The sequence below is a fragment of the Protopterus annectens genome, chromosome 8.part0 (assembly GCF_019279795.1).
Source record: "Protopterus annectens isolate FY-2018-M chromosome 8.part0, PAN1.0, whole genome shotgun sequence".
Taxonomy (NCBI): Eukaryota; Metazoa; Chordata; order Ceratodontiformes; family Protopteridae; genus Protopterus; species Protopterus annectens.
Window position 1 is genome coordinate 1,092,812,691 of NC_056741.1, and position 144,179 is coordinate 1,092,956,869.

The 144,179-nt window shown below is 37.7% G+C and overlaps 1 protein-coding gene across 2 annotated transcripts; it reads right to left on the minus strand.

Moving 5' to 3' along the window:
- Positions 1-5,142: 5,142 nt before the first annotated feature.
- LOC122809241 (interferon-inducible GTPase 5-like) lies at positions 5,143-117,197 on the minus strand. 2 transcript variants are annotated; one of them, XM_044080558.1, is made up of 2 exons: positions 116,938-117,197; positions 5,143-6,742 (listed from the first exon to the last, which is right to left on the minus strand). In XM_044080558.1, the coding sequence occupies exon 2, from the start codon at positions 6,739-6,741 to the stop codon at positions 5,506-5,508; it is 1,236 nt and encodes a 411-aa protein (XP_043936493.1). In that variant the 5' UTR covers position 6,742; positions 116,938-117,197; the 3' UTR covers positions 5,143-5,505. The 2 variants fall into 2 exon arrangements, with proteins under 2 accessions (XP_043936493.1, XP_043936494.1); XM_044080559.1 differs by lacking the exon at positions 116,938-117,197 and adding an exon at positions 82,775-82,818.
- Positions 117,198-144,179: the final 26,982 nt, after the last annotated feature.

Here is a 144,179-nt window from a genome sequence, read left to right on the forward strand (position 1 = left end):
AACCTTATCAGTGATAACCTTGCAATCTTATTAAAATCTGTAGATGATAGATCAGTCAATCCAAGTATCAGCTGGGTTTTATTTAAAGCAAAAGTGAGAGGCCTTCGTATCAGTAAATCTTCATATAATAAAATATCCAAATCTTGCAAAGAAAATGAATTATACAATAATACATAGTCATTAGAAAAATAATCATATTTCTACATTGTCTCAGCCAAGTTAGCAGGAGATCTTCTCATTGCAAAACTAACTTAACTTACAGTTAAATTCATAGTTATTTTAGACTGCAATTATTTAGCAACATGCTCTAAATGAGCACAGATATATTTCCCATATCTGACTAGAATTAATACAGATACCCCCAAACAATGTTATGATGATCCACGTGACTGTATCAGAACAGCAATTTTAAATCTTTCTAGCATATTTTCTGAAATACTTGAATTCATCTTTAAACTGTGATAATAGTCACACAGATTCATTTTTAGATTCTCTTGTTGTCCTTAAATGATATTTTACTCATAAAAAGACTTGTGGAAGTCTCTACTTTTAAATTACATCCCTTGTATTTTGTTTCAGATAAATGACCCTGACTGGGCAGGGTTATTTTATCTTTTATATATGTTTTATTATTAAGATTGTTAAAGCCTTAGTAAACATTTTATTTAATTTTGGAATAAGAATTTATAGATCTTCATCTAAATCAGTCTGGAATATTTCTTATACACAAGGCCAGTCTTGATCTGTTCAACCATATCAACTAATGAAACAATCAAGTCAGTAAAACTAATTGCATGCAGTAAACAAAAAGATTGCAAAAAATGCATATATTTGAAAAAAGGATGCTTTCAGACATATTCAGTTTATTGTAACAGAACACAATAAAACATTTACATTTAGCATGTTAAAAATTACTCATACTCCAGAGATGTCATTAGACTATATAAACGAATAATCAAGGGACTTCTTGAGTACAAGTTAAGATCACATGTCTGATAAAAGGACCAATAACAATTAAAAATAAATTATTAATAAGTACAAAAAACCTTCCTGTAAGCAAAACATGGCTTAAATCAGTAAAGCAATGGCCTCCTTTTAAAAACACATTTAAAATTAACTGTGTCATTGAGAGCTTTTGTATTGTAGGCATTAAAATAAGTCTACCACTAATATTCCTTATATTTAAAGGAAGTATCTCTACCTCAGACTCTGTCAGCCAGTAAATATTCTAATATATAAAATGTAAATATCTTATACTTTTAACATATTATGCTATGTCTACATAAACAATTCAAAGTATTTTCAATCCAATGGCATAATACATATGTTCATATATTTGGGTACAAAGTTTTCTAGTGGTCTTACACCCCACAGAAAGCCTTGTACCTGGAGCAAGCAGCTACATATCCTGTATTATCACAGATGTGGGAAAACACCCTAGTGATATGAATGTGGTATGTTTAGCAGGACTGCAGTGATAAGGAGAGTGAACAATATATCAATATGTACACATCTGAATGTAGCTTACATTTTCAGTATCTTATTTCGCACATGGGTTCCTTGAAATATTTTGACTTTCGTATTAGTAAATAATAGCCCTTCTCCTATTTTCGCATATGCATTACAATCTGCTGACACTATTCTTTAATTATTTTTAATATATGTCTTAATATCATTACTGTCATCCATACAAGTAAGGGGTGTAGGTAAAAAATGCCAGATGACTTGGTGAGGCCTAGTGGAAGAACCACCACCATCTCAAGACTATACATTCAAAATGCCTAATTTGTCTACACTTTCATTTTCTGACTGAGTAGTGATATTTATAAGATAACCTCGAAGGAGGACAGTACCTTTCATGTCATTCATCTGTCTTGCTAAATACACATTGGCAATGGTCAAATTCCTAGCACAGATACACTGATTTAACAATATTTTGTCTTAAGTAAGAGGGTAAATAATGTGGCAGGGAGTTGCTAGGAACATTTTTGTAATGGATTCTGGCAATCAGTTTGGAAGTTTTATTGTCTTTACAAACAACTGTGTCTAAAAGTGCAATGTCTTTTATATGAAAGTGCGAGAGGAACTGCAGAAAGTCTGGTCTTGAATTAAGGAAAGTAAGAAAATCCTGAAACAAGCCTTGACAATCTCTCCACATTAAAAAACGCCAACTATAAAATGGCTATACAATGATACATTCTTAAAAAAAGTCATTAGTGCACAGACAATTCTCATCCCAGAATTTTATGACTACGTTTACATAAGTGAATGCCATGAGGTGCCCAATGCTACACCTCCCCATTGTTGGAAGAACTTATTCTTTATACACAAAAGGCCCCATTTCAAAAGACTGGAATAGACAGGCCTTACCCTGGAGTACGTGATTTACAATGAGAGCAAGTCTATTTGGAATCTGGCCCAAAGTAGCTATCACTATGAACCATGTCAAGCACATCAAGTAGTTATGCGGAAGAAACAGGTCAAGAATATCACGTCTTAGTCTACGATCTTTATATTGGAAATATCTGCTTTGCAATAGCACACTGTTCAGCTATTCCACTCTTACATATTTCTTAAGCATTGACTGTATTTTTGTTTTGTTGTATTTTTGCTAATTTTCAAAGAAATAATTGCAAAAAATGTATAACTGATTCTGAAGAAAGCATTGGAAATTTAAACATAAGAATATTTTGATCTGTCATGGATATAAAGGCCCACCATTGACTGGTTACTGTAGTTTTGTCTGTGCTTTAATTGTCATTCTTTTTACTCATCATTCTATAGCTAAAAATATTTATGATTTTGTTTTTATGCCATTTTGTATGCCCTAGGTCATGTTTAGAATGGTCTGGCAGATCAGAATACTTAGTTAAAAGTGAATAAATAATATCTGTAGAGAAAAATGGAATGATGTTAAGAACTAAGCGTATCCAAAATATGCAGTTTCTCCAGAGAGAAATAAGACTATTTTAGAACTAAAGTCATCCAAAACATATATTTTCAAACAATGGACCTTTATTAAACAATGAATAGGATGATATAACGGTCCATTCTTCACTCAGCTGCACTGATTACATGCACCTCCAGAAACTTCTACTGGACAACAAGAGCTCATAGCTGATGCTTTCTTCTTCAGATCTCCATTTATGTCACCATCTGAGTTTTGAATGAATGCATGTACTTACTTTTATGCAGGTTAACCATCAGCCCACTATTGAAGAGGACTTCATTGGCTTTAAGTGCTGAGTAAATGGGGCAATACACTGATGAGGGGCTGGACCACTAAGCGTCTAGTGATAATGATTATTACTAAAAGGGAATTAGCAGGTGAGGAGGTGCTAGTCTACTAAGAATACCCCTTTCCATGATAAAATGGTTATCAGTCCGAGGATGAGCTTTTGGAATACCAAGAAACTATGTTCTTAGGATAACACGGTGATTGCCATTTATTAATTAATGGGATTTTCTTCTCTTCCTAAAAAAATAATAGTATTAGACTTGCACAGGAAATATTTCTTTCATTATGATAGAGTGACTCTAGAGTCAACAGTCTGAAAATTGTGCATGACATTTTCTGGTCAGTTTCTTTTATCAACCTTTTGTTTTGTATCCCTTAGTCACTATTCTCTCTTGTTTTAATTGCTTTAAGCTGTGTTTGCAATAGTGCTTAGTTGGGAAGCAGCTAAATAACTTGAAGGCGAATTTGAACTTGGACAGTGTAGCGACTAGGTCATCATGACTCACTTCATCTAGGAAAAGGAATCTGGACTAGCATAAAGACTAGGTCATCATGACCCACTTCATCTAGGAAAAGGAATCTGGACTATTTTGCTTCTACTGTTTGCAGTGATCCTGTTATCTTCTTGTATACCAGTGTGATGAGTGTCAGGCCATACATGGAATCTCCAGACTGGAAAAGGGGTCTGTCATGAACTGGATACTACTCTAGCCTTCCCCTAGTATAGGAATCTGTCACTAGTCATTCATTGTTGTCCCATTAACCACACCCTTATCAATGTACATCCATTACTGAACACAGGTCACTAGCATTATGGATGAAAACTATTAGATGCACTTATGGTTCAACAAATTGGTTGTTTTTCTTATGGCTGGAGGAGGGGATAGCATCAAGCTATTAAACTTTTCTTTGCTATTATAGTGCAAGGACCAAAACAGTGGGGTGTTCTTGGGGAATGGAATATTCTGCTCAGCAAATTTTAGTGATGACCATAATCAGTGTAGTATACTGTTGTGCCTTGTGTACTTAGTAAGTGTACAGGAATATGATTTCTCAGAGCTATACGTTACTTAGTGGGGTGCAGTGCATCTGTGAATATCATGTACATATTTTCAGAGTGGTAGTGCTAGACGTTTATCTACCCATGTAAATAAGCTCTGTTTAAAACAGCATGTGCTTATACTGTGTCGTACATTAACTGCCCCTGCAGTCACGGGCTAGGCTCTTTGTTGAAATCAACTGTTCTGTTTGAACACAACATACAGGTTTTCTAATGCATTATGTTTGGGAAGCATATACATTCAGGATGTCCATCTTGATATCTGTAAAAAAAAAAATAGGGTCCCTTGTCTTATTTTTCAATGTTTAAAAAAACTGTCTGGAATTTTACAGATAAGCCATGTCAACAACAGTGAATCTGTGCCTCCATTTATTATTATTATTATCTGCATAAGACATTTGTGCCTTTACTAAATTTCTGATTTTCAGGTACTACCGGTTTACTAATGAGTACGTTTCTGAAAGAGAATTATGCATAACAAGCTCAGTACCTTCTGTATATAGGAAAAGTGACATGAAATTCACAAGGTTAACTAGGCTGCTCTTGTAGTTACCAAACTGCAAAAACAGCCTTAAATTTTGTGGTAGTTTTCCTTCCAGACAGTGCTCATTAATGGCATCTGAGCTACATCTGCCTGATGTCATTATATTAGCATTGTGACTAGTAACAGTTTGCCATAATCATTCTTTCTAGTTGCATCAAACTCTGTAATTCATTGCAAATGATGGAAGAAACATGTTCAATTATGATAAAGCTGAAAAACAGACTACTTTTCAGACTAGATATCTAAATTAGCATGTGTGCTATGATCCTAACTGAAAACTCAAGAAAACACTCGCTGAGGCATATTTATTTCTGAAAATGGTCTCATTCCCAGAATCAGTGTACAGATTTTAATTTTATTTTTTCTATTCATTCTGAAATATATCCTAAAACACCCAAGCGCCATACTGTGGTCATTACAGAAATGGCACCACAAGAAGAATAGAGAAAGTTACACTGTTTAAAAGGACTTGAGTCTGTAGTTTGTACCACTTTTCAGAGAAGATCTTTCCTTTTTTTCTCTTTGGTATACATTTTTATATGTTGGAAATTTCCAGAAAAGATGTTTTGATAGCTTTGAACTTAGCCTTGCAATTATTTACTGAAGAATTCATATCTTTCCAGTTTTTATTTTAATCTAAATCAAATTCAGCTGTTAGATTGCTCAAGTAATATTCACTAGCCGATTAAAGGATCCACTTAACCTTTCAGGTTTGAGTGCAGTCAGTATAACATGTTCGGCATCCACTAAGAGGTCATTCAATATTTCATTTAAGGCTTTGTGGGTGGCATAGAATGACATGCTGCCAGCAATTGCAGGCCCAACGACTGGCATGAGTTGGGTCACAAATTCTTCACCCAGCAGCAGTGTGGCTTCAGCTCTTGTAAGCAGAAGCTCCTTTATCTCATGTGCGGAGGATGCTTTGGCTTCAGGGCATTTTATCATAGCTTTAAGTGTGTGGAGTGGTTTACTATACATCTGGGACAATCTACTCAACGAGGCATCATCGAGACCCAGTTGTGTACAATAAATCTGAACTTCCCTAACAAGGATATTAATGTCAACAACAACTGAAAGTCCAGAGGTTGGTAAGGTGGCAACAGCACTAGACAGGAAACACAGGTGGTGCAGTCGTGTTTTCAGAAGTTTCTTTTTGCCTTCCAGAGAACTGAGAGTGACTACAGGTAGTGCCAAAAGAAGAACATACTGTTTATTGCCTGGAAGTTCTTGTAAAAGTGCATTACAAAAAACAGGAAAGTCAAATTTCTCCAGCTGAAATGAAGACAGCAAAAACACTGTTGGTAAATAAATACCAACTTTTTGCAGGCTACCGATGCAGTTATTTCTAATTTCCTGAAGAACTTTCCATTCATTATAGTCATATTGTCTGTAAGCCTTGGCTACAAGTAAATCAGCATCAACCTTAGAACGCACAAAACAAAAACTTCGACCCCTTTTCTTGATCTCCATAGCTAGGTTGGCATGGTGGATGTTGAAGACATTTGAGGACATGATGATAAAGAGGTCATAGTAGTGAAAACGAATCTTTCTCAGGTAGCTCACTGCTGCAAAATTAGGTGACCCAATGCCTGGAAGATCCCAAAATTTAACGTTATTGAATTTTGGATGGCAGTATGCACTTGGTAGTTTATTCGTCTCTGATGTTCTGAGGTTAGTACAGATATCCTCTTCCTTGCCAAGCTGCAGAATGGAGTTAATAAATACAGATTTTCCAACAGTGGGTTCACCTATGACTGCAATATCAAGCTTTGTTTTAGACATTTCATCAAGTTTGTGTTTCAGTAAAGTCATGACTGCAGGCACTCCTCCAGCTTCAAAGGCTCGTCGTATGTCTCTGATGTCTTCATGACTGATTGATGCTTCTTCTGTCTCTGACATCCTGCAAAAACAAACAAAAAATACTTATTAAGAAATTTGTTATAACTCACTATTAAAATTTTATAGATTAAGAACAATGGAAATTTGCATATATATATTTTTGCATATATGTAGGAAGTGTCTCAACGAAAAAGTAAATTTTAGAAATTATACGCAATGTTTCCTTGCCTACCTGAAAAGCTAAGCTTGTCATGGCCTAATTTAAAAAGCATATGATATCCTTCCCAGCACCTTTATATAACAGTATATTTCATTTGCAGCTCTATTTTTGCTGATGAAGTTAAAATTTATTATGTAAAAACAAATTTTCTGTCTCTCGTGTCGCTATTATTACACACCATTAAAATTAAAATATATGGTGCAGTACAGGGGAACTTAAAATGAAGAGCAATAAAAGCACAATGCAGCAGATGGCAGCACTGAGCTGGATCGTGTGCAGTATGTGGGGGATGGAGGCTAGGCCTTGCATTCATTTCCAAAACATTTTGGGTAATTGCTGTGAAGCTTGAACAGAAAGTAACATAATGGCTGATATTATTTTACTCTTGCTAAGCAGTGCTTTTGCTGTTTAGTGAGTGTAAAGTAAAAAACAGAAGGAAAGAACATTTAAAAATGTGTGTGTGTATTTATGTCTGCGTGACTGTATGAATGTGAGCAAGATCAATTGATCCGTTATTTTACACTCGCTAAGCAGAGGTTTTGCTGTTTAGTGAGTGTAAAAGTAATTGAAACATAAGTGTGTGTACGTATGTGTGTTTCTGTTTCTGTCTGCGTGTGTGAATGTATGTGTACTTGCATGCATGAAAGTGGAAGTGTGTGTGTGAGTTTGAGAGACCAGTGTGAAGAGCGAGCACAATCGACCACTGGCAGCAACAGCTGAGGTTTGCATACCTCTTGACCTGTTAGCTCAAGATATCGCCATAAAGCCTAAAGTAAAGAGGGAACCAAGGCTCAAAACAAGGGAAGAATTTAAACATTGCTATTATAAAATCTCAAAGTTTTTGTAATGATAGGGTTTGTGTGAGTATGCATTTCTGAAGTGCAAATGTGTGTGTACATAAAGCCTAAAGTAAAGGGTGACCCAAGGCTCAAAACAAGGGAAGAATTTAAATATTGCTATTATAAAATCTCAAAGTTTCTGTAATGATAGGGTTTGTGTGAGTATGCATTTCTGAAGTGCAAATGTGTGTGTGTGTGTGTGTGTGTGTGTGTGTGTGTGTGTGTGTGTGTGTGTGTGTGTGTATGTGTGTGTGTGTGTGAGTGAGACAGTGATCACTAGCAGCAGCAGTAAAGAGGTTTGCATACCTCTCAACATCTTAGCTCAAGAAATCTGGATAAAGCCTAAAATAATGGAGCAACAAAGGCTCAAAAATAAGAACAGATTTTAAATATTGTTCTTATAAAATTATAAAGTTGCTTGAATAACAGGATTTGCATTAGCATGAATTTTCTGAAGGAAATAAAGTCTGAAACTCAAATGTATGTCACTATTTAGTGACTTCAATCCCCAAAGACTGGCAGTAAACTACACATTGTAGGAGTAAGGGACTAAAAGATGAAGTAAATATATGGATTTTTTAGATTTGTTATATTTTGGATGGAAAATACAACACAATTTGCATATACTACAGCAAGTATGAAACATTAGGCAGAGGAACTAATAAAAAAAAGTAACACACAATAATTTTACAGGCAGCCCATTCTCTAAGCGATAATGCCCTCCAGTGGGTGGATTACTGTATAAATAACGCCCTTCCAGGGTGAGCGTTATTTACACAGTGGCACACACCCTGTTGGCATTATTGCTTGCATAGGATTTACCTCTCTAAAATTATTTGTTGTAGTGAAGCTCAGATTCTTTATTCTAAGCTATAATGTGATTTTGCCTTATCATTTTGAAATATACTTTCATGATTAGTTACGCATAGCAACCATTATGTAGGAAACAAATTCATACTGAATAAAGCAGTGTGATGTCTTCAGGAGGAGGAATTCCAGAACATGCTGTATTGCTTATCTTATATTACTATAGTAGTACATGCATAAAACCTATGATTAATTAGAAAAAAACGGAAATGAATGTAATAGGTGAAGGGAAAAAACGAAATAAATTCAAATGGTGAAGGACAGTAAAAAACAAACAAAAAAAAAAAAAACAGAAGAGAATGCAGCTATAAGAAAAGAAAAATTTTTAGAACATTTACTGATTTGTTATAAAATGTTACACCTGTATTACTACTGGAGCAGGCAGCGCAGATTGCAGTATATTTGACAGACTATAGACAGTCGCTTAGGTTCAGTTGCAATTTATTTACAGGGTTTAAAATAAAACATGGTGCTCACAATAGAAACAAACATAGTTTGCTCTTGTTCAATATAACTGTCGTACAATAGTGCTTTAACAGTCTACAGCTTTGGTACTCCAGTTTAGGTAAAACTGTATTACAACTCTTAGTAAAGTCTAACACAAATCCCAGGTACTTCATGAGTATCCACAGTTAAGGTTCTGGCATTCCTGGACTTGATCCTCAAGTCGATTCCTTATATTCCCCAGCTCCTTTTGGCCAAGGTTCCCCAAGAGATTTTACATTTGTCATAAAGATCTAGGGGAGGTAAACATCTCTGTCTTTGTATGCTGCAGGCCTTGGCCTTACTTTAAAACAGCACCTCAGCAGCTGATTTAATTTACAGGTTTTATTACTGTTTTTTGCCAATATATATATTTTTTACTGAATATATATATATATATATATATATATATATATATATATATATATATATATATATATATATATATATATATATCTATATATGGGTCTATATTAGATCACCGAGCACTTAAAAAAGCAAACGGTGATTAATCGACCCTATGTAAGCGAAAGCTTACAATTTCGAACTGTCAGAACAGCGATTATTTTCCTAGGGAAAAAAAATCGCTGTTCCAACAACAACAACAACAAAAAAACATACTTTAAACATTACATTAAGTGGGGAGCTTCGCCCCCTCACACCCCCCTACTTAAATATACTAACTCCGAGAACGCACTACAGGGAAAGAATTCGCTTAAAAGCCGCTTCGATATTTTGCCATTTCAGGCTTTTGACTTTGACCAAGACGCATTCGAAAGAATGCATCTTCGGTCTTCTACTAGGGAACCGTATAAATATATATATATATATATATATATATATATATATATATATATATATATATGTGTGTGTGTGTGTGTGTGTGTGTGTGTGTGTGTGTGTGTGTATATATATATATATATATATATATATATATATATATATAGGTTTACTTCAGTTGACCTAAATCTCCTTTGACTGACACCCAAGTGACCTAATTTTCATTTGACCTAAAACTCATTTGACTGACTTCCATTTCACTGACATTTAAGACATAGATTCATAGGTTCATAGGTAGGTACTAGGCTATTAGCCCTAGGGCCTATATAAGCCTAGCCAAAAAGGTACCCTATATTTCACCACCAAGGAAATAATTTTCCTGTGCCCCTGTCAAGCCGAGCCACAGAAGTGATCCCTGGGGTGAATTTCCTAATTCCCATCCAATCATCAAGATTTTTCTTGAAGAGTGCTAATGAGGAGCTCTTTTTGACACAGATAGGTAGTCTGTTCCAGAGTATGGGAAGTCTCTGGGACAGGAATCTATCCCTCCAGCATGTTCTGTTTATTGTGGTGACAAGGTTTAGGTCCCTAGAGCGCAGCTCGGAGGGATTGGGCTTTCTTTAAGTGGAGCATGTCCAACAGCTGTGAGTTTGACATAGCTTTGTATGTTAGGCAGAGATCGCCTCTGAGTAGGAGATATACAATGGAGTAAAGCTGGAGTTTTTTGAGACGGTCTGCATAGGGCACCTGTTTGAGGCCAGTAATCCTCTTTGAGAGGTATTTCTGTGGCCTTTCCAGTTGTTGCAGATGTCTTGTGAGGTACATACCAAAAGGGGCGTTGTACTCTAGAATGGGTCTAATGAGTGATGAGTAGAGGGGAACAATGACCTCTTTTTTTCTGGATGAGAAACCTTTTGTGATGAGGTGAGCCATGTAGAAGGATTTCCTGACCACTGTGGCAATGTGATTATCAAAGGAGAGACTACTGTCCGCCTGTTCCCAAGGTCTCTTATCACACTTTCGGCATTAAGTAGACTACCACTTATATGGTAGCTCATGGGTACAGAGTTTTTACCAAAGGGGATGACAATACACGTTTTGGCATTGAGCTTCAGGCCATGGTTTTGACACCAGGCATCTGTCTCAGTGAGGCCTTTTTGTAGCATGTCCACATCGTTAGGAGTTTCGATTATGGCTCCTAGTTTGCAGTCATCTGCAAACTTTGTTAGCCAAAGACCTTCTGTGCTAACCTGTACTTCAGAGAAGTAGATACCAAACAGGAGAGGACCCAGGATTGAACCCTGTGGTACTCCACTTGTTACTGGTCTGAAGTCGGATTTGGAGTCTGCTACTTTCACAGTGTGGGTTCTGTCTGACATAGGGATTTATACCTAGTTTAGTGAGCTTATCTATAATTCCAGAGTGGGGGATAGTTTCAAAAGCCTTGGCGAGATCTAGATAAGCTGTGTGAACCACCTTACCCTCATCTATGGCTTTGGTGACTGCTTCAAAGAAGTCAATCAGGTTTAGGAGACATGATCTGCCTTTTACAAACACGAACTGGGTAGGGTCCAGAGTTTGGTGATTACCAATGTCTTTGTTTATGAGTTCCATGATGATATGTTCCATGGCCTTGCAGACCAGGCTTGTCAGGCTAATGGGGCGATAGTTCCTGGGGTCCGTCGTGGCTCCCCCTTTGTTGAGTGGGATAACCATCACGGTGTGCCATTCAGTGGGCACAAAGCCTGAGGTGAGGCTATGATTGAACATGGTACTTAGGTAGGGGTGCCAGTTCATTCTGTAGTTCATGTAGAATACAGCCTGGGATATTGTCAGGTCCCATGGATGCTGTGTTCTTGGCTTTGGAGAGGGTGTTTTTTACCTGTGCAGCCATGATTACAGGAACTTTGCATTCTTCCGGTATAGAGATGGGCCCTGTAGGGGGTGAGAGGGGGGTAAAGTTAGCACTGAACCTATCAGCCAGGATGTTGGCAATATCAGTTGGTTCTGTATATTTAGTGCCATTGTGCTATAACTCAGAGGAGATGTGAGTGTTGCCATTGATATCCTTGACATAGTTATAGAATGCTTTGTGGTTGTCTTTAGAGTCAGTGGCAATTTTGTTTTCGGAGTGCTGTGGTGGTGGTGCTGTGGTAGCATTGTCGCCTCACAGCAAGACGTTATCCTGTTCGATTCTCAGCTAAAGCGTCTTCTGTGTGGAGACATGCGTGAATGGGCGTACCTTCGTTGAAGGTTGTGCATCAGGCCTGGCAAGTCGGTACATAGAAATCTACTGCCAATCATTAGCGGACCGGAGTTCCGCTGTGGTGAGCCCTAACTGGGAAAAGCCGAAACATACAACAACAACAACAACAATAACAACTAGCTTTGGAGGATTTTATGAGGAATCTCAGCTTCTTACTGAGGTTGACCAGGGAGTTCCTCCAGTCATAGGATTTTACTCTTTTTTGCAACAGTTTCTTTCTTCTGTTGTACAGTTTGTTTATAGCAGAGGACCACTAGATTGGCTTCCTTTTTTTGGAGGATAGCATCTTGGTTCTATTAGGGATAGCATGATCCATGCACTCGTGTAAGTGCTTATAAAGTGCATTTGTGTAGGATTCAGCAGTCATACCTCTATTGTCCGTCTGCATGGGTGTCATGAAGTTTGCCACTTCTGTCTTAAGAAGTGTGAAGTTGGCTTTGGAGAAGTTTCTTACGGTGGTTTCCCTAATTGGGGGTGGGGGCGGGATGTGGATGTCTAGAGTGATTAGCTTGTGGTCGGATCTGACCAACGAGGAACTGAACTCTGGTGTTGAACACCGGTTGCCCATGTTGATAATGACCAGGCTATAAAGACCATAAAGACCAACATAGACTTGTTGTGGTTTTCCTTAACCTGTCACTTGCTTGTGATGAAAAGAATTTGTGCAACTTATAGTGCTGACTGTTAGAATTCCGATAGTCATGTAGAAAGTGGTGTTGTAGTGCTTCTAAATGTGGGTTTTTCTATTTACATTTTTATGGGAAGTATCTAAAGTAATTTGGTGAATGTTTTGTGCATTCCCAGCAGTAGTGGCAGTGTGTAGAATACTGTACTGTAAGTTGAAGGTATATACTCTTTTCCCTACTGTAGTGTGATCCTGGAGTTAGTATATAAAATTAGGGGTGTGTGGATGGCACAGCGCCCCACTTTGGGTGGTGTGGGGGCATAGCCCCCCACCTAGTTTGGTTGTACATTGTCCCATTTCTGTTAAGAGGGTTAGTAAGTAGTTTTTAAGTTCTGGAAAGGGTTAGTTATTGGTGTTCTAAGTGTGCTTGTCTATGGTTTAAGATTTAGTATGTTGAAATTCTGCATTGTAAGCTGTCGGTGAAATGGGAGTCAATCAAATGAGTTTTAGGTCAGTTGGGTGTTGGTGAAATGGGTGTCAGTCAAATGAGGTTAACTGAAGTAGACCCATATATATATATATATATATATATATATATATATATATATATATATATATATGTGTGTGTGTGTGTGTGTGTGTGTGTGTGTGTGTGCATAATGTATTCATGTATGTGGGAATATTCCGTTATCCCGCTGTACCACGATCTAAGCAACAGTTTGCTTAGTTGTACAATCAACACTATATGTTGATGTACAACTAAATCTACATGTAAACTGCATGTAGTTTTCTTTCTTTTTTTTTTTTTTTTTTTTTTGCGAAAGTGCATTTTTGACAAAATGCACTTTTGCAAAAGTGAATGCACCGAAGTACGTTTCACTTAAACATACTTTTGATGTTCAGACCAGGAGCAATATATACACACGCACATACACATACTACCAGATAAAAACAAACACACCGCAGCATGTCAAACCCACCCAAGTGGGGGACTTTGTCCCTTCCAGCCCCTCCCAACTAAATATAGCAACTTCAAATGGCACTATAGTGGAGAAAAGGACAAATTTCCCCATAGTGGCCAAGTGTCTCCTTTCCTGGAGTAAAACTCCTGTGATTTCATGTTGTTGTGAACTTCGGTGAAGTGGGTTTTCGATAATTACTGGTAGACCCATATATATATATATATATATATATATATATATATATATATATATATATATATATATATATTCATAATAATTCATATATATAGGTTCATAAATAAGTACGGAGCTAACTGCCCTTGTGGGTCATTTTAAGGCTAGCCATTTTCTCTTTTTGTGCTCAAATGTTGTTAAAGATTGGCTTTACCCATCCCATTGTCCATAATTATATATTACCCCTAATTAGAATAATTGAGATCATACCATAGATAATTTGAGTGGACCCATGCATGGGCTAAAGCATTTTTGAGCTGCCTCTGTCCATTAATAGTACAGGGGGCAGTCCTGGGATAAAAGTTATGTTTCCCATGCATAGACCCAAGTTGCCCTTGAATGTTGACAGGGTTGAAATCTGATTTATGTGGATGTCAATCTGGCGCATAGCAGCGGTATCCTCTATGAGATATACCTGTCCCTCCAAACAGTTCTCTTGATGTAGCAGAAAAAGTTTAAATCCTTAGATTGAGTATTTCTTATGCCATTTGACTTGCTGAGGTGCAATAAATACATCATTATTGGGTTGCAGGATACCTTGTATGCCAGACTCAGGTCACTGCTTAGCAATCTGTAGGATACCGAGTACCAAGTATAGTGACTGGACACTGAGTATAGTGTCAGGACTTTACGTCAGTCCATGTAGGACATGTTGTTTAGGCACTATATCCTTTTAGCAAGGTATATGTTGTGGGCATTCCAGTTGTTACATGTGTCTGGACAGATATATGCCAAAGGAGGTATTATATTCAATGATTGTCCTAATGAGAGCTGAGTAAAATGGGACAATGATATTCCTAGATCAAGACACAATCTCTTTTTTATAAGCTGTGCAATATAGGAGTTTCTTACAGCAATAATCACATGTTGATCAAAAGTTAGGTCATTGTCCACATAAATTCCCAAATCCTGAACAACTTGGTTAACTCTTTGTCCTGCAGGATGGCTAAGTCAGTTGGCGATTGAATGACAGCAAGTAGCTGGTATTGGCTTTTACTTCAGAAAATAAATAGGAGAGGTCTCAGTACAGGACTCTGGAGACTCCACTGGTGACTAGTCTCTTTGTGGAGGCAACTTCCTCTATTTTGATTATCTGTGTCCGATCTGTGAGCCAGTTGGCGATCTAGCGGGTGGCATAGGGGTTTATTCCCAGTTTATTTAGCTTTTCTGTTATGCCTGATTGGGGAATTGAGTCACAGGCTTTGGCCAGGTCAAGATATATGGTGTTTACTTCATTGAGTGCTTGGTGACCTTTTCAAAAAAATCCACTACGCTGAATAAGCATGACCTGCACTCAATAAATCCAAATTGAGATAGGTCTAGTGTTTGGTGGCTCCCACTGTCTTGACTGATTAGTTCCATTATAATGCCCCTGCACTGGCCCAGTAATTAAGGAGCCTCAGTCCTCACCACTGGCAACAGTGAAGGATGTACACAATGGGAGGATGACAAGTGCACACACAGTAAAGTACTAAAGTTCAATTTCCCTTAAGAGCAAACAGAGATCATAGTCAGTCTGGGGCTCGTTTCTCCATTTTTCTCCAGATCCCCAATAAGTCTCCCCACTGGCACAGCTATAGAGTTGAGTCCTTAGCCAGGGTTCCAAGCCAAGTCCTTCCAACATTGTCTCTGTCCAATCAGTGCTTCATGTCCCTGCCCAAGTAGCTGCCACACACACACACACACACTTTGAGATTTGATTTATACACAAATACACACCCTGGGAAAGGCTGCAACAGGTTTACTAGCTATGCCCCCTTATGCCTAGACTATAAGGTAGTTATCACTGCCACCAGAGCCCCTTATCAGCAACTTTAAACCCCTTACCAAAGGGTGACCAATCCTACTGTGTAATTTTACTATTATGTATTATCCAAAAGGTAAGTGTGACCAAGATCAAGGCTATTTAGGAGTGGCCTGTACAGTGTCACCAAATACATATACAAGTACCCTAATAGCTTAAATATCTCTAAACAGACCAGCCCCAAAGACAGATTTAAATATATTTAATAATAAATAAAAGAACAAGACAACAGTCAATCAACACAGTAACTACAGAGTTCAGAACCACAGGAAATATTTAAACAACATTGCAGGACAGTCTCAAATAAATACAGAAAACATCTAAAATAATTTTTACTATATTCCTATCTATATCTAAAATAAACTATGCCCTAATAACTTACTTACAGAGCAAGGCAAATGTAGATGAGTGGAAGTTCTTGCTAGGTCCTAGACAAAACACAAAGTGCACACAGTCTCTCTCTGACAGAGTTTTTAAATTACTATCAAACATTACTGCTGGGTCAGCTTGGATGACATCACTTTTTGTTACCTGCCTTCAGTTCCCAGGCTAAACCAGAAACTAATAGAATTTTAACATCTCTGTGTGAGAAATGCATATCTCTCAGATCTTTACTCAGAACTGTATAGTTGCTAGGAAGTCATAAGCAATAAAACACTTTACATTTTAAACCTAGTAATTGTTTGTTTTTTTGGCTTTTCCCGGTTAGGGGTCGCCACAGCGGAACTCTGGTCCTCTAATGATTGGCAGTAGATTTTTATGGTGCCAAGTTACCAGCCCGACGCTCAACCTTCAATGAAGGCACGCCCATTCATGCAATGGAAAACCTTCTAGGTCTAGACAGTGTATCTGCTTGCTGCATTAAAGCTAACTTTTATAGCACATCGTAAAGCACTTAATTTCAGCTTATGTTCCTGAAGTTTTGTAAGTTAATCTTTACATGTTCCAGCAGAATATGCTGTAGTTACATTCTTGAAGCTCAGTACATAACATACAGTTTTGTATAAATTATAGCAATATTCACAAATGACATATAATTATTTACAAAATTCCAGCTAGCTGGGCTGGCAGCATTTCGGTTTGTCACATCCACAATAAGTCTTTCTATGGCTTTGCATATGAGGCCGGTCAGACTTATGCATCTGTAATTGCTTTTGTCTGTGGAAGGTCTTCCCTTCTGCAAGGAAATGACTGTAGCTGTTCTCCATTACTTGGTACAATTCCTGTATGGAGGCTGAGACTGAACCGATGTAGGGATATGGCTAAATCTTGTTTCATGCTATGTAAGATGTATCCAAAGATATTGTCAGGACTCATTGATGCAGGATTTTTAATTTTTGATAGCACCTTTAGACTTGTGTGATAGCTTCAGGCTAGTTTCAGATATATCTTGCGGGACAGATGAAGGAGAGAAAAGGGGAAGGTTAGATCTTAATTTATCTGCCAGAAGGTTCACTATATCTTCAGCTTCAGTGTATGTAACATTGTTCACAATCAGCTCAGTGGATTGCTGTTTTGTATGTTTGAGATTTTGAATATAACTAAAAAATGTCTTGTGATTGTTTTTGGCTTGGGTAGCTATTTTAGCCTCAAACTTTGCTTTGGTGGATTGTATTGAGCTCCTGAGTTGTTTGTTTATTTCAGTGGCAAGGGTTCTAACGTTCTGGGAATTTCTCTTCTTACTTTTGGTCAAATTTATTTTCCTTTTATCATAAAGTTTGCTGATATTATGGTTCCACCATGTAGGGTTATTCTGGGGTTTGCCCTGCACTTATTCCTGTGGGGTACCGTTGCATCTATACATCTGTTTACTTGCTGGTATAGATTGATGGTGTACATTTCTGATTATTCAGTGGAGTTAACTGGGTTCGGTGGAGATTTGAAACTTGCCAATGTATTGCTTATGAGTAGGTAGGTTGATTTAAAGAATTTCCTAAAGATACCTTAGGTGGAAGAGATCTCTGGTTTTAATTTTATTTCAAAGGAGACTGTGTTATGGTCATACCAAACAAGTGGTGAAGATATGCAAGAGATGGTGCAAGATGCTCCCATGTTAGTAATGACAAGATCCAATATGTTATTCCCCTTAGTGGGTACCCTGACAAATTGCTCCAGGGCATTTATATTGACAGAGTCAAGAAATCTCTGTGCCTATGCACTAGTGGTGGTGTAAGTTTCCCAGTCTATAGTTAGATAGTTTAGAAAACTTAAAAAAATGGTATTGGGTTTAAATTTTAGGGATTCTCAGTCCTGTAGATAGGCATTGTGGCTTTCTTATGTCACAAAGGGAGTTCTATAACAGGATAATATATGGTACGGGACCTTTCTGATGGTTATTTGGACATGAAGAAGCCCTAGTGCATCATGCTCCTTTACAAGTCTTGATCTGAGTCTCTTCTGAATGTAGACTGAGAAACCTCCACCTTTTGTCTCCTCCTACACAGTAGCTGGTCTAAATGTTTGTGTCTGTGTGTATGTATGGGTGTCTCTATGTATGTATGTATGTATCATTACACAATTACCAATTATGAAAATTATGTATGCATCATTATGAAATTACCAATTATGAAAATTATGTACTACCGAAAAAGTACAGTTTGTACCTACCATAAATGTAGATGTTCGAGTGCTAATACAGCTGCAGTAATCACAGATGGGTTCTCTGCCGTCATGCGGGTCCTCGGTCGGCCGAATTCCAAAGTCTAGGTCCGGCGTCGGTTGTTGTCGCCATCTTTCCTGACGTCAGTGTGACAGGGGTATATAAGACACAGCCGACGCCATTTTCTTCAGTCTTTCTTGCCCCAGATGTCAGGTGCCCCCAGAAGGAAGGCAATACATAATTTATATCTAATAATGCAATGCAATATAATCAAAAAACAGTAGTTGCAAGCAAATACACCATAGAAGGATAACCCAATCAGGTTGTATGAGGAGGTGTTAGCCACTAGGCCTGTACCAAGAGGGGAAGGAGGGAGGGAAACCTGGACTGCAGCTGTATTAGCACTCGAACATCTACATTTATGGTAGGTACAAAACTGTGCTATGTTCATCGTGGTAGGTACAAAACTGTACTATGTTCATCGTGCATACAGCTGCAGTCATTACAGATGGGTAGAATCCCAAAGCTACGCACAGGGTGGTAGGCACTAGGTGGAACTGGGAGGAGCCAGAATGCCCTGCAACACAGCAGTGGCAAAGCCTGCTCTAGTTTTGGAGTATAAAGGTAGGTGGTAGTGTTTAGTGAAGGTATGCACAGAACTCCAAGTGGCTGCCTCCAAAATATCTTTGGTAGGAACTCCTCTGAGGAAGGCTGCAGAGGTAGCTGTGACCCTTGTGGAGTGGGATCTGATGCCTGCAGGTACAGATTTACCATGAAAGGAGTAACAAAAATGTATGCAGTGGCCTATCCATTCTGAAATTGTCTGTTTGGAAATTGACTTCCCTTGAGCCCCTACAGCATAGGACACAAAGAGTTGTTCTGATTTTCTGAAAGGCTTTGTTCTGTCCAAATAGTAACGCAGCTGTCTATGGATGTCTAAGGAATGTAGCAGCCTTTCCCCTTTGTTTTGAGGGTTGGGGTAAAAGGTAGGTAAGTGTATGGCCTGATTTAAAGCTATCCTGGATACTACCTTAGGCATAAATGACGGGTTGGTTCGTAGGGAAACCCTGTCCTGATGGAAGATGATAAAGGGCTGCACAGCCATGAGGGCTTGTAGTTCCGAGACCCTACGAGCTGAGGTAATAGCCAGAAGGAAAGCTGTTTTCCAGGACAAATATTGCAAATCTGTTGAGGCAGCTGGCTCAAAAGGAGGCAAGGTTAACTTTTCTAGAATGTAATTAAGATCCCAAGCTGGGATTGGTTGTTTCCTTGGAGGCCTTATATTCTTAGCCCCTCTGAGGAACTGTCTTAAGAGTGGATGAGAGAATAAAGGTGGATCAGTGTTGTATTCTGCAGAAATGGCTGAGGCATGGATTTTTATGGAGGAGAATGAAAGTCCACTGTTCAGCAGCTCAGCTAGATACTGTAATATTTGAGACAAATTCAGTTTTCTAGGATCCTGGCCCTTTTTCTCATTCTAAGCGCAAAACCGTTTCCATTTTGCGGAGTAAGCTTTTCTAGTCGATGGCCTTCTGGCCTCCAAAATGACATCCTGCACCTCCTTGGAGAGTAGGGTCTGTTGTGGTGTTAAGGAATCTTCCATGCGGCCAGATTGAGTGTTTTCAGCTGACTGTGAAGAGTTTTGTAGCTGTGCTGAGTCAGAAGAAGAGGCATTAGAGGTAGGGTCCAAGGAGGAGAATGCGTTAGGCTCCTCAGGAGTGGGTACCAGTGTTGTCTTGGCCAGTCTGGAGCAATCAGTATCATCTTTGGTCTGTCTGCTCTTGCTTTCAAAAGCACCTTGGGCAGTAGAGGAAGAGGTGGTAAGGCATAAACTGTCCGTGCTGCCCAACTGAAAGAAAGGGCGTCCACTCTCCAGGCCTTTGGATGAAATGTCCTTGAGCAGAATTTTGTCAATTGATGATTTTTGTGGGAGGCAAAGAGATCTATGTCTGGCCTTCCCCACGCTTGGATTATCTCTGTAAACACTTGAGGATGCAACTTCCATTCGTGTGGGTCTGTCATATTTCTGCTTAGATTGTCTGCCAGCATGTTTTCCATACCTGGCAAGTACTGTGCTTGAAGCTGGATTTGCAACTCCAGAGCCATGTTCTAAAGTGACATGGCCAGCCTGCACAGGGGGTATGAATGTGTTCCTCCTTGTTTGTTTATGTACCACATTACTGTGGTGTTGTCTGTTCTTATCAATAATTGCCCTGGATGCAGAAGGTCCTTGAAAGCTGTAATAGCATTTATCACTGCTAGCATTTCCTTTTGATTGATGTGAAGGTGCTTTTCCTTTTGGGACCATTTGCCCTGAATGCACCGGTCTGTCATGTGCGCCCCCCAGGCATAGTCTGAGGCGTCTGTTGTGATGACTTGATTTGCTTGAGGCTTGCAGAATGGTAGACCTGTGTTTGTTTGGCATGCTTGAGCCCACCATAGAAATTCCTTTTGCAAACATGGAATTAGTGGTATTATTGTTTCCAAACTGTGGCTGTGTTGAGACCATAGGTTTTTTAGGTACCATTGAAGTTTCCTCATATGCAACTTTGCACATGGGATTAGAAGAATGCAAGATGCCATGAATCCCAGAGCCTGCAGGATTTTCCTTGCAGTTAGCCTGGTACAATTTGCTAGTATCTCGAAGTACTGAGTTAGTTGCCCCTGTTTTTCTGGCGTAAGATAGGCCATCTGGGTGTTTGTGTCCAAGTTGGCACCCAGGAAAATTATTTTCTGAGATGGCGTTAGCCTGGATTTCTCTTTGTTGACTGTGTATCCCAGAGAATTCAATAACAGTGTTACATAAGCCAGATGTTCCAGAAGTATGTGTTTGCTGTCCGCTTGGATCAGGCAGTCATCCAAATAAGGGTATATTTGTATCCCTTGAAGTCTGCAGTAGGCAATTACTGATGCCAGGCATTTCGTGAATACTCTGGGCGCAGTAGATAAGCCAAAGGGCAGTGCAGAGAATTGATAGTGAATTGAACCTGCAAGAAATCTGAGGTATCTTCTGCAGCTTTGTCTGATTGGGACATGCAGGTATGCCTCCTTGAGGTCCAATGTTACCAGCCAAGACTCCTTGCCCAGCATGGGAAGAAGCTGCTGTAAGGTGAGCATCTTGAATTTTGGTACGAGTAGAAATGTGTTTAGGATGGATAAGTCCAAAATGGGTCTCCAGTCGGTTCCCTTCCTTGGTACCAGGAATAGTCTGGAATAAAAACCTTGACCTTGTTCGTGAGTAGGTACCTCTTGAATAGCTTTCATGTCCATGAGCTTTAAAACTTGTATTTGAGCCTCTGCCCTTTGATTGTGTGGCAGTTTCGGCATGCCTCTCATTTTTGGAAGAGCGTGAAAATGAAATCTGTAGCCTCTGTTTATAATGTCCAGGATCCATTTGTCTTTTGTGACAATATGCCAATTTTTTGAAAATAATGCCAGCTTTCCTCCTAAGGGTGCTGCCACTTGAGCCTTGCTTGGCATGCAAAGGGGAAAGTCATTGGGTTTGTTTCCTGTATTGCTGTGAAGTATCTTCGCCACCTCTTGGTGTTGGAGATTGCCATTGTCTGCCTCTATACGATCCTTGAGATTGTCCTCTGTCCCTTGTGCGCCTGTATCTACCTCTTTGGGGCCTGTCCGTGGCTGGAAAGGACCAATTTTTTGAAGGCCAATTTCTACTAAAACATGGTGGTTGTACCTGTAGAAAGGCTTTAACAGTTTGCATAGATTTAGCTTTTTCTTCCATTTTCCTTAGTATCTCCTCAGCATTAGCACCAAATAATACATCCTTTTGTAGAGGAGCATCTAGTAATTTAGCTATGACATGATCAGGCAAGGTTTGTTCCCTAAGCCAGGCATGTCTACGTATGACTGATCCTGTAACAGCAGCTCTACTTGAGGCCTCTAAAGCATCATAACCACATTGTAAGGTGTGCTTACCCACTTGTTCTGCACTATGCATCATATCCTGCAACTCCTTCAAATCGGGTTGTTCAGGTTGTGACATTTTATTTTTTAATTGTGATAACAGAAACTGTTGATATTTAAGCATATGGAATTGACAGTTTAAGGCCCTCATGGCTAGGGTGGCTGAGGTATATACCTTTTTCCCCCACCTTTCTAAGGATCTAGAGTCTCTCTCGGAAGGTAATGGATTCCTAGCAGTAGAGGCCTTCATTCCCTTGGGGCCCTGAGAAATGGTTTCTGGGTCAGCAGTATGGCTTTTGTAAAGAAATTGGTGTGAGTTAGGAACTCTGTAGTACCTATCAGGCTTGACTGGGGTTGGAGGCAGGGAATCCGGATTAAGGCAGGCCTCCGAGTAAACATCATCAAGTATGTCCAAGACAGGAGGTATCGCCAGAGGTCTGTGCTGAGGTAGCAAAAGAATTCCCTAAGCCTTTTCTTGGAATCTGAAAAATCTTGGCCTTCCCAATGGAAGTGTTCCCTCAAGGTATGCAAGGTTTCCCCGAATGAGAAATCCTCTGGGAGGGATACAGAAGGAATGGACTGCTCTGCATCAGAATCTTCAAAAGGGGAGTACAAATGTTCCTCCTCATCAGAATGTTCTGAAATAATGGAGCCCTGGTCAGAAGAGGGAGATTCTTCCTCCACTCTGGGTCTCTTGTCTGGTGGGGGTTGGGAACCCCTGATAAGAGTAATTAAATCCTCAGCCATTTTGAGCATCTGCTTTTTAGGCATGGGGCCTGGAGATGGGCCCTGTGCAACAGGTCTCTTGGAGTGAATGGCTGATTTAGACTTAGTAAAGGCCTTGATGGAAAAGGAAGAGGAAGGTCTGAAGACACCATGGGTGGAGATAGACCTGTCCACATTAAGAGGCTCAACACTAACAGTGGCTTCGGTAGCTGTAGTCAGGGTGTGGGCCGAGGAACCTGCGGCTTCGGTTACAGAGGACACCGTCAGAGAAGTGTCGTCGGTAGTCAGGGGCTGTGTAGGCGCCTCGCTGAGAACCGGACCATGTGTAGCCGGTTTTGGCGTGGTGTTGGTGGAGGCCGCGGACCTCGCGTGTCGGTCCTTGTCCTTGCGTTTTTTGGACAAAACAGGAGTCGGAGTCTCCGACGACATTTTATAGTTAAAAGCTTTACCAAAAAAGTGCTGGGCGAACTCTGCCCGATGCTTAATAGTGCGTTTATTGAAAGTAGCACAAAAGCGACAGCCCGAGACGTCGTGGTCTGGGCCTAAACAAGGTATACAAAGGGAATGGAAATCCTTATGCGGTATTTGCTTCCCAGAAGAAATACAATTGTTAACTTTGTCTGACATCGGTCTGAGGCAAGAAAAGTTTCCCCAACGGGGTACTTAGCTTTAAAGAAGACTTCGGTTTCCAAATTTTCGTAATTTCAGGAGCTGGCCGACTGGCACTTGCGAACTGCTTCTGCTTCGGGCACCGCGCGGCAAAAAAGACTGAAGAAAATGGCGTTGGCAGTGTCTTATATACCCCTGTCGCACTGATGTCAGGAAAGAAGGTGACAACAACCGACGCCGGACCTAGACTTTGGAATTCGGCCGACCGAGGACCCGCCTGACGGCAGGAGAACCCATCTGTAATGACTGCAGCTGTATGCACGATGAACATTATCACTGGTGCTAGGTTGCTCTCCTTACAGGATCTGTACTATTCCAGATTCATGAAAAGGTTAGGGAAAATCATCACTGACCATTTACATCCAGGCCACCATCTTTTTGAACTATTACCATCATTCAGGTGTTATAGATTAATATGCACCAAAACAAGCAGATATAAGAACAGTTTTATCCACAGGCCATCAAGCTCATAAGAGGTTAACTCAGCTTATTAGGTTGGGTTACTCTTTCTCCCAAGCCTCCGAGTATTGTTAATACTTGACTCTTTCAGAGTTTATTTCAGTATTTCTTACACTGAGTTGGACTTTGCACCATATGGCTGCAATAGGTTCTATGTTTAAGAAACCGAGCACATATGTTCCCATGTTGAATCCTTTATTGGATGCCTTTGTCAAGTTGGTTGAGGATGACTTGCACAAACTGGACACTGAAAATAGGAAGAGAAAGTGGTTTGGCAGTCTTTCCCCTAAGTTAAGAGCTGCCCTGAATCAACTCAGGAATGATACCACGATAATGATTAGGCCTGCGGATAAGGGAGGACCAGTGGTAGTAATGGATAGAGTGAGGTATCAGGATAGCATGATAACCTTGCTGAGTGATGATAGATTTTATCTCACTATTTCCATGGGAGAGATGGAGGACAGGGTCTTACATATCTATGATACGTTAGATGATCTACGTAGAAGTAAGACAATTAGTTTAGATTTGTTTCAATTCTCTTTTGTAGAGAACCCATTTCCATGGGAGATATAGAGGATAGGGTCTTACATGTCTATGATACGTTAGATGATCTACGTAGAAGTAAGACAATTAGTTTAGATTTGTTTCAATTCTCTTTTGTAGAGAACCCATTGATTCCCGTTATCCAGGGTTTACCCAAGATCCACAAGGATCCTGTTTCTCCCCCCATGAGACCGATTGTGGCAGGAAGAGGGTAGGTTATGAACCCATGTCTCTATATTTAAAGAAGTATCTGAGACCAGTAGTTGAGAAATTCCCTTACATTTTAAAAGAAACCAAACAATTCCTACTTATGTTATATAGTAAAATGGTTATGTTACCACAAGATTCTGTTTATAAGCTTGTTACCTTAGATGTACAATCCCTGTTTACTGTCATACCTAATGGTGAAGGTATAGAGAGCATACACAGATGCTGTATGGAGGAGACAGATTACACAATAGTACACATAGATCTAATGTGTGCTTTACTGGAGATTATTATTGAGAATAATGTGTTTCTGTTTGGTGAGGTTCCATACATTCAAAAGGATGGCGTGGCTATGGGCACTTCTTGTGCCAATAGCTACGCCAACCTATTCATGGCAGTTTGGGAGAAGGAGAAATTGTTCCCCCTATAGAGCTTCAAAGGACATGTTATATTTTATACATGATTTGTAGATGACCTCTTCCTATTTTGGACAGGAGCAGACATAGAGTTACAACAATTTTTGGATGAGGTGAATTCACTTACAAGTTTTTTGAAGTTCACTATGGAAGAATCAGACAGATGGATTTCTTATTTAGATGTGTTTGTAGAATGTCTCCTTAGTGGATTGCTCAACACAGGAGTATTTAGGAAATCCTGTTATAAAAATACACTTTTACACAGGAGTAGTATGCACCCCAGGTATGTTTTTAGAAACATTGTGAGAGGACAGGCGATTCGTGCATCCAGATTGAACCCTACAGATGATGGTTTTACAAAAGAACTGTTGGGTTTACAGAATAGACTAGTAGAAAGATCTTACAGTCCAAATGAAGTTACAGCAGGCTTTGAAGGGGTGAACTTGCTTAGAGTGGATGTTGCCACCCCTTATTTTGCTAACAGAAGTGGAATTGAAAATGCAATGGAGTCCAGGATTGAAATCAAGAGGAATTATAATCCAGCGGTTAGGGTGTCCTTTAGTTATACACAGGACATTAATAATATCAGGGAAATCTTTACCAAGAATTGAGGAGTCCTTATGGTAGATCCATACTTGAAAGAGATTGTAGGTGATAGACCCTATTTCCAGTTCAGGAATAGGAAGAACCTGCAAAGAATGCTATGTTATAATAGGGCCAGTAACACGGATCCAAGAGGCATGCCCCTTTTGGGTACCACTCCATGTAATAGTTGTAACTACTGTATTTATTTAAGTAGTGACCCCAACTTTGTGCACCCAGTTACAGGGAGAACGTTTAGGTTCAACTCCACAGCTACCTGCACAACTGAGCATGTAGTATGCCTCACCCAGTGTACAGCTTGCCCTGGATTTTATGTAGGGAAAACAGATAGAAGGCTCCGAGACAGGATTAGGGAACATCTATATCATATCCGCATTAAATCTACTAAGAATGCTCTTTCGAAGCATGTTCAGGGAACTGACTCACAACATTCCTTTAGGTTCCAAGTGCTGCAAGTTAACACTACTAGTATTAGGGGGGGAGACAAGGAATTGCACTGAGAGAACAGAAGTCAAGTGGATCATTAGGTTACGGGCGGAGCAGGAGCCTGGTTTGAATGATAAAATCTCTGTTAAACCAGCCCTGAAAAGCAGGAAGCTAGTAGTAAAGTTTTAAATGTTTTTCTGATGCTTTTTATGGATTGCACTTTTTGAATCAACATATTGCTTATTTTATATATGCTTCTATATATACATTTTTTTGTAATAAGGTTTTGATTGTCCATTATACATGCCAGTGATTTTTTAATAATGTTAGAAGAGAATGATTCTTAGTTGAGTTTTTTATTTATCTAATTAGTTTTATCAGTACTAGTTTTATGAATAGATTTCTTAAACTTGTTTTTTTTATGGTGCACATGTTGATATAGAGGTTGTGTTTTTCAACACCAAGATATGCTGATACTTTAAGAATAACAGAGTAGCAGGATATGATGCAATAATTGTTGTGATTAATGTGTGTATAAATTACCTCTGTTTTAAGAGTGCTTTTTGGCTTGAAGAAACCCACATGGGTGAAAGCGCTTGCCACTATCTGCAATAAACATTTGGATTTTAATCTTTACGTGGACTTGTTTTTTGGCTTCCTGCCATTTTGAAACTCATTTGTTCATGCATTTTATCTGATGCTGATGTACTTTATCTTATGCTGATATAGCTGAACAGTCCTGGTCTGCTCCTCAGCGTTTTGACTTTGTGCTTTATATATATATATTTTTTTTTTTTTTTGCATTTTTTGGCTTGTTCTTAATAGTTGTATGTATGTCATTTGTCTTGTTTGTTCTTAATAGCTGTATATACGTTGTTTATGTAATTCATACTTGGAGAGTCAGTGAAACCAGAGTCAAATTCCTTGTATGTGCACATACTTGGCCAATAAATGTGATTCTGATGTGTGTGTGTGTGTGTGTGTGTGTGTGTGTGTGTGTGTGTGTGTGTGTGTGTGTGTGTGTGTGTGTCTGTGTCTGTGTCTGTGAGTGTGTGTGTGTGTGTGTGTGTGTGTGTGTGTGTTTGTATATATATATATATATATATATATATATATATATATATATATATAATGGGTCCCCTTCAGTAGATCGAACGTTTACAAGTTTGAACCACATATGGATGTTCGAACTTGTAAAAGTTCGATCGGACTGAATGGAGATCTCCGTACAGAGCGGAAAGGGAAGATTTCCCATTTCCGCAATGTAGTGCGATTTCGGAGTTGGTATATTTAAGTAAGGGGGGGTGTGGGGGTGCAGGGGGGCATAGCCCCCCTGTTATAGACATTTGGTTTTGTGTTTTGTTGTTTTATTTGTTTTTACTTCAGTGTTCGAACTTTCACGAGTTCGAACATATGGTCTCGGACGTATGTGGTTAGAACTTGTAAAAGTTCAATCTACTGAAGTAGATCCATATATATATATATATATATATATATATATATATATATATATATATATATATATATAATGTATGCATGTGTGCTTATATGTATCTCTTTCTCTCTCTCTCTCTCTCTCTATATATATATATATATATATGTTTATTTATAAATATATAGGTGTAGATACAGATACATCACACACACACACACACACACACACACACACACACACACACACACACACACACACACACACACACACACACACACACACACACACACACACACACACACACACACACATGCAGCACATCCATTAAATATTTCAGGTAAAAGTTATCTTGTTATCTGAAAACTAATGACCATGTAGTCAGCAGTGCCCTTAGCAGAAAGTTGCAATCAAAGCAAGATACTTCCCAAAGGGCAGTAACCAACTGTGTGTTACACTGTAGCATCATCCATTATTAGTGCAAATGGCAGCATATTGAATGACAGAATGGAAATCAGCTGAAGAATAAGTGATTTATGAGCCCTCTTTGCCAAATATTTTTGTTGCCACCCCTTCTGCAAATAGATATAACCTACCCTGAAGTATTATGACCTCAGAGTTGGTTATAGTTGAGGGGTGGCTAGGTGTTTCTGGCCAATTCATTTTTGGATACTAGAAGATTTAGTGAAGAGGATACTGTGAATCTTTCTTTTGATTTTCCTCTGGTTATTCCTTAATGGACCCATTCGATGTGTACATATTGCATCATCTTGTCTTTGTCATTTCCCTGCTGACTAAGGCTTTCTGCTATGAAACAATACATCACATTCCTACTAGTAAGCCTTGTCATTGTTGTCTGTCATCTAACTCACTTCCTGAATGTATACTTTTCCCAGCTTTCTATTTCTTTTCTTTTATAAGTGTGTGTTTTTGCTTGACTTCTGCATCTCATTTCCCTTGGCTATCTTGTATGCCCATTAAGAGAGATGTCAACAAATGCCGCAGGAGGAAATCTGTTGAAACATCTAGTCTGCATTATGTTTTTCTAAATCCTTGTTCTACTTTTCTAAAACACCTTTATTAGATTATTACTGAAGACACAGGCAAACACACATTGACAGAAAATAAAACAAGCCATTTTAACACTTTTCCATTTAAATACAATATACTTCACATATATTTTCTTTGCTACCATCATCAGTCCAACATTATTTGTTTATTTATTTATATTTGTTGACCGGGAGTGTCCGACTGGGCATAGGTCCATTTTCAGCAGAGGCCTGGGGAGAAAAGCTCCACATTTAAAATAAACAGACAATAGTTACATTGGATTACATAGCGATTAACAATTTACATAGCAATTACTTACAACATATTTACAGATGAAGAACATAGTACATCAGTAGACAACTAGAATCTTTATCTGAGAAGTACATAACAGAAATTAACAAATGTTACAAGAAGTTGTTCCTGGTGTATAATAAGTACTGGCTTATGAGCATCTGAGCTTGCTATAATCAAGGTAGTTAGTGGGGTTGTTGTAGCAGGTCTCTAGCATTACAAAAAAAATGCTGAATTCCCACCATCCCTTAAAACTCACTCCTCCTGCTAAACATTATTATGCATGTATTGTTCCCACAATTTCCATTTATTTCTATGTAATTTTCTCTTCCCTTTTCTGGAGATCCCTACTCAGGTTCTTTTATCCATTTTTCTAATATTTGGTACCTCAAATACAGTTGATGTAGACTTTGATTTCCATTTTCTACTAATTGCTTCTTTTGGCAGCCAACAAATTTAACAAACTAAGACCTTGCTATGCAGTGATAATTCAGATCCTGTATCCCAGCTCAAAAGAATAATTGTTTTAGTTACAGCCTTTTGCTCACCAAATACCTCTGACAGAGTACTCACTAGGGAATTTTAAAAATCTACCAACTCATTACACTCCCAAAGCATATGCTTCCATATAACTCTTTCTTTTCCATCACACCTCCAACATTTGCCATCTGAGGAAAAATTCTTTGAAGCCTGTTTGGGTTAGAAAAATGCTTATGCAAACACTTCCAAGCAAAGATACTAAACCTCCTGGATGTGGCTGCATACTTAGGAGTTATACACATATCTTTCCATTATTTTCTTGTAAATTAATTTTCCAGGCTCTTTTCCCAATCCCTTCTAACCCCTTCTGATTATTGTTTATAGTTATTATGCAGTATTTTATATGCCCTGCCAATTATCCCATTTTAACAGCTGCTTCTGTTCTAGATTCTACTAAAAACTCTACCAGAGCACTTAAAATCAGACTTTCTCTTTTTCTTGCCTGTACTTTGAGATTAAGCCATGGTAGGGAAGGCAGTCTGTAGCCTGCAATCCAAATGTCTTCTTTGCCTCATCTCACATTATTACCTTTCTTGTTTGTGTTATTTGTTACCAATATCGTGTCCTTTGCCATATTTCTCCACTAAACTCCAATCCCTTCTTGCCTGTTTTCTGTCATCCCTATTAGCAAAATCCCCTTTCTCCATTCTTGTACTGGTTTAGTTCTTTGAATCCTTTCTGCTGCTTTATGAATATAGTATTCTGTATGATTATTATTATTCTCCTTAAAGATCTACATCCAAAATACCACTATCTCTTTCTTGAACTTCCCTTCATCATCATCCTTTTCAACTTTGAATTAAACCTTCTGCTTGTGTTATGTATATGAGTCTTAACTTTGTAGCTCTAAATTTTATTTATTTATTTAGATTTGATTACCGGGAGAGTCCAACTCAGTAGAAGTCCATTTTCAGTGGAGGCCCGGGGAGAAAAGCTCCAAATTATTACAAAACATTTTAAGGTTATAATAATTAATAATTTTACAATCTTCAAAAATAAAACAAAAGCATCTGCAGTTTAGATAATTATAACAAATTAGACAAAATGTAAGAACATTGGTTAAGAACTGATACAAGTTATATGATAATCATTTAATATTTAGAGAAATTTCAAACTGTAGAGAAATTAAATGTAAGTTAGTCTAATACAAACAGGAATTGCAATATGAAGTGAGGGAAGAACAGACTTATGATATATTTAGGGATAAGGTCAGGGAAGAGAATTTAATAGAAGTAAATGAAGAGGGGAGAGTAAGGAGACATAAGGAATGAAAAGGTACTTGTTCACATTTAGGGATATAGTTTATCCTGGTTTGGAGCAAGAACAGAACTAGCTTTTAGCTAGAAAGTCTTTCAGAGTGGTTTTGAAAGATGGGAGGAAGGGTATTGACCTGATGGATACAGGTAAGGAGTTCCAGGCCTTAGCAACCTTGTACAAGTACAGACAATGCCCAACAGATTTGCTATGTTTGTAGACAGACAGGAGTCATTAGTCACTGGATCGCAATGACCAACTGGGAACATAGCTGTGTAGAATGCTTTTCAGTGCTGGGCAGGCATATGGATGCTGGATAATTTTATATTTGGTAAGAAGCTGTGCATTTGTTAGTTGAGGAAGTTCTAACCAATTTAGGCTTTTCAGTGCTATACAGTAGTGGGTTCTGAAAGGGGTATTTGCTGCAAATATAGCAACTTTGTTATAGCATTGTTAATTTTAGTTAAGCCTGGAGGTTAGTAAGGATGGAGCACCTTAAAGAAGTGTAGGGAGGAGATAAGTAGTGGCAAGTGTAGTTTGAGTTGCATTGGTAAGAAAGTTTTTGGCTTTGTAAAACATCCCTAGTTCTCAAATCAGTTAAACCTAAACCACCTTGTTCTGTTGGAAGGATCAACTTATCCCACTTAACTCTTGCCGTCTTTCCCTCCCAGATAAATTCCTTTAATTCTTTACTAATTATTGTCCACAACTTCTCAGGTTGATAAAAGTAAATCTGACTCGTATACAAGACTACCTGAATTGGTAGTTTTTTAACATTTATAATATGGGTGAACTTTAAACTTTGAATTTTAATATATATAATGTATTTATTAGTTATGAGACTTTATATTAGAAATGTATTACTCATGTGCACTAATTGAAAATACGAAGTTTCTAAGAGGATGTGATGTCATCATTAAAGGCTATAAATACTGGTATTTGATTTGAATATTAACGGCCTGAGAAAGCCTTTTAGGTGAAAGCGCTTGCCATTGATCATCATGATGCTATCCCATTGTGAAGTCTCTGTTTTGTTTTAAAAAAAAAAACTATTTGGATTTTATCGCACTACCTGAGGATTATTTCAGATGTTTGGACTAAACACCTTGGTCTTATAACTGAATTGTATCCACTGAATTGTATCCACTTTCAGCCTTTACATCTCTGTTGTTTTTGCATATTTTTGGTTATTGGAGGTATACAACCTGTACAGCTATTTTGTTTTTCATTTTACTTGTTGTTATTTGCTGTTTGGTCGTTATGGCTAAATTTGCTACGAGTTCTATCGAGTTACCATATAAACCAGAGAATAATAATAACATGAAAAGATTTGAGAACTGTGTTGCTGGTTTGGAAAACCCGCTGCTAGCGTATGACGTTGCTGACCCGCACGCTGAGGAGAATTCCAACGAGGGCAGTTGCTGCGGCTTGTCTACACTTTTGTATCACATGGAGCTGGATTTTATAAAACTAAAGAGACTTCAAATGCAGCGCCAGCATTTTGAAGTATGTATTGCACGGAAAATCATTCCAAGAGGTCTCCGTATTCTAAAAATGCCGACAACAGGTATGACGCATCCTGATTTATTATATAAATGGCAGTTGATAAACATTGAGACTAGTGTAAAATATATGCAATTAATGAACGAGTATTTTCAACTGGAAGAGAATGAACTTCGTAACAAACTCAGGGAGCAACTTAAACATGTGAAAGAGACTTATCCTGCTCAGATATTGGACAAGGTGTTCGATAAACTTTTGGACAACATATTTTTGTTCGAAAAGAAATTAACAGAGCAGAAATTAGACAAGATACGCAGAGACACTTTTGACTTTGCAAATGCCCAAGTTTTTACTTGGCCTAAAGATGGACAAGTGAAAATGAATGGGGCCAGAAACGATCATAGAAATGACTGTTTGCACAATAGTTTAAAAAATAAATTATAATCAGCATGTTAATGCAGGTTCCTTTGACTTTGCTAGAGGAAACTCAAGTAATAGCAATGGTCCTGGTGAAAGTGTTTCTGTTGGGAATGTTAATGGTAACAATATTGTTACAACTGTAGCAGAGATACATTCTATAGAGTCTACATCTGCAGTTATTTTAGAGAAAATAGATGATGATCATAGGGATATAATATCTGATAATAAAAATAATCAATTGTATGATTCTAATAAGGTTCCTGATACAAATACAACTCCCAAAATTAGTACATATGGTGAAGTAGTTAGAAGGAAAACCAACCCCAACACTAAGGGGAGTTCTGATAGCCCCCAAGAAATGGTCCTTTTCCCTATTTCCGAGAATCACAAAGGGGGGCGGGACCGCTCTATGAGCAGAGGGAGGCAAAAAAGAAGGTTAAACGAAGAGGAAAATACAGGTCCGACTCTAAAGAAAATATGGGAGAAAACAGTGAATCGTTAATATGGAACATATCACATCGAGTTTTATCAAATAATGAAATCTTATTATTGGAAAAAGGGCTTTCATTTATACCTTCAAATAAAAGTGAAATAACAGATTTTATTTTAGATTTAAAATTATTTACTAGGAATATACAATTAAAACTAGATTTTAGTAGTACTCCTACCACCTATGTTGCACACCCATTTAGGAAACCGAGTACTTTTATTCCTAACAATCATCCATTAATAGAAGCTTTTTCTAAATTGGTTGAAGAGGATTTACACAAGGCACATAACAGTAATAGAGATAAGAAATGGTATGGAAATTTAAATCATGGGATGAGATTGTCTCTAAGGGACCTAAGAAATGATACTAGCATAGTAATTAGACCTGCCGACAAAGGAGGTTTAACTGTAATTATGGATACTGAACAGTACATATTGAATATGAATGATATGCTGAGTGACACACAGTTTTATCAAAAAATTAGACAGAAACAGGTAGATAGAATTATTAATGAGACATCCAAACTCCTACATGACTATCATGGAGAAGGCAGGATAGATGACAGCCTACTTAATTTTTGTATAGTAGATGAACCCCTGATACCTTGTATACAGGGCGTTCCAAAAGTTCACAAGGACCCCAACTGTCCGCCCATGCGACCTATAGTGGCTGGGCGAGGTTGGGTTATTGAACCTATCTCTTTGTACCTAGAATCGAAACTGCGACCTATAGTAGAAAAATATGCATACATATTAAGAGACACCAAACAGTTTCTCATTATTTTATACGAGGCAATGAAAGATGTACCTGCTAGTAGTGATTTTTGGTTAGTCACTCTTGATGTACAATCTTTATTTACCATAATACCTAACTTACAAGGTATAGAAGGTATCCGTAGATGTATGTTAGTTCAACAAAATATGACTAATTATCAAGTTGATACTTTGTGTAAACTCATGGAAATCGTCCTGTATCACAACATTTTTACATTTGATAATCAGGTATATATTCAGAGGGATGGCGTAGCTATGGGCACATCTTGTGCCAATAGCTATGCCAACCTAGTCATGGCTGACTGGGAGAATCAACAGTTATTCAAATTAGAAAGTTATAAGTCACATGTCAAGTTTTATGTCCAATTTGTGGATGATTTGTTTTTGATATGGAGCTCTGGATATCATGAGTTATGTGATTTCTTGCAGCATATGAATTCCCTTACCAATTATTTAAAATTTACTATGTCCGCCTCTAGAAATCTTATTTCATATTTGGATGTGTTTATAGAAAGGCTACCCAATGGATTGTTAAATACAGGGGTACATAGGAAAACTTGTTATAGGAATGCACTTTTGCATAGAACAAGTATGCATCCTAATTATACATTCAAAAATGTTATTAAAGGACAAGCCATGAGGGCATCCCATATGAATCCTACTGAAGCTGGTTATAGGAATGAGATTCGGAAACTTAGTGAACATCTGAAACAGAGATCATATTATCCAGATGAAACTGAAGAGAATACCTCATCGGTAGATAAACTTAGAGATAACAGAGCTTTACCATATTATACCAGAAGAGAACAGGAGCCACAGACATGTTATGAGAACAGACATGAGGCATTTAGTGACTATAGAACAAAAGCCTGTATTTATTATACTCAGGACATTGGTCAAATTAAGGATGTTTATTTTAAGTATTGGGATATTTTGAAGGTAGATCCTAATATATCAAAGGTGGTGGGTGATACCCCTAATTTTGTTTACAAGAACAGAATGAATTTGTACAGAATGTTATGTAATTCTGGACGTTTTGAATCCAGATCTTGGAATAATTACAAGCATGAATTTAATACTATGCCATGTAAGAAATGTAATTTTTGTGATTTTATTGATACAAGTGCCAGTTTTATACACCCAGTTACACATTACCATTATAATTTTTCTTGTTTGGCTGATTGTATTTCACAACATGTAGTATATCTGGCTACCTGCGGTTTCTGTCCTGCATATTATGTAGGCAAAACCAACAGGCGGCTAAGGGATAGAATTAGGGAGCATTTATATAATATAAGAATTAGATCTGTTAAGAATGCACTCTCCAAACATGTACTTGATACTTCTACCGAACATCAGTTTAAATTTTTAGTTATCCAGGTATATCATCCTACTATTCGTAGAGGTGATACTTGGAATAAAACTGAACAGAATGAGGCCAAGTGGATCATCAGACTTAGAGCTGATTGTCCGCCCGGCCTTAATGATAGGGTACCTATTAAACCTATCCTAAAAGGGAAGAGACTTAGCAAGCCTATATAATAAATTAATGAATTGGTAGTTTTTTAACATTTATAATATGGGTGAACTTTAAACTTTGAATTTTAATATATATAATGTATTTATTAGTTATGAGACTTTATATTAGAAATGTATTACTCATGTGCACTAATTGAAAATACGAAGTTTCTAAGAGGATGTGATGTCATCATTAAAGGCTATAAATACTGGTATTTGATTTGAATGTTAACGGCCTGAGGAAGCCTTTTAGGTGAAAGCGCTTGCCATTGATCATCATGATGCTATCCCATTGTGAAGTCTCTGTTTTGTTTTAATAAAACCTATTTGGATTTTATCGCACTACCTGAGGATTATTTCGGATGTTTGGACTAAACACCTTGGTCTTATAACTGAATTGTATCCACTGAATTGTATCCACTTTCAGCCTTTACATCTCCGTTGTTTCTGCATATTTTATACAGTGTTGTGTTCTTTAACTTACAAACATATCATCCTGAACATGAGATGTATTATATAATGTATTTCAGTCTATTGATGTACTTGAACTTATTTGTGCTTTTGCTGATTTCCACTAACTGCTTTATATTACTTTGTTTATTTTATATATATAGCTACTCGGCCTGAACTGTCTACCCACTCTACACTCCAAGTGTGGACTCTACTGCAGGAATCATATACCGTGAATTAGTTAATCACGGACACTGTTGGACTGAACTGTACTTTAATATTCTTAATTGTAGGTGTTTTTTCAATGGGTTTTCATGCACCATCAGATGTTTAACTAAACTCAAAATTAGCCTTTCCTTAATCAAGTGGTACTAAATGCTACTTGACTGGCAAACACTCCACTGGGAATGACAGCTGCTTACCTTTTTTCCATTTCTCTTACGTTCTCCCCTACCTGATTAACCTGCAACTTAAGTATGCTAATTTAACTCTACTCTCTTGTCTTTAGTGGTTTTCCCAGTTTTTTATGTAGATCAGCTAACCCTAAAATCTATTCTGACAATGAGCTTTGTTGATGTAAAATGTAATTAGTCTACATTTTTTGGGGATAATCAATGTCAAAGGATTTACCTGATTGATTGGTTTTTATTTCTCCCATTCTATGGCCTGGTCCAACCCACTCCATTTGCCCTCACTATGCTTGGGCTCACTCCGCTTCTCAACCACCCCCACTTTCCTTACATTTGCACTCTAGCCACTACACCCCTTCCTCTATCACACACCCAATCGACTTCCTCTTCCTATCATAAAGCACACTCCTCCACCAACACATCCTAAATCCCAGCTCACAACCTATCACACTTTTTTTCCCTCCCTAATCCAACTCAAGCTCTTTATTTATCTCTTAAACTACTTCTACTACCATCCCCTGTCACTCATCACACTCCAGCTCACTTCCAACATATACCTCGCTATCTCTAATTAATTACGACAAACTCACTTCTCACTCTCATTGATCTTCCTCCTATTTCCTAGTCTCATCATACCACATCATGCTCCACTGTTACCTAACCACCCCATTTCTCATCCTTCTCAATGTTCACCCTCATAACACATTGAACTGTCTTACCAGTATCCATCTCCTACTCGCACCTTTGTCCTTAATAATAATGACATCATCCACTCATACACAATCTCCCCATTTCTCTATAACTTCTCCCACATTTGCCTCCACAAAATTAAAATACTTCATTAGACCTCCCTGTCCTGCAGACCAAAGCTAAAACTTTGCACCATCTGTCCCTACCATGTACAACTTACCATACTCAAAAATTTTCCTTCTAGCTGGAGACATTCACCCCAACCCTGGCCCCTCTTCCTCATCTCTAAACCCCAGTCTTCCTGCACCTGTTTTCATCCCTCATCCTCTCTATCCTCTTCCCAACTCTCCCACCCTCAAACCTTATCTAGCTACTCAATGAACATTCAAAGCCTCATCAATAAAACCACCAAACTCCACTCATGGATTGCCCATTCCCCACACATTCTAACCTTATCCAAAACTTGGCTAAAGCCACATATCACTAACAATGAAATCTGACCTCCTGGTTATAACATTTACCTCTCTGACAGAATCTCCCAAAAAAAGAGGCAGTCATCGCCATCTTCTACTCTGACCAAATCAACCCCCTACCTTTTCCTCTAACCAACTTTAACCCTGCTGAACTACTTATTCTTAACTGTTACCTAAACTCTCACAAAAAATTGCTATAGCCTCCATTTACATCCCTCCAGGAAATAATATCCCCATCCTTGAGCACATAGTATCTTGGATCTCCCATAACATATCCTACAAAACTGTCATCCTTGGTGACGTAAATATTGACTGGCTAGATTATTGCCTGACTCCCCACACCTCAGTATCAACCTTCATATTTTTCTAGCAACTTATCACACTCCCTACACATTTGAATAAAATCAATGCAACTAGCACAATCCTAGACTGGATCCTTACAACTGAATATAACCTCTACCACAACCCCTGTACCTTACCCGACACCTGGAGTGACCATCTTCCCACCCACATTCAAAGACACTCTCGCCAATCACCTAAGTATCACTAATACAGAGACTGCCATAAATTCTTACACTTTAATGCTGACACATTTAACACTAGACTATCTTTCATCAACTGATCCTTCCTCTGTCACCTCCCCCTCAACAAAGCAGTCCAAAAATATTATCAAATTTTCCTTGACATTCTTAACACCCTAGCCCACACAAGGAAAATTAGGATAAAAGCTAATTATGCTCCCTGGCTTACTAAAGATATGCTCTCCCTTATGCATAACAGAGATAGTGTCTGGAAAACCTGGCTTAAACCAAATCCTTATTACTTCTCCAAAACTACAAAGAACTCAGAAGCCTTATAAAAAATTAATAGTGACAAGAAAAAAAATTATAACTCAGCCCAAGTCAAACAAAACAACAATCCAAAATAATTCTTGACTACTGTCAAAAATATTCTTTACCCAGGTAATCCTACCACCAGGGGTGGCTCGTGCTATTGGACTGCAGGACTGGAGCCCTCCCAGTTTTGCAGCCCCCAAAAGTAAATAAAACAAAAAAATAAAATAAAATAAAAGAGAAATAAAAAATGCCAGTCCGAAACATCGCGCATGAGCACTCGCAGCATTCGGACTGCTGGTGAACCAGTCTGGAGCATGCGCACAGAATCCAGACTGTCTCCACCAGCAGTGCGGAGTATGAAAACAACATTCAACTCCAAATTTTCTCAGCAGTCTATGCAGTTACAACTGCATAGACTGGAAGGGAATCGGACTGCAATGTCTGCAGGCAGGAAGGACTAATGGTGCTCTCATCATCTCGTGGGAAGGAAGGGATTTCAATTTTAGCACGAGCTGCAGAGACTTTGCTGTACAATGGAACGGGATTTACTAGGCGCGGAAAGGACGTTTTGGCTCAGGTAGGGTGTGTAACTTGGATAAGGTATTTATTATGTTTTTCTGATGGAAACATGCGACTGTAGTCAAAAAGCCATTGTCTTAGGTTTAATTTTGTTAATTAATTTACATAGAGCTTTGCTAAATGACCATATACATCATCTCTCCAAAACAAAATGCTATTATGAAAACCAGAAGTCTTGTTTGCATTACTACATGCGGTCTTAACTTGTGTTTTGCAACTGTAATGCTAATTTGGAACTTTCTACATCACATGTGCCAAGTGCAGGAATACAGCCATTTTGGTGTATGCTATGTGTTTTTTCCTCATAGACTAGAATAACATTTTCATTTGTTAAGTTATATTTGAAGACATCCTCTCATGTTATCATTGTGCCACTACTCATTTCAGTTCATTTTAACTGCCCCATGGTGCTCGGTAAATTTGTAGAATTGTTTTCATTTAATTTGTTTTTCATTCTGGGATTGCTAGCAGTTTTTATTGATACAGTTAACTCTGTTATTTGAAGTGCATGTTTTAATTCTGTAAAATGCAGTGTTCGCTTCCCTACCACTGTGGAGGCCTTTAGGATAGAGCATGGACTCGTTTAGGTTAACACATTTTGACACTTCTTAACTATGTCTGTAATTCTAACTCTAGTTGTCTTCTGTTTTATATTTATTAATTATAGTTTTTAAATATCAGAATTATTTATTAACTGGTTTAATTATATCATTGCTTTTCTTCTGCAAATTGTACACTACTAAAATAAATTACTGTAATCAGTTCCACTCATTGTTAGACAGATGCATACACACAATAAGTTGCCCATCTGATAGCACCATTCCCATTGGATTTCTACTTTGATATTCTGTTGCCTTTGACAAGTTTCATAGTTTTATTGCTATTGTGTTTAATCAGTGAGATAACTGTGCAGGCGCCAAGAGGGCAATGGTACAGGTTAGGAAAAATATTGTCAGATTGTTTTTATTAACTTGAACAGCCTTGGAGACAGAAAATGTCTCAACTATGTAACGGTGAGACCTCTAGGGATTTGTCAAAAGGAGGAAGTGCTTGCATAGCTGAGAAAGCACTGGCAGCTGCTAATTCAGCATGGTAATTAGTAAAGTGGCTGCCAACAAGGACATATGCATAATACCTGTATGTCAGGTTCTGAAGCTTAATTGTGCCATGGATAGCAAAGTCTCCATTGCTCTACCACCTGGCAACCCAAGCATATGCATAGAAAATCACTGTGGTTTTATTACTGAAGCCATACAGAAGTGTAGGTATCGATTCACCTTCACTAGAGGAGTTAATCATCATGCTGTTTATTTGTTCTGCATTTTAAGGAAGATTATTATACGCATATTTGTTTTCCCAAACTATTAAACAGTTGCAGCATCCTGAAATGTGGCGTAAAGCCTGAAATATATATTTTTGGCACACCTGACAGATGGAATGCTAGATATATAAAGAGTGTAACCTGCTTGCTATTTAAAGTAACCCCTTTCAATATCATGCAATGTGACGTGCATGAACAAATTTTACAGGACCACAAATAGAATACTGTTTAACAGCAGAAAAAAATACACAGTAATATTGACAGCATTTGTAACTATAGTTGTGTTATATAAGGTGACATTATATATCCTTCTGTAGGGTGTAGAACTTTGCAGAAATATTGAAATTTATTGCAATGCAGTTAATTTGGGGAAACATATCTTTACAGCTGTTAACATTATACCTGTTAATTTTCTGGCTTCATTCCCAATTTGGATATTTTCTGTGTGGTATCCTCATGTCTTCTTCATTGAAGGTTGTGCGTCAGGCCCGGCAAGTCGGCACGTAAAAATCTACTGCCAATCATTAGCGGACCGGAGTTCCACTGTGGCGACCCCTAACCGGGAAAAGCCGAAAGACACAACATCCTCATGTCTTCTTATCTATGCTTGGCTTTCCTGATTTAGATGTGTGTGTGTGTGTGTGTGTGTGTGTGTGTGTGTGTGTGTGTGTGTGTGTGTGTATGTGTGTAGTGTTTTATCAGCTCCCTCTTTGGTCAGTCTGTTCAGAGAGACATCAAGAAGGATGATTTCAGGATGTGTAACTTTTTTTTCCTCAGCACTAATCTGTATCAGTTTGCCATCCATTCCCTATTACAATATTACTAGCTTATCGTTTTTTTAAAGCAACATAGGCAATTTCTTCCTCAAGGGCAACAGGCACTTTATTTGTAGATGAAACAATGAAACAATGAAATATAAAATTTTTGCTAGCAGGTACCTCTTCATTAGTTGCAGATTTCTTTAATGTGGAATTATTTAGATGACTTTTACTTCAGAGAGTGTGCATATTTACTGATACTAGTGGACTGTAGAAGTTTGAGTAGACTTTTATGATAGAAATGTTCTGAATTGGGCAGTTTTGTCATTATTGGTGCATGCATTTTGTTTCATTGTTTACTGGAAAAATGTACAAAATAAATTTAAAACGCCCTCTAACAACTGCACTATATTGTACAAGGAATATAATTTAATACAATCAGGAAGGTGTATCAAAGAGTACGTGTATGTTTCGTGTGCAAGGGGCCTATGATTTGAAAACAGCCCAAAGTTAATCTTTATCTGCCACTGGTAAAATTCCAATGAAGGGTGGGAGGTTGGCATAATGGTTAAGGCATTTGCCTTATAAACCAAAGGTGCAGGGTATGATTCCCACATGGGGTAATTGGCTAGGCTTAAAAATGGCCCACAAAGGCAGTTAGCCTAGTACTAATCTATGAACCTATGAACTGTCAAAATGTATTTTCTTTGAATATGGGTTTCAATGCTGCTTCAAAGAATGGGAGTTTCAAGGGCAGAGAAGTTTTAATGTTAATAAGTCTGTTTTCATTGTGAGATTGCATCGCTTTGTTTAGCAGATGTTTTAGTGTTTGTGCTGTAAAATGCAAAATAAAACTTTCAAATGAAGTCCAAATCATCGTAGAAGTAAAGCAGTATGCACATTAGTGTTTATGGTAAATGGGGTGAAATAGCGAAGTAATGGTTCTTTGGAATGGCTGCAGGGGGGAGGCTCCATTTGACCATGATTTTGTGAGGGGGAAGGGCGGCAAACTCAACGACAGCCCCGGCTGAACTATACCTCTCAACTGTCCAGATTTTCACAGAATTAATAGATTTTTGCTTCTTAATTTTGGTTTGTTTTGTATAAAATTTGTGGTTTTCTGGCAAATAATTTACAAATTAAGTCACTAAATAATGACACACTGAGTTTCAGACTTCATAACCTTCAGAAAAATGCATGCTAAAGCAAGACCTGTTATTCTATCAACTGTCTCAGTTTATACAATTTTTAGTACTGTTTATATGTTCCCCTAGTATATTTGGCCTTGTCCAGATTTCCTGCATTAACAAGTTGAGAGGTACATGCAAATAAATTGCTTTATAGAATTAGACATATCCAAACCTTTCAACTGTACCCAATTTTGGCTCAAAATGTTGCTCTTCCCCTAATAATCCTGCTGCAAAATGGCAATTTTGGAAGAAAACGTGGATGGTTTACAATTAAGAAATAACTGTAATAATCAGAGTTATAGATTACTTTTATTTCAGAAATGCATGTAGATACTTTTATTTTGTCAGCTGCTCAAGTTAGCAGTACTAATATTAAAAAAGTGTCCCTTCTGTGACAGGTTCAAAGCTGTATTGTGTGGCTATTTTATATTTTTGCATCACATTTTTGGTCCATTTTTCATAAAATTGTGTTTTTTGGCAAATTAGTGACAAATCACTAAAGACTGAAGTTAGAAAATAATGACAGACATTTCAGGTTCAGATTTCATACCCTTCAGAAAATTCGTAGTAATGCAAGACCTACTACTATTCTATTATCTTTATAAGTTTATAAGAGCAATATTTAAAAATTGTCCTTATTTTTGGGCCTTTGTCCCACTTCTATGTATGGCTTTGTCCAGATTTCTTGCTCTGAGGTTGAGAGGTATGACAAATGTGTCAGGGCTATCATGGTCAGCCAGAGACATTTCAAATTGTGACATACTTGTTGCACCCCACTCCCCCATGTGTTGACTCTGGATGTGTCCAAGCAAGGCAAGGAACAGTTATGCAGTATAAATGTTTAGATTATCCCCCCATCCAAGGTAGACACAAGTACTACTTTTATTCTGCCCTTGATTTTGCAGAATGTTCTGGTTTCTGTCATAATTTTATACTGTTGATTTATGCATATTATTACTCAAAGTGCCTGTTGCTCTGTGTTTAAGTAGCAATGCTTTAATGACCATCAGATAAGCTTGTCTGAGATTGTAAGATGCAAATAAGCTTTAATAAGCTTACTGTTAAAGAATTGTCAACACTGAAAGCCTTTCTGTTGTTGCCATGCAGAGAATACTTGCATAACTAGATAATGTATAAGCCTTGGGTATTGAAATGCATATGACAGTATTTGTAATAAAGGACAGGATTACATTATTTTAAGAAACTCATTACATTTGTTGGAGACTTGCAGTCATCTTTGTAGGGTTTACCTGTAAACCAAACAGAATGCCAATCTATCATGTGTGGTCCATTACCTGTACAGTAATCCTTTAAGCAATGTATCTTGAGCTTGTTTCTTGTTTGCTGTTCATTTTTTACTTTGATCATGTTTTCCCCATGAAACAAGTAGATAGTTGTTGTCGGGGAGAAGGTCTTTTTTGGATAAGAAACATTTTTACAAGTGGGGGTATCACAGAGACTGATACTTTCAGCATGTTACTTGGTATTTTTATAAAGCTGAATATACATTATAATTAGAACTGCAGTGCAAGGAGAAGTGGTTTGAGTTGAGTGCTGCTTGTTTTTTTTATATACTTGATTTTTGCCTGGCATCATGTAGTTAAAAAGTAATTTATGTTTTCATGCCTCATAACCTTTTTGTTTCCATCTAGATATTAAGTAAGCTGTCATGTAGCCAATGCATTGAAATATTTTTTCTTCTACATTTCATTTTGTCTTTATTGAACTCTCGTAATGACGGTTTGGCACCCAGGGCAGCGTATTTAATTAAAGTTCTAGTTGTTGTGGTTCTGAGCATAGCATCACCCCTTTCTAGTTGGCCCCACCCCTTCCCATTGGCCCCACCCATTCAGCTGTCTCCTGCAGCCCCCATTTAATTTGAAGTCACCAGGTGCCACTGCCTACCACACACAACCCTTCCCAAATAACACTCCTCAACAAACTGCCACCCTTCTTAACAACTACTTCATAGACTCTATCCAAAAACTTACCCATACAGACCACAACTCTAAGCTCCTTTCCAACTCTCCTAATCTTACCAGCAGAAGCTTTTTTTCATTTAAACCAGTATCCACTGCATACATCAAATCAGTCCTGTTCAAACTTAAGCCTTGTTCTCCCTCAGCAGATGACCTATGTCCTTTCTTCCTCAGAATTGCCACTGATTCTAAAGCCTATCCTATCTCTCTACTAATAAAAAGATCAATTTAAGAAGTCACAGTCCAAGACATATGGAAATCCCTCTATACTATCCCATTACATAAAAGTGGGAATTCCACAGACCCATCTAATTATAGACTCATAGCCGTTCTTTCTCCTCTCTCTAAAATTCTGGAAAAATGTATTCAGACTCAGCTATTCAATCAACTACTCCATTCAAACCTTTTGACTTCCACCCAACATGGTTTTACGCCAAACACAGTACTGCTATTGCACTCCTATCTTTTACCCATACTGAAGCTGAGGCTAGAGACAGCAACCAACTTGTATCCTGTCTATTCCTTGACCTCTCTAAAGCCTTTGATACTGTAACACACTCTCAACTTCTACATAAACTTCCGATCACAATCTCTCTGGGTCCTGTCTTAGCTGGTTCACTAGTTACCTCTCCAATGGGCTGCAGTCTGTCAGATGGTACACTTCCTGCTCCCTCTTCCTACCTATCAAATCTTGAGTCCCCCAGAGCTGTATCCTGTGCCCCCTTCTGTTCAATATCTTTACTAACAACCTCCATACATCTTGCAGCCAGTCCTCTCTTATACAATATGCAAATGATTCTTCAATTATCTCCATCTCCAACAATATCTCTCACCTTCACACACTCATCCAAAACACTTTCCTGTTCATTGAAAGATGGCTTTCTAATAATCAGCTCATTTTAAATGCACAAAAAAAAAAATCCTTCTCTTCCTTCCTCAATATCTGAACCAGCACAAATCCACCTTTGTCACCTCATTCCTTGACAACACTATCACTAAAGCTGAACCTCACACTAAGATACTAGGTACCATAATTGACAATGAATTAAAATTTGACCTTCATATCCAACAGTGTATTAATAAAAACCCCAACAAAAACTGGGATTACTAGACAGAAATAAGAAACTTCTCACTTCAGACTCTAAACATTCCCTGGCTCAGGCATTCCTCCTACCTTGTCTTCTTTATACAGCCCAAATCCTTACAAACATCCAATCTACTTTAATATCTAAGCTTGAACAAACATACAACAAAATACCCAGATTTGGCACAAATCTACCTTATAACTCTCACCACTGCCATGCAGTAAATAAACTTCAACAGCTTGAATTCCCCCCAACAACTTCAACTATTTCAAATTACTCATTCTGTACCATTCAAACCTACTTCCTGCCCCTCCATCTCCTCCCTAGTATCATACTGGATGGAGCAGTGGTGCAGCAGTAGCGTTGTCACCTCGCAGCAAGAGGTTCTCTAGTTCGATTCTTGGCTGCAGTGCCTTCTGTACGGAGTCTGCATGTCCTCCTTACATTCATGTGGGTTTTCTCCAGGTACTCCGGTTTCCTCCCACGTTACAAAGACATATGAATGGAGCATTTCTCCCTGGGCCTCTGCTGAAAATTGTCTTTGCTCCAAGTCGGATTTTCCCATTAAACAAATGTTAAATAAATAAATAAAAATAAAAATGAATACTATACCCTGAATCGTCCTCTCAGTATTTCCTTGATATTTACAAACCCAACAAAAACATTGGAAAACTCCAATACAAATACTCAGTATCCCAGGCCTGGAAAAACTCCCCTCTTATATAAGATATATTACATACCCGAAACATTTCAAAAAGGAGCTAAAACATTACCTACTAAACAGATGGTACTGACACTGTCATGACCCTATGTAACACCCTCACCCCCATCCTCCACTTAATTATGTCCTCATGTCTTCTTAATGTACAACTCCTATGGCTCTTTTTCTCTTTCATAGTATTGTCATACCCACTTTCAATGCTGCAACAATCTATGTCAAGATGTATATGTTATGTTCTACTTTAGTAGCCACTCTTTAAATATCTTATATATTATTTATTTTATTTTATTTATTTCAGTTTGATGACCGGGGAAGTCCAGTGGGCCAAGAAGAGCCCATTTTCAGTGGAGGCCCGGGGAGAAAAGCTCCAAACAAAATTCATACAGAATTAACATTTTTGCAAGATGCACGTTATTGAAAATATACAGTATGTAAAATATACAAGCATATAGTTATTGAACATAGTAGTTTAGGTACAATTTGAGATTTGAGAAATACATACTTGTACTATACGTAGTAGTATAACATACGTAATTTAGGTACACTTTTAGAGATTGGGAAAGTATACTGGTACTGTAAGTGGTGATACAATATAGGTAGTGGACTGTGTTATACACTGAGCAAAGAGAAAGAAGCATTCATGTACTGAAAGACAGAAAGCTGTAAATATTCAACATAAAGTTATTGGACATAGTAAGTTAGGTAGTCATTGAGAGTTTGAGAAAGCCTACTGGTACTGTCGATAGTAGTACATCATGGTTAGTGTGCTGTCTTGTACCTTGAGCATTCAGAAAGAAGTATACGTTTACTGGAAAAGTAGTACGTCATTGGTAGGGAGTGGATTTCCATAGTGGGATTATAGGATATAAGTTATAGCTATAGTAGGGTGGAGGGGCATTTACGTTGGAGTGTGACAGGGGCATTCACATTTAGATGATAAGTGGAAGAACAGGTGAGATTTGAAGTTGTTATGGCCAGATAGATTGCGTAGCATGGAGGGAAGAGAATTCCATTGTTTTGCTATGGAACAGGATAGTAGTAGATGGCCAGGGGGGGTGTGAAGGTTTGTAAACTTGCAGGAGATTTTGGTTTTCAGATCTGAGGGACCGGTTTGTATGTAGGTTTTTAAGGCTGTAGCGAGAGAGGGACAGTTTGCAGGTCTGAAGATGAGTTTGTGGGCAGTTGTAAGTTGGAGGTATTTCAAGTAGTTGGTAAGCTTGAGCCATTTGAGGGTGTCTAGAGTGTGGCAATGATGGGATGAATTTTTTGCATTAGTTGCAAGTTTGCATATTTTATTGTAGCAGGATTCAACTTTGGATTGTAGGCCAAGTTGGAGATTGGTGAACAAGGGAGCACCATACATAAGGGAGGGGAGAAGGAAGGAAGGTGGATGCTAGAGTTTGCCTGGTATGGGGAGTGAGGTAGCGGTTGTGTCGGTAGAGGAGACTGATTTTCTGATGGGTTTTTTTTGATTGAGGAGTGAATATGGGTATCAAATCTTAGGAAATCGTCAATGATTACACTTAATAACTTGATATGGGGGAACGAATTCTACGGTGGTTTTGTTTTGGCTATGTATGGAGAGCGAGTGTTTGTCGATCTTGGATTTTCTGGAAGGGGTAAAGATCATTACTTTTGTTTTATTAGCATTTAGATCTAGGTGACTGGATTGCATCCAGGTTTTTGTTTTGGAGAAGGCTAGCTGGATTTTTAGTAGCAGTCTAGAGGGGCAGGAGGATGAGCATATTATGGCTGAGTCATCCACATACAGGATGACTGAGGATGCTGGAATGGAGTGGCAGAAGTTATTTATGAATATGTTAAAGAGTAGAGGGCCCAGAACAGAGCCCTGGGGAACTCCTGTGGGTGTAGGTAGGCAGGGAGAGGTTGATGTTTTCCACTGGACAGCTTGTTGGCATTTGGAGAGGTAGCTGGAGAACCAGGATATGGTGGAGGGAGATAGATGTAGGGTGGAGAGCTGGGATAGGAGTAATGTGTGGGAGATGGTGTCAAATGCCTTAGAGAGATCTAAGAATATTGTAGATACAAATTTGCCACTGTCGCATGCTTTGTTGATGGTTTTGAGATAGGAAAGGAGAGCTGACATGGTACTGTGGCCGGGGCAGAAGCCATGTTGATTGGGGGAGAGGAGGTTATTTAGGGTTAAGTAAGGCATGAGTTGTGCGTGGATAGATTTTTCTAGTATTTTAGATAGAGAAGAGTGGATAGCGATGGGTCTAAAGTTAGTGGTGTCTGTGTTTTTATCGTCTTTGTGGAGTGGAATGATGTAAGCATGGCGCCAGAGTTTAAGGCCGTAAGATTCTTGCATGGATTTGTTTATAAGAATAGAGATGGGGTAGGCTATGCTTTCTGCTGATAGTTTGCGGAAGGTAGAGGGTAAATTGTCTGGTGTGTTGCGACATGGTCTTAGTTTGAGGAGAAGAGCTTTTATTGTACTTGTGTTGATGGATGAGAGGTTGAAAGGGGAGGAGGGAGGTGGGATGTTGAGGGAGTGAGGAGACTGGAGGGGCAGGAGTTGAAGGGGGTGTGTGAGAAAGCGGAGGATAGTTTTGTGATACAACCTATGAAGAATGTGTTGAATTGGGTGGCAGTTTCTAGGTCAGTGATGTTGGGGTCTGGACAGGGATTATCTTTATTTCCTGGATGGAAGATGGAGGAGATGGAGTCCCAGAACTTTTTTGGGTTGGAAGAGTGTGTGGATTAGAGTTTGTAGTAGTAGGTTTTGCAGTCTTTTGTTATCAGTTTTTTTGTGGTGTTCTGAAGTTGCTTAAATTCTAGTAGGGAATTGGAGGTTTTTAGTCTTTGGTATTGTTTCCATTTTTTGTCACGCTGGTACATGGCAAGTTTAGTTTCCTTTGATAGCCAGGGGCCGGGATTGGTTTTGATGTGTTTGATCCTAAGGGGGGCTTGCTGGTTTAGAAGGGTGAGGAATGATTGATTAAAGTAAGATACAGCAGATAGAGGGGTCCAGTTAGTGTGCTTTAGACAGTCTGAGAAGGTTTGAGAGTTGAAAGAGGAGAGGTTCTGGATTTGAGTGCAGTGGTGGTGTTTTTGCAGAGGGGAGGGGAGACGATCGGCAAAGGCTGGTAGGTAGTTACTGAGAGGGTCTGGCAGTATTCCGGCATTGGACATGAGGTTGGGGTGAGTAGTTAGGATCCAGTCTATGATGGTACCTGAGGTACTGTCTTTGGTCTGGTTGGAGATGTTATAAGCTGGGAGAAATTGTACAGATTGATTGTGAGGGAAGGGGTTGCAGAAGAAAGAGAGACCCAGTTAATGTTGTCACCAAGGATATAGGTTTCATTTTTGATGGAGGAAAAATAGGAGAGGATATTTTCAAATGTCTTGATGTTATTGCCTGGGGGAATATAGATGGCTGCTATGCATATGGACTTATAATTGTTTATTTTTAATAGACCTATTGTAATTTCAGCACTGGCAAAGGTTGGGATGTGGTTGGTATAAGGGGTTAATGTATGGAAGGAGGGGTAGATAATACCTACACCAGCTCTTTTTTTGTTAGTTCTGTCACTGCGTAGGATTTGGTAGTCCAGTGGGAGAATTTACTACTTAATTGCCTTGTTATAACCACTGTGTACATCTATTTTACACATTTTGTCTATTTTTGCTTTCTGTCATCAAGTCTTTTAATATTGTATTGTTTTTGTATTTATGATTTTTTTTAGTTTGTATTACTATGGAGATTTTCTCCTCAGGTCTCCACTGAAAATGGGCTTCTGGATCAGTTGGACCAACCTCGTTAATGAATGTCAAATAAATAAATAATTAATGGGTCTAGAGCTTCTGAAATATGTTGATGGTCTTCCCTTATGAAGGGAGATGACCTCTGTAGTCTTCCATTTTCATGGCACAAAGCCTGTTTTGAGAATATAGTTGAATATTGACTCCAGTGGCCCTGATGATTCATATTTTAGACTATTCAGGAGGAACCCTGGATATTATTGGGGGTGACCATTGAGGCTGTGTTCTTTGCTTTAAGGGTTATGTTTGAGGGTATTTCTTGGAGGGGTGGACTGGGTTGTGAGGGGGGTAAAGTTGGAGCTGAATTTGCCAGCCAACAGATTCACTGTATTGCCTGGCTCTGTAAATGTAACACCATTAACCACCAGTTCAGCACACTGCTATGTGCTGCCTTTGAGATTTCTGACATGGCTGAAGATGACTTTATGGTTGCTTTTGCCTAGGAGGCTATTGTAACCTCAAAATTGGCTTTATTGGACTTAGCCCTTTTAGCTGCCTATTTATTTTGATGAGAGAGAGTTCTTATCTTTATGGGAGTTACACCTCCTGATTTTAGCTATGACTTTTTTCTTTTAATTTATATTCTGTTTAATTTGGGATGCCATCAGAGCAGTTTGCTTTTTGGAATTAGTTTTTTTTTGCTTACTTCTGGTAGGAACAGCAGCCTCTTTGCAGCCATTGACATGGTTGTACAGGGTTTCTGTGAGCAATTCTGCATATGCTGCTCTGTTCTGTCAGTTTGGAGGGACACTGAATTTTGACAAACTAGGTTTTAATAAATGGTAGTTTGCCTTCTCATGGTTCCAAACAGTTACTGGCTTTACAGGGGTTGCCAAGTTGATTTCATTTCAAAGGAGACAGATTTATAGTAGGACCTTACCAGAAAGGAGGTGACAATAGGGGGAGGGGGTTACCTTACTCTCCCATATTTGTGAGTACAAGGCCCAGTATTTTGGAGCATCTAGTGAGCACATGCACAAACTGGTCAACGGTGTTTCTGTTTACAAAGTGTAGGAATATCTGTGCCTGCAGAGTTGAGGTAGTGTAGGATTCCTAATTTGTTCAGGGGTAATTAAAGTTCCCCATGAGTAAGGTATTTGGTGGGATAGTAAGTGTCTCCAGTAGGTGTAAGTATGAGATGTGAGGTTCTAGAGACATGGAGAGTGACCTATAACTAGTTAGATTATGGTATGAGATTTTATCTGTGGTGATCTGTGGAGAAACTCCAGCACATCATCCTGTTTAACCAACCTAGAAATATGCTTGTTATTGATGTATATCGAGACACTCCCACATTTAGCCCCTGTCTGTAGAGCTGCTGATCTAGGTGTGAAAGGCACTGAAACTTTGCACTGCCAGGATACTCTCTGTGGCTTTAAACCATGTGTCAGTAACTGCACAGATGTCTGTCTTCTCGAGGGTGAGGAGAGTTTGGAGGGAGTGCATTTTTTGTTTAGGCTCCTGGCATTGAGCAGTAACACTTGAGGTTCAGCTGCATTGATTTTGCTAGGTCAGTAAGTTTATGAATTTAGCATTACCTAAAAAAGAATCTATGGGGGTGGACAAAGTTTGAGCCAGTATTCAAAAGCCTAGAGGGAATAGATGCATACTGTCCTTGGCAGAACAACATGGTCTGTTTACCATGTCTTCCCATGCTGCCAAATATTGGATCCCCTTACAATGATACCAGAAACTCAACCAATTGTCTGGTTATTTAAACCTGCATGGAGTATGATGGAATCATACTGGTACCTGTAGTGTAATGACTTGAGGGCATGTGTAATTTAGTGTATCCTGGCTCCAGATAGGCAACTAACCATTACCTTCTCCTTGTTTAGCCAGGTTAAAGGGGCATCAGTATATCTTACAATGGAGTCCCCTATGATTAGAGTCCTGGGAAGTGTGTTTGCTTGCCTTATAGGCTTTGTATTTGGGAGTCCGCTGCATGTGCTATATGTGTGCTGTCAGGTGTTTTTGTTGAATGCTTTTGTGTTTGCTGAGGATAGACTTTGCCAATGGGTGGTCTAAGAGGTCTTTGTTGTTTAGGAAGGTTGCAGTTACTAAACAGAAATAATTGACTTTACTTAGTAGAGTTTGTAAAACCTGAATAGTTTTTTTTTTCTTGCATTTTTGACATGCACATTTATAGTGTGCGGTTTTTAATTCATAAAGTTTTCATTTTTACAAATTAAGTCCTTTGTGAGAGCTAGACGTTAGATAACATTTCATCTGTAGGTATCAGACAGCACATTCTTCAGGTATGTAGAGAAGACCGGGACACTTTCTGTACCCAGAGATATGCTGAATACCTTATAATGACTACTGTTGGATGCAGGACTGAAAAAACAAAAGTACTTTAAATTTTGGTAAGAGTTTGGATTAAAAAACATGGGCTAGGACAATCAGTGCAGAACATAACACTATGCCCCCTATGCATAAATGGTCTAGGACTTATAAAATACTTTGAGTGAAATCAGGAAAACCGCTATACGGAGTATGTTCTTCATACAAGGAAGCATGTCAGTAAGGTGTGCTGCACATGAAACATGGATTAGTAAGGGCATATTGCTATGTTTGTAAACGCTGGAAGTGACAGCTGGTAGTGCTTACTGAACACACCTGCATATCAAAGAAAAGAAGCCAAGAATGATAATTTTATTGCTAAACCAGAACAAATGAATGGCATTGCTCACCATAAATGAAAAGGCTGCAGCTTTGATGCAAGGGTAGCTGCAGCCAAGTGGAGGCAGTAATTAACATCCTAGAATGTCACAGACTGTGACTGTGGACTTGTGATCTATTGCATAGCATCTGGATATGTTCTAACCACAGATGACTGTGTAGGGATGCCATGGTTACTCCATATTACTGAAATGAGATTGTGGGTTATGTTAGGTATATCAGGAAATGAAACATCCAGCAGACTAGTGGTTGATAACCTTTGTGTTTCACAGGCAGCAGCATCATGTCACATATCTTGGAAGAATCTGAGTGTTGTGTTAAAGCATAACATCTGTTATATGTGTTTCTCCATGAATGCAGTACAAAGACATGAGACCATTTGTGCATTCTGTATTCTCATCTCACCCAGAGTTTTAGGGTCTACTGAATGTATGTATGCATGTAACCATACAAGTCTATATGGTAGCTGATTGGCTCCATATGACATTCATGATTAGCTAGTTGCTATACTATATATCCTGGTAGATTTCTACAGGTAGTTTGTGAAACAGTAGTTCTTGCAGGTTTACAGCACCTATATATTCATCCAGTAAACTGCATCAATAACCACATGAAAACCTGACAAAGCAGGCCTCATCACTGGTGCAAGCCATAGCTCATCCATAGCGCCACATCACTATCCCCATCTGGGTAGCACGAATGCAGTCCAGCAATGTTTTGGAAACCCCACTAACACTAATATTCACCCATCCTTGGATGCCATAACTATGTGTTGTGATGTACCTATTAGCACTGTATGCTTTTGTCAGAGGCTGTATCTGGTATGTGTGTCTCATCATCAGATACCTCACCAGTTTCTTTAGCACCTGCATGAAGTGACACTTTGTCTGCATCGCTGCCACATGCAGGCCGGTTGCATCACCACTTTCCCATGATGAGACTATTGCGTCTAGACCACACAGTTGCAATGAGATGTGAAATCTCTATACATGTATGGTTTACACTGCACAGTCACATTCATACCACATCTGTACAACACAGTCATATGTCAGTGAATATCTCTATCAACAGCATCACCACAAGGCATACTAGTGGTTCCTGTACTGCACTGTAGATGTGGTAATTACACATCTGAAGGCACAGTTGACAGGTGCGTAGTCTGGCCTTGACAGAAGGTGATGGTTTAATCTCACCAGGCACACATGCTGAAAGCCATGCATTTCTACCAGTAACCACGTGTGATAGCTATGTGGAACAGGGAGGACATGTTGTTACTGATATGTTCTTAAAATACACTGAACTATCTATATGATACAGGATTCATTTCTCCAAGCTTAGTTGGAATATTGACTTCAAACCAATCAATCAGTTCAGAGCACAAATACCTCATCTGGAGGTACACAGTGGAGAACAAAGTGACTCACTCTCAATCAAGAGAGCATATAAAGAATACACTTCTGCCAAAGGTAATGTGAGCATAAGGGGTATTTTGTGATTTGTTATCTTCATGGTCATGCATATTAGTGTCCCTGCTGTGATGCCCCATCACTGGACCAGTAATCAAGGAGCCTCAATCCTCACCACTGGCAATCCTCATCACTGGCAACAGTGGGGGAAGTACACTGGGAGGATGACAGGTACACACTCAGTATTTCTGGATGCAGCTCTTTTCATCAAGTGCAATTTCCCTTAAGAGCACACAGAGACCACAGTCAGTCTGGGGCTGGTTTCTCCTTCTTCCTCCAGATCCCCAATAAGAATCCCCACTGGCACAGCTATAGAGTTGAGATTTCAGCTGAGTGACCAAGCTAAGACCTTCAGCACACTCTCAGTCCAACCAGTGCTTCGTGTCCCTGCCCAAGTAGCTGACACACACACATACACACACACACACACACACACACACACACACACACACACACACACACACACACACACACACACACACACACACACACACACCTGGGAAAGGCTGGCACAGGTTTATTCACTATGCCCCCTTCTGTCTAGACTATAAGGTAGTTTCTATTGCCATCAGTCACTCCTTATCCACTACTTTAAGGCCCTTAACAAAGGTTGCCCAATAACAAAAGTTGTCCAAATGTACTATGTAATATTAATACTAATACAAATGGTAGTTTGACCAGGAGCAGGAGCTGCCCACACAGTGTCACGAAATAAATATGCAAGTACTCTCAAAACTTAAATATCTCTACACAGATCAGCCACAATTAAATGTTTATATTTAATAATAAATAATAAAATAACAAGACAATATTAAATATATATTCACAGTGACATCAGAGTTCAAAACCACAGGGAATATTTAAAACAACATTGCAAGACAGTCTCAAATAAATAAAGAAAAATATCTAAACTAAGCTTCACTATATTGCTGACTGAATCTAAGAGAATTACTATAACATAAGAACTTACTAATAGAGCAAGGCAGATGTGGTGAATGGATCTAATAGTTGTTGCCAGGTCCAAGACAGAATGCAGAATGCTCTGTCTCACTAAAAGACTTCTCAAAATAATATCTCAAATAGTACTGCTGGAATAGCTTGGAGAATGACATCACTTCTTGTCATCTGATTTCTACTCCCCAGGCCAAAGCCCCCATTGCTGAAGCTGGCAATATTTAGCATCTACCTGTAAAAATATACAGACAAGGGCTTCTCCTCAGATCTCTGGCAGATGCTGGAAGTCATAAAACAATTGTATTTCTTCATGCTTTCAAGACTAGTAATTAGTTCACCCTAAAGACAATACAGAAAGTTTCCTAGTAAAGATATTGTGTCACTCGCTGCACTGAAAACTGAAATATAACATCTGTTATGGCCTAGCCATAAAGTAATTTAATTTCAGTTATATTTCTGAAGTTTGCTGGACCGAAGTTGACCTACTGTATTCCAGTTTCCATTGTTAAAATATACACATTTAAACAGTTACAATAGTGCATGTACATTTCTGTTCTCTTCCAGTAGGGCACACTGTGGTTACATTTCAAACAGCACTTTGCAAATACCTTTTCAATAAACACATCTGTACAACCAGTTTGATATACACATGACAAAGAGTTCTAATATATTTGTAACACAAGTGTCTTATATAAGTCATTCCCATATTCACCAATGACATATAGTTATTTACAAAATTCCAGCTAGCTGTACTGGCAGTACCTCCTTTTGTCACACGTGCATTTGCAAAAGTTCACAGACCATCTACATCATTGTAATGTTGGCTGACAATCTGCCACAGAAAGTCACAATGGGCTGCACCTTTAACAGCCCTATCCTAGCAAAGCCTGGCCATGTATATTGAAGCCCTTTGGTGGTGGCATATTTTTATCAACAGTAAAATTACTGTGGTGCTGATAGCCTTTGATGCTGTGGCAAAGTTTTATTATAGCTACCCCAGGAACAACTTGCTTATCTTATTAAGCTGACGAAACATGTCATCAGTTTCTCTGAGTTAGTCACATTTCTCTTAATAAGACTGTTAATAATAAGTATAATATAAAATTTCACAACCCCATAACCAACAAACTCGGTCTGAAACCAAAAAACAAATTACAATGGCAGACACTGTATCACTGCATCTTCCAAAGCTTAAAATGCAGTGCTGACATACAACCTAACCCTGGCCCAACTTCTACCCCTCACTAATCCTACCCCACTACCTCTGTTGATCCCATCTCTCCCATACAATACTTCAGAACCTCCTTTCTCTACTTATCATCCATATTAACACTAGAAGCATGTATAACAAGCTACGAGATTTCAGTGCATGGCTTTCCTTATGTTCACCTGACATTGTAATAATAACAGTGACGTGGCTAAAAATGAAACAAAAGATAATAAGATACTCCCAGCAGATTACAACATACTCAAGGCAGACAAAAAATATAACAGAACTGCTGGAGTAGCAGCACTCTATAAAAACACTGTACAGCTCATTCTATCACTCTTAACACTCCCCAAATTCAACAAAGCTACTGCTCTTATCTACTCTCAACTAAATCAGCACAAATCATTGTACATAATACGAGTTTATGCCCCACCTGGAAACAATCATAACACAGCAGAAGATCTCTTTTGCTTGTATCATCCTGCATCCCCCACAAAAGACTATTATTAGGTGACTTCGGTATTGACTATGTCTCTCTCTGCTAACAACCCCAGCCATACCATAAATCTATATGGACTTGTACAGCTGATCGCCACTCCCATTTGCTTCAGCAATAAAAATAACAAGAGTGTCACAGTAGACTGAATACTAACTTCTATTCCAGCTAAAATCTCTATTTCTGAGACCCTCTCAGACTCTCTAAGTGTCCATCTCCCAATATTTGCATAAGAAAGCAAACACAAATCCAGAAACAAAGCTACTTTATTGTCACCTGTAACCTCTCAAATTTCAATAAAGTCACATTCATCTCATACCTAAAAAGGTACAATTGGATTAGCCTTAATTACCTACCACTCGATGATGCTGTATCTCACTTCAATAATATACTCTTAAAAATCCTAAATGAACTGACCACACTTAAAAAAAATACACTAGTCAGATTCTGCCTCCTGGCTATCCAAAAGCACAAAACACTCATGAAACTTAGAGATGCTGCCTGAAAAACTTGGGCTGCAAACAAATCTCAGCCAAACGTATCACAAATTCAAAGAGCTTAGAAACAGAGACAAATGATGTACTAAATTAGACAAAAAAAAAACATATTGTACTAACCTCCAAAATAAAAATGATTAAAACTACAAATTATTCTGGTTTTCCATAAATCAGCTTCAACATCCTGGCCATTCAATAAAGCCTTCACCTGCACTGAAATCTTTTAACTCAGCTGACATTGCTAATGAATTTAATGGCTCCCAATTGAAATGTTGCCACTGAAAATGAAGAATGCTAACATGCTGAAAAAAACAACATAAACTCTAGAAGAAGAGTGACTCTCCTTTAAACTTCTTTTCTGCAGGTGGACAAGCCCACCTGCAACCCCCTCCATGAGGGAGGCAAGCCCTTCATACCACTGAACTTATATACACCAACTCTGAGATCACCATATCTCAGAGAAAATCGATTATTCCAGGAAATGGCCACCCTGGACTTAGTATATGTCAGTCCATTTTTTGGCCATTCAGTCTCAGTGCCTTGGGACTCATTCTAACAGGTCCTGACATTTCAGATGGTTACCGAATTTAACTCTAACTTAATTAAATCAGCCTCTTCCCTTACTCAACAGCTCTACACAAAACAATTTCATGAACACGTTGCAAACTGAAATAATTCCCCATATTCTGTCTCTCCAGTCACTCCCCACTGCTATCATCAAAAAACGCCTAATTAAACTAAAATCCACCAGGCAGTCTACTTGTTGAATATCTAAAAATGGCAGCAGAGGTCATAGCTTCCCCTGTTTCAATGCTGATAAACCACTATATCAATAAATTTTATGTACCTTTACCTTGGAAAAAAATGGCACATTTTCCCCAACCACAAAGGTGGTCATTGTACAAAACTCACCAATTTTAGACCCATCGCTATCTTCTCTACCCTATCAAAAATGCTTGAGAAGTGCATTCAGACCCATCTCCTACACTATATCGCACAATATGCACTCCTCTGTCTTTAACAACATGGTTTTTACCCCCGGCACAGTACCTCAACCTCCCTCCTTAACTCCACTAACTGTTAACACAAAGAAAAATGATGGCAGCCGTGTATCTTCTTTCATTCTTGATCTGCCCAAAAATTTCAACACGGTCTGCCACTCTACTCTTACAAAAACTCTATAATCTATGCCGTGACAATTCCCATCTCTCCTGGTTTTCTGGTTACCTCTCTGACAGACTCCAGGCATTAAAATGGTTCACTAACATCTCATTCTTTCTCCCTGGTGCAGTTGGGTCCCTCATGGATCCATAGTGCATTGTATCCTCTTTAGCATCTTTACTTATGACCTTGATATGGCCAGTAAGATTGCTACCTTAGTACAGTACGTAGATGATTCTACCATCATCTTTTCAGCAAACAATCTTGATTCCGTACAAAAACTGACACAAGAATCCTTTATGTCTAAAGAAAACTAGCTGACTACCTCAAATCTATTCCTAAACCCTAACAAAACAAAAGACAACAAAACCATTTCTCTTCACTCCTAAACATCTTGCAATAAAAAGAGTCCTTCACTATTATTTCTTCCAATAATACCAAAACAGAGGTTACCACACAAACCAGAGTACTAGTTAATGTAGACAAAGACCTAAAGTTTGACTTCCACATTCAACATACAGTGAAAAAAAAAACACACCAAAAACTAAGCACTCTCTATAGGGCAAAACCCTATGTATCTAACACTACAGGATGCCATATCACCACTACTTTTCTACTACCTTCTCAGCTCTACTCAGCACCAATACTGATAAACATCCACCTAACTCAACTAAACAATCTTGTGCAGTGCTACAACATGGTAAAAAAAATTGCAGTCAAACTCTCTCATAGAGTACATCATTGTTTGGCTCTCAGTGACTTGAACTACCTCACCAACTCATATACCCCCAACCCCCTATTATCCACAATATAATAAACAAACCGAATGACTGCCCACCTCTACCCAACCTTGTAAAACATATAACCCACCCAGAATCTTGAGCTCTTCAGACAAAGACTTTCTGCATATATCAGAACCTAGTAACACTGCATCCTCCCAAGTGTCAAAAACTTGGAACTCCATACCCCAAAACATTAAGACAAGACTACTTCCTAAAGTCATTCAAACTATAATTAAAGTCTCATTTACTCAGCTCCTGGCTCTGCAAATGTGCTGCACTAGATTAGCACATCACTCCCCTTTATCCTGATCCCTACCCAGCTCCATCCATATCCTCCTCCTACCTGTACTGTAACTCCCTCCATATCCTCCTCCTACCTGTATTGTAACTCCTATCAAGTCTTTCTCCTACCTGTACTGTAAGTCCCTCCATATCCTCCTACCTGTACTGTAACTCCCTCCATATCCTCCTCTTACTTGTACTGTAACTCCCTCCATATCCTCCTCCTAACTGTACTGTAACTCCCTCCATATCCTCCTCCTACCTGTTCTATAACTCCCTCCATATCCTCCTCCTACCTGTTCTATAACTCCCTCCATATCCTCCTCCTCCTACCTGTACTGTAACTCGCTCCATATCCTCTTCCTATCTGTACTGTAACTCCCTCCATATCCTCCTACCTGTACTGTAACTCCCTCCATATCCTCCTCCTACCTGTACTGTAACTCACTCCATATCCTCCTCCTATCTGTACTGTAACTCCCTCCATATCATCCTCCTACCTGTACTGTAACTCACTCCATATCCTCCTCCTATCTGTACTGTAACTCCCTCAATATCATCCTCCTACCTGTACTGTAACTCCCTCCATATCCTCCTCCTACCTGTATTGTAACTCCTATCAAGTCTTTCTCCTACCTGTACTGTAAGTCCCTCCATATCCTCCTACCTGTACTGTAACTCCCTCCATATCCTCCTCTTACTTGTACTGTAACTCCCTCCATATCCTCCTCCTACCTGTACTGTAACTCCCTCCATATCCTCCTCCTACCTGTTCTATAACTCCCTCCATATCCTCCTCCTAACTGTTCTATAACTCCCTCCATATCCTCCTCCTCCTACCTGTACTGTAACTCGCTCCATATCCTCTTCCTATCTGTACTGTAACTCCCTCCATATCCTCCTACCTGTACTGTAACTCCCTCCATATCCTCCTCCTACCTGTACTGTAACTCACTCCATATCCTCCTCCTATCTGTACTGTAACTCCCTCCATATCATCCTCCTACCTGTACTGTAGCTCACTCCATATCCTCCTCCTATCTGTACTGTAACTCCCTCCATATCATCCTCCTACCTGTACTGTAACTCACTCCATATCCTCCTCCTATCTGTACTGTAACTCCCTCCATATCCTCCTATCTGTACTGTAACTCCCTCCATATCATCCTCCTCCCTGTACTGTAACTCACTCCATATCCTCCTCCTATCTGTACTGTAACTCCCTCCATATCATCCTCCTACCTGTACTGTAACTCACTCCATATCCTCCTCCTATCTGTACTGTAACTCCCTCCATATCCTCCTATCTGTACTGTAACTCCCTCCATATCATCCTCCTACTTGTACTGTAACTCACTCCATATCCTCCTCCTATCTGTACTGTAACTCCCTCCATATCCTCCTATCTGTACTGTAACTCCCTCCATATCATCCTCCTACCTGTACTGTAACTCACTCCATATCCTCCTCCTATCTGTACTGTAACTCCCTCCATATCATCCTCCTACCTGTACTGTAACTCCCTCCATATCATCCACCTACCTGTTCTATAACTCCCTCCATATCCTCCTCCTACCTGTTCTATAACTCCCTCCATATCCTCCTCCTCCTACCTGTACTGTAACTCGCTCCATATCCTCCTCCTATCTGTACTGTAACTCCCTCCATATAATCCTCCTACCTGTACTGTAACTCCCTCCATATCCTCCTCCTACCTGTACTGTAACTCACTCCATATCCTCCTCCTATCTGTACTGTAACTCCCTCCATAACATCCTCCTACCTGTACTGTAACTCACTCCATATCCTCCTCCTACCTGTACTGTAAGTCCCTCCATATTCTCTTCCTATTCTCACTTTGATGCTTGTAAGTAAAAGATAATTTTGATAACTTTGAATAAATTGCTTAAGCTTGTGCTTTTGTGTCTTGTGTCACTTTTTCTTAACAGTATTAACCTCATAATCTAGATAAGGGACTATTAGGATGCATGGCTAGGCCTAAAAGTCGCTTGTGGTCATTAGCCTAGTAAACATCTACGAAACTATGAACCTCTAACAAAATGGCATAGTCGACAAGATATACAGAGAGGATGTCACAACCACCAAGGATGATTTCTTTAAAGAAAAATGTTAACAAGAGGAAAAATAAGTTAGATAATGTAAAAGATCTAAATAAAATTCCTGCTGGACCCATGGCTGGTCCATGGGGTCAGTAGGATTCTGTCCCTATAGTACTGAGTAAATGTTCTCCCCAACCCCTTCTGAGCCTTTAAGATTTTCACATAAAGCAAATCCAAATGAGATGGGAAAGGCTTTAGCAGACTTGATTTGTATTTGGGGGAAAGAAAAAAAAAGATATATGTGTCTGATGTGTGTGCATGTATGTATGTATGTATATATATATATATATATATATATATATATATATATATATATATATATATATATATATGTATATATAGGTATATGGGTCTAGGACATTTCACTGAATGCACATTTCACTGAAAGTCAAATTAGTATGGCCTTTCCCCACCGTAGTGCGACCCTGGAGTTAGTATATATAGTAAGGGGGGTGTGGGGGGAGCTCCCCACATATTTTAAATATTTTGAACTATATACATGGATACTTGCAATTCCAATATATTACTCTTTTCCGAACATAATATATACTTAAAATATGTGTAGGGCTAAGCCCCCCACACCCCGATGTGGGAAGCAGTGCCCTCCACCCCCCCCCACTATATATACTAACTCCAGGGTCGCACTGCAGTAGGGAAAAGCCATATATAACTTTCAGTGAAATGTGTTTCAGTGAATTGAGTTTTCAGTGAATTGTGCTTTCAGTGATTTGTGTTCAGTCATTTCAGTTTCAATATATATATATATATATATATATATATATATATATATATATATATATCAAATTGCATTTGATAAGAGCCCTAAGTTGCCCACATCTGGTTTGCAACATTGTGTAATACAAATATTAAGTGAAATGTCTCCTTTAGCATTAACAGATTTTAAGATTAAATGAACAAAAATGTTAAAACTGGGGCATGTGCAGCCAGATGAATGTTTTTGACAGGTTTTACAACATACAGTTGGTGAGCTCACACAGGAAGTTAGTTAACCACAAAAATATGAAGAGCGTATGCATCAACATTGTTCTGACTCAGATGGGTTTGAAAAAGCAAGATAATTTACTTAGGAGACAAAACAGATTAATTTATCAATAAAAATGATCCAACGGCATTAGCAAAGAAAATGCAGAGGGCTAGGAAGACTTCCCTCACAGGCTATAATGCTTGTACTAATTTGTAGATCAGATTTTGATTCAACAATTCAACAACATGGGATTTGCTGTGTATATCAACAGCAGAGGCACAATCTGTGACAGAAAAGGGTTTAGTGTTAACTAAATTTCAAATGCACAAATGTGCTTGCTTGCTTAATGTTCCACCCACACTTAAAGCAGATTATTAATGCAGTAGACCGACATAGCCTGACAGTTAAAAACAATTGGGTAAAAACTACAGACAAAATATCTTTTAATAGTTCTGTTAAGCATAGATATGTTGAAAGGGGAGCCGCAGTAGGACCTGTAGTGCATCTCTGCTTTATCAATGCAGTCAAAACTAAAACGTAAACAATGCAAAAGCTGTTGCAGATGGAGAAAACTGAACCTCCGGTGAGTTTGCTCAATGGTTCTGTGCCTGTGGTATTAGAAGTTCCGGTGTTTGTTCTCACCATTCTGATTCCATGTGCCATTACAAAGTTCTGAAGTCCAGACCTCCCTCATGTTATCTTTTTCTAGCTGAAAAGACTGTGGATTTAGGTTTTGAGGTCGCTAGTCATACAATAATCCCTTCTGGTGTTAGCTAAGGATACCCCTCATACTTGGCTGACAGGGTGCTTTGCTTCACAGCTTGGCTTATGATGTAGAGATGCATGTCCTGCTGAACTTTCCTGTTAGGTCTTTAAGGTGATCATGGTTGATGGAAAGCTTTCCACTTGACATGCCTATGCCTTCAAGTGGAAAAAGGTACTTAGTTTGTGTGAACTGGTATATTGCATTACCATGCCTGATCAGTCTATAAGTAATTCTAACATATCATGAGTACAGGTAAGATCTTGGCCTCAAATATTTCACTGCCATGGTGTATATCTCGGTTATTTCAGAGCATTATAACTTGTGCAGGGCAGTATTTTGAACCAGCACTGGTTGGCCAGGCAGTTCTTTAAAGGAGTGGTGCTTATGCATCCCACACATAAGAACTCATCCCCTTCAGTAAAGAACTTACCCCCTCAAGTGGGCTTAAACATTAGTGGATGCAGGCTTGTCTGCCTGCCTGCTATTTGAGCTTTTGAGCTCAGAGGTGAAATGTTAACTTTTAGGAAAACTGCTGCTCCTAGTGACCGTCAGTTCTTCTTGATGCGTCTCAGAGTTTCTGCCTCGTATATGCAGGAAACCATATCTGGTCTTTCACAATAATAGGATAGCCCTAAAAAAGAACCATTGTTTCCTTCTTAATGTAGTTTCTGGGTTTTCCCTCAACTAATTCAGACATCTCACTGTTTTTGGGTGGTGTAAGAAGCAAAGAGAGAGTGAGAGAGAGAAAGAGAGACATTCATACTCTTGAAGTACAAGTACAAGGAGAGAATGCATGAATTAAAATAAGTGGAAACACTGTTGCTCTCTTTTACTCAAGGTATGGAAGGGCTTTCAGTTGCCAAGTAGGCACTTTTCAAGTGGATTGCCAACTGCATTTTTTCTTCAATTTGTCAACTGTCTTTTGGCAAATACTATGGTCAAAGCTCAGTCTTCCAGAATAATATCTGCTTACAGTATTTACTTCAAGAATGTCTCTACTACATGCTTAAACATAGTGGAACGCAGCTAAGATGTAATAATCTTTTTTGAACCAACAGGATTTGCAATTACTTGAGCTTTTAGGCTAGCAGAAACTCTTTGTTGGGGAGTGCATTCAGTGGCAAGGATATCTGTGCCACTGTTGATCCAGGATTGGGAATGGACTTGTTTTACAGCCAGGAAAGTTTTTTCTGGGGAAGGAATAGGATGAAATAGCCAAAGGTAGGCTCCCTTATCCAGAGGATTCTGATGAAATATAATATTTGGATGATGGAAGCACTTAATAGTGAATAAAATTTGTGTTTTTGGAGAAGATATCTTTTTTGTGTGTTTTTAATCCTGGGGAAGGTTAGACAGGGATTGCTGCTTGTGCAACTCTTAGTGGGGACCATGAGCTTCTCATGCCAAAATCTCCCTGTGGGTAGTGTCACAGGACCCTGTACTGGATGGGTGGATGGATGTGTGCACCAGGCACATTGCCATCACTGCACTGCACTGCCTGCTGGGGTTGTTGACCATCCATCACAATATGATGGCTCTTGGTGCCCTATCCACTGCTACCTATATGGTACTTGCTCCACAACTTTAAGAATTTCATCATAAGGTATACTCCCTGAGAAGTCAAGGAGCTTGCCTGATGAAATGATATGTCAGGGATTATCTGGTCAGAAACTATATAAGTACCCTCGGAGAGTTTGTGGGGTGTACAAAACTGGATGACAGTGGAAGGTAGGGTAAAGGTTAAAAAAATGAAAATAATGTCTCTACTGCAGACATCTGTGCAATGGCTACTTCTCCTCAGTACACACCCTTACCAAACATTATTGTCTTTTTTTTTTTTTTTTGCACCCTTCCAGGGCTGTACCCAATGGCTCCACTTTCAACTCCAGTTAGCCCATTTATTCTGGAGACACATGAGCTAGGCATTCTCAGGTTGGGTGAGAGGCCTACAGCCCTTTATTCTCACCTAAGAATCCTTATTAACCTTCCATTCCCTGGCAAGTGTCTGGTAGTAGTGAGTGAATGAGCCTGCTGGTCCTGGGAGATGGTACACCTGGCCTACCCTCTCCCCATTGTGAGCACCCCCTCCCCTCTTTGGTTCCTGCAAGCTTGCTACTGATATCCCATGAGGGAAAACATTTCTCTGCATCTGCCTCTGAGGAAAAGAAAGTCTCCTCTTGCTACATTCCTCTAGTCCTTATTGTTGCAAAGCATCATGACAGTGTGGGCTGCTTTAGCTCAGAGTCCACTTGGTAGCACCTAGTGCTCTCTCTTAGTGTCATTCTTGTGGTGAGCCGGAATTGCCTCCCTCTCCAGGATAGGTGAACCAGTGGTGGCCACTGCCACCCATGCACCCTGACCAGCTCTTACAGGCACTTTACTCAAACTCAGGTTACCTGCAGCATATCAAGAGCATTATATCCTCAGGTCCTATAGACACCTGATCCGCTACTCTCACTCAGGCCACCTGCATCACATTAAGAGCATTGTTCCCTCAGCTCCTGAAGACACCCAATCCACTACTCACACTCAGGCCACCTGCGGCACGGTAAAAGCTTTGTTCCCTTAGCTCCTGCAGACACCTGATCCAGTACTCAAACTCAGATCACCTGCAGCATGTTAAGAGAATTGTTCCCTCAGCTCCTGCAGACACCTGAGCCACTACTCAAATTCAGATCACCTGCAAAATACTAAGGGCATTATCCAGGTACTTCTACAGACACTTGAGATGTTATTCCAACTTGGGTGACCTGATGCATATTTAGGGCATTATCCCTCTACTCTATAGAGCTGGAAAGCATTATTGTCTTGACTGAGATTCAAGGAGTTGGGCCACATTTGGGAAGTCACTTCAATAGTATTCAGCCATCTGAATTAAGGCCTGCATAAATTCTTCAGCTTCTTACACTCCAGTGATGCTGAGTAGGATTCAGTCCAACTTAAAACCCATCACGAATGGTTCTTAATGTTTTCCTGTTTCAATGTGTTGTATTTTATCAGTCTCAAACCTCAGAGAGGGTTATCACGGAGGCTGCATCAAATGACTTACAGTTATTTGATGAAATTTAAAACTCAAATTAGGGTTGAGCTGTTCTTAATTTCAAGGGAAGTTTACTGGAAAAACTAGAAGCATTCAGAGCAAAAACGTTTCTCTGCACTGGAGTATTAATACTTTCATTCCTAGCCATATGAATGTGTTTTTACACTGAAACCTAGCAACTAATAACAATTCTGAAAGCAGCACTTAGCAATGATATACCCAATATTTTCATAATGCAGCAGATGGATTATGAGAAAGTTTACATTGATTCATAGCAGGTTACTAGGCTTGCAGCCCTAGAGCCTTTACAAGCCTAACAATGTTAATCCCAAGTATCTCCATTTGCAAATTAGTACCAGGATAATTGCGCTTGGGGGCCATTCCAAGCCCGGCCAACTACTCTGTGTGAGAATCAAACCCTGCACCCTGTGCCTATAAAGTGAACAGCTTAACCACTATGCCAAATTCCCACATGGGTCAGGAGCATAGTTTTACCACCCACCCCTTCATGGATGAGTGGTTATTTACTGCCGGCTGCTGTTGGACTTCCCTGTAAGCTTAGCAGGTGCATATATTTACATCACTTTTAATAAGGTAGTGTCAAATCAGTATTACTATTGATTGATTTACAGGTAGCTGCTTGCTTGTGGCAAGGGAGTGAACTCCTGATCATCGAAGATAAGCATAGTTATGTAGATAGAGCATTATGTCATTTTATACACAAGATAAAGCAGTGTCAGTGGTGCAACAGGAAGTCAATTTACCTTTTGTGCAGAAGGCTGTGGGTTCTACCCTCACACCAGGTAGATGGACAGCTTACAGTAGGACAACTTGGTATAATGGTTAAGCTGTTTACTTCACAATTACAAGATATAGGATTTGATTATCATACCTTGTTATTGACTAGGCTTGTAATACTTTTCAGACTAATAGCCTAGTATTTATCTGTAAAACTAAGATAATCACTGGCATTCATCAGTGTAGGATTTTGCTGAAAAATTGCTCAGTTTAGACCAGTGTAGAAGTAAAACCCCACCTAGAAACCATTAAGGAGGGTTGTCTAGCAGATTGGCTGACACTGTAAGAATGCATCTGTTACTTTTATCTCCAATATGTATTATATACATAATATGATATATTTTTTTACTAAACATTGAACTTCTGAGTTAAAGTTGTCAGCTGTTGCTTATCTTGTCTTTTTATTTTTCCATGTTTTGAGTGGCATTGTTCCTTTCTGGAAAAATATGTAGACAGCACTACTGCAACCAGGCTATCCTATAGGGCATTCCTCCTTGGTTATCCTGACCTGTCTGCTTTGTTGAATTCAATACTGTATTAAAGTGGGACACTTGCAGGTGTTGGGTCCTGTATGGAATTTTACTAAGCCGTAGCCATCATATGCCATAGCTGAATATTGTACTTAAGTTTCAGACTTCTTTGACGCAAAGCAACTTGTAGTCAGTGTATTACAGTTTGGTGGATTTGCTTGTTGTTAGGACCTGTGGATTGCATTTCTTAGGTAGCATGGTGGATCCCTTGACTGGCATTGGACTACAACCATATGTTTGCTGTCTGGAATGAGTTATATTGTTGTCCTGGGAATTAGCTAATTTATATGCACTGACGACCATATTGATGCTCTTCTCAACCAATCTGATGCCCTGTATGGACACCTAAGTCATCTTTATACCCACCACACCTTGATACCTACTGTAATGTCATCTTCCTGTATGGACCCAGGCCAGCTGTCCTTAGCTTTGTTTCATGAACTGGGTAGCACGGGCCATTCCATGTATCTGCACACTTGCAATAAAGCATATTTTATTCTGATCTTGAGGGACATGGCTACATGGCTTAAGTTATAGTTTTTTTTTTCCTTTTCGGCCTTGCTGCCTGTCAACCTTCAGACCCTGTTGACCAGTGGGTCCTTTATTTCCCTTACCGGGGTGAGTGCCAATTGACAGGAGCTCTCACTAAGGTAACCATCACATTTAGTTTCCATTTTTAAGGCTTAATTCCTGATCATTCTCATTTGCATCCACAGGGTTTGCATGCAGTGGTCCTTTGCGATGCATGCCTTGCCTCTGCTTAATGCAGTCAATTGGTCCTGGCTTTCCTGTAGACAAGCAGCTCCAAGTCTATTCCAGTCTGCACTGAGGATTCCACTATGGAAGGTATGGTTGCAAACACACACTTGCTCCTCCTCCTAAGGAGAAGTGAGCAGGCCTAAGCCTTGTCATCCATCCCCCAACTCCACCAAGCTACTGAGCTTCTAGTTGAACTTGAGTCGCTTGTGTTATAGTTGAGACTTTTACCTCTGTATGCCAGCAGAGCTTGTTGTCTTATGCTATATTGTACTTAGTGCAGTGGACTAGCAGCACCAGTTGGTCTTCTACATGGTTTGTTACATAGACATATTTCAGAGTGCCTGCTGCTTTATGTTACTGTTACTTCCTGTGTCTGATGTCATTAGACCTTATCTGTCTACACAATACAAAGCATTTTGTGATGCACCTATTCCTTCCACCATACCAGCTGCCCAGGATGGCACTGATGCAGATAATGTTAGCAAAGTATGGCCTGTTGCCTGGTTCCATGTATTCCTGTCCTTTGCTGCATGTCTATGGTTAGTTCTTCCTACGTATCATTCTTTATCTGGTGTGTGCACGCTCCCTGCAGAAGAATGGATACTCATATCTCTGGAGGTGGAACATCATCATTTTGGTCTCTTGGTCATGTACAATAACATTCCATGCCTCCTATGCTCTGAAGCTAAGAAACACTTTGTTGACATAGCCGCCATCCCATGGGACAGATGTGAGTCCTGTTCTTTTCCCATCCCTGGGGTTTTCACTGGTATTTCATGGCTGCATTTCATACCATCATTCAGTCTGTAACATTTGAGATTGTGAATTGCATGAACCTGTTGTTACTGTTAGTACTGCTGCTGTTGTGAAACACCTGTCATGGAATATTGTACTGCATTTCCTTGCCTAGTCTGGGTGCACTTTACGCTCTCCTGTTAAATACAGTTGCATTTTGAATGTGGATTCTTAATTCAGTGCTGCAATGTTCTTCCACATGACACTTTTAATTTTCAGTACTATTTGTTTGTGCTACACCTTTTTGCTTTCTTTCATGTTTTACTGCTATGTGGTATAGGATTTCATACCACTGGAGACTGTGACATATTTAACAGAAACACACACACACACACACACACATACATGGCACACACACACACACACACACACACACACACACACACACACACACACACACACACATGCAGATCTCAGAAAGCCTTTTTCCGGTGCAAATGCTCCTGTTTGTTGTCATGCACGACACATTACAGGTTTTTGGTTAAAGGTTACACTTTTAAGGCACGCAGCTAGCATTCCATTCCTCTTCACATGCTGCTACTTTACAAATGGTCTGTGTACTTTTTCACATTGAGCTGTAAATTTATTTATTCATTTATTTATTCACCTTTGTTTACCAGGAAAGTCCTACAGGGTTAAAAGGATCCATTTGCAGCAGAGGTTCGGGGAGAAAAGCTCCATATACATACATTTTACATTTAATGAAATAAGAGCTAGAATAGGTAGGACTAGTAAAAGTGGCATAAATTCAATAATACATTATACATTCATATTATTATCATGACTCTGGAAGAGTTTTAAGAAGAAAAAATTAAAAAAAGGAGAACACAAAAATTAAGAGGACAATACAGAACATGCTTTGACATATAATTCAAGATGTAGTAGATAGACAGGAGCGGAGGTAAATCTTTACTAACTTTTGATCTGACAGTAGTTTTGTATAGCCAGGATGATTAGACTCAGAGAGAAGGGAAAGAGAGTAAGAAGTTAATTATTACATATAATAGAGCTAGAAAGGAGGAAAGGTTGCAATATACTTTAGTAAATCAGTTCATATAATATTTAAAGGAAAGCAAGGAGGTGGATTTTGTGTGTAGGTTTGGAGAGAAGAAATAGGCTGTTGGTTGTAATAAGAGATGAAGGAAGTTGTTGTAAGAGTATGAATTCAGAGAGGAGGAATTAGTTTCCCAGAGGTGGATGTGGGGAGGTCAGACATATTTGGAGGGGGTGGAAGAGGTGAAACTCCTTGTTGTGTTATCAAATGACTGATGAGATTCTATAAGCTTGATTATAGATAAAAACTAAGATGATTGAATTTTTGACAAGTTAGAAGACATAAGGAGAGAAGATGGGTAAATAGATGATTAGGGGTATGAGAAAGCAATCAGGGATAAAATGGATGATTTAGTTTAATCTGCTTTATAGTATGTGCAGATCCATGTTTTGCTTAGAAAATCTTTTAATGCATGCTTGATGACATAATGATTAGGGCTGAGTCTTATATTATTAGGTAGGTTGCTCCAGGCTTTTATTTTGAAAAAACTAACAGGCTTATGCCAACTGAGTTTTTAGTTTTATGCAGTGTGAGAAGTTGTTTGTCTTCAGATCTTGGGGATCTAGTGGGATTGTAGGTTTGCAAAATAGGAAACAAGGCAGACAGTGGTTTTTAAATTATGTTATGTGTAAGATGTAGCTCAAGCAATCTGAGAGATTGTAGAGGAATACAGTGATGGATGACATGTGTAGAACTAGTAGCAAATTTGGATATTTTGTTACAGAATGATTCAAGTTTAGATTTAGGTGAGACTTGGATATTGGTGAGAATAGGTGCACCATAGAGGAATATGGACTAAAAGTAGGTATTTGCTAGTGTAAGTCTAAAATGTTTATTTAGGTAGGATTTGTGCCTGTATAACATACCTAGTTTTTGGTGTAGGACACGGAAATCAATTTTAGCATGCCAAAGATTATTATGCATAGGAGCTTGGTGGAAGGAACAGCTTCAATTATTGTATCATTATGGTATAGCATTTTAAAGTCTGATTTATTTTCATGATAAGATTTGGGGGTGAATAGAAGGAGTATAGTCTTACTGGGTTAAGTAGCAGTTGGAAGTAATTTATTCATGCATCCTGAGAGGAGAAGGCCTCTTGGGTTAAATGTTGTAAGTGTGGTAGGCTTTGAGAGGAGCAGATGATGGTGGAATCATCTGCAAATTGAATTAAAGAGCTTTTATGTGTGGCAGTGTGTAAGTCATTTGTGAAAATTTTGAAAAGGAGTGGCCCAAGTTAGAGCCTTGAAGAACACCAGAGATGGCTGAGAGGTAGGATGATAGGGAGTCTTGTCATTTTTACACTTATTGCCTATTTGATGGATAACTAGAGAAACACTCAACAGAAGAGGATGAGTGTCCAAGGTCAGAGGTGATATAGTAGTTTGGGGTAGGAGCCAGTATCAAAGGTATTAGAAAGGCCTATAAATAATGAGGAAACAAACTTGCTAGAGTCTGTAGATTTGTTTAAGGTGTCTTTGAATGAAAGTAGGGCTGCTGTTGGGCTGTGAGCTGGCCTGAAACCATGTTGAGTGGACAGTAGAAAAACATTTTGGAGAATGTACTTGAGTTAGTGGAGGATACACTTCTGTAATATTTTAGACAAGGGCAATAAGATAGCAATTGGACAAAAGTTATCAACCTCTATGGAGTTACCCTCTTGCAATGGGATGATGTAAGGCTTTTTCTATAATACTGGAATGTAAGAATCCAAGATAGATTGATTGATGAAAATACTAACTGGATAGGCTATGCCATGAACCGCTAGTTTGTAGTAATGGGGGAGGTTGTCTGCCTAGATTGAGCCCAATTTAACTCTATGTAAATGTTTTTTATTGAGACTAATAGATACTGGATGTAGTGAAAAGTATGGAGTACTAATGTTTGGATGTGAAGAGATTGTTGTAGAAAGATAGGATAGAGGAGAGTTAGGGGGTATGTCTAGAGGGAGATGTTTATTTTTGGTATTATTAGGAGAATATTGATTTTTATGGTTGTGTTGGTTGCAATTTATTGAGGTTAAGTTAGCTATGCTGTAAATGAAATATGTATTACAGAGACTGGCAGTTTGGGTGGTGGATTTACTGGGATGTGGGTTCGAGTTTGTTTTGGTACTGTGGTTGAGTAAAGAGTTAGTAGTTGATCTGAATTTCTTGGGGTTGTTTTGTGGGTTGATTGGAGGTTGTTATCATCTTTTATTACATGCCTTTTCACCTGATTGTGGAGATGCCTCAAGTTTTGCAGGCTAGGAGTATTTTTATAGTTTAGCCATTCTTCCTATGCTCTGTTTCTTTGTGTCATTAATTGTTTGGTTGGTTTTGTTAGCCTGGGAACATGATTTTTTGAGATAAGGGGGACAAGACTGTTAAGGATTGTAAGGAATGCAGTGTTGAAGTGGTCAGCTGCATCATCAAGTGGTAAAAACAGTGGTGTGGACAAGTTTATGGATTGTAATATATATAAAGAAGGGAGTCTTGGTTAAATTTACCTGGAGTATTTTTTTTTTAAGTGGTGATCATATAGGATGTGTGAGGTATTTCTGTACATATATGCTGGTGGATGATCACTTAGGGTAGAGGGGAGGGTGCCAGCTGTGGGAAGTTTACTTGGGTCTAAGACCAAAATCCAACCTAGTATGGAACCTTGTGTGAAATTTTTGTCATACCTAGATGGTGTCGTTATGAGTTATGAGAACCCATAAAGATTAATGCTATGAATTGAGGAGTCTAATGTTAGTTTTTTTTTCCAGTTTATATTTACATCACCTAGGACAATAGTTTCATTGGGAATTGTAGGGAATTGTAGTAAATATCGAGGAGACTATGTCCTTTAGTAGTAAGATAGTTTGGCCTGGAGGAATATATATTACCTCTGTGCACAGACTTTTTGAAGTATTTAGTTGCAGGAAGGTGATACAAAGTTCAGCTGTTCAAATAATGGGATAGAGTTAGAGTAAGGAGTAAAATTAAAGTGATTATAGTAGAATAGTGCAATACCACTAGATTTTTATGAATTATATCTGCCCTCATTATGTTGTAGCCAGGAGTTAGAACTTCAGAGTCTTTTATATTTGGTTTAAGCCATGTTTCTCTGGCTGTTAATACATCTAAGGTTTGTTGAGCAATCTAGGCATGAAAGTCACCTGTTTATTGCAGGTGCTACGAACGTTTATTGTGGATAAGTGTAGTTTTGGGTGCTGGTTATGATTGTTAGGAAAGGATAAGGTCCTGGGTTTGGATGTATATCGTCAGAACGGGGAATAAGAAATAATTTTTTGGAATAGATCGGGTAGGTTTTTAGGAAGTTATGAAGTTTGAATGGAAGGGATTTGGGATCCTTATAAAGAGATTTGATTTCTAGGCTGTTAACAACAGTGATGCTAAATTGGCTATGTGAGGTATTAGCATAGCTTGGAGTGTGCTTGGGAGAAGATGAAGGATTTATAGTAGTATTTTGTGTAAGTGTATTTTTAGAGTAGTGATGAAAAGTGAGATATGAGATGGTAGAAACAGTTAGAAATGTGAACAAGAGAGTGAGGAATGTTTTGTAGGAAGCTGGCATTGTATATCAGAATTAAAGTAGGTTAATAATTGCTATGAAGAGAGACTATGATAGGGATGAAGTTGTGGCTGAATGTGTGGGGTATGTATAATGATAGGTGGAGAAAGTAAGAGGGGGTGGGTCAAAATCAGTATAAAGGTAAAGTAGGAGGGAATGTGTGGAAATTGTGGTAGGGTAGGGAAGCAGAGTGAGCCCGAGCACAGTGAAGGTGAACAGATTGGGTTGCACGAGTCGATTAGATAAGTGCAAAAGAGAAAAGAAAACAATCAGTGAGCAGTAATTTGACATGAATACTGCTACAGAAAAAGTGGTTATACAGGTAAAATTATAATATGATTCTACTGTGGTGTGAGAAGGGTGACAATATTTGTATGCAAAGGCTTTTTAATGTATTTTATGCATGTATGCAGAGGTTAAGTTAGATGTATTTTAATAACTGTGAAGTAGAAGTTAGTCTGAAGGCCTGTTTTGTACTCTATAGCAGGGGTAATAACGAACTGACAATTTGTCAGTATGAGATTATAATTGAGGTCTGACAAAATGAAATATGGGTGAGGAAACAAGTGTTAAGTGCTGATATCCCTTTGCTGTGTGCAGACCAATTGTGAATACTTTGAATTTAATTAATTCTTAGAAAATTCACTGGGTACTTTTACTGGATCAGACAGATGGAAACACATTTAATGGACAGACTATGTAGTCCTGAAAATCCTTATTTGTGACGAGCTTGCAGAAATCTTGCCTTTCTTAGCAGACAGTGATCAATAGGGACATGGATGCTATTCTTCTGGGCATATTGAAATGCAGATAGGTGGTTACATGGGAGATGGCCATGGTGATGTTGTTTATCACGTAGACATGGGGTAAATACAAAATAAATATGTAAGCAAAACAGATGTGGCAGTTAGAAACACTGAGAAGAAGGAGAGTGGGTTAAGAGAAAGCTAGTTTGTGAAATGCAGGCTTCAAACTGTATACTGAGGCAGCAATGGCTCTACAATTACACAACTGAGATTATGAGGAAGTCAAACATTGAGATGGAAAGCAGATGGCACTGAAGCTGAATAAGGCAGTAAATAGTTGGCAATTTACACTGGAAGTCATATACATGCAGAAAAGCTGTTCAACAATTTAATATATAGTATAAGGCAGATGGCAGTGAAATAAGCTGAATAAGGCAGTAAATAGTTGGCAACTGATAGTTACTGTAGAACAATTTACATTAGAAGTCACATGAATGCAGGAATACAGTTCAACAATTTACAATTCAAAGTCACATGAATGCAGAAATGCTGACATTAATCTTAAGGTAGCATATAGTAACATAAAACTTGCCGTTAATCGACAGCAATTTCAGCCTAGTATGTTTGGTTTCACTATTGAAGAGCTAGAGATTCGGCTTACATCTTTTATTGAATCAGCAATGAGAGCATATTCAGTGCTAAACTACAGTAAAAGCAGTAGATGTAGATAAAGCTGCACGGGACAATTAAAATGTTTGTTGATCCATGAGTGAACTGAATTCTAAAATAGATTTTTTTTTTTACAGTACAGAAAAAAATGTAACTGTTTGAGAGCAGAATGCACACATTTTCATTAGGAATACATTCTGATAGCAGATGATGTCTTAATGATTATCTGTTGTAGGTGCTTAGCTTGCTTGGCATCTATTTTCATGTGATAGCTATTAATCAACAATATTGTGTATAAAATATAAGCAATATTTGTTTATCACCACAGTGGAAAGAGGAATATACATAGTCACTGCATACAACTGCCACATAGGACTTAATGCGGTCATAACCACATGTAGGTAAAGAATGTACTGCAGAGACTTTTGCACAACTGTTGCAGGTGGTTGCAAATATATCACTACCATCTGTTTCTTTGCCTTCTCTCCTGAATAAAAAAAGCAATGTCTTTCAGCTTCTCCCATTAGGGGTCACCGCAGTGGATCATTGGTCTGCATATTGGCAGTGGAGTTTTTATTATTTATTTTATTATTTATTTTACATTTGTTAACCGGGATAGTCCAACTGGATATATGTCCATTTTCAGTGGAGGCCCGGGGAGAAAAGCTCCAACAAAAGCAGCAAAAACATACAGAAATTCAAAAACAATGTACAAAAGTATAGGATTGCTTGAAGAACCGACAAAATACATTTTAGAACATGGAATCAGAAGTTGACATTAATAATATTGTAAAAGGAACCACAAGCTTACATCGTTAGTAAGTGAGAGTGAGATGTTTTAGTTAGAAGGAGAGAATGAAGACTAAATACGTTGTGAAGAGTGAGGATTAGCCAGGCTTGGTACAGTAGCAGGACCTTTTAGACCCCAGGTGTAGTTTGAGCTTGGCTTTGAAGTGATTCAAGGAAGAAATTGAGGTAATCTCAGGGGGTAAAAGGTTCCAGGTTCTACCTAGGGAGTTGGACAGGAGAGAGTCACCGGCTAGGTTATTAGTTTTGTAAGTCTGGATGAGGACTTTGTTGGAAGAACGAAGTGGTCGTGGATTGTTGTGCAGGGTGACTAGGTGTTTGAGTGAAGGGGTGTTTTCAGGGGTGTATATGATTTTGTGGGCTATGATCAGTTGGTTGTATAGCACTAGACTAGGAAGTTCGAGCCAACCAAGCTGAGTTAGATTAATGCAGTGATGTGTTCTAAAAGGGAGCCCAGTGGCGAATCTGGCAATGTGATTGTAACAGGTAGTAAGTTTGTTTAGATTGGACTTATTGTTATTTAAAAGAAGAGGGGATGCATACAGGAGAGTAGAGAGAAGATGAGAATGAGCAATGGCTACTTTGGCTATGGGAGTTAGAAAGTTCTTTAATCTGTACAGTGAACCTAGTTTTTTATTGATGGTTTTGATCAATTGGTTAACATGTAGATCAAACTTTAAGTGGATGTCAATAGTGACACCTAGAAGTTTAGTAGATGGGTCAGGAGAGATAATTGTGCCATCTTTGGATTTGATTGTGAAGTTTATGGGGAGGGACTTTTGTGTTGGTAGGAATATAAGCATTTTAGTCTTTTTGGGGTTTAGAATCAGGCGGTGGTTGGATAGCCAGTTTTCTATCGTGTTGAAGGTTGTTTGGGTACTTAGCTGCAACTCTGTAGGGGATGTAGCTGAGCAAATCAGTGTTGAGTCGTCTGCGTATTGGATGCAGTTAACTTTAGGAATGGCAGTGTGAAGATCATTGATGAAGATGGAGAATAACAGAGGACCTAGTATGGACCCTTGTGGAACACCCAGGTTGTTTGGTAATAGGGTGGAAAGTTTAGAGTGCCAGAGTACGGCTTGTTGTCTATCACTTAGGTAGGACTCAAACCATTGAAGTGATTTTAGATCTAGACAGAGTGATTTTAGGGAATGGATCAATAGTTGGTAATCCACCATATCAAAAGCTTTGGACAGGTCCAGGAATAGGGCTGAAGAAATATGGTTGTTATTACGATGAAAGTTAATGGTGTTAGAGAAGGCTAATAGGGCTGTAGTGGTGCTGTGGTGAGGTCTGAAGCCGTGTTGAGTGTCTGCCAGGAGATGGTTGTTTATTAAGTGGTGCATGAACTGTTTTTGGATACATTTTTCCATTATTTTGGCTAGGGAGGAGAGTATGGCTATTGGCCTATAATTGGATAGTTCAGTAGAGCCTCCCCCTTTATGGAGAGGGATGACATAAGGTATTTTCCAGATACTGGGAATATTAGCTTCTATTAATGTGCGATTTATAAGTACTGAGATTGGATAGGCAATGGTGTCAGCAGATTTTTGTAGATATTCTGCTGGAAGTTGGTCAGCTGCGAGTGTGGTAGGTTTTAGTTTTCTGAGTCAGGTATGGATAAATGATGTAGCAATTGGATGGAAGCTAAATTGTGGAAGATTTTTAGAGGTGGAGCTTTATGGTTTTGAATTGCCAGCCTGGTGCCCAACCTTCACAGAAGGCACATGCACACACACATGGACCTACCTGCATGACTTTTAAAACTCACTTGACCACAGGGAAGACATGCAGACTCTGCACAGAAGACACTTCACCCAAGAATCGAAGGGGAGAACCTCTTGCTATGAGGCAGCAATGCTAACCACTGCACCACTGTGGCCAACGACTCTTGCTCTCTCTCTCTCTCTCCTGAATGCTCTACTCTTTTCCATGGATCCCTGCTTACTCCTGATGTGCCTTTCAGCACACCACATGGAGTAACCTAGGTAGTATAGGAACTGTGCTATACGATTCAACAGCTTTTTGAAGCTGACTCACAGAACCTGTCTTTTAAGAAAAAAATATTCTGCAACTTTTACTATTTACTGTTTTCATTTTACCTGAGTTTTCTTCCTTTCATTCACTGTAGTACATACTGTAGAATTTTTATATATAGGTTAGGGATGTATGTTGGGGTGGGACAAAGCCCTACTGCAAAAAAAATACTTTTATTACTTTTTTTTCCTGCGCTTTGCTGGTTCAGATGACGTGAGTTAAGGTAAGTTGTGTTGAGTGAGTTGTGTCTTCAATGAAATGACAGGCAACCCCTTATTCTGATACTTTCTACTTAATAACTGCTAGATACCAACATGCCAGTTATTTACATTATAGCAATAACCCACTCCTGGGTGTGGGTAATGCTGGATTTACCCATGGTTGGCGTGGTTTTGGTCACGAGGGCGAAGCCCGAGTGGCCAAACAAAGCCAACCGTGGGTAAATCCAGCATTACCCACACCCAGAAGTGGGTTATTGCTATTATACAATGACATTATTTAAGAAAAAAATAATTACTCCTTGCTGCCCTTCCGCAGCTGTCTGGTATTCTGCGGCAGTTCTGATGTACTGCGCAAGCGTATGCCTACGCAGTACATCAGAACTGTGGGCAAAAGCAACACAGAAAGCAAGATCTCCGTTGCTTTTTACAAACTGTTTTCGCTATGTTAAATGGATTTAACATAGCGAGACAGCTTTAAAAAAAGCAATGGAGAATCTCTGTTGCTTTTTTTAAAGCTGTCTCGGTATGTTAAACCCATTTGACATAGCGAGACAGTTTTGAAAAAAACAACGGAGAAAGCAAAATCTCAGTTGCTTTTTACAAACTGTTTCGCTATGTTAAATGGGTTTAACATAGCGAGACAACTTTAAAAAAAGCAACGGAGAATCTCTGTTGCTTTTTTTAAAGCTGTCTCGGTATGTTAAACCCATTTAACATAGCGAGACAGCTTTAAAAAAAGCAACGGAGAATCTCTGTTGCTTTTTTTAAAGCTGTCTCGGTATGTTAAACCCATTTGACATAGTGAGACAGTTTTGAAAAAAACAACGGAGAAAGCAAGATCTCCGTTGCTTTTTACAAACTGTTTTGCTATGTTAAATGGGTTTAACATAGCGAGACAGCTTTAAAAAAGCAACGGAGAATCTCCGTTTTTTAAAGCAGTCTCAGTATGTTAAACCCATTTAACATAGCGAGACAGTTTTGAAAAAAGCAATGGAGAAAGCAAGATCTCCGTTGCTTTTTACAAACTGTCTCGCTATGTTAAAGGAGTTTAACATAGCGAGACAGCTTTAAAAAAGCAACGGAGAATCTCCGTTGCTTTTTTTAAAGCTGTCTTGCTATGTTAAACTCATTTAACATAGCGAAACAGTGAGAAAAAGAGTTTTATAGTAATGGAAAAAGTCCGGACGACCGGACCTTTCTCCATTACTATAACTCTGATTTACAACGTGCGCACTGACCAATCATCATGCACGTTTGTGAATATTAATGGGGGGGGGAGTTGTATAATAACTTCTTTACATCACAATCTAACTTCAAATAAAATCTGGAACTGTGGATATTTTGATTTGAAAACCCAATTAAGTACATTTAAACTAATTTTCTAAGGAGATAAAAATAAAAATATGGCACTCATGGTGTTAAGACCTTATATGTTGCAAGATCCTAAGTGATACCATGTGACAACTGGTCGTGCAGAATGTAGTAACTCACTTCATGCAGATGTCATAATCCACATTTAGTGACCAAGAGGGTGTGTTGTGTCACTGCTGGCACAGACAATAAATTCCAATTACATCTGACCAACTCAAGTGCACAGTGTCAGTAGATGGAACTATGCTGTTCTGAATGTCAGAAATAATATTTTGTACAGTGAATGAATAAAATAGTAATGCAGCATTGAGTTGGTCAGTAGATGGAACTATGCTGTTCTGAATGTCAAAAATAATATTTTGTACACTGAATGAATAAAATAGTAATGCAGCATTGAGTTGCTGATTCCTACATAAATATTACTGAACACAGGTTGTGTTATGAAGGTAATGAAGAACCAGCAAGGACTCCACGGCACTCAGCATTCAATATTTTTTGATGAAACTGCCCACTCTTTAAGTTGTCAAAGCAGAGAGCCAGGATATGACAGCTGATTATGAAGGATGTAGTAATTCATTTAATAATATTTTTGTGAAGTACAAACTGTTTCATAGGCAACATACCAGAGAAAGACAAAAATGTCTAAAACAGACATCAGAACAAGGTAACATTTTATTAAATTAATGAAATGATATGATGCATGTCACCTATGTTAGAAGTGCACTTTCTTTTGTAAAAATGATAACCAGGTAGCTTTATTTCCTATTGTTTATGTATAAAACATAAGAAAGCTGACAGATGGAGACCTTATGGTCCGCATTTTGTCCAAGTGCTACAGAAATCTACTGGCAGATGCAGTTCCCTTTTCCCTTTACCCCCCCCCCCCTAGTAACACCATGCTTTTTATATATATTTGTTTTCTGCTCAGTTATATACTGTGAAATTATATTTTAATAATCTAACACCTTTTCTAATTATAAGGAACATCTCATGTACAATTTGACTCTGACTTCTGTTTGCTTAATTTGTGAGGACCTATTAATCCAAGTGCAGTTTTACTAGTACCTGATGGAGGATAAAGAATAACCTCAAATTCTCTTGAGTTTTTATTAATTCCTATTAATGGTGTACAGTTAATGAAACAGCACACTTAGTAAATCAGCATAATATAAGAGTTTCTCAGTGCTAATTAATTTACCTTGATTTTATGAAGAGTGGTTAATTGTATTAAGTACTAGGTGGTTGTCATGGAAAATGCTGGTCTTATAGCTCAGCATGATTAAGTGCGACTTTGGGTTGGGCCTGCATGCATGCATGCATGTTGGGGAAACATAGATGAAGGCTAGCATGGAGTGTTTTAGAAGTGAGCATAATGGGGTACTGTTTTTAATCTGTAGTATGATGGCTTAGTGATGAAGATCTCTGCCTCAGAGCTCCAGATTATGGTGTTCAGTCTGACTTTTGGTAACTGTATGTGTGGAGCTTGTACATTCTTCCTGTGTCTCTATGGATTTTCTCCTGAGATTCTAGTTTCCTTTCATAAATATGCTGATTAATTGACCATTTTAAACTATCCATATATTAACATTTTGCATTTAGTTTCTCTTCTTGTTGTCTGAGTTATGACTGAAAATCTGAAAAAAGACTAGCTCATCTAATTGCTTAAATAATTTTCCAACCAATAAAATGAATAAATAATACATTTGACAGCGATCCAGAAAAAGGGCAACAGATCTTTCTGATCAGCTAGCAACATAAACACAGCCTGTTGTTGTGTCTTTCGGCTTGTCCCGGTTAGGGGTCGCCACAGTGGAACTCCGGTCCGCTAATGATTGGTGGTTGATTTTTACGTGCCGAGTTACCAGCCCTGACGCACAACCTTCAACGAAGGAACGCCCATTCACGCATGTCTCCACGCAGAAGACGCTCTAGCTGAGAATCAAACTGGACAACGCTACCACAGCACCACCACCGCATAAAATAAAATTATTTTAAACAGCTTGTATGTGGAAAACAGTAGAGTAAAGATAACTATCAAATTTGGCGAGGATGAGTTGTGGAAATGGAAACACAGACGGAATAAGAAGACAAAAACAGTAATCAGGGTATGACTGCTTATAAGCAGATGGGCTTGGAGAAGGCACTGTGTTACCTAATTAAAGGAGAAATTTAATTTAATAGACATTCTCTTGAGTTTACAGTGGATACAAAAAGTTTACACACCCGTGTTAAAATGCCAGCTTTTTGTGATATAAAAAAATGAGACCACAATAAACCATTTCAAAACTTTTCCCACCTTTAATGTGACCTGTAACTTGTACAATTCAATTGAAAAACAAACAAATCTGTTAGGGGAAAAAATATAAAAAATAAAAAAAATACAATATGCTGGTTGCATAAGTGTGCACACCCTTAAACTAATACTTTGTTGTGTGTGCACACCCTTAAACTAATACTTTGTTGAAGCACCTGTATCACAAAAAAATGGCATTTTAACAGGTGTGTATAAACTTTTTATATCCACTGTATATCTCTAACATACTGTGGTATGAGCTTCACCAAGTGAATTGATAAAAGACACATTAGTTATTTATTTTATACTGAACTACATCTACGAGACAAGGTACCCATGCCCCATAGGCCACAGAACAAACGTGGACATTCTTTAGGCATACAGCCTGTACAATGCTCCAGAAGGTTCATAGCTACTTAGGAGTATGGCCGGTATACAGAGGAAATGTCAGAAGATGCTGCATCTGTACTACATGACCATTAAAAAATCAAGAGACTACTGACTGAAGTCTAGGAAGCCACGGAGTGGTCCCCTGAATACCACAAGTCAGCTGTGGCTATGCCTGATATCACTAAGAAGGATCATAAATCTCCAGTGAAGTGACATACATTTTAGAATGGAATTAAAGTTAAATTTCCTGTAGAGGCTTGATGGACCCATTTTTTATCCTCAAAAAGTAAATATACACAGGAACAGGTGAAAGGTGCGATATAAGAAAACTGTGTAAACTTGAAGTAAAAAACAAGTACCGAACCAACACGGCTAGGCAAAAACTCTATTTATTGAACATAAAAGAAAGTGATAAAAGTAAGCGCTTACTTTTACAATTTTATATCCTCCCAGATATACAGAACTCATCCTTTTTTTTCACTGTGATTTTCTCCTGTATGTATAAAGATTAGATTACACTTATTAATTTGCATGCTAAAATCTAAGAACTATTCAATAAAATAAATGTTAAGTAATTATTTATCTCAATTACATTAAAATCATTGAAATGCAGCACAAGAAGCAGTTCAGCATGAAATATTAATGTGAGAATTCATAACTGGCTCTGTGCCATTGCTTTTACAAGGTATGGCACAGGTTGTCTCTCACTCATAAAAATGATATAGGTATATAGACACTGTCATTTCATTACCAGGTAGGTACCCAATATGGCTTTCCTTAGTCTCCACCTGAGAAATCACTGCAGACTATGATCCTCCAAACATACACTTTATCCTTTTCCTTTGGAGAGGCTGTGGATACTCCATATCGTAACACATGAACACTCTGCTATTGTATGCAGCATTTGCAGTTCATTTGACTTTTCCATATACTACAATGATATCCATATAGTGTTCACAGTTCTGCATCTTGATCACATCATAACTGATTTCACTGACTCTGTTGCCTGTGGTGAATTTTCTGTACAGCATCTATCTTTTTAATTTCTCCACATCTTTTGGGTTTCTAATACCATGGCGGGAATGGACCCCATTCCTAAGTCAATGTATGATTAAAGTTCATGAAATTAGTATTGTTTCAGTCTTTGATATCTACTACATAGCATTGCTATATGTAACTTAGACTTTAAATCTACATTCTGTTTTGATCCACTATATGGTGTGTATTTTGCCTTTTGCTTTGATTTATATGTTAATACATCGTCATCCTTATAAGGCCTGGGGCATGGCTGAAAAACAACCTCAGAAAAAAATAATAAAACAGATAAATAAATAGTGTAAAAGGGAATATGTAGGCCAAGTATATGGCAACAAGAGATTAATACTTTCTGTCCGACTTACAGTAATCAGGAATAGAGTAAAGCTTAATGCAAGCTGGAAAGCGGATTGAAAACAATTCACGGAATTTAAAGGCTGCAGTTAAATGAGGCCGTTACATAGCTAGATGAGTTAACAAATAACAAAAACATCCAGTGAAATGGTAGATAGGACTGGAAAAGGAGAAATATAGAAAGACCAACAGGTGAAAACCTTTATACAACAATGCAGAGAGTAGTTTTCCATTGCCCTGGAAAAACACTTAGCCAGGGATGGTTCTTATCCCAAATAGAGACCAGGAAAGGACATAATTGGGTAACTACAGGCCCATTTCTATAATTAAAGTGGATGAAAATTGCAACAAAGACCTTAGTTTCTAGTTTGGAGGTAAAATGGGGGGTGGGGCTAATACAGAGAGGATAGAGGTTGATTTTGAAAGGCAAGACAGACAAGGATAGTTGATTTCTCCATTGGAGAAATTCCTTCAAAACCAAACCAGGAAAGGAGAGAGCCAGGATTGACATTGTTCAATATAAAGAAAGCCATTGATTCACTGGAATAGGCATTTTTGTTCAGAGTATAACAGGGATTGGTCATAGGCCTAACATTACTGTCTTGAGTCAAATTTGTCCTTATAGAATAAGCTACAGTTCTGCTGAAGATATAATGAGGGTAAGATTGAGGATGGGGTGCATACATTTTAGGGTTGTTCAAAATTACAGACTTTTAAATCTGACATTTAGAACTTAATAAATGATACATTTGGTGAGTAAATAGTAATTGTGTCTGAGATATATTTTGTGGGTTTGAGGAATCATTAGGAAATAGATGAGAAAAATAATTTGCTTTGGTTAATATTATTTTCGGTAAAAAGGTAATGTATAACTTGTCAGTGGAAGTCTAAAGACATACCCACTATATGAGAACGTAAACATTTGTTGTCAAAGTTGGCAGATGATGATGGTTATGAACATGGGTTGGTAGTGACAAGACAAAGGCAGAAGTTGTTAGGAATGAAAGTACAGACAGCAGAGGAAATGTATGAATTTATGAATACTTGGTTTGTGGTGTCTCAGCTCTCTCTCTCTCTTTTTCTCACTCTCTCTCGATTCTCCCATGGTCTCAACTACCTTTTGGTCTCCTCCTCTAGTATTTGTAAGCTCTAATATATGTAAGATTTACTTATTTTAAAAAGATACAAGTTTGAGTTATTATCTAAACTTTTTGTATCCATCACTTGGTTCAGTGAAATATTGCTGTGAGAGTATGTTATGTTACATTTTTTGTATATCTTTTTGTATGTTTTATAACTTACAAAAGATTTTACTTGGATTGAAAGCAAAATAAATATAGATGGGTGGAATCGAATGACATCAGTCCATCCCAGTAAGCACCTGTAATGTAGTTGGGCTTTATAGCCCAGAATATATAGAGTCATGGAGTAGTGAGCTAAGCTGGGGTGCAGAAGAACAGCTAAAATGCAGGAGGAGGTAATAAGGTCATTACAGTTCAGCATCTTTAGAATTGTGCTGTTCATTACTGCACATTAGCCTGCCCCATACTGCTGCCTTCTTGACTATGCTGACCCATATTAACACTACCCGCTAATTCAGAAATACTCCCTATAGTACATTTGCATCTTATACCTGTAGGGCATCTGCCTTGATGGGTATTCCGTCTGTGTGCCCTTCTACTCCTACTGAACCCTCCCACCCCCTGAATGCTCTGTGTGGTGTCTAAATCCATGGCATGCGGTTCTGGTCTCTGATGTGCCCTATTGTGTGTTAAGGCAGTTTCCCAGCATACTTAATGTATTATTGTAAAGTAGGTCACATGATTTTGAGGTGATGTACCCCCTTACTATATTGGTGGACTCCCTGCCTGAATGTCTTGCATGCTGTTTAGATGTAAGAAGATAGCTCTGTGCCATTCTACTTTTGTTATTAATGTTTTTGGTCCCCTTGAACCTCATTTGTGGCAATCTGGACCCCAAGACCCCATTACTCCATATCCACACATAGTTTACCAGGTGTCCTCCTACTCCCTGGACTTTCTGCAGTGTTGCTGGGGCCAGTCGTTGATCTTAAAGGTGTCCTAGGGGCTCAGCCATCTGTGCTTCAATTTAGTTTTTTTTTTATTTTATATGTCCTATCCACTTTACATTTCCCTACCCCCTCCATACTTGTTGATTACATCCATATCTGCCCTTAGGGAGCATCACCAATAAGTTCTCTACCCATTGCCGCTACATCATTTGCCCAAGTTGGCTTTTTCCCTCTATGCCACTAGAGTGGCTTGTGCCATTCTACTGTTGACACTTCATGTCAACTTATGCCACCAAAATACTTTCACTACTTGTTTGTTGCAGGGGGTACAGTGTTACCATAATATGTGTCCATCAATTGACTACAGCAGCATGCTGTCACTATGCTCCGGTAAAGCCGTAAATACTAGTGTTGTGATGTCAGCATTGACTGCACTGCTGGAGTAAGTGGTGTGCACTGCAGATCTCTGCCCTTGGATGTGATGTCAGTGTTGACTGCACTGCTGGAGTAAGTGATGTGCACTGCATAGCTCTGCCCTTGGTTGTGATGTCAGTGTTGACTGCACTGCTGGAGTAAGTGGTGTGCACTGCGGATCTCTGCTCTTGGTTGTGATGTCAGTGTTGACTGCACTGCTGGAGTACGTGGTGTGCACTGCAGATCTCTGTCATTGGTTGTGATGTCAGTGTTGACTGCACTGCTTGAGTATGTGGTGTGCACAGCAGATCTCTGCCCTTGGTTGTGATGTCAGTGTTGACTGCACTAGTGGAGTACTTGGTGTGCACTGCAGATCTCTGTCCTTGGATGTGATGCCAGTGTTGACTGCACTGCTGGAGTAAGTGATGTGCACTGCATAGCTCTGCCCTTGGTTGTGATGTCAGTGTTGACTGCACTGCTGGAGTAAGTGGTGTGCACTGCGGATCTCTGCCCTTGGTTGTGATGTCAGTGTTGACTGCACTGCTGGAGTACGTGGTGTGCACTGCAGATCTCTGTCATTGGTTGTGATGTCAGTGTTGGCTGCACTGCTTGAGTACGTGGTGTGCACAGCAGATCTCTGCCCTTGGTTGTGATGTCAGTGTTGACTGCACTAGTGGAGTACTTGGGGTACACTGCAGATCTCTGTCCTTGGTACACACACTGAAGTACAAGCTTGCAGACTTTCAGTACGCAGCTGTCTATGAATTGTGACCTTGGCTGCCTGGTGTGGGAACAACCATTAGCACTGTGTTTCAGATGCAGTATGGATGGCACTACCAATGTACTCATTTGTCCTTTGGAGCAATGCATAGTTTTTCTGTAATTAAAATGTTATTTTTTCATTAAAGTCATATTATATCTATCCTAATATACTTTGTTCTTCATAATCATCACAGAAGCAACCATATTTCAGACTAAACTGTTTAGTGTGTGTGTGTATATATATATATATATATATATATATATATATATATATATATATATATATATATGTACATATATATATAAAATGAACCTCCTTATAACAAACAACAAGTTAGTACAAAAGAAAAAAAGTAATAAAAATCATACAACAGCATAAACGTATATGGTACTTTGACAAGAAGGATACAAGCACTTTGCAAAACAATCCTGAATGAATGATTTCATCTGATTCACACATATATATATATATATATATATATATATATATATATAGGCCTTTGTCACTCTTTTTGTCATAATGACCTCATTTGTTGATCCCCAAAGTACTAATTAGGAGAAAAACAGTAATCAGCTGAGCATGCTGTGGAGTTACTTGAAAATAATTAAAACATTCCATGTACACTCAGAGAGGTCTCAATACTGGCAGAGTGAGAACCCTTTCATACACCCCCCTTTTCCCCCAGTTAAACCACTATAAAGGTCCTCAGTAGCAGTTAATATTGGCATGCCAGAATTTTCCTTTCTCTGCAGCAGCCCCTCTTTGATATACTCATGTATCAATAGCCTTTTACAAAAGCTAAATAAGTGCTATAATGTTCCTTCATAGTGCTGGGTGGTCATACTTACACTTCCAAATATAGTCACTTCCCAGATAATGCTGCTGATTGCCATTAGTTTTATAAAAGTTAATATGAATTGAAACACTATCATGCTGTGTGCTGGCAGTTGCTTAACAGTAACAAACCTGTACTTATAGGGTTGGATTCAAGACAATGTATTTCACTCCATACAGCGGGCTGATCTGTATGATGTATTTCAATGACTGAAACAAGTGCTACATTCTTCATAACCATATAAAATAATCTGTAGTAAAACACTGTGGGCACTGCACTGTGAAGTTTTGCAGTCTGAACACCCGTGACAGACAAGCCTGAGTAGGTTTGCAAATGAATAAGTGTAAATTATGTTGAACATTGTTTACATTAGCTTGCACAATCTCTATTTGATCAAGCATATCAGCTCAGGCTGCTGATTCTCCATGCTTTAAATGATCACTGTATATTGCAGTATTTTGCTTAGACCTGAAGTATAGTTATTTCTGCCCTTTTGAGACTGATGGCCAGCAGAGAAAGAGCAGTAATTGTCATATTTTAGCAATGATTGTTCTTGTTGGAACATTAAAATTAGAAATATTGGGGATTACTGGCCAAACTCCCACAGGTAGGGTGCAGTGGAAATGCCTATTTTGCTTTTTGACATGATTGCATGATGCCCATGTTCTACAGGTGCATAGATTTAGACAAGGTAACATGCTATGTGCAAAAATGTAAGGGCTTGGGAGTCATACTGATGGTTGAGTTGTATTTTTTCTTTTTACCATTTCCATAAGATGTATCTTTCACCTCAAACATAAAATGAATTTTTGTCTAACTGTTCTTTTTTATCCTCCTCCTGGCATCTTTTCTCCTTTAAATTCTTTGCACCTCCTTTTTCCTACACTTCTCTGATTTACTTCATGTGCATTTCATATCTATGTATATTTTTTTCTTCTATGCTAACAATACAATTGTATAAAAATGTTATTTTTACTTGTTTGTAAATTGTTAAGTGTGCTTAGGAATACGAAGCTTTAAGTGTGCAATGTGTTTGTAATATGGAGCTTTTCTCCCCGGGCCTCCACTGAAAATGGCTTTCGGGCCCAGTGGACTTCCCTGGTTATCAAACTGGAAATAAATAAATAAATATTTTTTTTTGGTAATTTTTCTTTAAATTTTATTGAATTTTAAACAATTAACAAAGATAACATTTAATTTAATAAGAAATATATCAACAAAGCAAAACAATAAATCAGTTTTCAAAAACACAAAACAACTACTTACAAGAGTGTCTAAACATTTTGAATAGTTAATTATTTTACAAATATCAACAGCTATTTATTTAGCAGTTAAACACATATTATATGAGGAAGTGATTCTAGTAGTCCTTCACTTGATTGTAATAAGTTCCAGTTAACAAACTTCAGTTGCAATGTTCAAAAATTCATTAAAAGAGGGCATAGACACATTCTTCCAATTTCTGGTTATAACTTTTCTTGCAATTGTTAAAACATTTCATAAAAGTGGGTATTTCAGTCTCTTGACACAACCAGGTATTAGAGTATTGAACAAAACTAATGATTTGGTTAATGAAAATTTATCAGTAAATAGAGCCTATATAAAAACAATTTAATTCCAGTATGGTTTAAGTATAACACAATCAAAAACATATGTTGCCAGAGAATTTCCAAGAATATAATCTCCATTTAAGTGAGGAGGTTATTTGTTATGATGATGTTAAAATTATTTATCTTCCTCGTTAGAAAAATTATTAATGAATTTAAAATAATTTCAGTAAGTATCTTTATTATATTCCATTTCTTTTTTGACCACTTTTTATATTTTAGATAAAATACCTCTTCCAGATTGTTGGTCATCTAGTCAAGATCAAACAGACAAACATGCATGGGTTCTGTTCAAGCAGCTTCATTATGTACAAATACATCAGAAATGAGGTATTAACTTTAACTTAGATAAACTAATAAACAAACTGACTCTCTCTCTCATACATGCTTGCTCTCTGGCTGCACTCTCAAAATGGCACTGAAGCTAGCACGTGCTTGCTATTTATATGCACGTGCTGTCTTTGGAAATACTTCTTTTTTTTTTTTATTGATAATTTGTCAAATATTACATGAAATCAAAAACGAAAATGATATATATATATATATATATATATATATATATATATATACATATATATATATATATATATGTGTGTATATATACAATTGTAAAACCTATAAACTTTAAAAACATTATATAACTATATGCATTCGTGTCTGTTAAGAAGAAAGCCATAAATAAGTTTAAGGTGTAACCTGAAGAATGATATATAAGTTCATATATCTTTATCCATTTTCTCAATTATTTCTAGTATTTTCATCCAAGAGTTGTATAAAGTTGTAAGTCTGGTAGTTCTGTTCTTCAGAGTAGATATTTCCATTTGTCTAACTGTTCTAACTAAATTTTTAAATTCATTAAATGTAGGAGGAGTCTCACTTTTCCAGTGAATGGTGATGATTTTGAAAACTGCTGCCATTAAAGTCCATAAGATTTGAAAATCTTTTTTTGGCACACAATCCAGAACAGGAGAGTTGAATAAAATCATAGATTTTGATAATTGATAATTATCATTAAAAACAGTCTGAAAAAAATAATTGATATTATTCCAATACAAAGTAAGACACTTACATTCATAAAAAATGTGTTGCCAGTCTGTTCTTATTTTAGTCTGACATCTTCAACATAGATCTTCACTTGCATACATCTTAGATAATTTATGTGGTGTATAAAAACTTCTCTTCAAATATCTCCAAGTGAATAACTGTAAGTTTATTGATAATGATGACTTCTTGGAAGATTTTAAGATAATCTTTTTTCCTTTTTGTTAGGAGGGTGATTATTTATCTGTGTATAATAATTCCAGTAGGTGTCTATTTGGTATATTTTTGTTGTTTTAATTATTTTGTAAATGTTAGATAGATATCCAACACCTTGATAAGGTTGATTATTAATTATAATAATGTAATCAATACATTTTGGGACAGTATGTCTAACTGTATCTTGCAGTTGTCCAATTCTATTTATAAGATATTGTCTTAGATTTTGCAAAAGTAGCCATGAGTCATTATTTATATTATATTTTCTGGTTATCTGATCCTTACTTAATATTTTCTCTTGTTCTACCAGGTGATGCCAGTAGCTTATTGAACCTATCTTGAGCATATTCATTTTCTGAATTTGGTATGTATCAAGGATAGTGGGTGTAAAGGCTATAAGAAAATCAGAAAGAACCATGAATTAATATTTGGGACTTTGTTTATGAACGATTTAAATGTTGTTAGTGTGATGTTCATATATTTGGATGGCAGTTTATTATTTTTATTTTTATCTTCTAGATAATCTTTTAACATCCAAACTAAAGGAAATGGTATTATAGTTAAATGATCTGATATGTTGTTATGACTAAGTTCAGTATAGACCTGTTCATGTAATTGTTTCCATATAGGTTTGTAGTGAGCATTTAACCATAAGGTTATATTTTTAACAACAGAGGACATAATATATATCTCAATATCAGGTAAATTAATTCCTCCATCTTCCCAGTTTGGTAAATGTTTATTGAAAGCAATTTGGGGGTTGTTTGGGAACCATAAAAAATGTAATATTAGTTTATTATATCTCTGAGTGATATACTTGGGAGGTGGCAGTGAAAAACTTCGTATTAGATATAATACTTTAGGAAAAATAATTGATTTAATGAGGTATAATCTGTCTCCCATTGTAAACATATATTTGTTCCAGGTAGATATCGCTTGCTCTATTTTATCTAGTGTTTTATTATAATTATATATAAGTGAGTCAGTTAAGTCTTCAAGTAGATCTATGCCTAAATATATTATTTTATTATCCTCTGCTATGGATTTGGAATATTTTTTGTTTATATGTTTCTTTTTAGTATTAACTCACAAATAAAGAACACGTGCAGGGTAAGGTATCACCTCACAAAAAGCAAGAAACAATGCAAAATGAAAGAGGTAAATACGCCACAACTATCGAAGCAAACCAGATGGACAAACATAGAAATAAAAATCCTTTATTCGAAAAGTAAGCGCTTTCACATCACATAGAATGCTTCATCAGACTTTAACAGAATAAAGAAAATCCAAACCATTTAAATATATGTAATACACCAATAAAACACCATTTTCATGTCACATGTGTTTCAAATGAAATTACATCACTTTCATTAAAAGACACAAGGGAACAAAAGACATATTAAATGTGTATAAAGAATATATATAACAAATGTATATAAAAAACACATAGAAACATAAAAACACATTAAACATATAAACATACTAAATATATTAAACTAATGTTTAAATGGCCTATCTAATAAAAATAATAACTTATCATTGAGACCATGACCTTTATCAGCAGCTAACTTAATTATCCACCTAGCCTCTGTTTTTTCTGTTTTATTTCCAATATTGCCTAACCTCTCTGTCTCTAACAACTGCCCTATAACCATGAATCTAAAAACATGTGTAATATCATTCTGCAGGGTGTGTTTGGCCAGGGCGTTTCCCTCATTCTCCCTGTGGATAGCATAAAGATGCTCCCTAACTCTTTCCCTCAACGTCCTGTTAGTCTTACCTACATAAAAACATTGACACTTCTTACATGAAGCCAGATAAATCACATTCCTCGACCTACAATCTGCATATTCATTAAATTCATATCTGACACCAGTGTCAGGATGTATAAATATATTGGAATTCATTATATATCCACATTGGTTACATGTACGGCAGGCATATGTACCCTTTCTCTGGGAAGTAACCTTATTCATAGGTATCTTATATTTAAATCCAAGTTTGCATGTTTACTATAATCTATCAATGACAGAATTCTTTTAAGATTATCATATGTATTTCTTCCTTTGATAAATCCTGTCTGGTCATCATGTATTAGCATGGGAAGAAAGTGTTTAATTCTGTCAGCATATATTGCCATGAACATTTTATAATCGATGTTTAATAAGGATATTGGTCTATATGACGAACATTGTTTCTCATCTTTGTCTGATTTAATTATTGGTGATATCAATGAATATTTCCATGAAGGTGGTATAATTATATTTTGATTAACTATGGAATATACTTTTAAGAGTAAAGATATAGCTTGATTAGGTATTACTTTATACATTTCTGATATTAAATTATCAGGGCCAGGTGCTTTATTTAATTTAAGCTTTTTGATCTGTGATTTTAGTTCTGTCATAGTAATTGGTTTTCTTATAATGTCAATTTGTTCCTGTGCTAATCTAGTAAGAATTTTGTTTTTAAGATAATTTTTTATATCTTTGTCAGGTTTTTCATGGATGCTTGAAAGGTTATCATAGTTGTACTGTAATCTAAAGGCTTCTAATATACTATTTAGGTCCGTGACTTTTTTCTTTGTATTAGGGATATATAATTCTTTTATTTGCTTAGATTTTATTATTTTTTTTGTTCTGTTAGGTAGTTGTCTCTGATGTGCTGGATTTGTTGAATAAGACTTTAATTTTATCTTTTCTATGTTAATCATTGTCTTGTGATGTAAAATTTCCGCATATTTGTTGTTAATTTATAGTAATTCTTGAATTAAATCTTTATTTCTTTCTTGAATTCCTAGTTTTAATTTATCGGCTTTCTTTTGTAATTCTAGCATGTCTTTATTCCATATTTTTCTTTTATTAATATACCAAGATAGTACTTTTCCATATATATATGCTTTTAAGGAGTCCCAGATATATATTTCTGAAATGTTCTCTGTGGTATTTAGTTCAAGGAAAGTTTTTATTTCACCTTCAAAAATTCTTTAAAGTCTGTTAATTTTGTAACATATGAAGGTATTCTTGTTATGGGATTATTATTTATATGCATAAGCTCCATTTCAAAAACCAGAGCATTATGATCTGATAATGGACAGTTTATTATTTTGACATTACTTATTTTTGTTACTAAATCATTGGATATGTATATCCTGTCAATTCTGGAACTAGTCTTATATCTATGTGAGTAAAAAGTATAAATTAATGAATCTTGGTCAGCAAATTCATTTAAATCTTTTATGGAGATTGCGTCTGTAAACTTCGAAAGTGTCTTTGATATAAGTAACTTTCTTCTTTTACTTTTTTAATCTGTATCTTTATCATCTATTATACAGTTGTAGTCTCTTGCCATTATTAGACTACCTTTAGTTAAATGTGATATTTCTTCAATATGATGTTTTACTGTTCCTACGCCAAGTCCTGGTATCCAATATAGGTTAACTAAAGTGTATATTTTCCTGTTTAACTCTATATTTACTAAGCAAAACATACCAGATGTGTCTTGATAAGTGTTAATTATTCTAGGAGAAATAATTGTATTATGCATTAATATGGCTACTCCTCTCTTCTTTTGTTTGTACTGAGAACTTACTAATACTGTGTAGTTATTAATATTGAGATTGTTTATATCTTTATTTAATAGATGCGTCTCCTGAAGAAATACTATTTGTGGATTGTGTAGATTTATGTATTTATATAGACTCCTCCTTTTGATATTATTATTTAATCCATTAACATTTAAAGATAGATATTTCACGTGTTGGTTTATGTTTTATTTGTATGACAGTTAATATACATAGATTTAACTCTTGGTTTGCATTATATGGATAATTTACACTATTGTTTACATGGAAGATCTGCTTAGCTTCTGTAGACACCAAAACAGTATAAGAAAACAATGAAACTTCTAATTTAACTAATTCTAATTTATTACACCTTTTCCTATCTCTATGAGGTAATATACCTCTTTGCATGAGTAACACAAGTACCCACACAAACCTTCTAAATCTGTGACTAGTGTTTAAACTAATCTCTCTTAACCTCATAACTTAGTATGTCACTATTTACATATATTAATGAGTTGATATGATCAGCTAATAGACAATTATATGCAAATTTGTGTGAAAGCAATAATATTTATACATCAATAACCTGCTTATACTTGTTAAATCTTACTTGCAGAGTTTCTTATAATCAGGGTTACAAAAACAATTTTCCAATTACATTTAACAAAATTTGTTTCATCTTAGTACAACAATTCACATATCAATCCAACTTGACACATTTGCTTTAATTCACACTGCAAAGACTCCAATACCTTGTTAATTAGTTATTTTGGTTAAATTCCCATATAACTTATGTTCTTTTTAGATTGTAGTTTCATTATACTCGCAATTTGTTTAGGGTAATATTCCACCTCTAGAGTCTCTATCATGTAATATCTGTGCTATAAGAATATTATTTATTCTATAGTTATGTGAATATTTCCCATTTTCTTTCTCACTCTTTATGAAATAATTAGATTTATTTATTCTTTAACTTTTGAGAAAGTAGTTTTCCAAGTCATATTCCAGAACAATTTACAAAAATTGTGTCGGCTTATATGACAATATATATACATATATATAAATATATATACATAAACTTATATATAATAGTCTTTACATATCTTAAAATTCAAATACTGAAGTAAAACATAGTGGAGAGATAGGTACTCGAACCACAGTCTGGCCAGACTCCGGAAAAGAACCCCGATGACTGGATGGGAGAGAGGAAAATCACCCCGGGGATCATAACGGTCACCTTGGCAAACAGGTGTCTAGGTAAGCAAATAATATGGAAAGAAACAGCCAGAGAACTGCCATGACTAGATTTATACAAGCCCCAGGGTCGATATTCTAGTAGCAATCTATGAACCCACACAGCTATTTATGATTCTTATTGTATATATGTAATATTCTAGTATTAGAACTTCTTAATATTAATGTATATAACTATGTATAGAGTATTGCCTTTCTGTATATCTAACAATATTTAACTTTTTTCTAACAATAACTATGAGTAGGTTGTTATTTCTGTTAGTATATAGAGAACCTATTAGACAATTTGTTTAGTGTCTGTTTTCTAAATCCAATCATGTTTTATTTTATTTAGTTTAAGTGTGTTAAATGTTTAGTAATAATCAGTAACATAAAAGGGTCAACATGTAGCTTCGTAATTCAGGTGCCTATCACTTTAAGTAGTGCTCATTTTGGGATTTACTTCCTTGTCCAGGAATGCTGTAATTACGTTTTATTCAAAGGATGTTATATGCAAGCATGAAGTGCTCGCAATGAGACATAAGACATTAGGGTGTTGCTTGCATGTGTATTTAAGGCTACTGTCTCATGGACGGGGCAGGAAAAGTAGTGAAGATTTTTCTTTATTTTCAAGGCATCGCTCGTGGTAATATTTATTTTTGCATATATTCATCTATGTTATATTGAAGACATTCCTATGTTATATGTGAGACACACTACATGAAACCTGCTAGTAAAACAAACAGCACCAAATGCTTTACTTCATATAAAAGATTCAATATGACATTCTAGTAGTGTAGAATAATTTACTGTAATAGCATGTAAGTGTTTAAACTCTTAACTAACTGTAACCATCCAGCACAACTCAATCATCTTCTATATACACATTATTTTTCTTCTTCTAGTCGAAGAGTTTTAAGATGTGCTTGTTTTGAGATTTACTTCCTTGCCTAATGATATTGCAATTACATATTATTTAAAGGGCATCATACACAATCACAAAGTGGTTACAATGAAAATTACAACCTTTATATATATTACTTGTATGCGTATTTGAGACTGCTGTCTCGTGAACGGAGCAGGAAAAGTAGTGAAGATTTTTCTTATCTTTCAAAGTATCTCTCGTGAAAATATTTTTCTACTGAATAGCTACAACACAGTTCAAGGATCTTCAATAAACAGAACATTATCCCCCCTTCCAGTAAGGAAGCTTTGTATATATACGTTAAAAACACAATAAGAGTCCATGAGGTGTACCGGGATGCTATAACATCATAATCCATACAACCAGACATGTGCGCACACCCAAGCTGTCTTTTTATCTCAGTAAAGCAAATCATTACGACAGCGTTAATGGATTAAGTACTTTAACTATGCAACTCATTTAACATAAATATATCATTTTTCAATTAATACATTTGTCCCACTCCCCTCCCTGCCCCGATTGGAAAACTTAGATTAGACATATTATATGAATGGTGCATTCAAAGATTTTACAGCAAATTGCTAGTATAGTTAAATATATGGTGAGATGGTTATATCTGCTTGAACCAGATATCCATTTGCATATATCTTGAACATATTGCTATATACATTTTATTTGTTCATGATTAAATCAGAGACGTAGAGAAAGAAAAACATTGTTATCAAGTTTCAAATATGGATAGACTTAAATGATAATGTTAATTTACCCAGTTTATATTTATTCTAAATTTTAAGTGAGATAAAATAAATAGAAACTGTACCTGATATATTACTGTGATTAATGACTGGAAGATTTCTTGTTAGTTTTTGTGACATTGTTTAAAGTTTTGTGGTACATGTAACATATAAGTTATTTGTCCTTTAGTTTTTTTTTCTTCTGTTCAACAGTCTTCCAGTTGTTTACTTCTGCATTTCTTTTTGGTGTACTATTTGTCCAATCCATAGATTCTTCCTGTGTTAAAATGTTGTTTGTAGTGAGATATTTTATTGCTGATTCCACTGTTTCAAATATTTTTATTCCCACTGGAAGGAATATGCGAAGTCTTGCTGGAAACAAAAGATGGGTCTTCAGTTGTTTCTTTTTCAAGATTTTTATTATTGGCATGAATTCATTTCTTTTGAAAACCACTTTTATAGAGTAATCATTGTCAAATCTAATTAACGCATCATTATATTTAATGGGTGAGTTAGTCCAAGCATTTTTGTGGATGAGTTCCTTGTCTTGCGTGGAGAAAAGTTTAACAATTATTGATCTTGGTTTGCTTTTGATTAAAGATGCATTTCCTGAAGTTGACAATGACCTGTGTGCACGTTCTATTCCAAAAGAAAGGGCTTCCGGTAATTTTAATACATTTGGGATCCAGGTGGTAAGAAAGTTTATTATTGTTAGAGAAATATGTATTTGAATATATGTGAAGTGCTAGTTTAAAAGCAAAGTAGTATGTAATGCATTTTATTCTATTAATGATATGACAAAAAGGATGAATTCATGTGTAATTGCAAGAAGTTTTGAAACTGCAGTGTGCCTTGTAGCAAGTTGACCTCTGACCCTGGCAGCTGCTAGCTCAGCAAGTTTTAATGTTTATGCTTTTCACAAGTGATTATCTGCCTGATCAAGAAATTAAATATGTGAAATAATAAAATCTTTTGCTCTTTCCTGCTGGGATGATTTGGCCTTGTGTATGTGTTACTAGATAACATGCAGCTGTTGGGAAAGTGTTACAGGGGAACAAAGAAGTGTATTAGAAGACTGAATCTGCTATTGCATTCGAACTAGTCTGAAACCTTGAAGAAGTAACTTTACAGAAAGACATTATGTCTGACCAGGTGGTAAGCAAGGCCGTATTGTTACCAGAGGAAAACTTTTTTTAAATATACAGCATCAGCATTATTTAATGAATAGAATAATGTAAGCTAAAGTGATGTAGATGCCCTGTGACTGACCACGTCAGTAAGGTGGGCACAACTTGAATGTAAGAAACTATAAAAATTGTGTACTTCCTGTTTCATGTCAGACAAAATTCTGTACTTATGCGTTTTTGCCTCCTGGTGTACACTAGTAAACTTTTGAACCTGAACCTCCTGTGTATTGATCTCTTGATTTTATTTAACAGTTTGGTCCTTCTTAGCCGGAAATCCCTCAGACAGCTGCAGATCAGAGTCTACCGGTGGTCGAATACTGCACAGGAGAAGTTACCGAAACAGTTCTTCTTGGGTGAAAAGACCTCCGACTGAATTGTCGTTTAAAGAGGCTGGCCACTTTCTGATCTGTGGCCGAAGAGTGGATCCTGGACGGCTCAATACTGGAGGCTCAGGTAGGAAGACTTTTGCCTTTTTTCTGTTTTAGATCAGGGACTAGGTTACAGTAAATATTGTTGTCAAGATTTGTTATGCAGCTCAGGGACAAAAGGAATTACTATGTATTTGGTCATAGATCAGGGTAACAGAATTAGGTAGGCAGTTATTCTAGATAAACTGTGAAAAGGAACTGAAATTTTGGTACCACATGATAAGAAGGGTTACGTAACATTTTCTTTTAACATGGGAAATCAGTGCACTAAAACATCGCGAGATCCGCCCCTAACCGAAGACGCAAAATATATGCAATCACAACATTCTGATAATGTTAGGTATTATACAAAGTGGGTTAACAAATATGAATTTGATGGTAAATTAGATAAAACTTCACTGGTTAAACTCCTTAAGCAACTTAAATCTGATGAGGAAGGTCAGGCAAAAAAGCAAAGCCAATTAGGCATTCCTCAGGCACACAGGTGGACTGAGGAAGCAAACCGTAGGGAACAGAAGACTAAAAATTCAAAAGCATTATTTTTAGACAAAGAAGATAATAACATAGTAATAGCAACAGCTCCTCCTCCCCTGCCCCCTCCATTGCCTTTTTCAGGATATGAAGCGAGTGGACAGGCTGGTCCGCCTCCGCATTATCCTGAGGTCTCAGCGAGACCACAACCGTTTGTTAGAGATACTATTGAAACTAGGTCCTGAGCACGTAAAATACATGGGGACGCAGAATCATATCAAATAGAGAGAAACCTACAGGATGAGAATGAGGAAGAAATGTGTCCGCTTATAGAGGTCCCAAATCCTCAGGCAGGACAGGCAGGACAGGACCCAACTCTCTTAGTATACAGGCCATGGACACCGGAGGATATCCAGAAAGCTACTGAGGGAATTCCCCATCCGAAAGTTAATTTTACGAAATTTTTTGAAGATTTGCAAGGCATGAGGTTGAGTTACCACTTGAATGGGGAAGAAGTAGAAAAAGTAGTAAGGCAAATTATAGGTCCAGATTGGCACATGATTTGTGGCACCTGGAATCCTCGTAATGCAGAGCTTAAACCACTCCCACATAGTGACGCAGAACTAGACAATAGAGTAAAAGGTCTTATAGACTGAATCTCTGAGAAATGGAAGCCTAGAGCAGACTGGACTTGCATTAACCAATGCATACAACAGGAAAATGAGACGGTAGATGGGTACTATGCTAGATTATTGGAATGTTTTAATAACCATAGCGGTATGACAGTTCCTGAAAATCAAGTGAATGATTCCCCGTATGAGCAACAATTGAAAAATGCATTTTTAAAAGGTTGCATTGCACCGATCAGTAGCTTCATTACGAAGCATATGATAGACCATCGAACAGGTAGGCTACAAGCCTTACTTGAATATGCTAGACATGCTGAAAGACATTTTAATAGCAAGAAGAAAAAGAAGGCGCAAGTCTTTACTGCTGAAGACGGAGCTGAAGTATTTGTGTTACAGTCAGGCAAAAAGGGAAAGAAAAATGCCCAGGGAAATAAACAGTCTGACAAATGGTCAGAAGATTTTGAGGAAAGGAAAAAGAGAGGTGAATGCTTTAAGTGCGGGAAGAAGGGACATCTAGCGAGGGATTGTAAACAGAATAAGAAGGTAATCACAGAAGGCAAGGGAGATGAGGACTGACTATATGATAGTGAAGATACATCATGCAGAAGTCAGAAATCATCAGGAGAAGATGTAAATGTGATAGAAGGAATAGAGGAAGTGCAAGTAGATATGGAGGATGAAGAAAGTGAAATTCTGGATTTAGCATTATTGAGCCTAGAGCTCTACTTAGCAGACACGAAACCAGAAGTTACACTTCTGGTGGAGGGAAGGGAAGTCAAATTCCTGTGTGACTCAGGAGCGTCACAGACCCTGATACACCTCTCCAAGCTACCAGAACATTCTGAATCACCTGATTATATATTAGTGAAAGCTGCGAATGGACAGCTATACAGGGAACCACTTTCCCATGATATAGCAATAACTGACCTTGTTTCAGGTATGACTCAAAGAAGTAAGATTGTTGTTTCTGCAAAATGTCCAGTGAACCTATTGGGAAGGGACCTTATGCAGATATTTGGCATAGCAGTAGTTCCGAATGTGCAGGGTATGGAGGCACAGAGGCAAATGGATACTTTTGTAGTGCGATCGGAGGGTGAAACTTTTTATTGGTACAGCCAGGACCTAGTTACGACTGGTCCAGGGGCAGTAACCGAGGAACTGATGAACGTAGCCATCAGTAAAGCCCCCTCCCTTGACACTGATCGACAGCATTTGTTACACTGTACTCTATACTACTGTAATACACCAGGACCTGATAGAGAATATGAGCAAGAATTGTTCAAAAATCGTGCAACTAGATTAGTATTACGTACTTTGTATTGGGATACTGAGGGGAACAGTGTAGTTAGCTGTTCATTACCTCAAGAATTCCTTGCATTATATAGATCAAATTGATTGCCACATGTCAGCTTGACAAAGAACAAAAACGTAAAGTGGGCAGACTTAGGAGAGAAGGTAACAAGATGGGAGAAACAGACTGACTTGGAATTGTCAGAACAGGGGATACAGAAACAAAAGTTGAATTGGTTGACACAGACACACCCGGCTGTACACTTGCAATCTAGCGAGGACAGCTGATTAGCATTTTTATTAGAAGAAGAAGAGAAAGCTTTATGTGAGATACCAACGACTCTTTGGTCAACAGGCAAGTCAGACGTAGGACTTATTCAAACAGCAGGACCAGTTACAATTACACCAAAGTCAGCATTTAGGCCACAGAAAAGACAATACCCTTTGAGGAAAGATGCTGAAATAGGAATCAAGCCTATAATAGCAGCATTATTCAGAGAAGGAGTACTGGTAGAATCTCCTGATTCACCATGTAATACACCCCTATTTCCTGTTAAAAAAGCAAACGGGGAATGGCAGATGGTTCAAGATTTACAAGCTGTAAACAATGCAGTGATACCCAGAGCACCCACGGTGCCAGATCCACATACTTTGTTAAATGACTTAAAACCACAACAGAAATATTTCTCTGTGGTAGATATCAGTAATGCTTTCTTTTCAATACCTATACATCCTGATAGTCAATACTGGTTTGCATTTACATTTCAGGGTAAAAGGTATACCTATACTCAACTACCACAGGGATATTGTGAGAGCCCAACAATATTTGCACAAGAAATGGCTAGCAACCTGGCAGGGTTTACCCCACCAGGAGGTAGTCAAATTCTACTTTACGTAGATGACATCTTGCTAGCAGCCCCCACCCAGCAGCAATGCAGGGAAGATACTATAGCACTATTGAAATTCTTAGCAACACAAGGATACAAAGTGAACAAAAGTAAGTTACAACTCTGGAAAAAGCAAGTTAGATACCTAGGATATGTGATATCCAATGAAGGTAGGATATTAGACGAGGATAGAAAGACAGCAATTTTACAAGCACCCAAACCAGCAACCAAGAAGGAAATGATGTCCTTCTTGGGGACAACTAATTTTTGTCGGAGTTGGATACCAAACTATGCTTTGGAGTCTGCTCCACTAACTGACTTGATATATAAAACACCAATGGCAGCACAAGATTTATTACAATGGACACCCGAAGCAGAAATGGCTTTCTGCAGATTGAAGCAGTTGATAGCTTCTTCATTAGTTTTAGGACTCCCAAATTATCACAAACGGTTCTTTCAGACCCTAGATTGCAAGCAAGGATATATGACGTCAGTGCTGACGCAACAACATGGGGATAAGCAACACTCCATAGCCTATTATTCATCACAGTTAGACCCAGTGGCGCGATCTTTGCCTCACTGTGTACAAGCAGTGGTTGCAGCTGCAATGGCAGTACAGCCCTCAGCCTCAGTGGTATTATTCCACCCTCTCACATTGAGAGTGCCTCATGCAGTCGCAATAATTTTACTGCAAGAAAAAGTAGCATATCTCTCTCCTGCTAGCCATCTTTCATGTATGACTATACTGCTGAGCCAACCTCATATGACAATTGAAAGATGTACGACATTAAATCCATCAACATTACTCCCAACTCCTGCGGATGGCACACCGCACAGCTGCCTGCAGGAAATTGAACAGTTAACCTTGCCTAGACAAGATCTCACAGATATACCCTTGGATAATGCCGAGGTGACATATTACGTGGATGGCTCATGCAGAAGGGGCCCTACAGGGAATAATCTAGTGGGGTATGCAGTAGTTACTGACACTGAAATTTTAGAAGCCCAACCCTTACCACAGAACTTGTCTGCACAAGCAGCAGAATTGATAGCTTTGACACGAGCATGTACTTTAGCAAAAGACAAATGTGTAAACATATATACTAACAGTCAGTATGCTTTCTCTACAGTACATGTATTTGCGCAACAATGAAAAAATAGGGGAATGATAACATCTAGTGGAAAACCAATTAATAATGCGCAATGTATTTTGGAATTATTAGAATCTATCCAGTTACCTACTAAAGTAGCTATTTGTAAATGTGTAGCTCATACAAAACAACAGGATAGGATTTCGAAAGGCAATGCAAGAGCTAATGCAGCTGCAAAGCAAGCAGCCTCAGATTCAGAAACTTTACTTTTGAATGAGGAATTGCAACCCTCTGAGATTTTAGACTTAGACATGTTGAAAACAATGCAGATGCTTACTACAAAAGCAGAAAAACAAAAATGGGAAAAACAAGGTGCAATTCTTGAAAATGGTCTGTACATTTCCAAAGAGAAAAAAACAATATTGCCATCTAATTTATTTAGATATGCAGCTTTGTTGAGCCATGGGCAGTGCCATGTCTCAACAGGGGGGATGGTACAGTTAGTAAACCGAATATTCCAAACATATGGATTCACAAATTATACCAAAAAATTTTGTGCAGCTTGTCATACTTGTAACAAGCACCATGCACAAGGGGCATTTAAACCTAAACAAGGAAGTTTTCCTATACCACCGTATCCGTTCCATACTATTTGTATGGATTTCATAGAGTTGAATAAGTGTGAAGGGAAAAGATATTGCCTAGTCATTGTAGATATGTTTTCTAAATGGGTAGAAGCTTTTCCAACCAAGAATCCGGATGCAGCAACAGTGGTGAAAGCCCTGATAAAAGAAGTAATCCCTAGATTTGGCATACCGGAAATGATTTATAGTGACAATGGCACACATTTTGTTAACCAGACCATCCAGCAAATTGGAAAATTTTTCGGAATCTCCTTGAAAAACCATTGTGCCTACAACCCACAGTCAGCAAGACTGGTGGAAAGGTACAATGGGGTCCTGAAGAACAAACTTAGGAAGTTAGTTGAGGATACCCAGAAGAATTGGATATACTGTTTGCCTTTAGCGCTGCTGAGTATGAGAATGGTTCCAGATGTGAAGGGTTTGACTCCCTTCGAAATGGTTTTTGGGAGAGCATATTATGTGCCTCAGTGGAAAGCTCTCATGCCTGCAGAGCAAGAGGCTGACAGTTCATTAGCTAGTTATATGAGGAAACTGTTAACAAATAAATCTGTTTTGCAGTTTAACTCTTTTTCAGATAAATAACAGACCAGACCGGTAGAAGCAGTTCTGGCTCCGGGAACTTGGGTGTGGCTAAAAGTGACGAAGAGGAAGAATTGGGCGAGTCCAAAGTGGAAGGACCATACCAGGTACTGTTGGCAACGCCTACTGCAGTCAGAGTGGCTGAGAGGACGTCCTGGGTCCATTTGACACACTGCAAACTGGTAAAGAACTTTCAACTTGATAAAAACTTTGTGACTGATATACAACAAGGGCAAAATGGCCAAGAATAAAGCGAATAGAAATGCAGATCAACCCCAGAGATGTTGCATAATCATTTTGTTGAGTATACATTTATTAACTATAATTGTGACAATTTTCCTCTTGTTGTGGTTTTTCCTACACTCAACCACACAAGTAAAAGTGGGAAGATGTGACGAAACATCTATAGACTGGCATCCAAATTTTAACACATACCTAGCCATGAAGTGTGTATATGCAGAGACTATGAACATTTCAAATTGCTGGGTTTGTACAGCTATACCAACAGCATATGGAGGACTGTTAATGTCCGCTGTCCCTCTGGGGATAAATGAGACTTGGGAAAATTTGCTTTTTGACACAGGGACTGTGAGATCACAGGACAAAATAGCTTTATTTTTACCTGTCACAAAAAGGGAATTGTATGTTTCATAAAAATGATACTCTCCAGGTGGGCTGGAGCAATTGTAATATAATGATATCTTATCGGTGTTATATTAAGACTAGTAATGGCAATACTTTTTGCAATACTAATTATGACTCATATTTGGATTCAATGAAAACAACCATGAATGAAATTCGTAAGAATCCTGTTTTATTTAAACAATTGTCAGTTATAGACCAGAAAATGTTTCATGCAGGGTTAATGCATATTAGTACTAAAGTAGAAAATTGTTATTTTATTTGTGGGAAAAAAGCATACAAATGGCTACTTGAGAATTGGTCCAGCTGTTGTTTTTTGGGTTATCTGGTTCCGGCTATAAGACATACTGCAGAATTATCTTTGGGTAAGATACGAAATGTGAGAGAAGCAGCCCGAAAACCTGAAGGTCCAGTTGAGAAACCTGTAAATCCAGTAGGATGGATCGAAGCTGGCTGGAAAGACCATAATACTATAAAGGATTAAAGCAAATTGACTCATATGGACTTGAGTGACAGTGTTATATCTTGGGCAGGAATATTCCCAGCATATGGAGCAGTCAAATCAATCTGGGAGTTGAGGAAGCTGTCGAAACTTCTCGAAGTAATGAGTAATGCAACTTTCTCTGCCCTAGAACTGGTGACTGATGAACTGAATGCAATGAGAGCTGTTGTGCTACAAAATCGAATGGCTCTTGACTTCACCCTAGCGGCGAGAGGTGGTACGTGCGCGCTTATCAAAGAAGAATGCTGTGCGTACATTCCAGACAACAGGCATGAAATTAACAACCACCTAGAGGTAATTCAGCAGGTGTCAGCCATGACTGAACCAGGCCCAAACCCACTGATGGACTTCTTCCAGAATCTATTTGGGGGGTGGGGTTCCATCCTAATGAATATTCTGAGTGCTATTTGTGTGGGTTTACTCCTATTAGGAGCATGTGTGTGTTGTGGAATTCCCTGCATGAAAAGATTAATCAAAGATTTTATTGATGTATCTGTTACTGAAACTTTGTACCAAGATATTGAGATTGAAAAATTGATCTCAGACGAAACTTTTTCTGAAGTATAGATCAAATGACTCACCTAGCTGAAAATCCTTAGTGGAAGAGGTTAGGAGACAAAATGACATTATGCATACTTCAAAATAGAATAAAAAGTATTAATAGGAGGGAAAATCTTAGAGAAATATGTATTTGAATATATGTGAAGTGCTAGTTTAAAAGCAAAGTAGTATGTAATGCATTTTATTCTATTAATGATATGACAAAAAGGATGAATTCATGTGTAATTGCAAGAAGTTTTGAAACTGCAGTGTGCCTTGTAGCAAGTTGGCCTTTGACCCTGGCAGCTGCTAGCTCAGCAAGTTTTAATGTTTATGCTTTTCACAAGTGATTATCTGCTGGGTCAGGAAATTAAATATGTGAAATAATGAAATCTTCTGCTCTTTCCTGCTGGGATGATTTGACCTTGTGTATGTGTTACTAGATAGCACACAGCTGTTGGGAAAGTGTCACAGGGGAATAAAGAAGTGTATTAGAAGACTGAATCTGCTATTGTATTCAAACTAGTCTGAAACCTTGAAGAAGTAACTTTACAGAAAGACATTATGTCTGACCAGGTGGTAAGCAAGGCCGTATTGTTACCAGAGGAAAACCTTTTTTAAATATACAGCATCAGCATTATTTAATGAATAGAATACTGTAAGCTAAAGTGATGTAGATGCCCTGTGACTGACCACATCAGTAAGGTGGGCACAACTTGAATGTAAGAAACTATAAAAATTGTGTACTTCCTGTTTCATGTCAGACAAAATTCTGTACTTGTATGTTTTTTGCCTCCTGGTGTACACTAGTAAACTTTTGAACCTGAACCTCCTGTGTATTGATCTCTTGATTTTATTTAACAATTATATTATCCCCTTCCGCTTTTTCTGGCAGACCATATATTCAGATATTATTTCTTCTCATTCTGTTTTCCATGTCATCTATTTTCTCCAGAAGATGTGTATTTTGTTGCAGTAAAAATTCAGTTTGTTGTTCTTCTTGCAGGAGTCTGGAATCCATGTCATTTAAGGACTGTTCTATGACAGAAATTTGACCTTTCTGTTGTGTGAACATTTTCTGAAGCTGTTGAAGTTGTTGAGTACATTTTTCTTTAAAAGAGTCCAATTTATTATCCATCTTATCTATTTTAGTTGTCAACTCTTGAATATTTAAAATAAGTGAATGTAAATCCCTTTTGAATGTTGGGTCCTGAGGTGGATTCCTGAGATGGTTCATTCTGAGTAGCTGATGCTGCTGTTGATTTTCTAGTAATTAATTTGACAGGAATTTTCCAATGAAAGTTGATAAAAATTGTTCTGATGATGTCTCTGGGTATTAGAAAGTGGTTAGTAGCAAAGATATCTTCTTATTGTTGTTTTTTTCTCAAAATTCCTGTCTGAAATATTATTGAGGAAAGAGAACTGTGAGAAAGTGCTCTTACCAGGTTGCCATCTTGGCCACGCCCCCTTGGGAAATACTTCTTAAAGGTACAACACACATAGATATTCTGCATCCTTCCTCTTTGAGAAATAAATCATACATCATTGATGACATTGACTGGCATGCAATAAATACAAGCTATTTCTTCGACATTCAATTATACAGAACTAAATACATATAGACAATTATTTCCAGGTTGCTGTGTATTTCACACTATGTCTGGAGATGTGACCAAATCATGTGATGAAGAATTTAGAGTTAGGTCTAGCAACTGGGACTGTCTCTGCTGAATGTTCAACATTTGGGACATCAAGAACATCATCAGAAGTGGTAATAGAAGTTAAAACACGTTCTGGAACAGGAATATTGCTTGTATTGCTCTGAGATCTAGAGTCTGTATCACAGGAACAATACTGCAATATTGGTTCTGATGCAGGAAGAATATGTCTGAGATTTCTCCTGTTCAAAACCACAGGAAATATTTAAAAGAACATTGCAGGACAGTCTCAAATAAATAAAATAAAATATCTAAACTAACTTTCACTATATTCCTGACTGTATCTAAGAGAATTATTATAACCTAAGAACTTTCTAATAGAGAATGGCAGATATGGTGAATGGATCTTCTAGTTGTTATCGGGTCCAAGACATAATTCAGAATGCCCCATCTCACTAAAATACTTGTCAAATTAACATCTCAAATATTACTGCTGGAATAGCTTGCAGAATGACATCACTTCTTGTCATCTGACTTCTAGTTCCCAGGCCAAAACAACCATTGATGGCAGTTGGTAGCATTTAATATCTACCTGTAAAAATACATAGATAAGGGCTTCTGCTCAAATCTTTGGCAGATGCTGGAAGTCCTAAAACAATTATATTCCTCCACATTTCAAGACTAGTAATTAGTTCATCCTAAAGACAATACAGAAAGCTTCCCAGTACAGACTCTGTGTCTCTAGCTGTATTGAATGGATCTTCTAGTTGTTATCAGGTCCAAGACAGAATTCAGAATGCCCCATCTCACTAAAATACTTGTCAAATTAACATCTCAAATATTACTGCTGGAATAGCTTGCAGAATGACATCACTTCTTGTCATCTGACTTCTAGTTCCCAGGCCAAAACAACCATTGATGGCAGCTAGTAGCATTTAACATCTACCTGTAAAAATACATAGATAAGGACTTCTGCTCAAATCTTTGGTAGATGCTGGAAGTCATAAAACAATTATATTCCTCCACATTTCAAGACTAGTAATTAGTTCATCCTAAAGACAATACAGAAAGCTTTCCAGTACAGACTCTGTGTCTCTAGCTGTATTGAAAACTGAAAGATACCATCTTTTATGGCCTAGCATGTAAAGTAATTTCATTTCAGATATAAGTTTGCTGTACTGAGGTTAACCTCCTTTGTTCCAGGTTCCACTGTTAAAATATATATTTAAACAGTTAAAATAGTGCATGTACATTTCAGTAGAGCACACTGTGAATGCATTCCAAACACAAACACTTTATATATATATTTTCAACACACATGTCTGTACAAACCAGTTTGATATACACATAACATATAGTTCTAATACAATTGTAACACAAGCATCTTATATAAATCATGTTGATATTGACAAACGACATATAATTATTTATAAAATTCCAGCTAGCTATGCTGGCAGTATCTCCTTTCATCACAATACCATCTCCAACACTGCATTGCCGTAGGGAGAGGGTTCTCAAATCCCCTCTGTACAGTCCTCTCCATACAAATACTTTGATTTTTCAGAAAGTCAGTCATATGATCTTGACCATATGAAGTCTGACTTACTGAAAAGTTGATCTTCTGAATGTGACCCATTTATCTATCAATCTTATCTATTGTTTTCTCCTGCATCTGCAAAAGCAGATGTTATATGCATGAGGGAATATTAATGAATAGCTTCACTGATGGGTTGATACAGTAATGGAAATGGCATTAGAGTATTTTTACATTAAACCAAGTAATATACAAATGAGTCAGCTTCATATTGCTTAAAATTCTTTAGTTATATTCTGTTTTGTTATACACATTTTCTCCTGTATCCTCAGCCACAGGTCTTTACTTGGAATATTTAAATACAATATGAACTTCTTTTATACCTCCTCTGAGAAGTATGTGCTTCTGTTTTATGAATCTTTCCTTTATTCATAGTTTTATTGAGTTTTGTAATACACAACAAAATATAACTAATAATAAATATCTTATTAGAAGAATTAGTAAGCCATATCAAGGAATAATTTATGGAACAATCCATAGTATGATTATAATTGTTTAATAATTTACTCTTCAAAATGTTCCTTATATAGACATATTTAAGTAACATGCTTATCACCCTGTTTCTAGACAAATACAAGTCATAATCTATAAAAAGATGTTGGAACTATTTTATTAATCATTTTATTTAACTTAAACAAATTTTACTACAGCCATCTAGACTGCAAATTGCAAAAACATTGTAGTTGCATACATGCAATATACCTGAATTTACACATATTAAAGGAAAGCATTTGCATATGTTCATTCTTAGGTGTGATTGCTCTAAAATTTCACTATTGTGTAGTCAGGTAAAACACATCTGACTAGAAATTATTGAAAAAAATGTGAAGTATATCATTTATAAAGTATTAAACTGTGGCACTCAGATTATCCAGAAAATGTCAAGTATGTCATTTATAAAGTATTAAATTGTGGCACTTAGGTTATCCAGAAAATAAGAATCATGCCATTTTTAAAGTATTAAACCGTGGGACTCAGATTATTCAGAAAATGTGAAGAATGCCATTTATAAAGTATTAAAGTGGTTCTCAAATTATCCAAAAAATCTGAAGTATGCCATTTATAAAGTATTAAACTGTGGCATCCAAATTATCCAGAAAATAAGAAGGATGATATTTATTAATTATTCAACTGTGGCACTCAAATTATCCAGAAAATGTGAAGTATGGTGTTTATAAAGTATTAAATTGTGGCACTCCAGAAAATAAGAAGCATGCCATTTTTAAATTATTAAACCGTGGGACTCAGATTATTCAGAAAATGTGAAGAATACCATTTATAAAGTATTAAAGCGGTTCTCAAATTATCCAGAAAATGTGAAGTATGCCATTTATAAAGTATTAAACGGTGGCATTCAAATTATCCAGAAAATGAGAAGGATTATATTTATTAATTATTCAGCTGTGGCACTCAAATTATCCAAATGTGAAGTATGGTGTTTATAAAGTATTAATCTGTCTGTCTGTGCCTCAAGATCAGGATTTCTATGATCCATGAATTTGCTCTTGACTGTTTGTACTAGAGGAGATAGTATTATGTATTCCGTGGAAGAGCTGTTACTTAAGGCTCATTGATTCATAGTTGATATAACATGCTCATTGCCTTAGATCCGTCAAAGACTCTCTGCTCCAAATCAGCAAAGAAATCCAAATGTATTCATAGAGTCTTCTTTTATTGCAGCTTACCCATTAAAAAGGTATTTTTATTTAAGGGTAGCTCAGTAAGCACATTTAGAAATCTTCCATTCTTATCTGGAGATATGGAAGATGAGCTATAGCAGGCTATGAACTGATAATTTATCTTATTTAAGGTAATTTAAGTTCTATAAGTTCTGTTTGTATGCCACTGGGAATCTATGTGGAGATAATTAGACCTTTGAAAAATGTTGATATGCCCCCACAGTTTTTAAGCATGTCAGAATGCATGATAGGTACTGAACCTTGTAAAAGAGAAGTGCTGTTCTTACCAAGTCTTTGTTATAACACAGATATGCATGTGTTCAAGTTGCAGGAGAGCCTTCTGGTCAGTCACTTTACTGTTATGACTTCTGGCACTGAGAAAAGCAACTCTGAAGTGATCTGGACTGGAGTTTACTGCAAGCCTTTTGGTTATGCTAGAATGTCCAGAAGGTGGACTTTGTCAAAAAAGGCACTCTGGGGCAACAGAAGCTTTGTTTGGCCAGTATGTGGAATCTGTGGAGTGAAAGATGCAGACCATCCTTGGTGGAGCAAGTTGGATTGTCAAGCATCTTGTCTCACTTAGTTTGGGGGTCTGAGGGGCTTGGTCCCCTGTAAAACAATTGTTTTGAGGTCTGTAATTCACTCCAATGGAGCTCTTGAAGTTTGTGCCCTGACTTCCTGTGGATGCATCCTGAGCCTTTTAACAAAATTCAGTTATGTCCTTACAATTCAAAGAAATGAACATATCTCTGGAACCAAACATGTTGCTAAGAAAACATAAGTGGCAAACTACTCAGCATAAACAGTTCTTTGCAGTGGTAACATTCTTTAGATTCTAGGTTTTAAATAGCTTTTATACATCACAATAAACATAGCAAGTGATATTTTTGCACCGTTTTGTAACCAGCTTACAATACATCAGCAACTCTTTAACCTAAACACATACTGACAGCAGCATTTTGTTCATTCGGTTGTGAACATTCATGTGAGGCTAAGCAGTTCTGTCTGTGCTGCTTGGTTATTGAGATATTTAAAGAAATTTGAAAATTATGAATATATAAACAGACAGTATATGAACAACATTTAATATCTCTTTAGGTGTAGAGGACAAATATCAATACAATTGTATTGCTCTTGATGTAAACTTTAACAGGAAATCTTTCAACGGCCTGTATGAAGCATAAATTTATAGTTATTAATATAATATGAAGAAATAACATCTGACACTTGGAGGCATCATTAGGGTGATCCTGGAGGTGTTTAATGAGCATGCTGCTTGTGGTTTCAATGTAGTTGTCAGTTCAATTTAGGGCACAAAGGACTCTTATCTCTGAGAGGTATATTTTGGCTCAAAAAGTAGTTCAGCAGTACATTCTAATGAATGGCAGACAGCCCAAGTTCTTCCCAACTTGACTTTTCTTAGCCAGATAGGGGTCATACAGATGAAGAGCAGCTCAGGCCATCTCCACACTGTGCAGCAGTGTATGCATTGCCTGCTAAATGTGCCTTAAGTTGAGCATTCTAGTTGGTTTTGAGAAGACAGTTGACATGGTCATTTGTGGCTGTTAATGAGAGATTCTGAGGTGCATGGCCTTCCTGGAATATTTCATAGGATCTATGTAGGTGACAAATAAAAATACAATGGCTATAGTAGTAAACAATTACTTTGTGTCTTCAACCTTTCCCCTAGCTAGTGGTACTCTGCATGAGTGCCCTTTGCCCCCACCCTTTTTCTGTTAATAGGCTGGAACCTGTATGGGGAAGACATTAGGGCTCAGCTCTTTGCAGTTGATTGCTTGATATTAACTAACAACCCCAGGCGAAATAGTATGAAGATTTTAGAGTTGCTTAGCAATTGTCTAGGGGTTAGAGGAGAAAGTCTCCCCTCATTGTAAACCTGGAGAACTTCTCCCAAAATATTTAGGAATTAGTGTCCATCCTGGCCTTGGTGTCATAGTAGAACTTAACTTTAATAAAATATGGCATAAAGCATTTTTATGGCTCCATAGCTGGACAAAATGAAGGCTGTCATTGTTGGGTAGACTTGCAGTAGTTAGTATCTTTGCTGCTTTATTGTTATTGTTGTATATCTTCTGGCACATTCTTATTCTCCCAACTGACAAACACATTTTATTCTTCTGACTGAGAAGTGGTTTGAGTGCTTCATGTAAGAGGCATAGAATGTCTGTAGTCTTCATGCCTGCAGTTGGGAGGGGGTTGAGACTCCTACACTGGCATGCACAGGTATGTAGTCTGAGTCAGTTATTCTTGCTTGTCCCAAGTGAGCAACAAGTTTGGGCAAGATGTGAAAATTCTGATCTCTGATGCTTCACAGGGTATTTGTTGGTACTAATAATCCTCTTTGCCATAGCATTCAGAAGGATGGCCAATGATCAGAGCCACCAACAAAACTCTTAAAGCTTTATGTAAGAAGCTGCCTCTTTCAGATATCTGAAGTTTGGCCATTCCATTTGGGGGTTGCCAATGGTTGCAGGTCAAAGGCTTCTCTATTTGGGATTCCAAGTGAGCAAGCAAAGGGGTTAAATGGCTACCTGATCCATAGTGGGCATTAGAGGGGTGGGCATCTAAACATCTTTTGAGCAATTATGGGCTAAGTAGAGTTTACAGATCAATAGCCACTGGAAGTATCTGAGGTTGAGATACCTCATCACCAGATCATGGCTTAAGGAAATGCTTACCCCCCCTCACACTTTCCACTGCAGCATGCATTAAGTGGTTTAGGAGGGCCGCTGGCTCTCCATAGTGAGTTTACAGCTATCAATGTGTATAAGGTGCTTATAAACAAGAGTACTAGGGAGATTGAGGGTGGCATTGAAGGCATTATTAACAGCATAATGGGGAGTGTCTTATAGGTGGAATAAGGGGGCCTTTTGTCCATGGTGAGCAGAGCTAGGTCAACCCCCTATGCACATGATGCTACAATTTTCTTGCTCCATAATGGATACTGGCCTCCCTCTGACAGTGCAGCTGTAGAATTCATTATATCCAGACATTGTTGGGATGTAGTGAGAAAATAGGTTCATGATGCATACATTTTGGGATTGCCCTCCAGTCAAGTCCTTTGGAACCTGATTATCCCACACCTCAATGTTAAGTTAATGCAGCATTCTCAGTGTTTGGTGGCACTACCCACTCAAGGGATATGGCTGGCTACATCTGCAAGAGAATGGCTGTTGGAAACATCTGCAATAGCGAGGTCTTATACTGCATTATGTTAGAAACATCTGAAGGTTCTATTGGCTAAAAAATTGCCCAACTGAGTTATCAAAAAGGAATGCAGTATTAGGAAGTGTCTTCATTCTGGGTCCCTCAGGGCCTAATAATCTTGGAGTAAAATGGTACTGACACAACGGTACTCACAGTGCATTAATTTCTAGAGTATATTAAGGCTGCTATACATTAGATTAAGTCAAGATATTTACTGACAGTGAATACTTCACAACTCCAGTTTTATTTAGTTGATTGTTGGATGTATTATGCTGTTTTTGTAGCAGTTCATTTTTATTTAAACTTAACTGTAGTTAAAGTCTGTATTGTGATTGTTATTAATAAAAAGTGTTATGTTGAACATTGTTTATAAAACTATTGTTGCTGATCTTAAGTTGTCTGTGATGGTGAGTTAATAAAGTGTATATGGCAAAAAAATAAAAAAATAATATATGGGACAAGCCCCTGCACTTGTGACTCATTTGGTAAATGAGTACTTATTATTTATTTTGTGTGTGTGTGTGTGTGTGTGTGTGTGTGTGTGTGTGTGTGTGTGTGTGTGTGTGTGTGTGTGTGTGTGTGTGCAAGTTTCCCTGCACCCCATGTATATATATATATATATATATATATGGTCTATATATATGGCTTGCAGATAAACGCCTTATACTAAATATTAAGAAGATTTAAACCAGCCTATTTACAATAAAACTCTGAGTTTTTAACATACCCCAGATATATAACTTCTTCAGAGTCAAGAGCTTGAGTTGGTAGTTTTAAATGCATGTATTTACCCTTGACCCTGTACATACTTTTGATAACCATATTTACATAATCAGTGTTAGAGTTATTGTATTATTCTTTTACCATTGAAGCAAGGCTAGCCACAGCCAGAGACTGTTCTTTCTAATCTTATACCTTATGTGTGGTAAACCCACCTATTATACTAGTCTAGCATCTGAATTTATTTTATGATACCTTACACAACAGCATCATCTGAAGGCTTACTTTAACCATTCCTAAGCTAATTCACTGCCAGTTTGGTTTCTTCTTCAGATAAACTGACCACCTCCCAAACATTAAGACCTTTTGTATTCCTCACCATTATAAACCAATGTGTGAGTGCAGGTCACAGGAATTTCAGCTTATTGTTTACTTCCTTACTTGTGTTTGGTAGTTCAGATATAATGAGATGGAGACTTTTCTGCATTCACTTAACGTCTTCATGGCTTACAGTGACAAAGATCATACATTAAGTCCCACAGCTTCATAGACCCTTAAAAATACTTTATAATTTTTGTAAATGTGACATGTCCAACATGACCTATCATGCACTGTGCTTCCACATATGATATTCTTGCATTCTGACTGCTACATTTTTACTGTTTACTGCTGGTACATTTCTCACATTTTACTCTTTGAATGAAGATGCAGTGCTTGTATATGGTTACACACTCAAATTACAAATAAACAGGTCTCCTTTCTATTATTAATGTGATGCCTTATTCTACAGGTAGTACACCTTACTATGATGCATTGGTTTATTTTTCACAAACTTTGAAAGTTTTATATATTTTGAAATTAAGGTGACTTTTAATTTGCTATACCTGCTATTTTGATTTATATTACTTTGGTGTGTTTGCAAGCTTGCATAAATGTTAATTCTCTATTTATCACCACCATTTTTGCTCCGTTGTGATTAGCTTCTGCCTGCTCCTACCACAGAGTAATAAATTAGTAACAAATATCTGCATCCATTACTGTTGTAGTTTTCTTACTGCTCATTTCATGCCTTTGTATTTGTTCAGTACATGTGCATCATTACCCACACATTAATACATTTTGTGTTAAATCAGCCAAAAATAGAAAGTGAACAGGGAAAGGCATAAACAAATGCAATAATTAGTGTTATGAAGCAGTATAAGAGAGGATCCAAAGTTAGCATATTCCACACTGACACAGAAAAATATCTGTGAGTTTGGTAATTTCACAAAGCATCCAGTACCAGCCAATCCTCTCCTACCTCCTAGAAATGATAAATTGTCTTGAAACAAATATATATATATATATATATATATATATATATATATATATATATATTTTTTTTTTTCTTTCTTCCCTTTCTGTAACACTTTTTAAATGTTTGTACTCAATTCACAATACAATGGTGAATTTTAACCATGAATTTGAAGGGATATTCCATCAGTGGTTAAATAACATTTATCTCCTTCATTTTTTATGCCAAATTTCACTTTGTATTTACTTTGTGTTAAACTAATACAAACAGTTACAAATAACCATAAGATGTGCGTACATACATGCACAGTACGTGAACAGTAACAGATAACAGGAGACCAAATAAATACATTTTATCTAAATGTCTGAACGCTGGTGTACCAATATACCTCTTGTACAACCAAACTAAAACATCGCGTAAGGAGCAGAGATGGACAGAAGTGGTACACTAAGTATTATAGCATTGTCACATCTAAAGAAGGCATTCTGACACTTTGGTCATTCCTCACTTTGCTAGACTCTTACTACTAAAAATTAGGGTTACTGTCAGTAGTGTTGTCCAGAGACATTAATTCAATACTTCTGAGAACCAACAAAGCAAACATATTTATTAAGCCCAACACAGTGCTTTGCATCAATCATTTAGATGTTATCATTAATAGTTATGCACCAAATAAAAACAACAAATAGAAATATTATGATATTATCTCTCCCTCTGTCATACACACACTCTCTCCTGGCAATGATAGAAATTAATAAGATGACTTGCACTGTACCTTTTTCACATTGAAGTCCTACTGCTCTTTCTGGTAAAATAAAATATCCCAAAGAAACCGTCTGGTGGCTGGTGAGGCTAAGACAACATGAACTAAATGTGCTTTAACTGTCTAAATAAAGAGTATGTCCCAGTGCTGATTAACTGTGTGGCATCCTAATAGCATGTGATTTACATCAGCAGGTGTCTGGAATGAACTGAGTCATCATCGGCTCCTTCTGTAATTGACGGACTTACAGATTTAGATCTTCCTGACTAGCACCACTGCCTATTGCACACTACTGTTAGGGAGGTTGCAACTGCAGCTGGATTGTTATGGTGGACATTCTAGAATAAAAGCAGGTGCTGTTGTTATTTGCCATTGAACAGCTGCACAGCCTAGTTACTAGCTGTAGCCAAGTGAAAGAGAGAGAGTGAGAGACAGAGAGAGAGAGAGAGAGAGAGAGAGAGAGAGAGACAGAAAGATTGTATGTGTGTATGTATGTACCACCTTGCTTAACCATCCTTTAAGCTTGAAGTTTATAAGTAAGCATTGAAATGGCATGACAACACAGACACAGTACAGTCTGCAAAGACTCTGTAAGGTTATCTCAGTTTAACATAAAGGATAGTACAGTCTAAGGTTTGATTCCCTCTGCCTCCCATTGCCTACTGTGTGACCATTTGCAAGTTGTTTAATCAGACAGTGCTCCTGGAGTTTGCCTGAAATGAGCTGCTGTGGCTCAGTGCAGTAGTCGGGTGAATAAATAAACAGGTGCATATGATTGATTACTGTTAACATCAGGCAAGATATCTTATTTTCATTTGTATTCTGTGACTCAAATTGTAGATGCCTTATGAAGGGCAAATTTCTTTAGTCCAAAAGCATGAAACTAACATGGATACCTATACATTTATTTTTTGCTTAGTAGCTGACTATTTCAAGTTTTATCTATTAAATGATTTTTGATTTATTTTACACTTTATTCTGTATCTGGGCTTTTCAGCTTTAAGTTTATTGGTTTTATTTCCATAGGTTCATATATTCATAGGTAGGTACTAGGCTATTGGCCCTAGGGCCTATATAATCCTAGCCAAACGGTACCCTGGCTTTTGCCACCCAAGAAAATTATTTTCCTGTGCCCCTGTCAAGCAGAGCCACAGAAGTGATCCCCAGGGTGAATTTCATATCTCCCATCCAATCATCAAGATTTTTCTTGAAGAGTGCTAATGAGGAGCTTTGTTTGATATAGATAGGTAGTTTGTTCCAGAGTATGGGAAGTCTCTGGGACGGGAATCTATCCCTCCAGCATGTTCTGTTTATTGTGGTAACAAGGTTTAGGTCCCTAGAGCATGTATCTTGGAGGGATTGGGATTTCTTTAAGTGGAGCATGTCCAACAGCTCTGGGTTTGACATAGCTTTGTATGTTAGGCAGAGAGATATGCGACAGAGTGTTTTTGCCATCTCCTAGAAGGATGTTTATTGTATTTTTAAATTATGATTTAATGAATGGAAATAATGAAAGTTTATTTCTTTATCTTTCAAAGAATACCCTTCAGCATGCATTTTCAATCATACCTTCACTGGAAACCGTATTGTTGCCCCCAAATTTAGCTGACATATGTAAGGCTGAGTTTTGTTTAGACAAGGGAGAAGTAATTTAGTAACTTTGCAAAGCTATCAGTGGCCCCTGTGCCAACGATCTCATCAAAATTAATTCAGGTAGTGCCACGAAGACAGAAACTTGAGTAGGGAATGGTCTTTAGCAACATTGTGTTTAGGCAAGATTTACAAACATAGTATGGGAGGAGCACATAGAAAACTGAAGATTTGTGAGTACAATGACATGCAAAGATGGCAGGGTAACTTGGCCGCACTGAAATGTTATTGCACACCATGGAGGCATATGGTGAGAACTACATTTGCAAATGGCACACTGTTTTGAATATAAGACGCAGCACAAGTCACAGATTATGGAATCATGCACCAGAAATCCCAGTAAGTTTGCAGTGTAGTGCAGTTAAGAACAGATAACATTTTTGACAGCAAAGTAAAGGTAGGGCATCCCAAGGCAAGTCTCCCATATAGCCACTGGCATTATAGAACAAGTAGAAACTGGTACCCCCAAAACTTCAACAGCATGAAATGTACAGCCCCTGCATTAGTTTGTTGCATGCACTAGTAGCCTGTAACATAGGACTGTAGATGCAACATGGTGGCTAAGATAAATGAAACAAAAGCAGAGAAAGCACAAAGGTATAGAAGAAAGCAGGGACCAGAATACAACAATCTGCTATACTTATCAGGTAACTGAGTTGCACGCATTGCCCAAAGCCTGGCTTGCCTCATCCAAACCATTAATGGAAAGTATCCTCACTGTCATAAAGCAGACACGAGACAGGATAGAATAAGCATAATGCAAATGCATCAGATCTGCCCACCAGATAGTAACACCATGACCCATTCACCCCACTTCTTCAACAGGCTATCTGCACCTATCCTTTCCTTAATGGGCACAATATGAACTGCTGTACTGACTTTCTGAAATGTGACTGCAGTATCCATCTTCTGTCCTGAATATCTCACTCCTAAGCCAGACAAATGCATGATTTGCTGATACTGCCACCTTATAAAAGCACTGTTTAACTGCATTGTGCTGAGCTGTCATTTAACACGACACAGTTCAGCCGGTATATGGCTGCATGTCGGTGCATCTGATTTGGGATTAGGAGAGCACTGCAAACTATTCTGTACAATGCATGCCTGTGTGCAATACGTAGACACAAGTGGACTTTTGCATGCTACACTTTGGGACCACAATCCATGTCTTTCAATCATGTTTCAGAACAACAGCATGCTAGATTTATTGCGAGAGGGCTTGTGCACCTCTCTGCACTGTCTATAAATACTAAGGTCTATGAACAACCATGCAGATGGCTTGGAACTGATGCCGCATAGATCTGCAGTATTGTGATCATACAAAATGATGTGGGTAGGATGATAAGGTACTTGGCAGACAAAGCGGAACACTCAAATGATGATACATCAGATTCAGTGGTGACATATACAGGTGAGTGGGAAATGTAACAGTGTATGGGGTGAAGTGTAAAGAACCGAGGTAACAACGCTGCAAAGAGAAAACAGCACTTATTCATTCATTTATTTGCAGTTACTCACTTTATCCAGTTCAAAGTTCAGGAGAGCCATGTCTTATGCTGTAAGCAACAGGTGTAAGGCAAGAAGCAGTCCTGGATAGGATGCCAGTCCATCACAGGACACATGCACAGTGCCACACACACATTTACGGGCAATCTGAATGTCACCAGTTCACTTACTTCCTTATGTCTGGGATGTGGGAGGAAACTGGAGCCCTTGATGAAAACCCACATGAACTCATGGAAGGCATGCAGACTCCACACAGAAGACATACAAGACAGGAACCAAACCAGGAACAAAGCACAGTGCTATACTTCCCAACCTCTTAGAGCAAGAAATCTGGACAAAACCATAAAAAAGAGTGACAAAGGTCCAAAAATAGGGGCAGTTTTTAAATATTGCTCTTACAAATTTTTAGCACAAATTTTCTGAAAGGTATAAAGTCTGAAACTCAAATGTCTGTCATTATTTTCTAACCTCAATCTTTAACGATTTTCCACCAATTTGCCAGAAAAACACAATTTTATGAAAAATGGACCAAAAATATGAAGTAAAACTCTGGACATTCTGCAAAAATCATTGCAGTTGAAAGGTATAATTATTACTTCTGCACCACCTGCCTCAAAGCTTACTTAGTGTTTTTATATAACTTAAAGAACCTAAATTAGAAAAAAAATAATGTTTTGGATTTGCTTGACCTTTCTTGGAGAATTTCATCAAGTTATATATTTAACACTGGGGTTCATCTAGACTCTGCAAAAAGAGTGCACCTTGAGAAAATGTTTTCTGTCTTAAGAAATGTGCATACAGCAAATTTGACTTAGCAGTATACATTTCTATGAAAGTAATTATAAAAGCCACTGCCATGCTTCTCAACCTCTAGCTCAAGAATTGTAGAGGTTTTAGAGATATTCTGGAAATTTTATGAAAATTTGTATAAAGCAGAGAAATGTGGAAATCAAGAAATACTACAAATGGAAATATTGATGGAAGACTTAATTCTGCTGCCAAGGTTAGAGGTGGACGAGGCTCAACAACTAACAGTTAAGATAGGAGGTGATGGAACAAAAACAGTGATGTGTATAAATCTTCAGGAAAGTCTCCATGAATAAATGGTATTCCTGTGGAATTTTGTAAATTAGGAGGGAAGAAAGTGATAAAGATCTAGACGCTTTGATTTAAAAGTAAGGGAAACACCAACATCTTGGAAGAAAGTTGTGGTGGCTGTGACCCTTCAGACCCAGCTTCATATAGACCCATTTCAAATGTATTTATGTCTATATTAGCTAAAAGAATGGTAAAGGTGTTGACAAAATTGATAGATATGTATCACTGTGGTTTTGTTCAGAGCAGGCAAACATGTGACAACATTAATAGAATGATGATGATCCAGAGGGAAGTAGAATGTAAGAGAATACCTCTGTTATTGGTGGGATATAATAATAACATTAATTAGAATGATATATGAAGGATCGGAAACAAGAATTAAAGTGGTAGAGTTCTTCTCAGAGCAGCTATGTTTGAACACAGGAACCAGACAGGGGTGTCCTCTTTCCTTTTTGTTATTTGGTTTATATGTGGAGCCATTGGCAAAGAAAACAAGTGACTCAGAAATACAAGGATATAATTGGTATGGTAATCAAGAAAAGCTAGCTTTATTTGCAGATGGTATTATTTATTACCATCTATCCACGGTGGTGGTGCTGCGGTAGCATTGTCACCTCACAGTAAGATGCTGTCCGGTTCGACTCTCAGCTAGAGCGTCTTCTGCGTGGAGACATGCGTGAATGGGCATACCTTCGTTGAAGGTTGTGCGTCAGGGCTGGCAACTCGGCACGTAAAAATTAACTGCCAATCATTAGCGGACCAGAGTTCCGCTGTGGCGACCCCTAACTGGGAAAAGTCGAAAGACACAACAACATTATTTATTACCATCTAAATCCAGAGAAAGGATAGTTCGGGGTTGTGGAACATTTTGAGATAGTTTCAAGTCTTTTTGGGATATAAAATTAATGAAGCTAAAACAAAGGCTATAGCTATAAATTATGTGCCCACACATAAATTGGTTCAACAACACCCATATTTATGGGGACATGATAAGATGAAGTACTTAGTTAAAGTGAAAGTCAAAGTAAACTTTATTGTCATTTAAAGCTACACACATGTAGCCCAAACAAAATTTTGTGTATCAGTTCAATTCTTGAGATTACAAAGGAAAGTGAAACAACACATTCAAGTAGAGGAATAAACATAACTAACATATATAATACTACTCCCAATACATGCAAGAAAGAGCAGAGACATTTACCAGTTTAGATGATTGGATTAAAATAGCTTCTATTATGGCAGCTAAGGATACATGGGGAGAAATTAAACAAGATTGAAAAACTGGAAACGTTTATTTATGGATAGGGGCTATATGGGTCAGACATACCTTTATTGGGTGTATATCATATAATCGAAAGCTGATAACTCCGAAGCACAAAACCACGAACTTCAAACCTCAAAAGCTGACGACATTGAATCTACAAAAAAAACCCCTAATTACCCAAAACAAAAAAAAAACACTATGCAGGGGGGTAAGCCCCCATGCACCCCATACCCCCAGCTACTTAAATCTACCAACTCCGAGATCGCACTACAGTGCAGTAAAGGGTAATCTTCCCTTCCCGCACTCTGTGGCAATCTCCATTCTACAGTCTGATGTTTTTGAACTTCGAGGTTTGAAGTTTGAGTTTTGTGCTTCGGTGTTATCAGCTTTCAAGCTTATGATATAAACCCCTTTTATCAACCCATGTAGAAGTTGTGGACAATAATTAATAAAGAATTGAAGGAATTTATCTGGGATGTAAGGAGGGTGAGAGTTAAGTGGGATAAGTCAATCCTTTGAATAGAATAAGGTAATTTTACTTTACCTGATTTAAAGGGATATTTTAGAACTACACAGTTAAGGCTTATATACATAACATAAACAGAAGGTTATAATTCAAATTTGAAAGGAATGATGACGAAGCAAGGAAACAAGAAACAGACAGAGAGTGAGAGATTTTGGATGCAGATCCTTAAGGAGAATAATAAAAAAAATACATGAATATTACCATCACAAAGTAGCAAAAAGTATTGTAAGAACTAAGCCAATACAAGAATGGAGAAAAGAGATTTTGCCAGTAGGGATGACTGCATGTAGAGGTACAGAAAATAGGCAAGAGGGGGCTGGAATTTACTGGAGAAACTTGGCAAAGGAACCAAGATATTGGGAGCAAATAACTCAAGCAGGAAAGGTAATAGAGTGGGATGAGGCCATGAATACGTTTGGACTGCAGGGTAGAGACCGTCTTTCCTTCCAGGGCTTTATCTCAGAGTACAGGAAAACAGAAAGGGATAGGGGGTTTAAGTGAAATACCTGCTCTTGTAGAGTTTTTACTTAAATCTAGAATAGAAGCAGTTGTTAAAAAGGGATGATAAGTAGAGCATATAAAATATTGTATTATAATTATGAGTCAATCAGAGGAGATTACAAAAGATTTGGAAGAAAGACTGAAAAATCAATTTACAAGAAAAGAATGGAAAGATATATGCCTGTCTCCCAAGTATGCAACCAAATCCAGAAGGTTTAGGATTTCTTCTTGGAAGTGATTGCATTGGTAATTTTATACCCCAAGCAGATTTCAAAGAATTTTTCCTCAGGTAGAAAGCAAATGTTGGAGGTGTGATGGAGAAGAAAGAGGTAACTAGGAACATATATTTTGGGAGTATAATGAGTTGGCAGATTTAAAAAATTCCCCCTACAGAGTACTCTGTCAAATATTGATTGAGAAAATGGCTGTTAGTTAAGGAAATTATTCTTTTGGGCTGGGATATGGAATCTGAATTGTGGAGACATAGTAAGGCCTTATAGAGTTTAATTCTGTTGGCTGCCAAAACAGCAATTACTAGAAAATGGAAGTCAAAGTCTACAACAACTTTATTTGAGGTATTGAATATTATAAACAGAGATAAAAGAGCCGGAAGAGGGATATTTAAAAAAAGTGAAGGAGTAAATTGCATACAAATAAATGGAAACAATTGGAACAATGCAAGCATAAAATGTTCAGGAGGAGGAGGAGTGAGATTTAAGGGAAGTCAGAATTCAACGATTTTTTGTAATGTTGGACAGATGATAGTAGCAAATCAGATATATGTGATGCATATTGTATTTACATGGAAAAATGTTAAAATGGTTTACTTTTCTTTTCTGTTAATGTATGTTTGCCTATGTATTAAGTGATAATTTAATAAAGGTGTTTAAAAAGAAAGAATTATAGACAAAGCCAAAATAATAGGGGAAAGGGTCAAAAATTGGAACAATTTTTTTAAATATTACTCTAATTCACTTAAAAATTATTACAATAACAAGCATTTTTTCTCAACAATAAAAAGTATGAAACATTGATGCCTGGCATTATTGACTGATTGTAATCCTCAATGATATACTAGAAAATCAAAAGTTTTACAAAGGATAATACAACAATATGAGACAAAACCAGGAACATTCTGCAAGATCAGGGACAACTGAAAGGTACACAGTTTGATCCACCAGGAATGTAGATAGTTAAAAATGGACTTCCATATACTAAGTCTGAGATGGCCATTTTCCTGAATATTATCCTTTCTCTGAGGTATGGCATTCTCGGAGTTCGTATATATAAGTTTGGCGAGAGTTACTAATCTGTGTTGTGCAGCTTGCTAAGGGGATCAGTTTAGGCACTTGAATTTGTAAGCTTTCTTTTTTGATTCAAGTCAAAAATAAATATTTATGGTCTCCAGCTACGATGGGTTCTTAACAGTTCTTCATTTATTTTGAATTGCTTGTACTCTGAATGTACTTTACATGTTTTGCATGTCTAAATGTTTGAATGTTACAGGATAGATTTATTGGGAGGTATACTGTTGAGTACAGTTTGTTTGTTCTGCACTTGGAAACAATTACACATGCAAGTATTTTTTTTTATTTGTAATATTGGAATGTTACATCTAAATTATGGCAACTCAAACTTGTGAGTGATACTGGTATTTGAATTTTTACTGTCAATATGTTTCCTGCACATTTTAGCTCCTCAATGGTGTTTGTGTACCAAGTATATATATATATATATATATATATATATATATATATATATATATATATATATATGTGTGTGTGTGTGTGTGTGTGTGTGTGTGTGTGTGTGTAAAATAAAATAACCACTACGGTCACCAGGCTGAAGATAAAACACGTCCACTTTAATCGATAAAACTCTCAGGAACTTTGAAAACATAAAATAAAAAACATAAATACGATAAGCACTTTCGAGTTCTTATAATGCTCCATCAGATCTAATAACTAAAATCATGATTTAGTATTTAAAATACTAGTGCCCAATCAAAAATCTTCTTGCTCTACGATTGACCAATGTCTAACAACTTGTACGCACATCAACATTCAAAAATGCAGGGTATTCAATGGTCAGATTCCAACTCATAATTACCAATTAGGAAATATCCAGGATAACATCTCTGTCCTACATATTCCATCAAGGAATATAACTGGATGTCATTCTCAAAGAGAAACCAATCATAAAGCAAGTTCAGTCAACTTATATACTTGAACTGAAGTCACTACATCAAGGCCAATAGAATCACATACAATGGCATACAGCATTTGCGGCAAAACAGCCAATAATGCAAAAATACAAAAAGCCACCAATCAGTTCTAACAGATATTATAACTTGTTGATACAAGAGATATTCTTAAAAATAAGTAGAATAAAAGAGGTCTTCTCCATCAATATTCCACTTTCCAAAAGATGCGTAATAAACATTTATGGAACCTGTTCACTAGCAATGCTAAGCCATAATTATTTTTAGGATGAAAATCCATTGGATTAACTTTAAAAAAGGCAACTGAAGAATGTAAGAATACCACATAAATAGACATAAGCACTAATCTTCAAAAGCTCCGTGCCACAAAATTCAGTGCATTTGGATTGCTGCATGCAATAAGCGTAGGCCAATAGAAAGTTACTTATACAACTTTCCCAACTGGTTAAGGTAAAACATAAGATGATATACTTACTCCTCTGTGCTAACTGCCAGAGTAAAAGGTGTAGATGATGAAGTATTAATCTGACTTCTTTGGCATCAGTCATAGGTTCATAGGTTCATAGGTTTATACTAGGCTATCTGCCCTAAGGCATTTATAAGCCTAGCCCAAAGTTTTGTGGCTTACACCACCCCTTATATGAAAAAATACTGTACCCATTAGTTTGTTGTCCCTCTGTCCAGCAGTGACACAGAGATGATTCCCGGGGTAAACCTACGATCTCCCATCCACAGGTCAAGATTTCTCTTGAACAGAGCCAGCGAGGTGCTCTGCCTCACATGGACCGGGATTTTATTCCACAGCATAGGGAGTCTCTGAGTGATAAATCTATCCCTCCAGCATGTCCTATTTATATCCGTGCTAAGGTTTAAGTCGCTTGCTCTAGTGGTTTTGGTGGATATGGATTTTTTGAGGTGGAGCATGTCCATTAATTCCGGGTTGGACATGGCCTTGTATGTCAGACACATGTCACCTCTGAGCAGATGGTATGCGACTGAATAGAGCTGGAGTTTCTTCAATCTGGCAGCATATGACAGATTTTGGAGTCCCTTTATCCTTTTGGTGAGGAACTTTTGGGGTCTCTCCAATTGCTGCAGATGTTGGGTGAGATACATCCCGAATGGGGCATTGTACTCGATCATTGGTCTGATAAGTGAAGAGTACAGGGAACAATGACCTCACTAGATCTGGATGTGAATCCCTTCATGATCAGGTGGGCAATGTAGAAGGTCTTTCTAACCACTTTAGCAACGTGAGTGTCAAAAGAAAGGCCACTGTCAACCTGGGTCCCCAGGTCCCTGATAACCTCTTCTGTGCTTAGTGGATTGCCACCTATATGGTAGCTTGGGGTTACCTTGTTTTTCCCGAAGGGTATGACTATACATTTTTGGCATTTAACTTCAGGCCATGGCTCTGGCACCAGCTATCTGTTTCTGTGAGTCCCTTCTGAAGGATATCCGTGTCCGATGCACTTTCCACTATGGCCCAGTTTGCAGTCGTCTGCAAACTTTGTCAGCCAAAGTCCTCCCATGTTGGCCTGTACTTCTGAGAAGTAGATGCCAAACAATAGGGGGCCAAGGACCGAGCCCTGTGGGACACCACTTGTGACCGGCTTGGAGTCTGACATAGCGCCAGCAACTCTAACCCTGTGGGTTCTGTCCTTAAGCCAGTTTGCAACCCATCTTGTGACATATGGGTTTACATTTAAGCTGGTAAGTTTTTCTACAATACCCAAGTGGGGTATTGGGTCGAAAGCCTTTGCAAGGTCAAGGTAGGCTGTATGGACTGCCTTTCCCTCATCAATGGCCTTGGTGACTGTTTCGAAGAAGTCAACCAAGTTCAAAAGGCATGATCTGCCCTTGACGAAGCCAAACTGGGTCGGGTCCAATGTCTGCAAGTCCCCTATATCTTTGTTTATGAGCTCCATTATGATCCTCTCCATAGCTTTGCAGACTAGACTTGTTAAGCTTATGGGGCGGTAATTACCAGGGTCCGTAGAGGCACCGCCTTTGTGGAGTGGGACCACAGTTGCCGTACGCCACTCCTTGGGCACATATCCTGTGGTAAGGCTGAGATTAAACAGCTGCCTTATGTGCGGGTTTAATTCCTCATTTAGGTCATGTAGCACACAGCCGGGGACACCATCTGGTCCCATTGATGCTGTGTTTTTAGCTTTAGAGAGAGCAGCTTTCACCTGCGCATTTGAGATGTCTGGGAGGCTACACTCTGCTGGGATAGTTATCTCTCCTTTAGGGGGGGAGAGGGGGGTGACATTTGCACTGAACCTGTCTGCCAGTATGTTGGCAATGTCTGTGGGTTCAGTGATTTTTGTATCATTTTGGACTAATTCTGAGCATATCTGGGAGTTTCCACCCAGGTTCCTAACATATCTGAAAAAGGCCTTATGATTGTCCTTTGAATCCATGGCAATTTTTCTCTCAAAATTGGCCTTAGTTGATTTTATGAGTGCTCGTATTTTTTTACTAATAATGATCAGGGGTGACTTCCCTTTTATGGATTTTGCTCTATCATGTAATAGCTTTCTCCTCTTATTGTAAAGTTTGTTAATGGCTGGGGTCCACCAGACTGGACGTTTGCCCTTTGTAGAAAGAGTCTTGGTTTTATTTGGGATTGCCTGATCCATGCAGTCCTGGAGGTGTTCATAGATGGCATTTGTAAGGGCTTCCGCAGCTTGGGTTGTGGTTTCCACTGGCTCAGGGGCCTTGAAGGATACCACACCAGTCTTGAGTAGTGTGAAGTTTGCTTTAGAGAAGTTCTTCACTGTGGTCTTTTTTGTTTGGGGTGGGGGCGGGATGTGGATTTCCAGTGAGATTAGTTTATGATCAGATCTCACCAATGAGGGATATACTTCTGGTATGGAGCATTTTGTCCCCATGTTTGTGATAATGAGATCTAGTATATTTTCTCCTCTCGTAATGATCAGCTTCATATTGTCAACAGAAGGCTGCAAAATGGCTAATAAGAAAATGATGATACAAGTCTTCCAAGCCAAAAATGCCTACATTTTAGTATTAGAGAAATGAACTGTACCTAATAGATTGAGATAGTACATGAAGGAAGTGTGAACTTGAATGGCCTGGCTTAACTAGTGTTGCCTGGGGAGGTGAATGATGGCACCATTACCTTTTCTAATATTAGGATGTGAATGGTGAAATGGAGAGTATCACTTTGTGAAGACTATCTGTGGGCAGATTTATATTGTTAACTTTGATTAAATGGGTAGTGGAGAAAAAGATGTGTTGTCAGATGTAAGATAGAGAAGGCTGATGTTTTGGATCGAAAAGTTATTGTTGTGGTGTAGCAGTTTTTTTTTTGTTACAGTACAGAGAGCAAATGGTAGGGACTATGGATGGCTGGAGTCTACAGCATGTACCTGTCTAATGGCAACAGCATAATCAAGGTCTGCATCTGCGAGTGTGTTTGTCAAGAAAGTGGTAGGTAACCACCTGCCAATAGATGGACGTACAATGTATTTTGTAATTCTAATCTGTTATTTGTAATTTACAGGTAAATAACAAAGATGGAGACTGATGTTTATGATTGGAGTACTTAAAAATTTTTAGGTTGTTAATATGAGACAAATATGATTGGGGTGGCATGTCACAGATGGCAGTAAAATAATTGTATTTTGAGATGATAACAAGTATATTGCAATGAATTAGACTTTGAAGGCAATGATTGGGATTTAAAGATAGTTAAGTGATATTGCACCCTTGGATGTACAGTTGTGTGTTGAATGTATTTAGAATTAGTGTTGTGAAAATGAAAAATCGTTTGTAGTTTATAGACTGTTATAAATGTTAACAAGATTATGATGCCTGAAGATTGAAATGCTGTGTGTTATTTGTGTGATATATAGCCCACATCATTGATAGTTTTAAAGACTTGTGACACGTGACAGCAAGATTCAACGCTGTTGCTTCAAGAAGGTTTTATTATCAAGGTCACATTTCAGATTGGAAATGTAAAGGACATGCCCAGAGAAAATAAACTGTCATTTTTTTTTTATTGAGAATGTTCCATATTATATTCTGGATTTGAACATTCATGTTTTATTTCCGTTGTATTCAAACTGTGGTTTAATAAATAAATTGTTTAAAAATCACTCAGCAGTTTGTGTAATCAGTCATGTTGCAGCAAAGACATTACCTCTTCTCTTGTTTTTATCTCTTACATTTTAGTATCTGGATGCCATACACTAATACTAACACATTCAAGTCAGGAAGGGTCAACTAGCTCTGACAAAAACACACAGAAATTAGATTCATCTTGATATAACATCCATCCATTATCAGTATGCACTTAATGCAATTCAGGGCTGCATTAAGCCAGAAACTATTTTGGAAATGTGGAGTGTAATGAATCCTGGACATGATGTTAGTCCAAAACAGTGCAGTGGGTGTGCAAATTCATGGACCTAAAGACAGTTTAGAGTAGCTGATCAACAATGTACACAACATGTCTTTAGAGGTAAAAAAGAAACAGAAGCACCTGGAAAAATATGCTACCACAGGGAGAATATAAAAACTGCACACATATGGCACCCAGGACTAGAACTGAACCCTGGACACAAGAACCATAGGGCAGCAGTACTAATCATTGTGACACTGTTTTGCATTCGAGAGAATGTACGGCACTTGTATGAAAACAGTCAAATGATTTCAGAATACCATGCCTTAACACTAGGAAAACAGCAGAGACTGTATTTCAATGCATAATTGTGGAGGTAGACATCACTCTAGCTAGAACTGTAAAGGATTCATAATTCAAACATGGAACTAAAATTTCAAAATTATTCTATATATATATATAAAATAAAAACATTAAACCAGTTTTCTCCAGTAGAGGTTATTATCAGAATGATTAAGCCCTGTCACTCATCTGTGTTTATTGATTCTGTTCACTATTTCAGGGAGCATCTTTATACTTATTGTTGTATGAGGAATATACATTTATGTTATTTTGAGTCATTACTTATCCTTAACGTTTTAGTTACATTGTACCAGCATCATATTAAAATATTCTTTGTTTGAAAGGGTTGTGAAATAAAAACTACATCACAAAGTTCCAAAATGGCACCAAGTTCTGGCTTCAGAAACAACTATGTACTGATGTTATTAGTAGACATAACAACGGACATAATAGAAACTGTTATATGATCAGTACCGCTCCTGTGTGTGTGTGTAACTGGACTACCACATTAAATTACTTTCTGCTGCAAAAATAGCTCACCGATTCATTGTGGCATGCTTTTAAAAGAAAACAGAGGCAACAAGAGTTCAACACTAAGATGAACTTGGTCCAAAAATGTACTTACTGTGATTTTTCTATATGTTTAATTAGATTTTCTCTCATGTATTTTGTAAACTTTGCTTGACAAGTGCTGTGTGCTGCTAAAATAAATAACAAAATGTAAAGAATGCTGATTTCTGCCAGCTAAATCTACAGAATGTCTTTTTGGCTGTTTTTCCCAGTAATATGTATTGCCTTTTGTCAGCGCAAGAGGCCTGCTCTTTTCTAAGCTATTAGCCATTGCCTGCTATAACTGAAAGAAGGACAGAGATCATCCTTGTCCACTCAAACAGAACATGGTTCTAAGAACCTCCAGACAGATCTGCAGACAATGGATAACAATAGCCTGACATGTAATACTTTATGAAGTCAAAGTCCCAGGATTTTCCTCCCTGGGTTTTCTCCCAGATGTTAAATTCCCCCACCAACTGTTCATTCAATGACCAAAATCAGTATGAGTTGCTATAGTGAGAAAAAGTAGGAGACAGTACACCTCTCACTCCTTCACACCGCACTGATAAATTTTGCAATTATTTTGTGAAATTGTTCAGAATGTAACAAAAGCATATTTTGTGTGGTTCAACTTATGAGTTCTGAAGGTCAAAAAGAACCTTTTCTCTTAGAGGATGGAGTGTTTCTAAGTATATGAGTGACTGCTATAGACCTCACTCCTGCTCTCCCATTAGAATTAAACAGCTGTTCAAGAATGGAGACACAAGAAGCCACAAAGAATGTTCTGCAGTTATATTTGGAGCAGTACATTTACCAAGCTGTTAACACTGCATGATCATATCAAATCCCCAAAACAAGAAAATGTGTTAAAACGTCTGACTGGTTATGTATTTATAAATCCTCCATCACTGCCAGACCCAGGCCAATGCAGAACTGTCTCTTTTTATGCAACCTGGACCTAACTGAATAGCAGAGTACTAACTGTATAACAGATTGACCCAATCCAGGGGAATAGCAATACTGTTATTCAGGGGGGCAAAGCAGGGCCTTGCTGGTCTCTAGTGTGGTAAGCTGGGGTGGCACAAGTTAGGAAATACAGTAAGTAAATAAAATGAGAATTTTTGTAAAATATAAAAGTCTAAGTGCTTTGGAAAACAAAGTTCAGTCTTTTGTATTCATTATATTCACCCATGAGAAGACAAAGGCAAATACTTTTTTGTGAAATACAAGTATATGTCTTTTCTGAGAGTAAGGGCAACCTTGGCAGTAAACATAAAAAAGTAGCAGGGATGTAAAGGAACAGCGTCCACATAAGGGATGGTGTAATCTCCTGCATAAAACATTCATCCTCCTGCATAAAACACTAGTTTCAGGCAGATACCTTTTTGTAACCGTCTGACAGCTGTTTTGCAGCTTGTTATGATACAAGTCAAAAGTAAGTCACACACAAAATGAAATGGTGATTACTAATCTAAAACTAACACTGTTTGTAAACAGACATACTTTTACAAGATTTTCCAGCATTTCATGGGATTATGTTCTTTTGGAATGTGAACATTAGGTAAAAGCTGCAATACAATGCAGGTTAATTTTATACATTTACTGTTTGTTTAATGGTTTTGTCATTTACTTAATACTACCATTAGATTATTACATTGCGAAGGTAATGACCGGTAATGCAAGAAAGTTTTACTGTTAGTATTCTATGCTGCTTTTCTGTGCCTAACCTGCACCCAGGCATTTATTTCTTCAAGCAATACTAACCCTGACTGCTGGCATTTCTCTGACAAATGTCATATTTTCCCATTGCTGAGTATTCCTCATCTATAGCTAGCATGTCAGTTTCACTTTCCTTATTATAGCAAAGCAGCATTTGGCATACCTCATACTCTAGCATGGCTGGAGAGACACTTTGGCCAGGAGTTAGGGGTAAACTGGTACAGATGGGCAGAATACATGTTCATCTTGATAGCCTGGTGTTACTTTCCTTCAGTGTTTGTAAGAGGGCATGGATGTGCACTGACATCAGACATGTTGTGTGAAAAGGCCTACACACACACACACACACACACACACACACACACACACACACACACACACACACACACACACACACACACACACACACACACACACACACACGCACACACGCACACACGCACACACATGCACACACACTTATGTAAGAAGTTTCTTGTATACATGCATGCACAGACACACACACACACACACACACACACACACACACACACACACACACACACACACACACACACACGCACACACACACACAAAAAGACATATAGACACACTAATGTAAGAAGTTTGCTGTACACATACATAGACCGATTTAAAAAGTTTATTACACAGCTACAAATACACACACGTGCTAATGTAAGAATTTTGTCATACACACACACACACACACACACACACACACACATGCACTTATGTAAGAAGTTTGTTGTATACATGCAGGCATACACACACACACGCACACACACACACACACAAAGACATACATACACACTAATGTAAGAAATTTGCTGCACAAATACACAGACCGATTTAAAAAATTTATTACACAACTACATACACACACACGCTAATCTAAGATGTTTGTCATATACGCACACACACACACACACACACACACACACACACACACACACACACACACACACACACACACTCTGGTTTAAGAAGTGGTTGTTATCTTTCTGCTGTCTCTGTATTTCATTTGTAATGCCCTATCACTGATCACTGGTCTGCATCAATGGTCACCATTGTTGCGCTCTAGCTCTCCACTAATCGCAGAGAAACACACTTCTCCATGCAGTTTAACATTTTGTCACTCTTTATTCTAAAAATGGTATATTCTAAATTAAAACAAATGCATTTAAAGTAAACTGAAGCGCATTTGAACTAATGGAAGTAGAATGGAAATTATGTAATATTAGCTGGTTGTATATTGTAGAGCAGAGTGCACATGCTGTGTGTACTCTATCTTTAAAAAGAATGTCAAAGACATAACATGCATGTATAAAGACTGAGCATGTGACATACCTAGTGCCATTTTGAGAGAGCAGCCAGAGAGTAAGCATGTATGAATCCTGCAGTTAGTCTGTATATGTTACTTAAGCTAAAGTCAGTAATCTTCTATTAAGACGTGTTTGTATAAAATAAAGCTGCTTGACCAGAAGCCACAAAGACTCTTCTATTGTGTCCAAGATAGGAGAGCGACACATATGATCACTGTCATTAAAATCATGAAAAACTGGGATAAGAAAGCCATAAAAAATTAGGATTTTAATTTCAAAGCTGGCACTCCATTGTCATTGCTTATACACCAAATGTGGGTCAAAAACTTTCCTTTACACCTACAAGTAGGTAGACTAGTAAATCTTTAAAATAGTATGTCCTACGTTTATATTAAAAAGACATGAAACAACTTCATTCTGAATCTAAGGATATTGCATGGGGCTTCTAGAAATATTATTCCTGGCTCATGTATATCACAACCTCTCATCTCCTGAGTTGCATTGTTTTAGTTACAATGTCCCAAATCTTTAAAAATACCATTGATAAGGACTTGACAATATCGCTTCTCATTCCAGTGCTAACTGTCTTTATATGTCTAGTTTATAATAATTTAAATTAACATTTGGTCATCTCCATATACTAATAATGATCTCTTGAGATTTAAAGTCAATGCTACTGTGTAGACTTACTGTTTATTTTTAAACACAGCTGGTTATGTTCTTTGTTATGTAACAGACGTCTTTCCTTTTACCAGTTTAAATAAATAAGTGAGATGCAGATTTCTGAATTTAGCATCTCTTTTATTTTAAACAATGATATTCTCCAGCCTCCTACATTTCATTCAGATGAAGATTATTCTGTGAAAAATAAGGAGATTTTTACCTGACTAGCAAAAAATGTACTGTTGTTACAAGGATGTAAGATGATGATGATGATGATGATGATGAATACTTTGTTGCTTACTTGATTTTTGTAGGGTCACTGTATATGCCCATCAGCTGATGCCCTGCTGTTCACCTTTGCTCAGATCCATAAATCCAGGATACCTTGTACAAGCTCTATAAACCTTACACCTTACATAAGTGATATGCAAAATTGCAGTTCCCACCTTCCTAACATACTTTTACTGGGTGTTTATTGAAATTCTCAGAACAGTAATCGTGATCTTTGGAAAAACAGAGCAGCAACTATGAATGTGAGATAATATATGCTGAGTCCAAGGCTGTAGTAAATTGGAGTATTCCCCTAACTTGTGGTACAGTGATCAGTAGCAGAGGTATGGGGGCACAGCACCCCCAAATCAAGGGTGGGTAGAGGTAAAATCTCCCTGCAAAACTGCTTTAGTAGTAAAACAATGTGTTTAAAAATTCACTGCTGTTTGTGTCCAAATCATTGGTTATTTTTCAGATATTTGAAGCCCACAATTTCAGGTTTCATACTTGTGATAAGTGGCCACTTCTATAAACTCTACATAGTGGGAATTTGGTATACCCCTATAGACACATTGGCTAGTAGGTGTATGAGTGATGAACACATCCTCTATGGGTACGAACAAACCATATGGTGATATTGCACAAGAATCCTGCTGTGCACTCTACTGATCCACCAACAGAGCACACTCAAATGTAGTGCAAGAAATGCCTCTCATCCTTGATCCCCTAGATATAAATAAATGGCAGCCATCTTAGTCCTCTTTTGTTAGTTCATCCTACCACTTGGCCTGTCAGAGACTGACATCCATGATCTCCCACCCCAACATACCATATGCAGTGAGAAACCCCTCATCTGTCATCTCTCACCATAGTGGCTTGTTAGCAACTGGTACAACTTCCTATGTCCTAAGCCTCCAGGTAGTGACTAATAAAGTCTTTTTCCAGCTGCCCACCTTCTGGTGACAATTTGAGTACCTTGACTACTCCATCTTCTCATCCCTGCACATCTCTGACTCATCCACAACAATATATACTCCTGATCTATTAGTACAGTGATGGAACCTTAACTCCCACTGATATTATTGCATGATGGCCACTCAGGCTGTTCCATCACTGTACTGCTGAGATGCGTAATGATTTTAGTATTAAAAAAATTACACCTCAATGACACAGTGTAACATGGATGGTTAATAATTTCATGCTGGAAACCCTCTTGTAAACTGTTTCATCCCAAGTATTTTTCCCCTTCTCCCAAACCCTGCCTTACTATACTTTTCGAGTTAAGGGCTATCCACAAAATATATAAGTTCAAAGTGACAAACATGCAAGTCAAGTCTGCCAGTAAGTTCAGCATTTTAAGAATGTAATGTTGGTTCAAGAAGAAACAGGTATATTTCTGCAGTGTCAGTACAGAGTGTGTGGCACTCAGCTTAGAGTTTTTTTTAACATTTTCCATTAATAACTGTAACTAGCAGTTTTAGACAATTCCAAAGTAACATCATCAATCATAGTTGCTCTAACTGTTTCATTTGACAGCCCTGTTTAGTATGAATTGCTTTCCTGCAGGTAATTATTCAGTCATTCTTTTATTTTCCAATATTTATTTTATCCAGTTCAAGGTCACATGGGAGCCAGAGCCTGTCCCACCACTCAGTGGACATAACGCAGGAAAACTACTATTCTGGATAGGATCCCATTGTATTGGAGGACACATACATATACACACACACACACACACGCATATATACACATATTCATACATGGTGCATTTAGGGAGCAAAGAAGAAATTAGACAGCCTGATGAAACACAGGGAGTATATGCATGCTGTACACCCGAGGTATCCTAGGCAAGAAAAGAACTGGCGACCTAAATGCTGTCAGACAGCAACAGTAGGGTCACTGTATATGCCCACTGTGCCACTCATTGTATAATTGTGCGCTCGTTAATTTGTACTTGTATAAGCCATTAGTAAGTCATTTTAGCACCGGTTCACACTTCCACAAAGTGCTTCTTATATCTATATTGATGTCATAATTAAAACTTTCACAGACACATTTTATTAAACAGTATTCAGTAAAGTACTGTGGTGGTGGTGCTGCGGTAGCGTTGTCGCCTCACAGTAAGACGTTGTCCTGTTCGATTCTCAGCCAAATCATCTTCTGTGTGGAGACATGCGTGAATGGGCGTACCTTCGTTGAAGGATGTGCATCAGGGCTGGCAACTCGGTACGTAAAAATCGACTGCCAATCATTAGCAGACCGGAGTTCCGCTGTGGCGACCCCTAACCGGGAAAAGCCGAAAGATACAACTTCTCAGCTAGATAGTAAATACCTTGAAAATAAAAATCCAATGTAAACTTATTGCCCTTTGATGACAGCTATTCATCTCTCAAGTACATGAAACATGCTATGTTGAGAGATATTTGTTAAGCAAGCAATAATGCCTGGCAGGGTGTATGTTACTGTGTAAATAATGCATGTCCAGGGGTGTTCTGAGCAGCAGAGGGCCTCTACACCCATGAAGGGCATTAATTATACAATAACATTATAACCTGGGGACATTATTTATACAATAAAATATAACCTGGAGGGCATTATTGCGCTTAGAAACTGGGATATCTGTTAAATTGTTTTTGTATTAGTTTTTTACTTAATTTTTTTTTTTTTTTTTGCATTTTTGATGTAAAATAGTTCTTCCACCTAATGTTTCAGACTTGCTGTAGTATTAATTATTATTGGAGGAAGTATTTTTCATCCAAAATACATATTATATATGTATTTAATAAACACACACACACACACACACACACACACACACACACACACACACACACACACACACACACGCACATGAGCACACGGGGTCTATATTATATTCGTGAATGCTTAGGCTGTCGAATACAACATGATCAACACCTATTCAGCGAACGCACAAGTCAGCGAAAGCTCACAACGCAGAAAAACACATCACCGAATACTTTTACTTGGCCATCACCATTCCACCCACTAACGAAAACAAAACACACTTCCCACTACACCGCTTGCTACATACTACCCACCCAAACAAAACAAATAATCCACACACATACACTTAACCAAACCCTACTTCTAATCCTTACATACATTACTATCTATGCACTTACCTTAACCCGCACCCTAACCCTAAGGTCCATAACTATCGCACACTTACCTTACGGAGCTACACCGCAGAAGGGCCGACTATGCTGAATCGGGATTTCAAATTTTGCAGTTTCCAGTGTTCGATGTACTCGCGGTTCACTCATTAGGTGTCGATCATGCCGTATTTGACAACCTAATTGTTCGCGAATATAATATAGACCCGAGCACATGTGCACACACGCACACACACACACACACACACACACACACACACACACACACACACACACATATTCAGAAGCACAAACAGACTGTTGTACTCATGGATGTATACATGTATATATTCCGGAATACAGACAGACAGACAGTCACACATTCAGATATTTTTATAGATAGATAGATAGATAGATACAAACATAGATCACCAACAAATTGATTAGAATGAGTAGTGAACACATCCTCAAATGTGTCCTGTAAAAAATAAATGAGAATGTGAGACATTGCAGCTCCCCACCCCACCCTCCTTTACTGTTTCTGATTTTGCAGTATAGTGCTGCCCTGATTAATGACTTCCTGGAAATCATTGAGGATTACAGTCAGTAATGCCAGATAAAATGAATTTAAGAATGTCTTGCTTATAGACTACCTGTTTTTTTTTTCAAAAATCTTTATTAAAATATGTAGATAATGACAACCAACAAAAAAATGTAGGCAAATGCCAACAATAGAACAACGAAACTGCAACTGGAACATTCTAATATATGCAGTCATGACCACAATAACAATCTACTTACAACAGCGCTAGTTGCATATAAAGATAGAAGTGTACAATAGATCCTAAACAAAATAGGTGTATAAACAGAGAGGTAACGAGTTAAAAGCTCTATCAAAGAGAGGATAAGAAGTAGAAGGAAGGCCAGAAGAGTTGTAGTACCAAAATCTGTAAATTCCCCTTGAATGACAAACAAAATATAAGACTTATTGCAATATGTGATCAAATAAAATACTCCAAAATTCAATGAATAGTAGGTATGCTTTTTGGTAAAAATTAAACAGCTTATAGGCTGTTAAGTATTTGATTGCCATTTGTTTAAACCTTTTCCAAGTGAGTTGGGATCTATCTTTCCAATTTAGGGCGATATAGAATTTAATTAAAGAGAGAAATGCTGTTAGGATGCGGCTTTGCAATTTGCTCAAACCAGGAGGGGGAATATGCAATATAGTGAATTCCCAGGTAAGCTTAAGACTTCTCATAACTCATTTTTTGTAGTCGTGTAGTAGTCTAACTCTTAAAGAACACCAGATCTTATGAGTGCACTTACAACTCCAAAATATGTGAAGGAGATCAGTTATTTGGTGTTCACAGTAGGGGCAAAAAGGGGAAATAGAATGATTAAATTTATTAAGACTGATTGGGGTGCAGTATGCATTGTTGACAATCATAAGTTGTGTGTAGCCATGTTTCTTAAAGGGGGCTAGTTTAGAGGTTATTAGGAAGGACTAGGTTATTTGGTTGACAGAAATTGCTACATTTAGGTCTGACCAATAGTTTGAGAAAAGGACTTTATTGATAATTAGTTTATAAGTGTTAGAGATGATTTTTTTTCATTGACATTAGTGACCATAACATTTTACAGGTATTGATATCCTTTACATCTAAACTAGGATCAGATAAGATTTTGTTACATAATTCTCTGATCTTTCTCAGTATAATTGTGTAGATCTTGGGTAGGTTTAAAGCAGATCTTATATCTGAGATGGACTGATTCATAAAGGGGCAAAGGTCGACTATGCATTTCTCTTTTAAGAGGGGGAGGTTATTCAACTTTAGCATTGAGTAATTCATTTTTAAATTAGGGTTGAGGTGCAATGGTTGAAGAGTATTAAAAGCACTGGATAGATTCAGTGACTCAACCAATCTTTGTAGGATAATTATGCTATCTTTTAGAAATGCGTGGAGTTTAGAACTTTTCAAGCTTGTTTTACTAAGGAAAGAGAGTGCCTTGGGGTTAAAATTAAGAGACCTAGCATATTTATATATCAGCTCTATCCATGCCAGGACCAGGAACTGTTATTTGGGATGTAATCAGAGATTGATATTAGTCTAGAACTATTAATTATATCATAATATAATTCGAAGTCTGGGAGGTTTAGATCTCCTTTACCTCTAGGGCATATCAGTTTCTGGTAAGAGATTCTGACTGATTTAGGGGACCATGTGAACTTGGATAGGAAAGAATGTAATTTTTAAAGAAATTGTTATGTACTGTCACCCAGGATGTATTAAAAGAATAGTGTAGTCTTTGAAGAATATTCATCTTAACCATTGCCACTCTAGAAAGGAAGGAAGTTGAAGTTTATTCCATTTATTACCATCCTGCTGTATGTTTAACCACAGTCTTGTAATATTGTTGTGATAAAATAGTTCAGGGTCTTGATGGAATGAGACTCCTAAATACTTCAGGGACTGCTTTAATTTGATTTCAATAGATTGGGGGTTTAAAAAAGGTGGTATGGCAGATTAATCTGGAAGACAGAAGATCTCTCCAGATTTAGTTTGTAATTAGATAGTTTTACGAAAAAATCAATTGAGTTGAGGATTTTCAGTATATCTGAACTAGGTAGTATAAAATAGAGGTTTAAATCATCTGCAAACATTGATAAAGCCACCTTAGTATTATAAAGTATGAGTATATGATGAAAGGTTTTCTGAGTAATATGTAAGAATAAAGGTTCAATATACAGTTTGAAAGGTATAGAGATTGACTGCAACCCTGTCTTTTTCCATTCTTAATTTATATCTGTGCTGAGGTACTTTAGTATATAGGGATTTCACGATTTGAACAAAACTTAAGGGTAAACCTAAGTGGGGTAGGACTGAGATATGAAAATCTAGGTTGAGTCTGTCAAAGGCTTTGGAGGTTTCAATTGTGAGGGCAAATAGAGGGTTATGTGTTTGATTAGAGTTTTATCAAAATATCTACTGTAAGTGTGTTGTCACAGGTTTGCCTAGATTGAATAAAACCAGACTGATAGTGAGAAACAATATTAGTGATAATAGGTTTCATTCTATTTGCCATTATTGTAGTAAAGATTTTAATGTCCAAGTTAATTAAGGAAATGGGTCTATAACTCCATGGGTGTTTGCGGTCAGCATTCTCTTTGAGGATAAAGATAGTATTGGAGGCATTAAGATGAATATCATTAATATTTTTGTCTTTTATATAGTTAAATAGTAGCAATAACACCTTTGAGATTATCGGACAAATGGCTTTATAGAATTTTGCAGTGAAGCCACCTGGCCCAGGAGCTTTGTTCAACTTAAGATTATTAATTACAGTTATTATTTCTTGCTGGATAATGGAAGCTGAAAGTTATTCTTATTGTAGTAAGTTAAGTTTCAGAAAATTTAGTTGGTTCAGAAATTGGGTTTTCTCTTTGTATGATGCCAAGAGTGCCTGGGCACCATAAGTATGGGAATAAAGTTTTTCAAACAGTTGAACTATTTTGATATTAGAATACTATGTTTTCCCTTGGTAAAAAAATCTCAGAACTAGTAGAAGTTTTCTTTTGGTTTATCAATCTTGATAAGAGTTTAGAAGGAAGATGTGACCATTCCGAGTAGTTGGCCAGATTTGTAATTTCATGAAAGGCTAATTGTTTCATGTTTAACAAATAAAAGATTTTTTCTGGAGAGTGTCTATTTGTTTTTCAGTTTCCTGGTTGAAGTTAACTTGTAATTCAGCTTCGAGTTTGGTAATTTTATTTTTAATTGAGTTTTCTTTAATATTGTTCATTTTTAATAGGTTGCTTTATTAATTAGAAACCCTCATATTTGGGGTTTAGTAGAAGCCCAGTAAATATTAAATGAAGTTTGGGAAGAAGAGGACTCCCTGAGGAGATCTTCCAACAACACAATCACTTCCTCTATAATATCTTCTTTCGTTATTAAGTAGGAATTCGGGGTCCAATTATAGCCCTTGGTCCCACTGTTAAAATTGGGAGTCCAATCAATAGGAAGAGTAATTTTCAAATGATCCGAAAAGAATCTAGGCTCCACAGAGAAGTCAATAATCAAGTTTCGGAAAGATACTGAAATTAAGAAAATGTTAATTCTGGACCAGACTTCATGACATTGTGAGTAGTAAGCAAATCTACCTTTTGGAGACTTGTTATTGTGGATGTTATATGGGTCAAATACATCAAAGTCATTTTTTTAATTCCAAAATTGTTGTAGTGGCACGTACATCATATTGTGTTCTAGGATTTGATCTGTCCACATTGAGTTCTTGATAAAAGTTCCAGTTGCCCCCTATAATTATGTAAAACAGGCTAAAATTTTAAATAAGGACAAGAAGAATTTTTGTTGTTTAGTACAGGGGGCGTATATATTTAACATCAGCACTGGTTTATAAAGTTGTGGGCAATTACAAGTTATATAACACCATCTCCCATCTGGATCTATGTCATATAATAAAATTTTATCATGAAAGTTTTTTTTTAATAATAATAGCTACCCCCAAACTGTTTGTTTTTTTACCAGCTGTAATGATTATTTTGATCCAATTCTTCCTGTTATCATGTGTCCACTGTTCAGGTAACATGTGAGTTTCTTGCACTAAAATTATATTTGCTTTTGATTTATAGACTAAGTGAACAAATAGTTTCCTCTTTTTAGCAATTTGAATCCCCTTTACATTCCAATAATCAATAACCCACATTTCAGAGATTATATGTATGAATAAATGTATGGTAAAACATGAAAAGTAAATTGAATTGACTAAAATGTATATAAACGTTGTTAGAGAATACCATTCTGTTTGGTGGCAAATAGCACTCGACTCTTCCTGCACTAACCATGTGCCTAAACACTAACCCATCGAGCCCAGAAGGGAAGGGGAAATAAAAAACATGGGGACATAGCAGTAATGAAATGACACCAAATTAACTGTTGTTCAACTCCAGAACTAATTTTATTGATACCAGTTTTCCCTCTAATAAAAATATAACTTAGACAAGATAAGACTAGCATAACTTATCTAAGCTCACTAGTAACTTGCCCATTAGCTCCTATTAACTGCTTAACTAAATACCCAATCCTTTTAACTGTTTAACTAGATATCATAAGATACAGAGCTAAGGAGAAGAGGAAAGGAATCAGTGGTTAGAAGACTGCCATAGTAAAAAAAAATTAGAGATAAAGAATTAGGGGGAGGTGACATCTTTAGTAGACCAGTGATGTATTCATGGAATTATTAAAAAGTACCTACAAACTTCTAATATAAAAAGGAAAAAAAAACTGACTGTACGAATAAAGTATCAAACAATATCTATACATAAGAATCATCATTCTCTAATCAGACAAATCAATTAAGTAGGAATAAGCAGTAACCACATTCCAACAGTTTCCATGAATGGAGGAGTTAAACATAATTAAAAGTCAGTGGAGTCTATTCAAAATTGCAAAGAAAAATCAGTTAACCAAATTCAGTTAAGGCAAAGCTTGGATATACCAAATAAATAACAGAATTTTAATCTTGAGACATCAGCAAATGTATCTGATGTCATTCACAACTGCTCAACTATTTATAGAAGCAGACTACAAGAAAATAATTATATACATTTATAATGTTCAAGATAACCTCAAAATGTCAGCTACAACTACTGCATGTGGGGAAAGGTCCCACCAGGTTTATGATGTCCAGATTAATAGAAACAGATGTGGTTGGGAAATGAAAACGATCAAGACTGGTAGCAGGGAGCTCCACTGCAATTAAATTGCTTGTCAATGAGAGTTAGCACTGGAAAACAATGTACTGAAGTATCTTAATAAAAGAGGCCCACTTAGCTGCAGGCTGTTGGTTACAAGGATGTATTTTAGACTGGAGTTACCTCTATGGTTCTTCCTCGTGCTTTCCAACCCACATTTAAAGAGCAGCAGGCATAGCTGTTGATGTATTAGCAGAATGTCACTTCTGACAAGGCGAAATGAAAATCCATCACAATGAGTATCATATAGGTTGGAGAAAAGTGAGATAGTGGATCTTGTTTAGGAGATTATACCTTTAAAAAAGGCATACAAGCTTTGAGACAGGAAGTTACCTCAGAGGAGTGGGTGAAGAACGAAA

What these genes read in the sequence shown, in the direction of transcription:
- LOC122809241 (XM_044080558.1), bottom strand. Translation starts at nt 6,741, where the DNA reads ATGTCAGAGACAGAAGAAGCATCAATCAGTCATGAAGACATCAGAGAC.